This window comes from Nerophis lumbriciformis, linkage group LG03 (assembly GCF_033978685.3).
Source record: "Nerophis lumbriciformis linkage group LG03, RoL_Nlum_v2.1, whole genome shotgun sequence".
In the NCBI taxonomy this organism is placed as follows: Eukaryota; Metazoa; Chordata; class Actinopteri; order Syngnathiformes; family Syngnathidae; genus Nerophis; species Nerophis lumbriciformis.
In genome coordinates, this window is record NC_084550.2 from 32,037,795 (window position 1) to 32,181,973 (window position 144,179).

The window sequence follows — 144,179 nt, forward strand, 5'->3', positions numbered from 1 at the left end:
TGGCAGCGGAATTAGAGAAAAAAAAAGTGTACAATTTGAAAACACCTTAAAGTTAGCGTGTTAGCATGCTAATGTTAGCACGCTAACATTTTACAAGTGTCACATTCGAAGTTATATGACTCTAAGGTGTATGGCTGCGGAATTAGAGAAAAAAAGACAAATATTAGCTGGAAAAGATGTCATGCTAATATTAGCATATTTGCATGCTAATTTTAAGAAGCTAGCACATGACTGGGTAAGAAGAAATAGCAAAATGCAGTATTTGTTGGTGTACACATAGAAAGTAGCAAAAAAGCTAGCATAAAACGCTAGCATGCTAATATAAGAGACGCTAGCAAAAAAATGTTGTCGCAAGAGAAACGTGCGGAACTTTCATAATAAAAGTTGAAGTATGAGTAATAATAATATGGGCCTGCTGCATTGCCAGCGCCCATTCACTGCTGCTTAGCTTTTGCAATGCAGCAGGCCCTTAAAAATGTGTATAGTGTAAACTTCAAAGTATATTCATGTTTGCTTTGAGACGTACTGTCCCTGCAGAATATAAACTGTAATAAAAATGGTTGTTAAAATGTGAGAATGTACTCACTTTTGCGAGATACTTTATACAAAGTTTTCTGGTGAGTACAATACAGCAAGGGTATTTAACTAGTGCAGGGGTCGGCAACCTTTACCAGTCAAAGAGCCATTTTGACCAGCTTCACAAATTATAGAAAACAATGGGAGCCGCAAATTTTTTTTTGAAATTTTAAATGAATTAACACTGCATACAATTTTTTTGTTTTGTTTTGTGCTGTGTATAAACCAGGTGTCTCAGACACGCTGCCCACACCTTTATGTGGAATTTGAAAGCTGGTGCAGCACGCGGGTTTTAAATGAATGGCGCTTGTCAGCGTCATGCGTGCCATGATGGTACAGCATATAGCACCCACTACAGCCAGCGTGCCTGATCAGCCACACGTTGTATGGGGCTTCCGCTTACTCACGTAGGTGACAGCAAGGCATACTTGGTCAACAACCACACAGGTCACACTGACGGTGGCGGTATAAAAAAAAAAAAGTTTAACACTCTTACTAATAATGCGCCACACTGTGAACCCACACCAAACAAGAATGACAAACAAATTTCGGGAGAACATCTGCACCTTAACACAACATAAACACAACAGGACAAATACCCAGAATCCCATGCAGCCCTAACTCTTCCGGGATACATTATACACCCCCCCCCACCAAACCCCGCCCACCTCAACCGACGCACAGAGAGGGGGGAGGGGAGGGGGTTGATGTGTGAGGAAGCAGGGTTGGGGTGGGGGCGGGGTTTGGTGGTAGCAGGGGTGTATAATGTAGCCCGGAAGAGTCAGGGCTGCATGGGATTCTGGGTGTTTGTTCTGTTGTGTTTATGTTGTGTTAAGGTGCAGATGTTCTCCCGAAATGTGTTTGTCATTCTTGTTTGGTTTTGGTTCAAAGTGTGGCGCATTATTAGTAAGAGTGTTAAAGTTGTTTTATATGACCACCGTCAGTGTAACCTGTGTGGCTGTTGACCAAGTATGCCTTGCTGTCACGTACGTGTGCAAGCAGAAAATGTATATTGTATAACAATTGTTGGGCTGGCACGCTATTAATACAGATTGTAGAGGGCGCCAAATGTTGTACCATCATGGCACGCCCTTATTATAGCCTAAAGGGTGAAAATCGGTGAATGTTTATCCCGGGAGTTTTCTGCGAGAGGCACTGAAATCCGGAAGTCTCACGGGAAAATTGGGGGGTTCAGCAAGTAAGCTGCTGAGCCGCATCAGAGTGATCAAAGAGCCGCATGCGGCTCCGGAGCCGCGGGTTGCCGACCCCTGAACTAGTGGCACATGGGCCAAACCCTGGGGTTCAGTTTAAAAAATCTTGAAAGAGACCAACAGTTTTGTAACAGATTCTTGAAAACCATGAAGTACTGTCATATACCATCCATCCATCCATCTTATTTCGCTTATCTGAAGTGGAGTCGCGGGGGCAGCAGCCTAAGCAGAGAAGCCCAGACTTCCCTCTCCCCAGCCACTTAGTCTAGCTCCTCCCGGGGGCTCCAGAGGTGTTCCCAGACCAGCCGGGAGACATACTTTTCCCAACGTGTCCTGGGTCTTCCCCGGGGCCTCCTGCCGGTCGGACGTGCCCTAAACACCTCCCTAGCGAGGCGTTCAGGTGGCATCCTGACCAGATGCCCGAACCACCTCATCTGGCTCCTCTCCATGTGGAGGAGCAGCGGCTTTACTTTGAGTTCCTCCCGGATGACAGAGCTTCTCACCCTATCTCTAAGGGAGAGCCCCGCCACCCGGTGGAGGAAACTCATTTGGGCCGCTTGTACCCGTGATCTTGTCCTTTCGGTCATAACCCAAAGCTCATGACCATAGGTGAGGATGGGAACGTAGATCGACCGGTAAATTGAGAGCTTTCCCTTCCGGCTCAGCTCCTTCTTCACCACAACGAATCGATACAGCGTCCGCATTACTGAAGACGCCGCACCGATCCGCCTGTCGATCTCACCATCCACTCTTCCCTCACTCGTGAACAAGACTACGAGTTACTTGAACTTCTCCACTTGGGGCAAGATCTCTTCCCCAACCCGGAGATGGCACTCCACCCTTTTCCGGGCGAGAACCATGGACTCGGACTTAGAAGTGCTGATTCCCATCCCAGTCGCTTCACACTCGGCTGCGAACCGATCCAGTGAGAGCTGAAGATCCTGGCCAGATGAAGCCATCAGGACCACATCATCTGCAAAAAGCAGAGATCTAATCCTGATGCCACCCAACCGGATCCCTTCAACGCCTAGAAATTCTGTCCATAAAAGTTATGAACAGAATCAGTGACTACGGGCAACGAATTACTCCTGTCCGAAGGCTGTTTTTCTCTGAATTCCGTACCTTTAAATAAGTGAATAGACAAACATCAAAATAAGACTAATAGTGAAGGTAGAAGTCTGGCCCCTGGTCCTTAAGTTTCTGTAAATGTAGTTGACTACCCATGCAATACTATAACAAAACGCCAATCAAACATTCCCACCTTTCTCTCTCTTCACCTCCCAGGTGGGCGACTCCGAGGGCTTGGAAGTGCCCATGTCGTTCTTAGCGTACACCCGGAACTTGTACTGCCTTCCAGGCATGATGTTGACCGCAGTGAACTTGTTGTTGAAGAGATGGTCAGCGACGGTTTGCCATGTCCGCTTGACAGAGTCACGCTTGCTGATGGTGTAGTGGAGCCTGTCATCTTTCTTCTCGTCCGGAGAGGCCGTCCACGCGATTGTGATGGTGCCAGACACGTTCTCTTCCAACTCCACCGGGCCTGGAGGCTTGGGGTCATCTGCAGTACAAATACACCGGGGAATAATCATGTTTATACATACAAAATCAACGTAAATGCTCTAATTACATCCTATTCAATTAACAAAGTTAGAAGCAAATACAAAAGCCAAAAGCAGTGAAGTTGTCACGTTGTGTAAATGGTAAATAAAATCCTTTTCAACTTATGTTCAATTGAATAGACTGCAAAGACAAGATATTTCATGTTCACACTGAGAAACTTCATTTTGTTTTTGCAAATAATCATGAACTTAGAATTTAATGGCGGCAACACATTGCAAAAAAGTTGTCACAGGGGCATTTTTACCAGTGTGTTAGATGGCCTTTCCTTTTAACAACACTCAGTAAAGGTTTGGGAACTGAGGAAACACATTTTTGAAGTGGAATTCTTTGTTCCGGAGAACACGACGTCCGCAGTTTCCAAAAATAATTTGAAATGTAGATTTGTCAGTCCACAGAACACTTTTCCACTTTGCATCAGTCCATCTTAGATGAGCTCGGGCCTAGCGAAGCCGTTTGCTTTTCTGGGTGTTGTTGATAAATGGCTTTGGCTTTGCATAGTAGAGTTTTAACTTGCACTTACAGATGTAGCGACCAACTGTAGTTACTGACAGTGGTTTTCTGAAGTGGATCCCATGTGGTGATATCCTTTACACACTGATGTCGCTTTTCGATGCAGTACCGCCTGAGGGACCAAAGGTCAGAGGCTTAGCCGCTTACGTGCAGTGATTTCTCCAGATTCTCTGAACCTTTTGATGATATTGCGGAGCGTAGATGGTGAAATCCCTAAATTCCTTGCAATAGCTGGTTGAGAAATTTTGTTCTTAAACAATTTGCTCAGGCATTTGTTGACAAAGTGGTGACCCTCGCCCCGTCCTTGTTTGTGAATGACTGAGCATTTCATGGAAGCTGCTTTTATACCCAATCATGGCACCCACCTGTTCCCAATTAGCCTGTTCACCTGTGGGATGTTCCAAATAAGTCTTTGATGAGCATTTTTCAACCAGTTCGAACGTTAAGTATCTTGTCTTTGTAGTCTATTTAATTGAATAGAAGTTGAAAAGGATTTGCAAATCATTGTATTCTGTTTTTATTTACCATTTACACAACGTGACAACTTCACTGCTTTTGGGGTTTGTAGTTCTCTGAATAGTGCCTGGTCAAAAACAGTGGCTTTAACCGTTGTGGCTCTTGGTAACCTCCTGGTGTAAATTGTATTTACTCCACAAGACGGCGCTTACTGCATTTGAAATATCATGAGTGGCCAGCATCCTACAGTTCTATCTAGTGCCTCTGCATGTGCTTTAAGATGCTTGTGCTTTTGAGGTCATGTTGTCAAAACTCATGCATGTTACACTTGTTTACAATGAGCACATCAGCGGTATGAATGCTGACTCAGCAGCTTGTGCCTCATTGGTTCCATGCTGCAACATACTTGTTAAACCAAGGCCAGGTGGTCCAATTCTCATGCAATTCATTTTTAAAATCAAACAATTAATTTGTTAAATGATTACCACGTCCTCTTTGCGGTTTAGGTAGCCATGGCTGTAAATGTTGGTAGTCCTCTTACCAATCAGCGTACCTGTCACTCTTATCTCAACACTGGAGGTCACCTGTCCAACCATATTCTTCAAAATAAGGGTGTAGATTCCGGTGTCCTGACGCTCGGACGAAGCGATCATTAATTGTGATGATGTGTCTGAATTGCTCACTGTCACATGCTTGGGAACAGGAAGACCGTCCTTCAGCCATGTAATGGTCGGTTTTGGAGAGCCCTGAGAACACCGAGACATGTTTTACTTAAAATGATAGTTTGTGACTTCATTTATTCATTGGGGACGCATACTGGACCTTAAAGTTGTAGTTGAGCCTTACGGAGTTCCCAGTTCTTGTAACAACAAAGTTCTTAATTTTCTTGTCAGTAAAATGAGGTCTCACTGTATGAGAAAAAATAAATCCGGGTTACAAAACAAATCTTGTTCAATTTCACGCACTCACCTGGGGGTGGCATTGCAATTATGTGGTTGTCCAACTCTTGAGGTTCACTGTCTCCACCTTCGTTGGTGGCGACAACTCTCACCCAGTACATGGCCATGGACTTGAGGCCCATGATGGTGAAAGAGTTCACGATTATTGCACTGGAGTTACAGCGACCCCATTCTGGGTTGTCCGCTGTCCTCAGCTCCACAAAATACCCTTTGGCCTCATCCTGGACCCCTTCTTTTTCCTTAGGTTTGGTCCAGCTTAAAGATAAGGTGGTGTATGTCGAATCGGTCACCTTCAAGTCCGTGACTTTTCCCGGGGGCTCTAAATGGCATCATCAAATAGTTACCCGGAGAATGGTGCAGTCATATTTCTCATTCTAATTAAATTTCGAAATACTTCTCACTCTTTGGATCTCGTGCAACAACAAACTCGGAAGGTGCACTTGGCTCGCCAGCACCAGAAATGTTGATAGCTGAAACGCGGAACTCGTACTCGATGCCCTCAACAACGTCTTTAACAGCATACTTTTTCTCTGTTAGTGTTAGACATGTATCAAAACTAGCAAATTATGAATGTCTATGTTAATAATTCTAGGATGTTACCTTTAATGGGTTCCTCTGGTGGGTTGACAGGGCCCCAAAGATTGCTGCCGTTCTTTCGTTTCTCCACATTGTATCCCAAAATGTTGGTTCGACCGGTATTTGAAGGCGCAGACCATGCAAGGTTGATGCAGTCTTTGAAAGCACTTATAACTTTCAGGCCAGTGGGTGGTCCAGGGTATGCTACAAACATGTTATCTTTTTAAAATAACATACCTTGTTTAAGCCAATATTTAACTTGAAATAATGTACCTTTGGTCCCTGCCTGAATATCATCAGTTTCCATCATTTCACTAATGCCTTGATCATTTTCAGCCCTGATGTGATAGCAGTACTTTCGCCCGTGATCCACATCTGTGTCCCTGTATTTTGCTTCGGGTCCCATTTTTCCCAATTTCTTCCAACTGTTCCGACCAATTTGCTGGCGTTCCAGGATGTAGTTGGTAATCGGGGAGCCTCCATTGTCTTTGGGAGGCCTCCATTTGAAATCGATGCAGGATGCCGAGCTTTCAATTATGTCTACAGGGCCCAGGGGTGGTGTTGGCCTGTCTGTAAGCAAATAAAAGAACATGAAATGTTGTAGATATCAAGTGTTGTCCATAGAATATTGTTCATACAAACCTAATACAATGAGCTGGGTAATTGCCTCTGCTGTTCCAAATTCATTCTTAATCTTCATCTTTATTTCTCCCCTGGTCTTGCGGTTGCACTTCAGAAGCAGCAGGCGACTGTGCGAGCCAGACTTTTCAATTCTGAGGTGGGGGTCCTCCAGCAGCTCTTCATCTTCGTTGTACCACTGGATCTTCAAGGGTTTGCGGCCCACAAAGGTCAGCTTGAAGGCTGCGTCTTTACCAGTTTTTACGACAACCGGTTTCATGAAGTGGGCCAGATCATCCTGGTTGAGTCTTGGAGGATCTGGTGAAGAGACACTGTTTTCATCATTCGGCCTGTCAATTGATTTCAACCATCCGTCAGTACCTTCTACAACCAGCATTGCTTCTGTTTTACGGCCATCAGCTTCATATCGATATTTCCCAGCGTCCTCTTCCTTGCAGTTTTTTAACACTAGCTTGCGATAAGTCCCATCGTTAACAAAGCACATCTCTTCAGTGGCTGTCACCTGACAAACATACAGCAAACTCACATTGAAGCCATCAACAGTTTCTTCTGTTCCCATCAAAGCTTGTGTGCTCCTCACCTCTCTTCCATCTTTGTACCAGACCCCTTCACAGTCTTCGCTGCTCAGTCTGCAGACCAGCTCTGCCTCAGTATCAATAATTGCACTGATGTCTGAGAGACCACTGGTGAAGTAAACCCCCGGGTCTGAACGGGGTTTGTTAGATCGTCAGAAAGAAGTAGTAACATATGAAGCAAATGTAATTTTTCTTTCTTACCGATAACAGTATCAGGAACAAGCGGGCCTGCTCGCACTCTCTTCTTCTTCTTTTGAAACATCTCCTCTTCTTCTGCATCAGAGACTTGAATTGCAGTCTCAGGGTCCTCTACTTGTACCTTCTTCTTGGCTGCTACTTGTGTAGGCTCACCGTTTTCCTGTTCCTCTTCCTCTTCAAAATCCTCTTCTTCTTCCTCCTCCTCCTCCTCGTCTTCTTCCTCTTCTTCCTCCTCCTTCTCCTCATCTTTTTCCTCTTCTTCCTCCTCCTTCTCCTCGTCTTTTTCCTCTTCTTCCTCCTCCTTCAGTTCGACTTTCTCTTCTTCAACTTGTTCATTTTTCATCACACCTGATTCTGTGGTGGCCGTTGTGTCATCTTTTTCTTTTGTCTCAGCTTTTTCCACCTTCTTTACCTTTGCTTTGTCCTTTAGGTTTTTCTTGGCTTTGGGCTTTGCTTTGGCTTTAGCTTCTGTTTCAGCTTTCGAGCTCGCCTTTTGTTGTGCCGTAGCTTTAATCTCTGTTTCAGCTTTAGAGTTAGCTTTTTGTTGGGCCGTAGCTTTAATCTCTGTTTCAGCTTTAGAGTTAGCCTGTGCTACGGCTTTACTTTCAGCTTTAGCCTCAGCTCTTTCAGTTGCAGCTGCCGCGGCTGTTTCCGCCTCCGCCTTCGCCTTCGCAATCAACTCGCCTCTCTCCTTTTGTAACTTGGCCTGTTGCTCCTCTGCGATCTTCAACACCTCTTCTCCACCACCACCTGCTCGCGTTGTTTTGCGTGCTTTCTTCTTTCCGCGAGAGTTTGGATCATTGTCAGCTGATACACAAAAGAGACGTTAGCTCTGCTTCCTCCAGCATTTTGAATATATTTCTTTCATTTACCTTCCACTATGAGCCAGGCGCTGCAGGATTTAAGTCCAATATCAGCTGCATAAATTCCTTTATCAAATACCAGGCAGTCCTTCACCACCAGAGTATGAATCAGCATATCCTCTGACACAGTGATATCATATTTGTCTCCTTGCTCCAGTGAAATATTCTTTCCCTTCCAGTTCATTTTTTTTATGGGTTGCGAAACGACACACTGAAACACGGCATCTTCCCTTTCTTCTGCTTTGACATCCTGAATCTTCACCAGAAAGTCTACACTGGGAACTAAATCAAGATGGCAGCTTGTTTGAGCATCACAGGTAATTATTCAAACTGGAATACTAGATTTAATTGAGACAGCATCTCACCTTTCAAGTCAGTCGAGAAGATCTTAACTCCGTCAACCTCCACTTGGTACAATCCGGCATCTTCTTGGCTAACGCCATTGATGCTAAACACAAACCTCTTCCCCACTTGCCTCAAGGCGTGCTTGTCCTCTGTTTCAACGTCAAAAGGAACCATAACACCGTCCTGTACGAAAACATGTGTTTTTGCCACACTTTCTCATTTTTTCTTTAGAAAACGTAGCATAAAGCATCTGACCTTAAACAAGAAGATTCTGCTTGCAGCGTCCCTGAGTGACATTTCAAGTTCAAACTCTGCTTCACCGTTGGCTTTCATCTCAATGGGCTTCAGGTTACACAATCTCTCAACAACCTGTTTGTTGAATCACAAACAGGACACAAACATGCTCTTGTATGAAAACTTTTCTTATTGGCGCTCTGCTCACCAGTCAAAGATGCATAAAAACTCACCTTTTCTTGCTCATGTTCCCTTTCCAGCTTCTTCTCGTTCAGTTTCTTCAGCATCCAGCGGAAATCTGTTACCCCGTACTCCCGGCAGATTTTTTCGTAGTTTTTTTTATCAGCACTCATCAAAAGTTCCCAAAATCTGTCATCGACAACTCGTTTGACTTCTGCTTTTGGTTCATTGTCAACCCTACAGGAAGAAGTTCATACATCATCCTGAATGCCATCAACGTTACATTTGCCCATTGATATTCTGCCCTCCTACTTGTTTTTTAAGGCTTTTCTCAAATCTTCAGGTGTTTCCCGTATAGCTACAATTGCAAAGGGAGTGTAACATTGGTTAGTACTATGTACTTCTGTCTTTGCAAGTCACACGGTATGTGGAGTGTACCTGTTCTTGATTGCTGCAGGGCTCGGCTCTTTTTGTACCCAACTACAGAGTAAGACATTAAGAGGAGAATGTAGTGATTGACTTTGATTAGTCTATTTTAGGGCTGCAACTAACAACTAATTTGATAATTGATTAATATGTCGATTATTCGACTAATCGATTAATAATCGGATACAAGAGACAAACTACATTTTTATCCTTTCCAGTATTTTATTGGAAAAAAAACAGCATACTGGCACCATACTTATTTTGATTATTGTTTCTCAGCTGTTTGTAAATGTTGTAGTTTATAAATAAAGATTTATAAAAAATTTTTAAAGTAGCCTCTGCGCACAGATCCAACGAATCGATGACTAAATTAATCGCCAACTATTTTTATAATCGATTTTAATCGATGTAATCGATTAGTTGTTGCAGCCCTAGTCTATTTACCGACTCACCCTCAATGACATTTAGAGCAGCAGTGACGATGGCTTTTCCATACTCGTTGGTAGCGAAACACTTGTAGGTGTCAGCATGATCCCCTGATATATCTGGAATCTATAATGATACATAGTCAATATGAGACTACAGTTATCCACAATATCAACTTGGCAACAAAAAAAATTGAGTCAGAGTACCGTATTTTCCAGGCTATAAGGCGCATTTAAAATCTTTTTTTTTCCTCAAAACTCGACACTGCGCCTTTATAACCCGGTGCGCCTAATGTACGAAATAAATCTGGATTTGCTTACCGACCTCGAAGCAATTTTATTTGGTACATGGTGTAATGATAAGTGTCTGCAATATGATCCCGGAAAAGGGTGAAGTGCCATCTCCGGGTTGCGGAGGAGACCCTGCTCCAAGTGGAGGAGTTCAAGTACCTCGGAGTCTTGTTCACGAGTGAGAGAAGAGTGGATGGTGAGATCGACAGGCGGATCGGTGCAGCGTCTTCAGTAATGCGGACGCTGTATCGATCTGTTGTGGTGATGAAGGAGCTGAGCTCTCAATTTAACGGTCGATCCATCCTCACCTATGGTCATGAGCTTTGGGTTATGACCGAAAGGACAAGATCACGGGTACAAGCGGCCCAAATGAGTTTCCTCCGCCGGGTGGCGGGTCTCTCCCTTAGAGATATGGTGAGGAGCTCTGTCATCCGGGAGAAGCTCAAAGTAAAGCCGCTGCTCCTCCACATGGAGAGGAGCCAGATGAGGTGGTTCGGGCATCTGGTCAGGATGCCACCCGGGTTTAGGGCATGTCCGACCGGTAGGAGGCTACGAGGAAGACCCAGGATACGTTGGGAAGACTATGTCTCCCGGCTGGCCTGGGAACGCCTCGGGATCTCCCGGGAAGAGCTGGACGAAGTGGCTGGGGAGAGGAAAGTCTGGGCTTCCCTGCTTAGGCTACTGCCCCCGCGACCCGACCTCGGAAAAGCGGAAAAAGATGGATGGATGGATGCAATATGATGGCAGTCACACATAAGAAATACATGTAGACTGCAATATGACACCAGTAAACAACACCAAAACTTTAAATGTTCCATGCACCGTGTCGGCCCACCGTGTCGGCCCATTACGGCTACCGGAGTCAGAGATATAAGTATTACTATGGTGTGTGTATCAGGACCGCAAAATGGCACCCATTAGCAGACATGTTATCTGCCGTTTTGTTTCACAATATTATGCAAAAACAAGTTTTCTTACCTTCTGGTACCTGATGTGTATTTGGTATCTGCATTAGTCCGCCACTGTTCTTTTTCTCTACCTTCTTATGTGGCATTTATCCTCCGCTGTTGCCATTTCTAATATAAAGTAGTGTAAAGTTCTTACTTATATCTGTCAGTAAACTCACCATGAAAGCACTAAAACATACCGGTGTAGTGACTTTACATTATTCACCCAAGGAACTTTAGTTATTAGATAGTTCCGGTCGGAGGGTTTTTCACGGGACACATTTCGGGTGTTGTTGTTGCACTAGTGAGCCACGGATAGGGATGATGTTCGAAACCGGTTCTCCCGGTTTGATAAGAAAAGAACCGATTCCATGGACTCAAATCCCTTTTTGAGAACCGCTTCCCGTTATCGAGGCCACTATAGTAAAGAAAAAGAGTTGGTTCTTTATTCGAATCCCTGGGAACGAATCCCGTCCCACAGGTAATGCCCTGTGGCACGTCCCAGGAAATGACATAGCTCAGTCGTTAGGCGGCAGATACAGAAAGCAGCAACGACAAAATGGACCGGAAAAAAACGCCTCAAGGCATGGCTTCATTTTACAAAAAAATACGAGGAAGAAACGGCTATCTGCAATTATTGCCAGGCTTTGCTCTCATGTAAGGGGGGAAGTACAACAAGCATGTTGAAACATGTTCAGGCTGCACATAACCTGAAGGTTAGAGAAAGGTGTCGTGGAGAAGCAGCGACGAAGCCGCACAAGAAATAAATAAAAAAAAATATATATATATGTTTTTATTTTTTTTATTTTATTAAATCAACATAAAAAACCCAAGATACACTTACAATTAGTGCACCAACCCAAAAAACCTCCCTCCCCCATTTACACTCATTCACACAAAAGGGTTGTTTCTTTCTGTTATTAATATTGTGGTAGGTTCCTACATTATATATCAATATATATCAATACAGTCTGCAGGGATACAGTCCATAAGCACACATGATTGTATTTTTTTTATGACAAAAAAAAAAAAATACCATACTATGGGTAACAACAGTCAATATTTATTTATTTTATTTTATTTTTTTAGGGGGGTAACAACTGTCAATGTTTTTTCTTTTTCTTTTTTCTTATAAAATAAAAGTGAGCTTTTATTAAACCAAATATTGTGTTTTTTTCCATATTCAACAACCTATCTGGATTCGATAAAAGAATCGATAAGGAATCGGTTCGATAAGAGGATTCGATAATGGGCTCGAACTCGATCATTTCTTATCAAACATCATCCCTAGCCACGGATGAGGAGATGCTGCTCCGTTATTCCATCTCCATCCATCCAGCCATCTTCTTCCGCTTATCCAAGTTCGGGTCGCGGGGGCAGCAGCCTAAGCAGGGAAGCCCAGACTTCCCTCTCCCCAGCCACTTCGTCCAGCTCTTCCTGTGGGACCCCGAGGCGTTCCCAGGCCAGCCGGGAGACATAGTCTTCCCAACGTGTCCTGGGTCTTCCCCGCGGCCTCCTACCGGTCGGACGTGCCCTAAACACCTCCCTAGGGAGGCGTTCGGGTGGCATCCTGACCAGATGCCCGAACCACCTCATCTGGCTCCTCTCGATGTGGAAGAGCAGCGGCTTTACTTTGAGCTCCTCCCGGATGGCAGAGCTTCTCACCCTATCTCTAAGGGAGAGACCCGCCACCCGGCGGAGGAAACTCATTTTGGCCGCTTGTACCCGTGATCTTGTCCTTTCGGTCATAACCCAAAGCTCATGACCATAGGTGAGGATGGGAACGTAGATCGACCGGTAAATTGAGAGCTTTGCCTTCCGGCTCAGCTCCTTCTTCACCACAACGGATCGATACAGCGTCCGCATTACTGAAGACGCCGCACCGATCCGCCTGTCGATCTCACCATCCACTCTTCCCTCACTCGTGAACAAGACTCCGAGGTACTTGAACTCCTCCACTTGGGGCAAGATCTCCTCCCCAACCCGGAGATGGCACTCCACCCTTTTCCGGGCGAGAACCATGGACTCGGACTTGGAGGTGCTGATTCTCATCCCAGTCGCTTCACACTCAGCTGCGAACCGATCCAGTGAGAGCTGAAGATCCTGGCCAGATGAAGCCATCAGGACCACATCATCTGCAAAAAGCAGAGACCTAATCCTGCAGCCACCAAACCAGATCCCCTCAACGCTTTGACTGCGCCTAGAAATTCTGTCCATAAAAGTTATGAACAGAATGGGTGACAAAGGGCAGCCTTGGCGGAGTCCAACCCTCACTGGAAACGTGTCCGACTTACTGCCGGCAATGCGGACCAAGCTCTGACACTGATCATACAGGGAGCGGACCGCCAAAATCAGACAGTCCGATACCCCATACTCTCTGAGCACTCCCCACAGGACTTCCCGAGGGACACGGTCAAATGCCTTCTCCAAGTCCACAAAACACATGTAGACTGGTTGGGCAAACTCCCATGCACCCTCAAGGACCCTGCCGAGAGTATAAAGCTGGTCCACAGTTCCACGACCAGGACGAAAACCACACTGTTCCGTTATTGATTGAAGTAAAGTCTGAATGTCATTAAAACAGTTAGCGCCATCTTTTGACACTTCTTCCACTCTCATCCTTGCATGCTACACCGCTACAACAAGGAGAAGACACTGTCGAAGTGGAGTCACGTAATTAAGACGGCGCATCCTGAAGAGACTGTCAGAAAGCGACTTGAAGATGATGTGTAAAACATCATCTATGCAACATTTTGAGCAGAGAGCCACCATCACATGTTATGTAGACCACAAGGAAGTCTTTTACATATGACCCCTTTAATGCGCCTTAAAAACAGGTGTGGATTTTGGATGAAAAAAGACCTGAATAGACCCTCTCATCGGCAGTGCGCCTCATAATCCGGTGCGCCCTATGGTCCAGAAAATACGGTAGTTGTTATGATCTTACCTGTAGTTGGTACTCCCCAGAACTGGCGTCACGGACCATTCTATAATTGTCCTCATCCAGTTCCCCACTTTTCCTCACCCAGGTTACTGTCGGTTCGGGTATTCCAGTAACGACCGCTTTGAAAATGCCCAGCTTTCCTGCAAAGGTGCGTCGTCAATGACCGCATGGCAAACATGTTTCTGTTGCACTGCGTCACCGTCTTGAGGTGTAACATGGCCGTACCTTCTTGAATGGTCAGAGCGATGGGTTTCCTGGTGAAATCTGGTGTGCTCATGCCTGCAGGAACTTCCTCCACAAACTGAGTAATCATCACTCCGGGGACCCTCGACCTTTTCTTGATGTTGACTTCCATTGCATGGATCAAATGTCAGGAACAAATGGTTCAATATGAGTATTTGTTGAAGTGGAACTCCAGAAGTTGTACAATTCAGAACGGTTACAACACACCTTTGACATTCAAGATAGTTGGAAAGTGACTGGAAACATTGCGAGTACAAGTCGTGTTCTTCCACGACATCATAACTGATCATTGTATTGGAATGTCAACACGTTTTATTATCATTACCTCATGAGGTAATGTAATACTATTTCTACTTCTGTAATATGTTGGCTTAAATACTTACATCCAAATATCCCGTGCCGTGCAATCTATACAATTATGTGTATTAGTGTTGTCCTGATACAATATTTTGGCATCGGTACCAAAATGTATTTTGATACTTTTCTAAATAAAGGGGAGCACAAAAAAATGTCATTATTGTCTTTATTGTAACAACAAATGTTAGTGTAGATGAAACATATGTTTATTATTGTCATTTAGTCCTTAAATAAAATGTTGAACATACTAGACAACTTGTCTTTTAGTAGTAAGTAAACAAACAAAGACTCCTAATCAGTCTATGCAGTAACATATTGTGTCATTTATACACCTATTATTTTGTACACATTATGAGGGACAAACTGTAAAAAAAAATATTATTAATTCACTTGTTCATTTACTGTTAATATCTGCTTATTTTCTGTTTTAACATGTTCTATCTACACTTCTGTTAAAATGTAATAATCACTTATTCTTCTCTTCTTTGATACTTGACATTAGTTTTGGATGATACCACACATTTAGGTATCGATTTGATACCAAGTAGTTACAGGATCATACATTGGTCATATTCAAAGTCCTCATGTGTCCAGGGACGTACTTCCTGAATTCATAAACATAATATGAATTAACATGATGATAAAAAATATCAATGTAATCATAGTAGTATCGACTAGATACGCTCTTGTACTTGGTATCATTACAGTGGATGTCAGGTGTAGATCCACCCATGGTGTTTGTTTACATTGTGACAGTGGTGAGCTATTGTATCCTCCTACGGTGTGTAGTGAAGCATGTTTAGTTATTCCTCCTCCTCCAGTGATAATGCTACTAGTAAGAAACATACTTTATCTGTCGCCATGGAGGCCAGGATTAGTGATTTAAAAGTAGCTAAAACGCTGCAGATGGATGTTAGCAGCTAGCTAGCTAGCCATGTGTTAAAGCAGCACTTCCTGAGGGTGTTTCAGTGTTATAACTTCACCTTTATCTTTACTTTTTACACCAAAATGCGTCCATTCTCCCTTTTCTGTCTACACACTGTGTCTGCTTATAAGTACTCTGTGTGTGTGCGCTGCCCAACATGCTCCTCTGCTCCTAAAACCAGCAATGTCACCACGTGACGACGCGCCGTCATGTCTGTTAAAAAATAAGGGTGGGGGTAAACTGGTACTTTTTAGAGGCTGTATAGTACTGAATATGATTCATTAGTATACCGGTACCATACTAGTATACCGGTACCATACTAGTACCGGTATACAGTACAACCCTAGTGTGTACTATTAGTGGGCGTGTGATCTAGTAAGACTGCATGCACAATTCAAAAGTGGTGCAGACCGCCTTCTTAAGTGAGTATTTGCATGTACTATACGGGACATCACCCTGGAGACACTCCATCGTTCACTCTCATGCTCCTACTTGCGGCTTTTGCTGTTTTCAACAAAGCAGTAGAGCTTTACAATTTTTATGGGCATTTTAAGAAGCGGTCCAAAGTGCATCGTCAACCAAACCCGCTTTTTTTCTTACTTTTTTAGTCACTAAAGGTGCGCTCATGGCAGAGAGGCTCTACTTACAGTACTCAAGATGCAGAAATTAGCTTTTTTCATACAGGAGATATGTTAACAATATGAATTATACATAAAAGAACGAAGGACATTAAAAACGCCGGAAGACACCAGAACATCATTTACAAAACACATCAATTACTGCTTGAATCCCTTAAGGGCGTTGGACGACTGACTAGCGCTTATACAGCTGCAGCCGGCTCTCGTAGCCCCCACTCCCTTCCCTCTGTTGCAAGTTTTGTTGATTCTATGTAACTTGCTTATGTGTGCTATGGCTATGAGTTTTTTTTCTCCTTGGCCTCAGTCTGGACCCCCTCCTTGGAGTCCAGCCTTTGACTGGATATTTTTTTACTCTATCTATTTCTATATTTGAAAGTGGAATTCTTTCCCATTCTTGTTTTATGTAGAGCTTCAGTCGTTCAACAGTCCGGGGTCTCCGCTGTCGTATTTTACGCTTCATAATGCGCCACACATTTTCGATGGGAGACAGGTCTGGACTGCAGGCGTGCCAGGAAAGTACCCGCACTCTTTTTTTACGAAGCCACGCTGTTGTAACACGTGCTGAATGTGGCTTGGCATTGTCTTACTGAAATAAGCAGGGGCGTCCATGAAAAAGACGGCGCTTAGATGGCAACATATGTTGTTCCAAAAGCTGTATGTACCTTTCAGCATTAATGGTGCCTTCACAGATGTGTAAGTTACCCATGTCTTGGGCACTAATGCACCCCCATACCATCACACATGCTGCCTTTTACACTTTGCGTCGATAACAGTCTGGATGGTTCGCTTCCCCTTTGGTCCGGATGACACGATGTCGAATATTTCCAAAAACAATTTGAAATGTGGACTCGTCAGACCACAGAACACTTTTCCACTTTACATGAGTCCATCTTAGATGATCTCGGGCCCAGAGAACCGGCGGCGTTTCTGGGTGTTGTTGATAAATGGCTTTCGCTTTGCATAGTAGAGCTTTAACTTGCACTTACAAATGTAGCGACCAAATGTATTTAGTGACAGTGGTTTTCTGAAGTGTTCCTGAGCCCATGTGGTGATATCCTTTAGAGATTGATGTCGGTTTTTGATACAGTGCCGTCTGAAGGATCGAAGGTCACGGTCATTCAATGTTGGTTTCCGTACATGCCGCTTACGTGGAGTGATTTCTCCAGATTCTCTGAACCTTTTGATGATATTATGGACCGTAGATATTCCGTTTATATTTGCATCTAACACAATTTCCCAACTCATATGGAAACAGGGTTTGTATATTCGTTTTGATTAAAGTTAAAGTACCAATGATTGTCACACACACACTAGGTGTGGTGAAATGTGTCCTCTGCATATGACCCATCCCCCTTGTTCACCTCTTGGGAGGTGAGGGGAGCAGTGAGCAGCAGCGGTGGCCACGCCCGAGAACCATTTTTGGTGATTTAACCCCCAATTCCAACCCTTGATGCTGAGTGCCAAGCAGGGAGGAAATGGCTCCCATTTTTATTGTCTTTGATATGACTCGGCCGGGGTTTGAACTCACAACCTACTGATCTCAGGGCGGACACTCTAACCACTAGGCCACTGAGTAGGTGGTGATCAGCATATATTTTGCATTTTTACGAGGACAGATTGCACGCCTTATTCCGCTCACTTAACGGACGGAATCCACTTTGCACATGTTCAGATATGTTAATAATATGAATAATAAATGAAAGAACAAAGGACATTAAAAAGAAGAAGACACTAAATCATAATTTACAAAAAACACCAATTACCGCTTGAATCCCTTAGGGGCGATGGATGACTGACTAGCACTTATACAGCTGCAGCCAGCCCTCGTAGCCCCCACTCCCTTCCCTCTGTTGCAAGTTTTGTTGATTCTATGTAACTTGTTTATGTGTGCTATGGCTATGTTCAACATTCAACTTTGCCCGTGCTGTCAAGTTTGCACATGTTTTAGCACGCGCCACCAAGCTTTAGTAAATCAGGCCCTTAAATGAATAAATGATCACGTCAGTAAAAAGAAGAAACAAATGCTTACCCTGGCCTGGAGCAGTGGGCTCCACATTTTTAACTCTGCGTATCTTGAACATCTTGACTCAGATGCCCAGCTGGAACAGCTGCCGTGTAAACAAAGACGTACAGTTAAATGTACAGTAGTCAACATCAGTGCATGCATATTAAGACTTAATATTCAGTTTCATATTCACTAAAGTGGAGCGTGCAACATTCATTGGATGCTGACTCCTGCCACTCTCTGGCAGCGTGTTAGAATGACAACATTGTATTCAAATGGTGTGAGTAGCGCCATCAGGAAGTGTAAAAAAAAGTCTTGTGGTCATCACATAGTCGACGTGCCCTCTGCACATTCTTGCAAGTATCACTTTTTGCAGCCAGTTGCTCACATAACTCATAAAACCATCAAGCTCGTGGCTTTGACTCATTTGTCCACGCTGTATTTGGCCAAATATTTTGCTTTATTAATAGGGACAAATGGTAGGAAATTGATGGCTGGAATAAATAAGAAAAAAAAGTGTACATTTTAATTTTAATCCATTTTAGGGATACTATTTTTGATGCACTGTTTTAATTAAATGAATGTGATTGTGATAGTTAGATATATCACTTATGTTATACACACTATGATACTTTTTGTTGTTGTTAATATAATTCAATGAGCTTCCTTTGTATCACAAATATTATTGTAAGTTTTGGATACATTACTTAAGTTACACAATATTATGATTGTTTTTATGAATTGTTTTGTTAATATAATTTAATGAACAAGCCTTGTATCAAGAATGTAATTTAGATTTTTTGATGCATTACTTATGTTATACATTATTATTTTTTAATGTATATTTGTTATTATAATTTAATTAGTTACCTTTGTATCACAATACTATTATATTTGTTGTATATATTACTTACGTTACACAATATTATGATTTAAAAAAAACAACAACATTTTAATAGATTTTTTCGATACATTACTTACATTTTTCATTATTATTATTTTAATGTATTTTTGATAATATAATTCAATCAGCTTTCCTCGTATCATGAATATAATTAAATTTTTTGGATACATTACTTAAGTTACACCATATAATGATTGTATTTATTTATTTTTTGTATTATAATTTAATGAGCTTCCTTTCTATCACGAATATTATTTTAATTTTTGGATACATTACTCACGTTACACAATATTATGATTGTTTTTATTCATTTTTGTGTTAATATAATTTAATGAACTTGCCTTGTATCATGAATGTAACTTTGATTTTTGATAAAATATTTATATTATATTCTATTATTAATTGTTAATGTATTGTTGTTAATATAATTCAATGAGTTTCCTCTTATCATGAATATAATTAAAATTTTTGGATACATTACTTAAGTTACACAATAATATGATTATATTCATAATTTTTTTTTAAATATAATTCAATGAGCTTCCTTTGTATCACAAATATTATTTACATTTTTGGATACATTACTTACGTTACACAATATTATGATTGTTTTTATTCATTTTTGTGTTAATATAATTTAATGAACTTGACTTGTATCATGAATATAATTACACTTTTTGGATACATTACTTAATTTACACAATAATGAGCTTCCTTTGTATCACAAACATTATTTTAATTTTTGGATACATTACTTACCTTACACAATATTATGATATTTTTTAATACATTTTTTTTGTTAATACAATTGAATGAGCTTGCCTTGTATCATGAATATAATTGACATTTTTGGATATTACAATTACGTTAAACAATATTATGATTGTATTTATTATTTTTTTGTTGTTAATATCATTTCATTAACTTGCATTGTATCATGAATACAATGTAGATTTTTAGATACATTATTTATGTGATACAAATTTAGATTTAAAAATTTGTTTTTGTTCAGATAATTTATTGACCTTACCTTGTACAATAATTATAATTGAGATTTTTACATACATTACTTATGTTACACATATTACGATTTTTTTAAACATTTGTTGTGAATATACTTTAATGAACTTGCGTTGTATCATGACTGTAATGTGATTTTTGGATACATTATTACATTATATATTATTATGACTTTTTATTTACTTTTGTGTTGACATAATTTAATGAACTTGATGGTGAAGTTTTGTACATTTTGGTGCACAGGTGTGGTGATTAACCTGACCAGGCTCTTGCAGTTTATGAATAATGGGTTTATGGACTTATTTTGTTTAAGAAATGTTAAAGTATCACTTAGAAGAACTGCTGCGTGGACAGATTCTGACTAAAGTACATTTAGTGAAACACAATGGTCAACATTAGTGATCATAGAGCGAAACATTCAGTGTAAATGCATGTCGTCAGGACACTAGTTGTGTATTAATCGTTACACATTGTTGTGTCATTAGCTTAGAGTACACACTCTGAAGTGGATTGATTGATTGAAACTTTTATTAGTAGATTGCACAGTACAGTACATATTCTGTACAATTGACCACTAAATGGTAACACCCCAATAAGTTGTTCAACTTGTTTAAGTCGGGGTCCACGTTAATCAATTCATGGTAGATGTTTGTCTAACCCTGACATGGCACTTTTTAAAAGTGCAGTTCAAGTTAGGAAACCATAGAAAACCACATCAAACGTAAGAATCTTGTGAATATACTTACTTATTTCTAAGAAGACTTGTGGTGGTCCAGCCAGGTCACAGCCCGACACTGCAAATGGGAGTCAAGCTTTTTTTGAGAAGCAATAAAGACTTTCAGAGACACTCGAGTGGAACCTAAGCCTGTACTTTTTCCCCCTGGGGGGATACGTTTACTCGCATGATCTTTGACCCTAAACAAGCCAGGAGTTCTTGAAAAGGGAGGCTATGAAGCATCCTAGACCCTACCCCAAAACTACATGCCAGCTTTAGTTACTTCTAAATGTACTTTGAGATCAGAAGTTTGTTTGGAATGAGTAGTTGTATTGATGGATTGGACAGTCTTTGTTACGATCCGCTGCACGGATCATAGTTTGTTTATGTTTCTCGTCACACGTGTTTTCAGCACCTTGAGTTTAGTTTGTTTCTGTTGCCATGACGGCAGATTGTGCGCACCTGCCTCTGGTTAGTGTTCGGGACGCGCACCTGTTGCCCGGGCGCTAATCAGAGGGCTATTTAGTCTTTGCTCTGGCCTCACTCTGTCTGGCTTCGTAGTTTGTTCCCATACAACTGTTAACGACTATTTTGATTCTGCTAGCTTTTCACGCTATGCTATTTTTTCCTGCTAGCTCCCACGCTAGTCCTTTTGTTTTGCCTTTTGTGCTACATGCATGTTTTTTGTTTATCCATCATATGATTTATATTTAAAATAAATCATTTTCCTACCTGCAAGCTGTGTCCGAAGCCGTCTGCATCCTTGGGAGAACCACACCCGCATCACTATGCGACCAAGACGTTTCAGTACGAAGCCAGCAGAAAACAATTCTCCCGCGCTGGCTAACGAGGAGTTGGACGAAGGTACGCTCATGGTGTTGCGAGCGATGGAAGCCGAGACGCTTCGCTATTCGACGGAGGAGAGGTCGAATCTCATGTGGGGACCTGGAGGCTCTCTTATCCCCATCGATTCCCTCTGGTCGGAAGACATCGCCGCTACACCGCAGTACCGTGCGCGCCGTCAAAGACGGAAGCCGGCCATGAGGTCTTTCCCTCGCCGCCAAGACGCGCCGCTCCTGCAAACTCCTCCCCCGGACCGAAGCAAGCTACATGCAGCTCAAACTTCCCCTCCTCAGATGTTTGGCAACCCAATCGACCACTTCGCCAAACAGTTTTCCGATTGGGCTGTCAGTCACATGGACAATTGCAACAATGACGTCATTTCATTGGCGCCCCCCGAAGAGGTAACTCCGCCCACTTCCGATGACGTCATTGAGCAAGATTTTTTTTTTCCCATCTTCTAATTCTTTCTGTCAGCCAATACCAAATGACTTTCATTCTAAGATAAGACATTATCAGGACATTTTTATTAAGTGTAAGTCTAGTCAGTCACATTCTGATTTTCAGACTCCACCTCCAGTTATTTTGGTTCCGCCCCCAGTGACTATTGCTCCGCCCACTACACATATTTTTTCCCCCTGTGCTCCCACCCAATCTCAAGTGGGGGATGATAATAGTCAATTTGGACAATTTGAAGAAGAGTATACCCCCCTCCATACCTCCCCCCTACCACCCTTGAAGGTAGTTCCAAACCGCAAAGAGCGCGTCTGGTATCCGCGTCTTGAGGGGGGGGCTAGTACTGGGAACTGTGCTAGTGCGGTGGCACAACTTCGGCGTGCTAAGCCGCAACCTCCTGCACGGCCACCGCCACCAGTTTTTCGGCGTGCTAAGCCGCAACCTCCTGCACGGCCACCGCCACCAGTTTTTCGGCGTGCTAAGCCGCAACTCCCTGCACGGCCACCGCCACCAGTTTTTTGCCGTGCTAAGCGGCAACCTCCTGCACGACCACCGCCACCAGTTTTTCGGCGTGCTAAGCCGCAACCCCCTGCACGGCCACCGCCACCAGACTTTCGGCGTGCTAAACCGCAACCTCCTGCAAGGCCACCGCCACCAGACTTTCGGCGTGCTAAAACGCAACCTCCTGCACGGCCACCGCCACCAGTCCTTCGTCCTGCTAAGCCACAACCACCAGCTAGGCCACCTCCAGCTGCACCTCGGCTAGTACCTGTTCCTGCACCTCGGCTGACACACCAAGCTTCGTCTCCAGTACCTCCACCACGCCAAGCTCCACCATGCCAAGTTCCTCAGCTGGTTCCCACACCAGCGCCGGCTCCAAGGCTGGTTCCCACACCAGCGCCGGCTCCAAGGCTGGTTCCCACACCAGCGCCGGCTCCAAGGCTGGTTCTCACACCAGCGCCGGCCCCAAGGCTGGTTCTCACACCAGCACCGACTCCAAGACCAACCCCTGTCCCGGCTCCAAGGCTGGTTCCCACACCAGCGCCGGCTCCAAGGCTGGTTCCCACACCAGCGCCGGCTCCAAGGCTGGTTCCCACACCAGCGCCGGCTCCAAGGCTGGTACCCACACCAGCGCCGGCTCCACGGCTGGTACCCACACCAGCGCCGGCTCCACGGCTGGTACCCACACCAGCGCCGGCTCCACGGCTGGTACCCACACCAGCGCCGGCTCCACGGCTGGTACCAGAACCTGCACCTGCTCCACGGCTGGTACCAGAACCTGCACCTGCCTCCACGGCGACGTCGGCTCCTCCTGCCTCCACGGCGACGTCGGCTCCTCCTGCCTCCACGGCGACGTCGGCTCCTCCTGCTTCCACGGCGACGTCTGCTCTCTCTTCGTCTTCGTCTCAGCGACCTCGAGTGGTCTGGCTGCGCAAGCGGCGCTCTCGGAGGTTTGTTTATGGACGCCAGTGGCGCAAACAGCAGCGACACCCGAGACGTAGTCGTAGAACTCTCCGGGTGCTGAACTTCTGGCGCCACTCACGCCCACCTTCTCGGCAGCCACGAATGTGGCCTTTCCGTGGTCGCCCGCCTCGCCTGCGGCAGCGGCGTTCCACTCGCCGCCGCCACCTGACTCTTCCCCGGTGGATTCGGGGACACGTGGCCTGGCGACCCACCACCAAATCCTCCCTCCACCCTCCCTTGACTCTCGAACTGTTTCTTGTTTTTTGGGTTCTAGTTTTATTTCGTGTCTGGAATCTGTCCTTTAAGGGGGGGGTACTGTTACGATCTGCTGCACGGATCATAGTTTGTTTATGTTTCTCGTCACACGTGTTTTCAGCACCTTGAGTTTAGTTTGTTTCTGTTGCCATGACGGCAGATTGTGCGCACCTGCCTCTGGTTAGTGTTCGGGACGCGCACCTGTTGCCCGGGCGCTAATCAGAGGGCTATTTAGTCTTTGCTCTGGCCTCACTCTGTCTGGCTTCGTAGTTTGTTCCCATACAACTGTTAACGACTATTTTGATTCTGCTAGCTTTTCACGCTATGCTATTTTTTCCTGCTAGCTCCCACGCTAGTCCTTTTGTTTTGCCTTTTGTGCTACATGCATGTTTTTTGTTTATCCATCATATGATTTATATTTAAAATAAATCATTTTCCTACCTGCAAGCTGTGTCCGAAGCCGTCTGCATCCTTGGGAGAACCACACCCGCATCACTATGCGACCAAGACGTTTCAGTCTTGTGTTCAATGTTCAAACATTACCTCAATATTTGCCTCATGTTTACTGTAAACAAACACTAGCAATAATAAATCATTTGTCTTTAATCGCTGGAAACGTCTTGTGAGAATTTACCTCAGCTTCAAATCCAGGAATTCAAAGAATGCATTTCGGAAGTTCAAATCAAGGCTGTGTTGGACATATCAAAGAACATGTGATCTACAAACCCCAAAAGCAGTGAAGTTGTCACGTTGTGTAAATGGTAGATAAAAAGAGAATACAACAAATCCTTTTCAACTTATATTCAATTGAATAGACTGCAAAGACAAGATATTTCATGTTCACACTGAGAAACTTTGTTGTTTTTTGCAAATAACATGAACTTTGAATTTAATGGCAGCAACACATTGCAAAAAAAGGCATTTTTAGCACTGTGTTACATGGCTTTTCCTTTTAACAACACTCAGTAAAGGTTTGGGAACTGAGGAGACACATTTTTGAAGTGGAATTCTTTCCCATTCTTGCTTGATGTACAGCTTAAGTTGTTCAACAGTCTCCCTTCTCATATTTTAGCCTTCACACAGGCCAGTCTAGTACCCGCACTCTTTTTTTATGAAGCCACGCTGTTGTCACACCTGGCTTGGCATTGTCTTGCTGAAATAAGCAGGGGCGTCCATGGTAACGTTGCTTGGATGGCAACATATGTTGCTCCAAAACCTGTATGTACCTTTCAGCATTAATGGTGTCTTCACAGATGTGTAAGTTACCCATGTCTTGGGCACTAATACACCCCCATACCATCACACATGCTGCCTTTTACACTTTCACCCTAGAACAGTCCGGATGGTTCTTTTCCTCTTTGGTCCGGAGGACACGACGTCCACAGTTTCCAAAAACAATTAGAAACGTGGACTCGTCAGACCACAGAACACTTTTCCACTTTGCATCAGTCCATCTTAGATGAGCTCGGTCCCAGCGAAGCCGACGGCGTTTCTGGGTGTTGTTGATAAACGGTTTTCGCCTTGCATAGGAGAGTTTTAACTTGCACTTACAGATGTAGCGACCAAATGTAGTTACTGACAGTGGTTTTCTGAAGTGTTCCTGAGCCCATGTGGTGATATCCTTTACACACTGATGGCTTACGTGCAGTGATTTCTCCAGATTCTCTGAACCTTTTGATGATATTACGGAGCGTAGATGTTGAAATCCCTAAATTCCTTGCAATAGCTGGTTGAGAAATGTTGTTCTTAAACAATTTGCTCAGGCATTTGTTGACAAAGTGGTGACCCTCGCCCCGTCCTTGTTTGTGAATGACTGAGCATTTCATGGAAGCTGCTTTTATACCCAATCATGGCACCCACCTGTTCCCAATTAGCCTGTTCACCTGTGGGATGTTCCAAATAAGTCTTTGACGAGCATTCCTCAACTTGTGCAAGTTTTATTGAAACATGTTGCAGGCATCAAATTCCAAATGAGCTAATATTTGCAAACAATAAGTTGAAAAGGCTTTGCAAATGATTATATTCTGTTTTTATTTACCATTTACACAACCTGACAACTTCACTGCTTTTGGCTTTTGTACATTGTTCTTATAATAATCCTAAAGTATTCCATACATTGACTTAGAGTTATTCACTTGCCACTGGAGAAGTGGCATCCCGCCGAGTGCAAGACTTGACCCTCTCTTCTTCAGTGTCACTATACTTGGACCAATGTCTCACCCCCAACTCAAAAAATACGTCCTGGGAGGTAATCCAAGAAGACTTGGGCATAAATTAAAAAGGTAAACCTTCCCCAAAGTGTCATAAAGCTTCATACTGTATGGCTATTTCCAAGCGTGACCCTGTGCCAAAATAAACAGAACCAGGCAAGCCAACCTTCACGGGTTCCTAACACAAACATCACTGTCCGTAGAACCGTTCAATGCTTCCGGGCCTTGGGCACCGCTGCTTTTGTGTGTTTCCCGCAAACCTCCAGTGAATGAGGAGACAGACTTTATGACAAGTTTGCTTGTGGTCTTTCTTTGCAGCTCCAGGATTGGGGAAAACCTGTCCAGTCAGAGTAACGACGCCGGGAGATCTCAATTTAGGGGTCAAGCATCCAAGCCTGTTGCTGTCTTGGGTGGTCTTCAGGAGTGGATCAAGACTCTGGTGAGTTACCTCAGCTCAAGTGTTTCACAGATTCATTTAGTCTTCAAGCTCATCTGATGCCCCGAAGTTACAGTGTGGGATTTGTTGAGTGCAATGAGCATTGTGTGAGAAACTCCAAGTCAATCCAATTTATTGGGTCAAACTTTGGGGGTTACAGACTTGCTCTCCAATTATTTGTTTACAAGGCTGCATTTTAGGGACTCTAAAGGGGCCCTACTGTGCAAAACCAACTTCTCTGCTGTTGTGTATTTGGGATCTGCAGGTTCGCTCCCAGCCTCTTGACAACCAAATTGCTGCCGTTGTGTCCTTGGGCAGGACACTTCACCCTTGCCCCCAGTGCCGCTCACACTGGTGAATGAATGATGAATGATGGGTGGTGGTCGGAGTGGCCGTACTGGCAGCCACGCTTCCGTCAGTCTTCCCCAGGGCAGCTGTGGCAATGAGAGTAGCTTACCACCACCAGCAGGTGTGAATGAATGATGGCTTCTCACTTCTCTGTGAAGCACTTTGAGTGTCTAGAAAAAAACGCCATATGAATCTAATCCATTATTATTATTATAATGACAACAGATGTATACCATAACTTGTAGGTTGACATTTAAGATAAACATGGAGTCTCTCCTCTAGGATAGAGCTATCACTTTTACATTACGAAGCCTGGTTTTATTGCTTCTTCTCGTGAGAGAGCTAATTCCAGTCCACATGCGATTGTCCAACTAAGGCTACTTAATGTATGATGTGCTCAACCATTGTTTACTTAAACCCGGTGGTTCGCTTTCTCCAAGTTGAATATAAACATTCACCATATGTTGAACATAATATGAGGTAATTCATTCAATTCATAATATTGCCTTCCTTCATACTTTCTCCAAACAATCCATTTGGATTTGCTTTGTTTTGTGACATTTCCTGACCTGTGACGTCAGCGGTAGACCTTTACCCAAACATCCCTGCGTGAGTCAGCTATTTTACATTTATGTAAAACTGGCTGTGCTACAACAACATTTCCACGATGAAACCCAAAGAAGAAAATGCTCTGTTGTTGGTTTTATTTAAAAGTCACTACAAAAACATTCAGCCTCATCTGAAGAAAAAAGTGCCTTACTTATAACTTTTTATGATTTGTGGCAATGTGCCTTAGTCTGTGAAGACGTTGCTTCGAGTGTGTGCAATGAAGAGTCCTACTTCGACCACAGACCTTGGCTATGCCTACTATTTATGCCACTGAAGGAGACAATGAAACGGTAAAAACTAACGCGAAATGTGTGAATGATACGGTAGCAATGCGATTTGTTGTGTAGCTAGCTTAGCCTTTCATTGCAAAACAACAGTGTCGTTGTCCTCCGGCAAAATAAAGAACGGTTCTCCTAAAAACTACTTTTAGTTGGCTCACTACTGTCTTTGGCAATGGACCAGTTAGTAATACAAGCCGCTATTACGTTAGCGATGTAGCTCGTAGCGTAGCTTACTGAATTGAGCCTCTATTGTTTACAAGTGTTCAAAGCAGGAGTACTGAAAGTGTTAACATGTTATGGAACAGTGTGCATGTCCAGGATTTTCTAGCGTTGGAGAGGTAAAGTCTATTCTTTGCCAGTGTATAGTACCAGATTTGCACCCGGGCTTTCTTCCTTTCTGTCCTTCTCACAAACCACGGTGAGCCGCAGGTGCCGCCGTATCATCTTGGATGTTGTGTTGTGGTGAAAGTCACTCAAAACAAACAGCTGGAGGTGGTCACTGATGTCCATAAAATAGCCACAAAAAAAATAAATAACAATGACAAAACAAGGTTGCCAGGGCAGGGACTGAATGTGTGGTGAGGAGGGGTTCATTTGCATCTCACAACTCCATCCATCCATCAATTTTCTTCCGCTTATCCAAAGCCTAAGCAGGGAAGCCCAGACTTCCCTCTCCTCAGCCACTTCGTCTAGCTCCTCCCGGGGGATCCCGAGGCGTTCCCAAGCCAGCCGAGAGACATAGTCTTCCCAACGTGTCCTGGGTCTTCCCCGTGGCCTCCTACTGGTCGGACGTGCCCTAAACACCTCCCTAGGGAGGCCTTCGGGTGGCATCCTGACCTGATGCCCGAACCACCTCATCTGGCTCCTCTCCATGTGGAGGAGCAGCGGCTTTACTTTGAGTTCCTCCCGGATGACAGAGCTTCTCACCCTATCTCTAAGGGAGAGACCCGCCACCCGGCGGAGGAAACTCATTTCGGTCGCTTGTACCCGTGATCTTGTCCTTTCGGTCATAACCCAAAGTTCATGACCATAGGTGAGGATGGGAACCTAGATCGACCGGTAAATTGAGAGCTTTGCCTTCTGGCTCAGCTCCTTCTTCACCACAACGGATCGATACAGCGTCCGCATTACTGAAGACGCCGCACCGATCCGCCTGTCGATCTCACCATCCACTCTTCCCTCACTCGTGAACAAGACTCCCAGGTACTTGAACTCCTCCACTTGGGGCAAGATCTCCTCTCCAACCTCACAACTCCGCCTCTCAAAACTAATTATTCCCTGAGGCAGCCAGAACGTGACTTGGAGATAGATAGCAAAATCTATGCAAACATTTGACCAAAAAAAACCACCATTACATGTTTTGTAGACAACACAGAAGTGTTTTAAATGTAGAAACAAGTCATAATTTGACCCCTTCAAGGCAAAGTGTAATAAACAGTAATAAACAAAGATGTTTACAAATGTACAACTTCTGAATTCTTGCCGGACTACTCATTTTTTTCCAAAGCTAACTTTTTTTAACTGTTTATTTCCAGTAGTTTGGGTAAAAGTATTATGGTTAGTTGTTTTGAATATAATAGTGAGACATCCAAGTATTTTGCAGTAATATTACTACCACCGTATTTTCCGGACCATAGGGTGCACCGGATTATAAGGTGCACTGTCGATGATTGTGTCTATTCAAGTCTATTTTCTAAATGTAAAAGACTTCCTTGTGGTCTACATAACATGTAATGGTGGTTATTTGCTCAAAATGTTGCATAGATGATGTTTTACACATCATCTTCAAGTCACTTTCTGACAGTCTCTTCAGGATGCGCCGTTTTGTGGGCAGTCTTATTTACGTGCCTCCACTTCGACAGCGTCTTCTCCCCGTCATCTTTGTTGTAGCGGTGTAGCGTGCAAGGACGGGGGTGGAAGAAGTGTCAAAAGATGGAGCTAACTGTTTTAATGACATTCAGACTTTACTTCAATCAATAATGGTGCAGCTTCTCCTCATCCGTGGCTCACTAGTGCAACAACAACAACGCCCGAAATGTGTCCCGTGAAAAACCCGTCCAAACAGAACTCTCTAATAACTAAAGTTCCTTGGGTGAATAATGTAAACTCACTACACCGGTATGTTTTAGCGCTTTCATGGCGAGTTTACTGACAGATATAAATAAGAACTTTACACTACTTTATATTAGAAATGGCAACAGTGGAGGATGAATGTCACATAACAAGAAGATAGAGAAAAGGAAGAAGCTTATCGACTTATGCAGATCCCAAATACAGATCAGCAGGTAAGAAAAATTGCATAATATTGCGAAACAAAATGCCAGATAATATGTCTTACCTTATACACACACCATAATAATACTCCTATGTTGAAGCACAGTACAATCCATCAAGCGGTGTGGCTTCATAGCTTACCAAAGTCCTACTAAAAACATTTTGATAGATTTTTCAGCGCCGTGTGTAATGTTCTATATTTTCAATGGAACATATAAAATGTTGGTGTTGTTTACTTGAGTCATATTGCAGTCTACACGTATCTCTTATGTGTGACTGCCATCTCCTGGTCACACTTATCATTTCACAATAAAATAGCTTTGAGGTTGGTAAGCACAACCAGAATTATTCCGTACATTAGGCGCATCGGGTTATAAGGCGCACTGTCGAGTTTTGAGAAAAAAAAAAAATTTTAGGTGCGCCTTATAGTCCGAAAATACGGTACTCTATCCAGCCTGGATATACCACAGTTCCTCAAATAGTGGCCATCCATCTAAGAGACACCTTGCCCCAATTAGGAGTGTGTGTGTTATCCGCCGCAGACAAATAAAAGGCTCCCTCAAATAGACGGCATTGAAGGGTTAACTTGTTAAACGCCATTGATGCAGCAGCGCATGTAAACAATCTCTCAAATGACGTGAAGTGAGTGCTCTTACACCGCGTGTTGTAAAACATTAAAGATGATCTGACGTTTGACGGTGTTGTCTTTCAGTAGACTGACAGGTGGTGACTCCACAACCTTGTGTGTGTCCATGCTATATCCGGTCTGACGCATTCCAAGACTTTTGCAGTTTATGTGCACGTCTTCTTGATAAATCACTTATTTTACTTCTTAAAGGAGCCATATGTGATAATGTCATGTCAAGTCATCATTAAATATGTCAAAAGGCATCAATAAATCATGTTCTTTTCCAATACCTCTGTAACTGATAACAGTAGTTTACCCGGGATATGCTCATTTCAAAATACAAATTTCAAAATAGATTTACAGCCCCGAAATATTGTTATTGTTTTCATTTCGATGCCCCGCCCTCCACCGTTTGACCAACTAGAAAGTCCATGAGTGTGTCACATCCAGGTTCTCATCTTGGTTTAGCTACTGCCACCGGTAAAGCTACTAAACATGTCAGACCTTAGTCCATCTAAAAGTGACCATTCTCAACTTATTCATGACAAAGCCAGGAACAAAACCAGGATTTGTATTGGGGATGCCTTTGAAAGATGGAGATCATTAAAGATTTATATACCGCCCCATTATGCCCGTTAGCCTGTATGTCCATGTGTCATCCAACTGACAGGACAACATATATTTAGTAGAAATAAAAGCTATGTGTATATGTGTAGTGTCAGTGCCTATTTCCTTCTCAATGTGCTGATACGCTGAGGAAATGGCTTCCAACATTAGTCATCATGGCAATGTGAAAGGTATGGAGACAGCCAAATCACATGATGAAATAATGCCTCATTGGTGTTTGCATATTGTGGACTACATGTACCAAGGGACGCAAACAGACTGGACAAGTTGGTAGAGAAGGCCAGTAACGTGGTGGGAGTGGAGCTAGACTCTCTGGCGGTGGTGTCAGAGAGGAGAAGTCTAGCAAAGCTCCTAGCCATTATGGACAACACCTCCCACCCACTACACTCACATTATGGACAACACCTCCCAACCACTACACTCACATTATGGACAACACCTCCCAACCACTACACTCACATTATGGACAACACCTCCCACCCACTACACTCAGACCTTGTGGGGAGAATGAGCATGTTCAGTGGAAGGCTCAGACTCCCAAAATGCAAGACGGAACGACACAGGAGGTCCTTCATACCGACAGCCATCAGACTGTATAATGCATATGTTCCTTCTTGACTGCACTTAAATGTAGATTATATGTAGAATATGTTTATATTATTTATATATAATATATTATATTATTTATTATTATTCTTGTCTATTGTGAGCGAACTGTGGTGCTGAATTTCCCTCAGGGATCAATAAAGTACTTTGTATTCTATTCTATTCTAAGTTATATGGCAATGTGAAAGGTTTGAAACAGTAGCCTATGGACATACCTTGGTAAAATGTCTCCTCTTTAGTTTTGGGCGTACATAAGGCTGCTAAACATATTTTCACCAGTATAACCATTGCTAGCGTTGGTTGTAGTTGGTTTTAGTCTTTGTTTTCTGATAGTACTGACAGTAACCATACGATTCACTGCTAAACTCCTCACTGTTGGTCTGACACCCACTCTCTGTGACTGGGTGCTGAACTTTCTCACAAACCGGTCCCAGTCAGTCAGAATTGGCAACCAGACATCAGGCACAAAGGTTCTGAGCATAGGGACCCCCCAAGGCTGCATGCTGAGCCCCCTATTGTACACCCTCTTCACACACGACTGTGTGGCCTCCCAGAACAACACCAGTATCATCAAGTTTGCAGATGATAATACGGTCGTCGGACTGATCACCGGGGGAGCTGAGGCAGCGTACAGAAGGGAGGTAGCAGAACTGGTGGCCTGGTGTCAGGATAATAATCTCTCCTTGAACACAGACAAGACCAAGGAGATGATTATTGACCCACGGAGAAGGAGTGCACAGTACACACCTCTGTACATAGGGGGGACAAAGGTGGACAGGGTGAAAACCTTTAAATTCCTCGGGATACACATCAGCGAGGACCTCACCTGGGATCACAACACCCAACAAACAATAAAGAAAGCCCAGCAGCGACTGTAATTCCTAAGAAGGCTGAGAAAATTTGGCATGCCACCCAAAATTCTCAGCAACTTCTACAGAAGTACGGTTGAGAGTGTCCTTACCAGCTCAATCACGGTCTGGTATGGAAACTGCACTGCTAAGGACAGGAAGGCACTCCAGCGAGTGATTAAAACTGCTCAGTACATATCAGGAGCAGGCTTCTCCTCACTACAGGACATGTACTCTACCAGGAGAGCACACAACATCATAAAGGACAGTACACAGTCTCTTCAGCCTCCTACCATCAGGCAGACAAAACAGGAGTCTGAAATCCAGGACTACGAGACTGACAAACAGTTTCTACCCGCAGGCCATCAGGCTTGTGAATGCTAACTTGTGAATGCTAGCTCCCCCAGCTACACCCTTTTTACTTGTGTCTTTTTGAACAAAAGACAGCTACCATGACCACCCCCGAACTGTGAACCATCACTGTAGACACTTTTCACCTTTGATCACTAAAGACACTTTAACTGCTGCTGTGACCAAATGTCACCTCCATATTTATACTGTTGACTGTCAATCAGAATGTGCAATAATGTTATGTTACTTACTGTGCCTTGTAAATACATTTTTATTTTTATTTTTAGCTAAGTACCGTGTGACTTGTTGAAGGGTGGACTAGCAAAGTAAGATTTTCATTGTACGGCAAACTGTCTGTTTAACTGTGCATATGACAATAAACAATCTTCAATCTTCAATCTTGAGTTGTGGTGATATTGTACACAGGCATGACCCACTTCTTCCTGAAAATAGCCTCATACTGTGTAAAATGTGTTAGTTAGAGATTTGTTATTGACAAAACGTGTCTTATGGTCCCAGCACCTCAATCCTTAATAGGATGCAGTGGAAGTTAAAGGTTCCTTGCAGTAGTCCAGTCCATCCAGCTGAATTCGGCTGCGTATCTGGCAACCTCAGTCAGGGAGAGGGGGAGGAGACTACAGAATGTTGACCGTGATTGCAGTACCATTTCTGGCCACATTGTTACATATGGCACCTTTAACAGAGGCTTTACTGTGAGGAAATACACAGTACTGTTACTACGCTGTACTGCCATTGGCCTGAATAAAATACACACTTTAATTTAAGTTTATTTACATGGAACCCCTAAACAATTCCATTTTGTTAAGTAGTGTCCGTCTTCACATGTTCGACTTGCTTTTAAAGTGAAATAATTAACTGATATTATGTTCTACATATGGCGAATGTTTATATTCACCTTGGAGAAAGCAAACCACCAAGTTTAATTAAATAATGGTATTTCAGTTTGAGCACATAATAAGATAAGGCCCCTTAGTTTGACATTCGCAGGTGGATTGGATCACTTCTCATAGGAAAATAGGCCCTGATTGGGACTTTGGAATGCAAAAGTGTTAGCCCTATCCTTGAGAAGAGACTACCTGTTCAGCTCAACACCAACATTTAAGTTATGACTTAAAGCAGTTGTTTTCCAGACACCTACACACAAACATCTCCTTTTATGGTCAGGATGTGCTGTCCTGACTTAGCACACACACACACACACACACACACACACACACACACACACACACACACACACACACACACACACACATACTGGTTATCATTTGGAATGGGGACCAAGTTTTTGATCATGACTTGTGGGGACCACCCTTTCTACAGGTTGTGGAGGAATACAAAAAATGGTGTAAAATGTCCAATGGCCAGTTAGCTCATACACGTCTTTAAATCTCTGGATTGATGAAGTCATGTGCTGATCATTCTTACTGGGCACCCTGGGAAAAAAGAGTTAAATGCCTACTGAAAGCCAATACTACCGACCACGCAGTCTGATAGTTTATATATCAATGATGACATCTTAACATTGCAACCAATACATGCCAATACGGCTGGGTTAGCTTACTAAAGTGCAATTTTAAATTTTGCCCGAAATATCCTGCTGAAAACGTCTCGGTATGATGACGTCAGCGCGTGACGTCGCGGATTGTAGAGGACATTTTGGGACAGCATGATGGCCAGCTATTAAGTCGTCAGCCGGTGTTTAAAGTTAAAAAGTTAAAGTTAAAGTACCAATGATTGTCACACACACACTAGGTTTTGGCGAAATTATTCTCTGCATTTGACCCATCACCCTTGATCACCCCCTGGGAGGTGAGGGGAGCAGTGGGCAGCAGCGGTGGCTGCGCCCGGGAATCATTTTGGTGATTTAACCCCCAATTCCAACCCTTGATGCTGAGTGCCAAGCAGGGAGGTAATGGGTCCCATTTTTATAGTCTTTGGTATGACTCGGCCGGGATTTGAACTCACGACCTACCGATCTTAGGACGGACACTCTAACCACTAGGCCACATTCCCGGAAGATGACAGTCAAGCTTTACCATTGGCCTGTGGAGAACTGGGACAACTGAGACTCTTACCAGGAGGACTTAGAGTTGGATGCGCAGACACGGTACCGTGAGTACGCATGCAGCTGCGGCTTCCAAACATTTGATCGCTTGCCCGTACGTGCGTGCCGCTATGTGCATGTCACGTACGTAACTTTGGGGACTTTGGGGAAATATATGTGCTGTATGAACTTTGGGGAGGTGAACGGTACTTTGGGATGTGGGATTGAGTTAGTTGTGCAGGTGTTTGAGTTGTATTGGCGGGTTATATGGACGGGAGGGGGGGGGGTGTTTGTTATGCGGGATTAATTTGTGGCATATTAAATATAAGCCTGGTTGTGTTGTGGCTAATAGAGTATATATATGTCTTGTGTTTATTTACTGTTTTAGTCATTCCCAGCTGAATATCAGGTCCCACCCGCCTCTCACAGCAACTCTCACTTTCCTCATCCATAAATCTTTCATCCTCGCTCAAATTAATGGGGAAATCGTCGCTTTCTCGGTCCGAATCGCTCTCGCTGCTGGTGGCCATGATTGTAAACAATGTGCAGATGTGAGGAGCTCCACAACCTGTGACGTCACGCTACTCGTCTGCTACTTCCGGTACAGGCAAGGCTTTTTTATCAGCGACCAAAAGTTGCCAACTTTATCGTCGATGTTCTCTACTAAATCCTTTCAGCAAAAATATGGCAATATCGCGAAATGATCAAGTATGACACATAGAATGGACCTGCTATCCCCGTTTAAATAAGAACATCGCATTTCAGTAGGCCTTTAATATGGTTCATGGGGACTACATTTAAATAATTTTGCATATTTCACACAAATTTGTACGTGACTACTGAGGACCATTTAAAAAAAAAAAAAAAAAAGAACGTTCAAATTAGATGTTAAACATGTTTACTTTTCAGTAAACATGTTTTATGGGCCAAAGCTTCAAAATCACTTAGGCATCTTCAGAATGGATCTGACTATCATTTGAAAAGGTTTCCCTATTTTTCTTGTCCCCATACCGTCAGAGGTACCCTAAAAGGTGACTGTGTAAACAGAGCAATGTCCCCATTAAGTAAGCATTGCCAGAACACACACACACACACACACACACACACACACACACACACGCACACACACACAGGAAGGAGGAATATAAAACTGATGGTTTGGCTTCTCCAAGTTAGGAGTGCCTCATTTTTTTTGACTGGACCTCCTCCAGGTACTGCACTCCTTAATAATGACACTCGCTTGTAATAACGCAACTTTTAGTTCAGTAAAGCGTCTCCGACGTCTCTTTTGAGCCCGCCGCACTGCCGTGTCGCCTTCCTGCCCGGGAAAGACAAGATAGACATTGATATTGATAAGCCGCGTGACAAGACCAGAAATACACTTTACTTTAAAGCATATTTAAGATGAATTTACTACTGTGGGATGTGCTGTCCTGACTTAGCACACACACACACACACACACACACACACACACACACACACACAGACAGGAAGGAGGAATATAAAACTGATGGTTTGGCTTCTCCAAGTTAGGAGTGCCTACTTTTTTTTGACTTGACCTCCTCCAGGTACTGCAGTCCTGTATAATGACACTCGCTTGTAATAACGCAACTTTTAGTTCAGTAAAGCGTCTCTGACGTCTCTTTTGATCCAGCCGCACTGCCGTGTTGCCTTCCTGTCCGGGAGAGGGTGACAAGATCAGAAATACACTTCACTTTAAAGCACATTTAAGATGAATTTACTACTGTGGGATGTGCTGTCCTGACTTAGCACACACACACACACACACACACACACACACACACACACAGACAGGAAGGAGGAATATAAAACTGATGGTTTGGCTTCTCCAAGTTAGGAGTGCCTCGTTTTTTTTTTACTTGACCTCCTCCAGGTACTACAGTCCTGTATAATGACACTCGCTTGTAATAACGCAACTTTTAGTTCAGTAGAGCGTCTCCGACGTCTCTTTTGATCCAGCCCCACTGCCGTGTCGCCTTCCTGCCCGGGAAAGACAAGATAGACATTAATATTGATAAGCCGCGTGACAAGACCAGAAATACACTTCACTTTAAAGCATATTTAAGATTAATTTACTACTGTGGGATGTGCTTTCCTGACTTAGCACACACACACACACACACACACACACACACACACACACACACACACACACACACACACACACACACACACACACACACACACACACGCACACGCACACAGACAGGAAGGAGGTATATAAAACTGATGGTTTGGCTTCTTCAAGTCAGGAGTGCCTAATTTTTTTTACTTACATACATTACCTTTTGCATTATATAAATGTATATTATTATGTATTGTCTACCTTGTACTTTTTTTTTTTAATGTCATTGCCTGAAATAAATGAATAAATGATAAAAAACCGAAAAACAAAACAAAAAACTTGACCTCCTCCAGGTACTGCAGTCCTGTATAATGACACTCGCTTGTAATAAAGCAACTTTTACGTCTCTTTTGATCCAGCCGCACTGCCGTGTGGTCCTTCTGCCCGGGAGAGGGTGACAAGACCACTTTAAAGCACATTTCGGACTAATTTACTTATTAATAAATACACAAATAGATTGCAGCTGCAGTTTTAATGTATGCACTATATATTCGTGCTTACGTGGATACTACAAGTGTTCAAACATGTATATTGGAGACATCACATGACTATAAGACATGGTAAATAGTTTATCATAATTAAACACCATACATCCAACATGTCCTCCATCGTCACCAGACGGGCTCACTCTGAAACAAAGAGGAAGGGATTTGTTGAAAATGTCAACCATGGTAAGAGCGTCGTGCATTCACAACGGAGACGCACCCTTCACTGTCAGCTTGGTGGCGCACTCGGCTCTCCCGATGGGATTCTCCGCGACCACCTTGTACTCTCCGGTGTCTTTGGGCCCGACCCTCAGTATGAGCAGAGAGCAGACCCCGCAGGTGTTGGAGATGTAGTAGTTAGTGTTGGTGTTCAGACTGATGTTGTCGCGCAGCCAGGTGACGTGAGGCGTGGGGTCGCCCTTCAGAGCGCAGCTCATGTAGCACTCGTAGCCTTGCGGGGCGGAGTGCATTTTCAGCGGGACCAGGAACTTTGGGGGACATTCCAGGTTGCAGGCCTTGGATTCCGCGATGTTCACAGTGAACCTCTCTGGGGAAGAGTGTAGATACACTTTGCATTATCTCATATTTCTGCAGTATTGGCAATGTGTTGTTATTAGGGTTGTACGGTATCCGGTACTTGTATAGTACCGCGGTACTAATGAGTCATATTCGGTACTATACCGCCTCTAAAAAGTACCGGTCTCCCCAGGATACAATAGTTCACCGGCGTCACAATGTAAATAAACATCATTGGTGGATCTACACCTGACATCCACTGTAATGATACCAAGTACAGGAGCATATCTAGTCGATACTACTATGATTTCATAAATATTTTTTAGCATCACAAAATATTCTTTCCTTTTTTTTTTTATATGTATATTATGTTTATATAGTCAGTAAATCTGTCCCAGGACCTATGAGGACTTTGAATATGACCAATGTATGATCCTGTAACTACTTGGTATCAGATCGATATCTAAATGTGTGGTATCATCCAAAACTAATGTCAAGTATCAAAGAAGAGAAGAATAAGTGATTATTACATTTTAACAGAAGTGTAGATAGAACATGTTAAAACAGAAAACAGCGTGACACCTACCCTTTACATCAGTATTTCTTAACCATGTTATTATTGGTTTATTAGGTATTATATTTTCTTGTATGATCCTGTAACTACTTGGTATCAGATCCATACCTAAATGTGTGGTATCATCCAAAACTAATGTCAAGTATCAAAGAAGAGAAGAATTAGTGATTATTACATTTTAACAGAAGTGTAGATAGAACATGTTAAAACAGAAAACAGTGCGACACCTACCCTTTACATCAGTATTTCTTCATCAGTATTGGTTTATTAGGTATTATATTTTATTGTATGATCCTGTAACTACTTGGTATCGCATCGGTACCTAAATGTGTGGTATCATCCAAAACTAATGTCAAGTATCAAAGAAGAGAAGAATAAGTGATTATTACATTTTAACAGAAGTGTAGATAGAACATGTTAAAACAGAAAATAAACAGATATTAACAGTAAATGAACAAGTAGATGAATAATTTAAACATTTTTACAGTTTGTCCCTCATAATGTGCACAAAATAATAGGTGTATAAATGACACAATATGTTACTGCATACGTCAGCAGACTAATTAGGAGTCTTTGTTTGTTTACTTACTACTAAAAGACAAGTTGTCTAGTTTGTTCACTATTTTATTTAAGGACTAAATGACAATAATAAACATATATTTCATGTTCACAACATTTTTTTTGTTACAATAAAGACAATATTGACACTTTTTGTGGTCCCCTTAATTTAGAAAAGTACTGAAATACATTTTGGTAGAAAAATATTGGTATCGGGACAACATTAATTGTTATGAACACAGTGAGCTGATTTAAGGGGCTCCTATTATACCAGGCGTAACCAATCTCTGTCCTGCAGGTCAGATGCGGGACGTCCCATATAATAATAATAATAATAATAATAATAATAATAATAATAATAATAATAATAATACAATAATTTTTAGTGGGTGGAAAATAAAAAAAACGGGAAGTATATATATATATATATATATATATATATATATATATATATATATATATATACACACACACACAGTGTTCCCTCGCTACAACACTGTTCACTTTACATGGCCTCGCTGTTACACGGATCTTTATTGTTTTTGTTTTTTTTACAGCGTATGAATGTGCATTGTGTTCTGTGTCCTGATTGGCTAAGGGACTGTAGACCATTGTCAATCAATCTTCTTCATGCCATGTGTCCTGTACAGTGCAGAATGTATACTGTGGTGGGGGAAATAATCCTGAACTATTTTTTAAAATGGATGAGACACACTTATTTTGGAAACAAATGCCCTCTTGCACCTTTTTAATGCAGGACCAAGCCAAAGGCGCAGGATTTAGGGCCCAAAAAGATGGTGTGACTCTGGTTGTGTGTGGAAATTATGATAAAACCCGGTTTATTTATAGGTAAAAGATCCTAGAGCCCTAAAAAACTGGTTTTGATCTTTGGTTTCATTCCTTAATACAGTAGTGTACTGTAATCAGTTTTTTAAATCTACGAAGGTTTGAACTTTGAGAGTGTTTAAATGAGAGAAATGTGACAAAATGTTAATGCCTGTCTGAGAAACGTTCATAGTGTTTTTAGGGGTTTTACAGACTTTAAACATATAAGAAAGGAAAAAACATACACTGTACAGTACTGCAAACAAAAATAAAATATAATACATTTAAAAAACAACCTGTAAATGAAAAAAACATGTACAGTAAATGGAAAAAAACCATCCTGTAAATAAAAAAAACATATGATGGTAACGACAAACATATATAATGAACGAACACACATATACAAATTGAGGAAAATAAATCTACTTCTACTACACAAATTTTACTTAAAGTGGGTATTTTTTGGAATATAACCCCAGCGTTAAACGAGGGAACACTATATATATATATATATATATATGTCTATATGTATGTGTATATATATATATACATATATATGGTAACACTTTAGTATGGGGAACATATTCACCATTAATTAGTTGCTTACTAAAGTAACAAAGACTTAATTTAGAATTATTTGGACACTAGTGGAACATATGAGGGTTAGGGTTAGGGTTAGGGTTAGGGTTGGGCTTAGGGTTAGGGTTACTAATAAATAATAATTCTAAGGTTATTAAGGGAAGACTCTTAGTTAATGGCTTACTGGTTGTATAATAGAATGAGGCATTAATAAGTACTTAATAATGACTAATTAAGAGCCGATATGTTACTAGTTTGCATGTTAATAAGCAACTAAATAATGGTGAATATGTATTCCCATACCAAAGTGTTACCATTTATATATATATATATATATACATATATGTGTATGTATATATATATATATATATATATATATATATATATATATATATATATATATATATATATATATATATATATATATATATATATCTTCAGATGTGCAGGGAAACCTGTGAAACAGGCTTGTAGGGATGACATAGCCTCTGTGTACTTTTTAGAGGCAGTATAGTACCCAATATGATTCACTAGTATCACGGTACTACATACCGATATGCCGTACTACCCTAGTACAGATGCACAAAAGGCCATGTTCCCGTACTAAAAGTGGTCTTAAACCCTCTACATTCCAGCATTAACACATTTCCAATGCACTATTGTGGGACCTTAATAGTACAATACGGGACCTTTTAAGGACACTTTATTTACCTTTTTTGGTGGGGATCAGCCACTTTGGTGATTCGGAGGGTTTGGAGCAGCCCATGTCATTCTTAGCATAGACTCGGAACTGGTACTCTCTTCCCGGCATTATGTTGCAGGCTGTGAATTTGTTGTTGAAGATGTGATCTGCCACGGTGTGCCAAGTCCGTTTGCTGGAGTCCCGCTTAGTCACCATGTAGTGCAGCCTATCATCTCGTTTCTCGTCTTGAGACGCCGTCCATGAAACGGTCACTGTGCCCAACACGTTTTCTTCAATCTCCACTGGACCTGGTGGTTTTGGCTCGTCTAAAGTTTGAAATACGACATATTTATTTCACATTCTACTCTGTAGAGTATGTAGCAGTGCAGCATTTAGTAATCGGGATATTAACTCCACTATTAATACTTACCCGTGACTCTAATTTCAATACTAAAGGATTCCTGGCCGACGATGTTCTTGACAATCACGGTGTAGATTCCAGAGTCGGAGCGCTCGGCAGAAGGAATCAGAAGCTGCGACATGCCTTCCGCGTTACTTATTGTCACCCTTTTAGTGACCGGCACACCGTCCTTTAACCAAGTGACCTCAGGCCATGGAGAGGCCTGTGGAGCACATGCAGAAGTGAATTACCAAGAATCATTTCTACTCAAGAACTGATGAGTCGGACAAATCACCTCAAAGTTCATTGTAAATCGGGCTGAGTTTCCTGCTCTGACCACCATGAAGCTCTTGATCTTGGCATCTGTGAAGCGTGGTCTCACTAGGAAAAGAATGTGTAGAGTAAACACTTGGGTGTGCTACATTGAGATTTGTGTAGAAGTGCCTTCTTAGAGGTGGACAAATCATTTCCACGCCATAGTCACAATCGCAATAACTTTATCCGACCCGGACATGCGGTGACACAGTATTTTCGTTTACAAAAACAGAGACAGCCCGTCTGGTATTCAGAGTTCAATCGCACCACAATCCACCAAACATTCGTTCGCACCAAACAACCCGACCAAGAGATGTGTTTCAGTTATTCGCACGCCAAGGTTACACAAATTGCATTTGCCCAAGCAAGCCCTACGAGCAGATCACATGCACCAGAGTTTGTCTTAACCAATGCAGAGCTTACACCAGCGTAAACACACCTTTTTTTGGAGTTACCATACACATTTAAGATCATTGTGATCAAATGATATTGAATATCCAGTGGTGTGCCTGCTAGACCTTCTCTGCTGGCCTAATAGATTAATAAAAGGTCATTTTAATCTACTTTCCCTTAAAGTATTCATCATATTTTCTTCATGTCTTATTAGGCTCCAGTGTTGCCTGTTTTTACGTTAGGGCTTTTATCCAATCAGAATTCAGCTAGTTTGTTGCCAGCGCTGTATGAATTCTCCCGGATAGACAGTTGCGATAGCCAATCCGATCACGCGTTGTTGACAGTAGCCCACCCAGGTAGCCTTACGCTAACCGTGACTGTGATTGGATTTTCACTTGTCACTCCCAAGTGAGAATCCAATCACAAGTTGTAATTTGCAAAAAGCAGGGAGGGGCACCGGAGCCATACCCGGCCTACAGAGAAATCATTGGTTCTCACTTGTTTAACTCTCCAAGAAAAAGTTCAATTATATTATTAAAGTCGGACTAAGTAGGTCATCACTGAAGGCCTAGGTGGGAAACACACAGCCCACCACTGTCAATATCTGATGAATAACATCCATGTCTATTCGGGAGTTAATATATAAAATATTATACCCATTCTCACCAGGAGGAGGCATAGCAAGAACGTAGTTGTCCAGTTCTTTTGGCTCTCCCTCCCCTCCGTCGTTTACAGCGATGACTCTCACCCAGTACATGGCCATGGACTTCATGCCTTTCACCGTGTAGTAATTGGTGGTCAACACGGTAGAACTGCAGCGATTCCAGTCTGTGTTCTCCGCGGGACGGATCTCCACAAAGTATCCCTTGGCGTCGTCCTGGACCCCCTCAATGTCCTTGGGCTTGGTCCAAGACAGTGATAAAGTTGTGTAGTCAGAATCTGTCACTTTCAAATCGAGAACCTTTCCAGGAGGCTCTAAAAAAAATTGTCATCTCGAATTAATGAGGCGGTTTTTAGTTTTGTGTTGAGTAAAATGAATGTCCACCTACTTTTGGGGTCTCTGGCGAACACAAAGTCCGAAGGTGTACTGAATTCACCTGCTCCGGAGTTGTTGATCGCCGACAAACGGAACTCGTATTCCATTCCTTCAACCACATCTTTCACAGCAAATGCTTTACCTGTCAGAGTGGGAATCATATTTTTAATTATTACCAAGACAACTCGGTAATATCGATGGAAGGATGTGTAATGTAACCTTTGATCATCTCCTCTGGCGGGTTGACCTGACCCCACAGATTGCTGCCCTGCTTGCGTTTCTCAAGGTTGTATCCGAGGATACTAGTTCCTCCGGTGTTGGCAGGAGGCGACCAGGACAAGTTGATACAGTCCTTGAAGGCGCTGACAACCTTTGGTGGTGATGGCGGTCCAGGGTATGCTGTGGTCGCAAACGAACGAAAACTTAGGACGACGAGGCCCATCGGACCATGCTTTGGCATAATTCCTTGTTGGATATAGTTTTTTAATACAATTAAAATCAAGACTAAGATTACTAATTCAGCATGGATTTTTGGAATAGGTGTGCCAGGGGACTGAATAGGTACATACACACATTTGTGTGTATATAAAACAGCCCAGCCAGTAATGCAATGACTGTGATGCAAACACACCTTCACATGTTCTCAAGGTTAACCTCAAACGCACCTTCCACTTTCCACAGAAGAAATAAACCGAATGACAAAAATCTCTAAATCTCATTATGGGGTATTGTGTAGAATTTTAAGGACAAAATGAGTATATTCCATTTTGGAATCAGGCTGTAACACAACAAAATGTGAAAACTCTCTATTGTAGGTCACATTGAATTCTTTCATTTATCGTTTACATGCTGCAACTTCAGTACAAAATACATCTAAAGTACTTAAATCTTTCTGTATGTGGCCCTCAGTGGACACACCTGGCCCTTAAACTATCTTTTGTCAGAACTAAGAATGTTGACTCCATGGATCCATTAAGATGATCGGGGTACCTTTTGTTCCAGCTTGAATATCCTCTGTTTCCATCAGCTCACTGGTGCCCATTTCGGTCTCCACTCTGATGCGGTAGCAGTACCTGCGGCCGTGGTCTATGTCGAGGTCCCTGTATTTGGCTTCCGGACCGATGGGCCCGACCTTCTTCCAGGTGTTGCGGCCCACTTGTTGCCGTTCCATGATGTAGTTCCCAATCTTGCAGCCGCCGCTATCTTTTGGGGGTCTCCACTTGATCTCGATGGCGGAGGAGGAGGCTTCAACGATCTCCAGAGGTCCCATCGGAGGAGTGGGTTTATCTGCTCGTTAACAGTTCATTAGAAGCTCCGTCCACATACATATCCATCATGCGTTTGGGCAATACATACCCAGAACCGTTAGTTCACTGAAGGCCTCAACGGTGCCAAACTCATTTTTTAGCTTTAGCTTGACTTCGCCGCTGTCTTTGCGCTGCAGCTTGATGAGCAGCAGGCGGGTGCAACCATCCGAGGTCTCGATCTTGATGTTGGCTTCATCTGAAAGCTCTTCCCCCTCCAGGTACCATTGAACTTTGATAGGCTCCCGGCCCAGGAAGGGTAATTTGAAGATGGCTTTGTGCCCCTTCTTCACTCTTACCGACTCGATAAAGGTTTTTAGCTCCTCTGGGTCAAATCTTGGTGCATCTAAAATAGAAGATTGACACAAAGGTATATTTTAGTGTGTTGAAACATGCCGACCTGCCTCCAAAATTGGATATGAGAGCCAACATGGATGGATAGAACAGACCAGCCATTGTAATGTCTGCTCGCGTAAAAACAAAAACCCGAATCTACGATTTGACTCCCTTGAATGGCGTTGACGCTGCAACAACAGGAGCAGGCTATTCTGAAAACATCCCCGAGGACTCTCAAAGATGGACCTTTTGACCTCCATCCCTCCTCAACGACACCTGGAAGTCGACCCCGGGCGTATAGACACAACACCACTACACCCAAAGACACCGCTTTATTCCCCTTCGGGGTGATGGACGGCTGAGTAGCGCTTTATAGCAGCAGGCCGGCCTCCAGGGCCCCAAATCCCCCAACCCCTCTGTTGCGAGTTGTTGTGATTATATGTAACTTGTTTATGTGTGCTATGGCAAATTAGTTTTTTTCCCTTGGACTCAGTCTGGACCCCCTGCCGAGGGTCCAGCCTTTGACTGATATTGTTTACTTGTCCCCCCTTTCCCAATATCACCTTTTTCCCACCTTTTTTAAGGAGCGCCGTAAGTGGCTGATCCGTTGGCGGTCTCGTCTTGTCTCCCTGTAACGTATGTCTGCTCTTAGTGGGACTGTGTCCAAAATGTCATTTCAGTTCTTATGTGTCTGGTACGTGTTAAAGAATGGACAATAATAAAGCATCCTGGTATCTCTTATACCGGCCTGAACTTTACTTGGTATCGGATCGGAAAGAAAATCAGCTCCTGTCTTACCTTCCACGACAATCAAGGCCTCAGTTTTGCGTCCATCTGCTTCAAACTTGTACTTCCCGGCGTCATCATCCGTGACTTTGTGGATCGTCAGCTTATGGAAACTTCCGTCTTTGGTGAAAGTCACACTCTCTGAACACGCCATCTGTAGGAACACATTAAACCCTGGCGAGGAAACAACGCAGACGTCCTCGTCGTGTGAGGCCTACCTCTTCGCCGTCTTTGTACCAGACGCCCTCACAGTCCTCGCTGCTGAGTTTGCACGTCAGCTCGGCCTCTTCCCCGATGATGGCCTTGCAGTCGGAGAGCCCGATGAGGAAGTGGACACCTGGGTCTGGGAATCAAGCAACTGGCGAGTCAACTGCTGACCTCAGCACACAAATATATTACACTATATATATTAAATATATTACACTATATATATTAAATATATTACACTATATATATTAAATATATTACACTATATATATTAAATATATTACTATATATATATATATATATATATTAAATATATTACACTATATATATTAAATATATTACACTATATATATTATATATATTACACTATATATATTAAATATATTACACTATATATATTAAATATATTACTCTATATATATATTAAATATATTACACTATATATATATTAAATATATTACACTATATATAATATATTACACTATATATATTGAATATATTACACTATATGTATTAAATATATTACACTATATATATTAAATATATTACACTATATATATTGAATATATTACACTATATATATTAAATATATTACACTATATATATATTAAATTATATATATTAAATATATTACACTATATATATTGAATATATTACACTATATATATTAAATATATTACACTATATATATATATATATTAAATATATTACACTATATATATATTAAATATATTATACTATATATATATATATAAGATATATTACACTATATATATTAAATATATTACACTATATATATTAAATATATTACTATATATATACAATATATTACACTATATATATTAAATATATTACTCTATATATATATATTAAATATATTACACTATACATATTATATATATTACACTATATATATTAAATATATTACACTATATATATTAAATATATTACTCTATATATAAATTAAATATATTACACTATATATATATTAAATATATTACACTATATATAATATATTACACTATATATATTGAATATATTACACTATATGTATTAAATATATTACACTATATATATTAAATATATTACACTATATATATTGAATATATTACACTATATATATTAAATATATTACACTATATATATATATTAAATATATTACATTATATATATTAAATATATTACACTATATATATATATATATATATATATTAAATATATTACACTATATATATATTAAATATATTATACTATATATATATATATATATTAGATATATTACACTATATATATTAAATATATTACACTATATATATTAAATATATTACTATATATATATATATATATATATATATATATATATATTAAATATATTACACTATATATATTAAATATATTACTCTATATATATATTAAATATATTACACTATATATATATAGTCATTCACATCGAAGTCCCACTGGGGTGAGTTTTTCCTTGCCCTTATGTGGGCTCTGTACCAAGGATGTCGTTGTGGCTTGTGCAGCCCTTTGAGACACTTGTGATTTAGGGCTATATAAATAAACATTGATTGATAGTAGTAGTAGTTGTAGTAGTAGTAGTAGTAGTAGTAGTGGCTTCCTTGTTTGGAATCTGGTCAAATCAATTTGTTTTCACTTGTGCAAGCAAATGATGTGGAGGTCCCATTGGAGGCCACATTGAATCCACATTGGGTCCAACTTTGGGGGCCATAATTGGGTGAACATCGGGATTGCATTGGAGACACGTTGGGGCCAATATTGTGGTCCACAATGAGGCCGCATTGGGGCCATGTTGGGAGAACATTGGGTCCACTTTGGGACAACGCTCGGGCAACGTTGGGGCCACATTGAGGCCAGTTTAGGGGCACAACGGGGACACATCGGGGTCATGTTGGAGCTACATTGGGGTGAGTTCAGGGGCACATTGGGGACACATCGGGCAAACACAATGTTGGGAAAACATTGGGTCCACATTGGGACAATGTTAGGGCCACATTAGATCCAAATTGGAACAATATTGGGTCTACACTGGGGACACATTGGATCCACATTGGGATAATGTTGGGTCTACACTGGGGCCACATTGCATTCATATTGGGATAATGTTGGGTCTACACTGGGGCCACATTGGATCCACATTGGGACAATGTTGGGTCTACACTGGGGCCACATTGGATCCACATTGGGACAATGTTGGGTCTACACTGGGGCCACATTGCATCCATATTGGGATAATGTTAGGTCTACACTGGGGACACATTGGATCCACATTGGGACAATGTTGGGTCTACACTGGGGCCACATTGCATCCATATTGGGATAATGTTAGGTCTTCACTGGGGCCACATTGGATCCACATTGGGACAATGTTAGGGCCACATTAGATCCAAATTGGAACAATATTGGGTCTACACTGGGGACACATTGGATCCACATTGGGATAATGTTGGGTCTACACTGGGGCCACATTGCATTCATATTGGGATAATGTTGGGTCTACACTGGGGCCACATTGGATCCACATTGGGACAATGTTGGGTCTACACTGGGGCCACATTGGATCCACATTGGGACAATGTTGGGTCTACACTGGGGCCACATTGCATCCATATTGGGATAATGTTAGGTCTACACTGGGGACACATTGGATCCACATTGGGACAATGTTGGGTCTACACTGGGGCCACATTGCATCCATATTGGGATAATGTTGGGTCTACACTGGGGCCACATTAATAAATGATAAATGATAAATGGGTTGTACTTGTATAGCGCTTTTCTACCTTCAAGGTACTCAAAGTGCTTTGACACTACTTCCACATTTACCCATTCACACACACATTCACACACTGATGGAGGGAGCTGCCATGCAAGGCGCTAACCAGCACCCATCAGGAGCAAGGGTGAAGTGTCTTGCTCAGGACACAACGGACATGACGAGGTTGGTACTAGGTGGGGATTGAACCAGTGACCCTCGGGTTGCGCACGGCCACTCTTCCACTGCGCCATTGGGACAATGTTGAGTCTACACTGGGGCCACATTGCATCCATATTGGGATAATGTTAGGTCTACACTGGGGCCACATTGGAACAATGTTGGGTCTACACTGGGGCCATGTTAGGAGCACATCCGGGCCACATTGGGGCCTGTGTGTGTTTGCAGTCTGATTATTGCAATCTAAAGAGTCAGCTGAAAAAAAGATATATTTGCATGGAGGCGTGTCAGTGTAAACGTGTCAGTGTAAATGTGTCAGTGTGGATGTGTCAGTGTAAACGTGTCAGTGTGGATGTGTCAGTGTGAACGTGTCAGTGTGAACGTGTCAGTGTGGATGTGTCAATGTGAACATGTCAGTGTGGATATGTCGGTGTGAACGTGTCAGTGTGAATGTGTCAGTGTGGATGTGTCAGTGTGGATGTGTCAGTGTAAACGTGTCAGTGTGAATGTGTCAGTGTAAACGTGTCAGTGTAAAAGTGTCAGTGTGGATGTGTCAGTGTAAACGTGCCAGTGTAAACGTGTCAGTGTGGATGTGTCAGTGTGGATGTGTCAGTGTAAATGTGTCAGTGTAAACGTGTCAGTGTGGATGTGTCAGTGTAAACGTGTCAGTGTGGATGTGTCAGTGTAAACGTGTCAGTGTGGATGTGTCAGTGTGAACGTGTCAGTGTGGATGTGTCAGTGTAAACGTGTCAGTGTGGATGTGTCAGTGTGAACGTGTCAGTGTGGATGTGTCAGTGTAAACGTGTCAGTGTGGATGTGTCAGTGTGAACGTGTCAGTGTGGATGTGTCAGTGTAAACGTGTCAGTGTGAACGTGTCAGTGTGAATGTGGAGTCTGAAAAGAAGTTGAACGTCATCAAGACTCACCAATAAGGGTCTCCTGGATCAAAGGCCCCTGCCTGACTCTGACACGCCTCTCCACCGCTGGCTCCTCCTCCACGTCCTCGTCACTTTCCGACACGGCCTCACCCCCTGATGGTGCTGTGCCGACACCACACACTTTACTCTTCATCACTTTGAGCGCGCGTCGTCGTCATGGTGACCACCCTCAACCGCCCGGTCAAACACTACATCAGCGGTCACCATGACACTCGCAAGCCATGCGGTGCAAGAAAACTGTCACAAAGGATGCTTTTATTGTGAAACACCATGCAGGAACCTAGTCGTGGTTTACACAACAACACATTTAGACACAAACAAACATGATATGAGGCCTTTGTGCTTCATTCTTCTCCCCAACTCGGGCTGTTGGAGTTTTTCCTTGCCCAGATGTGGGCTCAGATAGGTTTGCTAAGCCCTTTGAGGCACTTGTGATTAATTAATTGATCGATTGATATTTTGAAGTGACCATGGCAAGTTTCTCCACTAGGCATACCAAAACAAATAACTGCCTCAGATGTTCCTTACCACCGTCATCACCATCATCATCACCATCATCATCATCATCATGGCCGTCAGACATTTCTTCCTCATCTTCTTTATCTTTGCTGGACACAATTTTCTCACTTGGAGCGTTTTTAGTCGGCCCAGACTTTCCACACCTTTCCTCCCTGACATCACGTCCTATTGGTGATAATGAAGAGCAGGTTTATGTTCTGGTGCGGGATTTATAATCAAGATGCACTCGGCCTTGAACTCTGCTCGCGGCACACCTTCTCACTCTGAGCAAAAGTTGCAGTCGTGTATTAAAAACAAGACGTGGAAGGACTGAAAAACGTTGTGAAGTTGTTACGTTGTGTAAATGGTAAATAAAAAGAGAATACAACAAATCCTTTTCAACTTATATTCAATTGAATAGACTGCAAAGACAAGATATTTCATGTTCACACTGAGAAACTTTGTTATTTTTTTGCAAATATTAGCTCATTTAGAATGTGATGCCTGCAACATGTTTCAAAAAAGCTGGCACAAGTGGCAAAAAAGAGTGAGCAAGTTGAGGAATGCTCATCAAAGACTTATTTGGAACATCCCACAGGTGAACAGAATAAATGGGAACAGGTGGGTGCCATGATTGGGTATAAAAGCAGCTTCCATGAAATGCTCAGTCATTCACAAACAAGGACGGGGCGAGGTACACCACTTTGTCAACAAATGCCTGAGCAAATTGTTTAAGAACAACATTTCTCAAGCAGCTATTGCAAGGAATTTAGGGATTTCACCATCTACGCTCCGTAATATCATCAAAAGGTTCAGAGAATCTGGAGAAATCACTGCACGTAAGCCATGATATTACACACCTTGGATCCCTCAGGCGCTACTGCCTCAAAAAGCCACATCAGTGTGTAAAAGGATATCACCACATGGGCTCAGGAACACTTCAGAAAACCACTGTCAGTAACTACAGTTGTTCGCTACATCTGTAAGTGCAAGTTAAAACTCTACTACGCAAAGGCAATGCCATTTATCAACAACACCCAGAAACGCTTCGCTGGGCCCGAGCTCATCTAAGATGGACTCATGCAAAGTGGAAAAGTGTTCTGACGAGTCCACATTTCTAATTGTTTTTGGAAACTGTGGACGTAGTGTCCTCCAGACCAAAAAAGAAAAGAACCATCCGGACTGTTCTAGGGTGAAAGTGTAAAAGGCAGCATGTGTGATGGTATGGGGGTGTATTAGTGGCCAAGACATGGGTAACTTACACATCTGTGAAGGCACCATTAATGCTGAAAGGCACATACAGCTTTTGGAGCAACATATGTTGCCATCCAAGCAACGTTATCATGGACGCCCCTGCTTATTTCAGCAAGACAATGTCAAGCCAGGTGTTAAAACAGCGTGGCTTCATAGTAAAAGAGTGTGGGTACTAGACTGGCCTGCCTGTAGTCCAGACATTGGAAATGTGTGAAGGCTAAAATATGAGAAGGGAGACTGTTGAATAACTTAAGCTGTACATCAAGCAAGAATGGGAAATAATTCCACTTCAAAAATGTGTCTCCTCAGTTCCCAAACCTTTACTGAGTGTTGTTAAAAGGAAAGGCCATGTAACACACTGGTAAAAATGCCTTTTTTGCAATGTGTTGCTGCCATTTAATTCTAAGTTCATGATTATTTGCAAGAAAAAGAAGAAAGTTTCTCAGTGTGAACATGAAATATCTTGTCTTTGCAGTCTATTCAATTGAATATAAGTGGAAAAGGATTTGTTGTATTCTCTTTTTATTTACCATTTACACAACCTGACAACTTCACTGCTTCTGGCTTTTTAAACTGGGCACACCTCTTCAGCGGACTGACAAGCACGCGTCTAAAATTTGAAAAATAGATTGTTGGAAAAAAATATCCGACGTCTCTGCGGGGTCACTAACTATCGCAGTTATCGAGCAAGCTGTCGATTAGTTTGTTCGACTCATCAAATAATCGCATAAAACACACTTTACAGTTTAGGGGAAATAGCAATAGCAATAACAAAACATAACATTCATTCTTTTTTTTAAATAAATGTACATCACCTCCACTGAAATGCATGCGTGCATTAATAATAATAATAATAATAATATATTTTAAAAACGCTCCACATACCCACAAGCACCACCGCTCTCATGTGTGCTCCATTGCAGGGCCGTGTGCAAACTCCATCTACATGCATCTGCTTATAGTCTTTAACGACTAATCAAAGCGACAGAATATCAATCAAAGCTGATTTTTAATGGAATCGATTTGATTAAATAATGTCTGCAACTTTTAAAAAGTATCTGTGTTGCATGTTTTGTGCGGCAGGAAAGTCTAATTTCAGTGTTGCTTGGAAGTGGGCGTGGCCATCACTTTCTTACCAACTCCAGCGTGTCCTCGGTTTGCTAGTGACTCTTTGGCAGGTCTTTGTCTTCCGCCAGGTCTTTCCTCACTTTGGTGATGTTGCACTCCCTGACTGGGGTCACTTCCTATTGGTGGCAACAGTTCATCCAGAAAATGATGCTCTCATATTAAGATGCACTTTGACTGTGGTTATAATGTACTTACTGTATGTATTGAATATGTTAATCAACTAAACTACAACCATGACACATTCTACATTCTATCTGGAATGTTGTGAAGATGTTATAACTGCAGTTTCAGTGTCATCGTTGTCATAGAAACCGTTTCTTACCGACAGATGTGTCTTCACGCTCCGCTTTTTTCACTTTGGGATTGTTTGTGTTTTCCTTTCTGACAGACTTTGTGCCACTTTTTTGCTGTCTGGTTTCCTCGCCGTGGTGATTTCCTATTGGTGATATTCAAGATTTATCCAGAATATTTGTTCTTTCAAGCACTTTGACTGACAAATCAAACGTCTCATCCAAGACTGAGCAAAGTTCAATTTCATTTAGTTTTTACTGAAAAAATTAATAAATAAAAAAATGAAAAAAATAAAATATATATAGGTATGTATGTATATATGTATATATATATATATATATATATATATATATATATATATATATATATATATATATATATATATATATATATATATATATATATATATATATATATATATATATATATGTATGTATGTATGTATGTATGTATGTATGTATGTATGTATATATATTTAGATGTATATGTGTATATATGTATGTATATGTGTATGTAAATAAGTATTTCTACATATTTAGTATCGGGATGAATAAAAATCACGTTATCACCAATTAATTGATATATATATATATATATATATATATATATATATATATATATATATATATATATATATATATATATTAGAGATGCGCGGATAGGCAATTATTTCATCCGCAACCGCATCAGAAAGTCGTCAACCATCCGGAATCCACCCGATCTAACATTTGATCAGAACCGCATCCGCCCGCCATCCGCCTGCACCCGCCCGTTGTTATATATCTAATATAGACGATGCAAGGCATTAGTGAGGTTATAAAGCTTTTGCCTGTTAAAGAAAGGAGACTGATCCAATGCAGCACAGACATTCGCGTGCCACGCTGTCACGACCCAGACGCACACCAGTGCGCAATCATATGGGAGCCGCGCTGAGCGCACCTCCAAGCACGTCTCACTGCCGGCGACGGCCGGGTATATGGGCCCGACGCTCCAGCGCCATCCATTTTCAGGGCTAGTTGATTCGGCAGGTGGGTTGTTACACACTCCTTAGCGGGTTCCAACTTCCATGGCCACCGTCCTAGCTGCTGTCTATATCAACCAGGGTGAGCCCCACCCCTTTCGTGAGCGTACTGCGCGCGGAGTGACCCCTGTTACGCGCCCCCGGCAACAGGGGTGGCGGGCAGGTAAGCTGCGCGGGCGGAGCGCGCGGAGTGACCCCTGTTACAAGCCCCCGGCCACGGGGGTGGCGGGCAGGTAAGCTGCTTACCTGCTGCGCGTGACGCCGGCCGCGGCGAAGGCGGACGAGGCGGGGTGTCAGTGCGGTGGGCGCGGTGGTGACCCTGGACGTGCGTCGGGCCCTTCTCGCGGATCACCTCAGCTACGGCTCCCGGTGGGGCCCTCTCGGGGGAAGGGGCCTCGGTCCCGGACCCCGGCGAGGAGTCGGGGGCCTTCTCCGCTCCGTAAAAGTGTCCATCTCTTTTTTTGTTTTCTTCTGTTGTGGCATATGCAGCAGGTGCCTGCTCGTTTTTCGTATGTGGGTAACAACATTTAACTATGTATATAAATTTCCGAATTGGTTTAACTGCCACCCGCCTGAATCTATTTAAAATCTAATTTTTTTTTATTTCAACCGCTCGACCCGACCCGACCCGACCCGACCCGCGGATAAAATCAAATTTTTTAAAATTTCATCCGCCCGATCCGCGGATAATCCGCGGACTCCGCGGTTGTGCCCGCAAACCGCGCATCTCTAATATATATATATATATCAATTAATTGGTGATAACGCGATTTTTATTCATCCCGATACTAAATATGTAGAAATACTTATTTACATACATATATACACATATACATCTAAATATATATATATATATATATATATATATATATATATATATATATATATATATATATATATATATATATATATATATATATGTGTATATGTATATATATATATATATATATATATATATATATATAGATATATGTGTATATATATATATATATATATATATATATATATATATATATATATATATATTTAGATGTATATGTGTATATATGTATGTAAATAAGTATTTCTACATATTTAGTATCGGGATGAATAAAAATCGCGTTATCACCAATTAATTTATATATATATATATATATATATATATATATATATATAGATGTGTATATTTAGATGTGTATATATATATATATATATATATATATATATATATATATATATATATATATATATATATATATATATATATATACATATATATATATATATATATATGTATATATATATATATGTATATATATATACATATATATATATATATATATATATATATATATATATATATATATATATATATATATATATATATATATATGGCAATTAATTGGTATATATATATAAACAGTATATATATATATATATATATATATATATTTTTTTTTTTTTTTTTTTTTTTAATATTTATATATATACAGTATAAATATATGTATATATATGCACATGAAGGAAAGCAAAATGACAACATTTACAGATTCTACATTGCATTTGTAGCTGACTGACCAGCCAAATTTTAGGATGTGTATCGAAGCCTGTTTTTGTTGTTATTGTTTTTATTTGGTTTTTTTTGTTTTACAGAAGTTGTGTGTATTTGTTATGGATGCCCCCCAAAAATCGATTAATATCCAAATTGCGATTTTTATTGATCCCGATACTAAAGCGATTCTTAATTTTCAAAAATCAATTAAAAAATAGACAAATATATATATCTATATGTAAAATGTTTTTTTTATTTATTTCAAACGGATTTTTGAAAAAAAAAAAAAAAAAAAAAAAAAAGTATATAATTATTTACTTATTTTATTTGAAAATTATGAATCAATTTAGAATCGGGATGAATAAGAATCCTGATTCGGATGTTAATGGATTTTTTTGGGCACCCATAATAATTACCATAATTAATTACATTTTAGTTTTTATTCTTATACAATAATTACCATAATTAATAATACAAATTATTATTATTATAATTATTATTAATTATTATTAATTACATATAATTAAATATATTTTTATTACAATAAATTACAATTACATTATTATTATTATTACATTATTATTAAAAATGTATTATTAAAAAATTACAATTTAATACATTTTTATTACATATAATTAAATACACTTTTATTTGTATTCTTATACAATAATTACCATAATTAATTATATTATTAATTACCATAATTGCCATAACAGTTACCCACGACTTTTGTAAACAAAAAAAAAAAAAAAAAAGGCTTCGCTACGTATCATAAAATTCAACTGGTCAGTCAACCACAAATGTTGTTATCTTGCTTTCCTTCAGCAAACAAAAGGCTAACCTAGCATCACGTCAACATGGCGTTAATGCTAGCACAGTTGCTATGCTAGCGTTTTTAATGTAGCGTTGTCCTGTCCCGCTACTTAGGGTTACATTGTAGCATGTCATATATAGTCCCGCTACTTAGTGTTACATTGTAGCATGTCATATATAGTCCCGCTACTTAGGGTTACATTGTAGCATGTCATATATAGTCCCGCTACTTAGTGTTACATTATAGCATGTCATACATAGTCCCGCTACTTAATGTTACATTGTAGCATGTCATATATAGTCCCGCTACTTAGTGTTACATTGTAGCATGTCATATATAGCGTCTATGAAGTACACAACAGTGCTTGTTCCAGCAAGACACTGAAGTACAAACTCAGCTCATTTGCATTAAAGCTACAGACACACACATCATGTTCCCAGTAGGGCTTATTAAAATATGTTTTAAAAATGTTTAAATTCCAGTACCAGAGCTAGATGTCGGCCAACACACTGCTGATGCACTATTGTGGGCGCTTTGACTCGTATTTAGAGTTGGTGAAAACTAGAAGAAGGACCTCTAACGACCACAGTGTGTTGTATCATAACATGGTCATCAGATGTTTAAATAAGCTCCAAAGTGCAACCTCAGATGTTCCTTACCAACAGCAGCTTCTTTCACTTTCACTTTGAGATGTTTGTCTTTATTTCCATAGTCTGTGCGCTCTGCGGGTTCCTCAGCATGACCTCGTCCTATTGGTGATATCACACATGCTTCATCCAACACATTATGCACGGCTTCATAGTCGCTCTCATATCTCTTATTAATACACTCTGACATCACAGGAAGTACTTACCTTATATGTCAGTGTTACTTTTTTTTTCACATTGCATTTCTTTGGAAAACAACCAATCAGTTTTAGATTCAGTTGATTGATATGTTCTTTGGGGTTAAATATATAACTAGTGTATATATTTAGGTCATGGATTGAAGAGGAAGGTAAACATCCATGAAAAAGCAAACCGTGTTAAACGATAAGGGTTGACAACAGAAAGAGAAAGCACTTCTTACGTATATTCCGTTTAAAAAACGTACTACTTACCTTCAACTGTCTCAGTTTCCTTCACCTCTACCTCGACACATTCCATAAATAAGGAACTTTCCCCAACTTCTTGGTTGTCTTCTTTCAGATCTTCCACAGCTGCCGCAACAGAAGCCTTCCTTGCACCCGCACTGGACTTCCTCCTCTTGGATTCGGCCTTTTTCTGTTCAGCCTTGGCGTCTCTGGCCGCCTGTGCCTCCAGCCGGGCAGCTTCCTCCGCTGCGTCCCGCTCCGCTTGGTTCTTCTTGGCCGTCTCCAGCTTCTCCTCCAGTTCCTTCTCATACCTCTCCTGCTGCTCTCTGGCTATTCTCAGCAGGTCTTCGTCATTTCCTTCCCCAGCCAGCGTGTTCTTACGAGCCACTTTCTTCCCTTTGCTACTGCCGTCTTTATCGGCTGCAGAAAGAACAGATCTCAGGTCTCAATCGTCTTAGCTGACCCCATGGCGTCTCACCTTCAACCACCAGCCAGGCGTTGCATGACTTGATCCCGGCCACGGCGGCGTAGATCCCGGCGTCCAGAGGCAAGCAGTCGCGCACGATCAACTTGTGGATGAGCTTGTCTTCGGAAACGCTGATATCAAACTTTTCACCGTTTGTCAACGGAGCGTTTTTACCAAACCACCTGATCTCTTGCAGAGGTGCGCTTAGAACACAAGTAAAGAGGGCATCCTGGCGCTCTTCTGCCTTGATCTCCTGGATTTTAACTACAAAGTCCACTTCAGGTGCTGAGGGATCGCACAGAAGATGTTATTACTCATCAATTATTACATTGCTTTACCACTTGAAACAGGCACCATTGTTGTGTGTGTTTAAAGGGGAACATTATCACCAGACCTATGTAAGCGTCAATATATACCTTGATGTTGCAGAAAAAAGACCATATATTTTTTTACCGATTTCCGAACTCTAAATGGGTGAATTTTGGCGAATTAAACGCCTTTCTATTATTCGCTCTCACATCGGGAAGCAATCCACCATTTTCTCAAACACAGAGTCAAATCAGCTCTGTTATTTTCCGTTTTTTCGACTGTTTTCCGTACCTTGGAGACATCATGCCTCGTCGGCGTGTTGTCGGAGGGTGTAACAACACGAACAGGGACGGATTCAAGTTGCACCAGTGGCCCAAAGATGCCAAAGTGGCAAGAAATTGGACGTTTGTTCCGCACACTTTACCGACGAAAGCTATGCTACGACAGAGATGGCAAGAATGTGTGGATATCCTGCGACACTCAAAGCAGATGCATTTCCAACCATAAAGTCAAAGAAATCTGCCGCCAGACCCCCATTGAATCTGCCGGAGTGTGTGAGCAATTCAGGGACAAAGGACCTCGCTAGCACGGCAAGCAATGGCGGCAGTTTGTTCCCGCAGACGAGCGAGCTAAACCCCCTGGATGTCTTGGCTCACACCGTCCCTTATGCCAACGAAGATGATCAAGAGAATAATATCGACCCTAGCTTCCCTGGCCTGCTGACATGAGGGTATGTCTACAGAATATATTAATTGATGAAAATTGGGCTGTCTGCACTCTCAAAGTGCATGTTGTTGCCAAATGTATTTCATATGCTGTAAACCTAGTTCATAGTTGTTAGTTTCCTTTAATGCCAAACAAACACATACCAATCGTTGGTTAGAAGGCGATCGCCGAATTCGTCCTCGCTTTCTCCCGTGTCGCTGGCTGTCGTGTCGTTTTCGTCGTTTTCGCTTGCATATGGTTCAAACCGATATGGCTCAATAGCTTCAGTTTCTTCTTCAATTTCGTTTTCGCTACCTGCCTCCACACTACAACCATCCGTTTCAATACATGCGTAATCTGTTGAATCGCTTAAGCAGCTGAAATCCGAGTTTGAATCTGAGCTAATGTCGCTATAGCTTGCTGTTCTTTCCGCCATGTTTGTTTGTGTTGGCTTCACTATGTGACGTCACAGGAAAATGGACGGGTGTATATAACGATGGTTAAAATCAGGCACTTTGAAGCTTTTTTTAGGGATATTGCATGATGGGTAAAATTTTTAAAAAAACTTCGAAAAATATAATAAGCCACTGGGAACTGATTTTTAATGGTTTTAACAATTCTGAAATTGTGATAATGTTCCCCTTTAACAAAACCTTTTTACATATAAAGTGCTTTTTTTGATTGATTGATTGAAACTTTTATTAGTAGATTGCACAGTACAGTACATATTCCGTACAATTGACCACTAAATGGCAACACCCCAATAAGTTTTTCAACTTGTTTAAGTCGGGGTCCACGTTAATCAACATTAAACTGCCTCAAGTTGTTGCTCAGATTAAATAAAATGACAAAACTGTTCTTCTACATATAAAAAGTGCAACATTAAACAGTTTCAAGTCAACTCGGCCTCAGATTAACTTTCCTTCCCCCCCCAGCCTGGCTAACTTGACAGTAAGAGGATATATGGGCTCATTGTTCTTCCACCATAGAAGTGGCTCAAAATCTAGTTTTTTATGCAATATGGACTTAAATCTGCTGCTATAAAAACATTTGTTATTGCTTTAGCCCTGCCTGACTCGCCGAGGAGAGGCTGCTTGAAAGCGGTGGTGACGCTTCAAATGGGTTAGCATGTGTTATGAGAGTAGCGTATGTGTGTGTGTGGCCCTTTAAAGTGAGGTGAGTGTGTGGGCGAGCGAGGTGAGGGAGTGGCTAGTGTTTTGTTGGATTGGCTGTGTGCAAGACCTCAATCAAGCCACCATTTGCAACTAATCGCCGGTCTGGTCATTTACCCTGGAGTCCGGAGCGGTGGAGACCCACTGCCGGGTAGAGTGAATGGTGTTGCCCCCGAGAATACATGGGCCCTGGAGGAGTGTCTCCCCTGCGCTCCTCGACTACAGTCTGGGAGTCGGAAGCAGGAAAGGTGCAACACATGTTTGACGTGTTGTCGGAAGAACAATGTCGGCAAACCTCCGTCCTCCATTGTTGTATCGCGCAGCCAAAGTGTTCCCAAACGGGAGATCTTAACGAGGCAGGAGGGTCTTCCAGCTCTGGCTTTTACATGTTGTCCTAGCCCGCTCGCTGCTAGCATGTGTACTCGTTCGGTACACCTCCGAACCGAACCGAAACCCTCGTACCGAAACGGTTCAATACATATACACGTACTGTTACACCCCTTGTCAATATGTATATGTATATATGTGTATATATATACATTTCCAGTATATGTGAATATATAAATGTGTGTACATACAGTCGCGATCAAAAGTTTACATACACTTGTAAAGAACATAAAGTTAAAGTTAAAGTAGCAATGATTGTCACACACACACTAGGTGTGGTGAAATTATTCTCTGCATTTGACCCATCACCCTTGATCACCCCCTGGGAGGTGAGGGGAGCAGTGGGCAGTAGAGATGGCCGAGCCCGGGAATCATTTTTGGTGATTTAACCCCCAATTCCAACCCTTGATGCTGAGTGCCAAGCAGGGAGGTAACGGCTCCCATTTTTATAGTCTTTGGTATGACTCGGCCGGGGTTTGAACTCACGACCTACCCATCTCAGGACGGACACTCTAACCACTAGGCCACTGAGTAGGTCATAGTGTCATGGCTGCCTTGAGTTTCCAATACTTTCTACAACTCTTGTTTTTTTTGTTACATGGTAACGGAGCTGTTTGGCCACAATACCCAGCAATATGTTTGGAGGAGAAAAGCTGAGGCCTTTAATCCCAGGAACACCATGTCTACAGTCAAGCATGATGGTGGTAGTATTATGCTCTGGGCCTGTTTTGCTGCCAATGGCACTGCTGCTTTAAATGGGACAATGAAAAAGGGGGATTAGCTCCAAATTGTTCAGGACAAGCTAAAATCATCAGCCCGGAGGTTGGGTCTTGGGCGCAGTTGGGTGTTCCAACAGGACAATGACCCCGAACACACCTCAAAAGTGGTAAAGGAATGGCTAAATCAGGCTAGAATGAAGGTTTTAGAATGGCCTTCCCAAAGTCCTGACTTAAAAGTTTGGACAATGCTGAAGAAACAAGTCCATGTCAGAAAAGCAACACATTTAGCTGAACTACAGCAATTTAGTGGTCAAGTGGTCAAGCAGAAGCTTGTGGATGGCTACCAAAAGCGCCTTATTGCAGGTAAACTTGCCAAGGGACATGTAAGCAAATATTAACATTGCTGTATGTATACTTTTGACCCTCACATTTTCAGTAGAGCCATAATAAATTCATAAAAGAAGCAAACTTCATGAATGTTTTTGTGAGCAACAAGTATGTGCTCCAATCACTACATCACAAAAAAATAAGAAATGATTGTAAACTCCAGACAGCCATGACATGATGTTCTTTACAAGTGTATGTACACTTTTGATGGCGTCCATAAAGACGCTGACAGCTGAAGACGTCACTGTCTCACCGCCGTCTTCTTCTCCCGCTGCACCGTCACATTTGCCCCTCAAACAGTTTGGCTGAGTAGCCCTGACAGAGTACATGCCACCATGAACAAAATACCTTTAAAGTCTGTCGCGAACAAGCCGATGCCCTCCACGTCAGCGTCTTGACTCGACATTGAGAACATTTTCTTCTTGGCCACTTGCTTCAGCGAGTGTGTCAGTTCATCACAATCGTCTTTTGCAAAGGAGACCATGGATCCGTCCTGCAAGTTGTGCAACAACCATCCCGCTGAGAACTGTCACCACATAAGATCTTATTTTTAAAGATGTGGGATTCTCACCTTGTAGAGGAACACTTTACTCTCCCTGAGTTCCAGCTCCAAGTCCAAGGATAAGTCGTCTGAGTCAAGGTGCTTCAGATCATTGCTGGGTGTGAAGAACTGCAGGCCAGAGGAGAAGAGACCACCTTAAAGGCCTACTGAAATGCGATGTTCTTATTTAAACGGGGATAGCAGGTCCATTCTATGTGTCATACTTGATCATTTCGCGATATTGACATATTTTTGCTGAAAGGATTTAGTAGAGAACATCGACGATAAAGTTGGCAACTTTTGGTCGCTGATAAAAAAGCCTTGCCTGTAGCGGAAGTAGCAGACGAGTAGCGTGACGTCACAGGTTGTGGAGCTCCTCACATCTGCACATTGTTTACAATCATGGCCACCAGCAGCGAGAGCCATTCGGACCGAGAAAGCGACGATTTCCCCATTAATTTGAGCGAGGATGAAAGATTTGTGGATGAGGAAAGTGAGAGTGAAGGACTAGAGGGCAGTGGGAGCGATTCAGATAGGGAAGATGCTGTGAGAGGCGGGTGGGACCTGATATTCAGCTGGGAATGACTAAAACAGTAAATAAACACAAGTCATATATATACTCTATTAGCCACAACACAACCAGGCTTATATTTAATATGCCACAAATTAATCCCGCATAACAAACACCTCCCCCCTTGTTACGTTCCACGAAGTAGTGGTTTGTTTGTTTTGTGTTTCTTCTTCTTTTGTTTGTACAGGTCACACTCAATCACTGCCTCTGCTGCCAATCAACCAGTTCCTGTTCCCAGCTGCTCCTCATTTCACCTGTTGATCAGCCAGCCAATCCCAGTCCGCCATTCATCCTCCCAGCCTGTTTAAAACCACCTGCTCATCAGGGGATTCTTTTTCTGACATGCTGTGTGGAGCTTTGAGAGACGCTACTTTGTCTTTGACACTATTTTGTTTTGTAATCATTTTTGTTAAGCTCTTTGCTAAACTTGTGCCACCTGTTTTTGAGTCTTCCTTTTTGTTTTACCTTTCAACTTTTGTAAGTATCTGCAGTCTAGTCTTGGGAAAGGTTAGACAGAGGCCTCTATACACTACACATGTAGGATTTGTTTGTGTACAGAGACACCAGGCTTAGTGGTTGCTGTCACCCTTGTATGTTTTGGACCCCCTCTTTGGCTAGAGTAGGTAGGTAGGTTTTTGGTTTATGCTAATTAAATAGCTTTAGTTAGTAAGCTTACCTTTCTTTTTCAGAGGTGTCTTTTGGTATGTTTTGTTCATTTTTGTGACAGCACCTGTACTCCCAAGCTAGGCTAGTGTTGTGTCTTGTTGTAACCCCCCTCTCTTGGTTACTAGTTTTTGTTTTCAATTCTTGGCTTCTGTGTCTTTAATTTACAACTCATTTGGTTTATACACTTTTATGTTGCGTTCTCTTACGATCCCTAGACTCTGAGCCAACTGGGAACGTAACACCCCTCACGTCCATATAACCCGCCAATACAACTCAAACACCTGCACAACACACTCAATCCCACAGCCCATAGTACTGTTCACCTCCCTAAAGTTCATACAGCACATATATTTCCCCAAAATCCCCAAAGTTATGTACGTGACATGCACATAGCGGCACGCACGTACGGGCAAGCGATCAAATGTTTGGAAGTCGCAGCTGCATGCGTACTCACGGTACCGCGTCTGCGAAACCAACTCAAAGTCCTCCTGGTAAGAGTCTCTGTTGTCCGAGTTCTCCACAGGCCAATGGTAAAGTTTGACTGTCATCTTCCGGGAATGTAAACAATGAAACACCGGCTGTGTTTGTGTTGCTGCAGTCGGCCGCAATACACCGCTTCCCACCTACAGCTTTCTTCTTTGCTGTCTCCATTGTTCATTGAACAAATTGCAAAAGATTCACCAACACAGATGTCCAGAATACTGTGGAATTTTGCGATGGAAACAGACGACTTAATAGCTGACCACCATGCTGTCCCAAAATGTCCTCTACAATCTGTGATGTCACGCCCTGACGTCATCATACCGAGACGTTTTCAGCAGGATATTTCGCGCAAAATTTAAAATTGCACTTTAGTAAGCTAACCCGGCCGTATTGGCATGTGTTGCAATGTTAAGATTTCATCATTGATATATAAACTATCAGACTGCGTGGTCGCTAGTAGTGGCTTTCAGTAGGCCTTTAATAACACCATATCTTCATGAAGGTCCACTCACCTCGACAATATCTTCATGAAAGTCCACTCACCTCGACAATATCTTCATGAAGGTCCACTCACCTCGACAATATCTTCATGAAAGTCCACTCATCTCGACAATATCTTCATGAAAGTCCACTCACCTCGACAATATCTTTATGAAGGTCCACTCACCTCGACAATATCTTTATGAAGGTCCACTCACCTCGACAATATCTTCATGAAAGTCCACTCACCTCGACAATATCTTCATGAAGGTCCACTCACCTCGACAATATCTTCATGAAAGTCCACTCACCTCGACAATATCTTCATGAAGGTCCACTCATCTCGACAATATCTTCATGAAAGTCCACTCATCTCGACAATATCTTCATGAAAGTCCACTCACCTCGACAATATCTTCATGAAGGTCCACTCACCTCGACAATATCTTCATGAAGGTCCACTCACCTCGACAATATCTTCATGAAAGTCCACTCACCTCGACAATATCTTCATGAAGGTCCACTCACCTCGACAATATCTTCATGAAGGTCCACTCACCTCGACAATATCTTCACGAAGGTCCACTCATCTCGACAATATCTTCATGAAGGTCCACTCACCTCGACAATATCTTCACGAAAGTCCACTCACCTCGACAATATCTTCATGAAGGTCCACTCACCTCGACAATATCTTCATGAAGGTCCACTCACCTCGACAATATCTTCATGAAGGTCCACTCACCTCTAAAATATCTTCATGAAGGTCCACTCACCTCGACATTATCCTCCTTCTTCATGGCTTTCAGTTTCTTCAGCATGCCGCGGAAGTTGGTGATGCCATATTCCACACATATGCGCTCGTAGTCCTTCTTGTCTGCCTTGAGGAGGATCTCCCAGACTTTCTCCTCTGGGGTCATTGTCTTGTTCTCCTGTGCCTCCTCAGTAGGACTTCACAACAAGGAAAGCAGGAATATATTTTTTAGGCTGACTTTCCACATGTTGCCACGTTGGATGGTAGGGGGTGTAACGGTTCATGAGCAGAGACAATGACTAAGTTTGTGGTCAAAAGCTTGCACCCATTTGCCACAGTGCTCCTGGTTTTCGGTAGGTGAATGTTCAATTGTAGTCAGAGAAAAGTTGCATGTTTTCCTTCAACCACATTTCATTAAATAGGTGGAGCAAAATAAATAGAATCTCATTTAAAAATCCATTCCTGTCAGGAATTGTATTTCAAAAGTGAAACTATTAACTCATGACATGCAGAGTGAGATATGTCAAGATTTTATTTTTTGCTATCATTTTGACGGTTGTGGCTTACGCTTTTTAAAACCCCACATTTTATGAGATTTCCATAGGTTTTAATACGCTGTAAGCCATAATCATCAAACACATAATAGATAAAAATATCTCTCTTTGCATGTAATGAGTTAATATCACATGTTACTAAATCTGGTGTGAATACAACAGGTGCTAACTAACACCACCTAGCATGTTAGCAACATTATTTGTTACATTGAAATGAATGTCTTCTCATTTAAAGATGAGCATGAGCAGAGACAGTGACTAAGTTTGTGGTCAAAAGCTTGCACACATTTGCCACAGTGCTCCTGATTTTCGGTAGGGGAATGTTCAATTGTAGTCAAAGAAAAGTTGCATGTTTTCCTTCAACCACATTTCATTAAACAGGTGGAACAAAAAAATAGAATCTTGTTTAAAAATCCATTCCTGTCAGGAATTTAACATCACAAGTGAAACTACTTTTTATGGACATAATTTCTAGGCGCAGTCAAGGCGTTGAGGGGATCTGGTTTGGTGGCTGCAGGATTAGGTCTCTGCTTTTTGCAGATGATGTGGTCCTGATGGCTTCATCTGGCCAGGATCTTCAGCTCTCACTGGATCGGTTCGCAGCTGAGTGTGAAGCGACTGGGATGAGAATCAGCACCTCCAAGTCCGAGTCCATGGTTCTCGCCCGGAAAAGGGTGGAGTGCCATCTCCGGGTTGGGGAGGAGATCTTGCCCCAAGTGGAGGAGTTCAAGTACCTCGGAGTCTTGTTCACGAGTGAGGGAAGAGTGGATGGTGAGATCGACAGGCGGATCGGTGCGGCGTCTTCAGTAATGCGGACGCTGTATCGATCCGTTGTGGTGAAGAAGGAGCTGAGCCGGAAGGCAAAGCTCTCAATTTACCGGTCGATCTACGTTCCCATCCTCACCTATGGTCATGAGCTTTGGGTTATGACCGAAAGGACAAGATCACGGGTACAAGCGGCCGAAATGAGTTTCCTCCGCCGGGTGGTGGGTCTCTCCCTTAGAGATAGGGTGAGAAGCTCTGTCATCCGGGAGGAGATCAAAGTAAAGCCGCTGCTCCCCCACATGGAGAGGAGCCAGATGAGGTGGTTCGGGCATCTGGTCAGGATGCCACCCGAACGCCTCCCTAGGGAGGTTTTTAGGGCACGTACGACCGGTAGGAGGCCGCGGGGAAGACCCAGGACACGCTGGGAAGACTATGTCCCCCGGCTGGCCTGGGAACGCCTCGGGGTCCCACAGGAAGAGCTGGACGAAGTGGCTGGGGAGAGGGAAGTCTGGGCTTCCCTGCTTAGGCTGCTGCCCCCGCGACCCAACCTCGGATAAGCGGAAGAAGATGGATGGATGGATGGAAGTGAAACTAGCATGTGATATTAACTCATTACATGCAAAGTGAGATATGTCGAGACTTTCTTTTTTGCTATCATTTTGACGGTTATGGCTTACACTTTTTAAATCCCCACATTCTATGAGATTTTAAGTTTTTGATAGGTTTTAATAAGCTATAAGCCACAATCATCAAACACATAATAGATAAAAAAATATCTCACTTTGCATGTAATGAGTTAATATCACATGTTACTAAATCTGGTGTAAATACAACAGGTGCTAACTAACACCACCTAGCATGTTAGCAACATTATTTGTTACATTGTCTTCTCATTTAAAAATAAGGATGACGAGAGACAGTGACTAAGTTTGTGGTCAAAAGTTTGCATTGTGCTCCTGATTTTCGGTAGGTGAATGTTCACTTGTAGTCAGAGAAAAGTTGCGTGTTTTCCTTCAACCACATTTCATTAAACAGGTGGAACAAAAAATAAATAATTTTGTAAAAAAATCCATTCCTGCCAGGAATTTAACTTCCAAAGTGAAAGTATTAACTTATTACATGCAAAGTGAGATATGTCAACACTCTATTTGTTGCTATCATTTTGAGGGTTATGGCTTACACTTTTTAAAACCCATAAAAAACATTGAATATAAAAATATGGCACATAGCGTCACACCCCCACAGGCAATGCAATGGCAAAGTTTACTCACCGTTTTCTAAGTTTCTTCTTTAAAAAGTCTGGGACTTCTGCGTGAGGACAAAGTTATGAGTTAGTCAGAGTTGTCTTTCAAAGGAATTTTTAGAAGTTAATTCTCATCTTGCTCGACTCTTCTGTCCTACGCCATTTCTCTCTCCGGGTACTTTCATGCGTCATGCTTTAGTTTTTCTTTAGTCAAGTGTCACGAAGGTATGAAGATATCATCAAAAGTCTCACGTTGGAGAACTTTCAAGGCTGTGGATCACTGGTCCTAAAACCTGGTCTTATTTAGAAGTCTGCAAGACGACCATAATTATCTTTGCACTTCTTAAAGAGGAAGAACCTTCCGGTCATTTTTTTTTACTGCCGGTGAAGAAATGACGTCTCACCGTCCCCGTATGTCTTCTGCAGTTCCTTGGTCTTGGAGAATCCAACTGTGAGCAGAGGATTGTGATGAAGACTTTCAGATAGCGTCATGCACTGCAGTCAAAGAGTGATGGAAGGACTTAAGCACCTTCGATGACGTTGAGCAGGACGGTGCAGATCGCGCGGCCGTAGTCGTTTGTTGCAAAGCACTTGTAGGTGTCGGCATCCTCAGGGGCCACCTTGGGAAACTGAAGACAAGCAACATTGCACACCTTTTAGTCACAACATTGCTCCAATTCATCCATTCAGTCTCTTATTGTCTACTTGTCTTACAAACCCCGTTTCCATATGAGTTGGGAAATTGTGTTAGATGTAAATATAAACGGAATACAATGATTTGCAAATCATTTTCAACCCATATTCAGTTGAATATGCTACAAAGACAACATATTTGATGTTCAAACTCATAAACTTTATTTCTTTTTTGCAAATAATAATTAACTTAGAATTTCATGGCTGCAACACGTGACAAAGTAGTTGGGAAAGGGCATGTTCACCACTGTGTTACATGGCCTTTCCTTTTAACAACACTCAATAAACGATTGGGAACTGAGGAAACTAATTGTTGAAGCTTTGAAAGTGGAATTCTTCCCCATTCTTGTTTTATGTAAAGCTTCAGTCGTTCAACAGTCCGGGGTCTCCGCTGTCGTATTTTACGCTTCATAATGCGCCACACATTTTCGATGGGAGACAGGTCTGGACTGCAGGCGGGCCAGGAAAGTACCCACACTCTTTTTTTACGAAGCCACGCTGTTGTAACACGTGCTGAATGTGGCTTGGCATTGTCTTGCTGAAATAAGCAGGGGCATCCATGAAAAGATGGCAGCATATGTTGTTCCAAAAGCTGTATGTACCTTTCAGCATTAATGGTGCCTTCACAGATGTGTAAGTTACCCATGTCTTGGGCACTAATACACCCCCATACCATCACACATGCTGGCTTTTGAACTTTGCGTCGATAACAGTCTGGATGGTTCGCTTCCCCTTTGGTCCGGATGACACGATGTCGAATATTTCCAAAAACAATTTGAAATGTGGACTCGTCAGACCACAGAACACTTTTCCACTTTGCATGAGTCCATCTTAGATGATCTCAGGCCCAGAGAAGCCGGAGGCGTTTTTGGGTGTTGTTGAAAAATGGCTTTCGCTTTGCATAGTAGAGCTTTAACTTGCACTTACAGATGTAGCGACCAACTGTATTTAGTGACAGTGGTTTTCTGAAGTGTTCCTGAGCCCATGTGGTGATATCCTTTAGAGATTGAAGTCGGTTTTTGATACAGTGTCGTCTGAGGGATAGAAGGTCACGGTCATTCAATGTTGGTTTCCGGCCATGCCGCTTACGTGGAGTGATTTCTCCAGATTCTCTGAACCTTTTGATGATATTATGGAGCGTAGATGTTAAAATCCCTAAATTTCTTGCAATTGCACTTTGAGAAACGTTGTTCTTAAACTGTTTGACTATTTGCTCACGCAGTTGTGGACAAAGGGGTGTACCTCGCCCCATCTTTTCTTGTGAAAGACTGAGCATTTTTTGTTTTTATACTCAATCATGGCACCCACCTGTTCCCAATTAGCCTGCACACCTGTGAGATGTTCCAAATAAGTGTTTGATGAGCATTCCTCAACTTTATCAGTATTTATTGCCACCTTTCACAACTTCTTTGTCACGTGTTGCTGGCATCAAATTCTAAAGTTAATGATTATTTGCAAAAGAAAAAATGTTTATGAGTTTGAACATCAAATATGTTGTCTTTGTAGCATATTCAACTGAATATGGGTTGAAAAGGATTTGCAAATCATTGTATTCCGTTTATATTTACATCTAACACAATTTCCCAACTCATATGGAAACAGGGTTTGTATTTGTCTAACTCAGCGCCTAGTCAACAGTCAGAAATCATACAGCTGTGGCTGTAGGCAACCTGCTGTTATAGGTTTTTGTTGTTCTCTCCACGGAATGGCAGGGGGCTTATTTTCAAAGTAAAATGTGGGCTACACTTTGTGTACCGATGTTTTCTAAATAAAGGGGACCACAAAAAATGTCATTATTGTCTTTATTGTAACAACAAATGTTAGTGTACTTGAAACATATGTTTATTATTGTCATTTAGTCCTTAAATAAAATGTTGAACATACTAGACAACTTGTCTTTTGTAAGTAAACAAACAAAGACTCCTAATTAGTCTATGCAGTAACATATTGTGTCATTTATACACCTATTATTTTGTACACATTATGAGGGACAAACTGTAAAAAATTGGTTATTCATCCACTTGTTCATTTACTGTTAATATCTGCTTATTTTCTGTTTTAACATGTTCTATCTACACTTCTGTTCAAATGTAATAATCACTTATTCTTCTCTTCTTTGATACTTGACATTAGTTTTGGATGATACCACACATTTAGGTATGGATCCGATACCAAGTAGTTACAGGATCATACATTGGTCATATTCAAAGTCCTCATGTGTCCAGGGACATATTTACTGACTTTATAAACATAATTTGATTTTTTTTTAAACGAAAAAAAGATTTTTTGATGCTAAAAAATATCGATGTAAACATTGTAGTATCGACTAGTACTTGGTATCATTACAGTGGATGTCAGGTGGCTTTGTTTTTATTCAGGGTTGCTAGCTTTTGTTAGCGGTGAGCTACTGTATCCTCCTACGGTGTGTAGTGAATCAATTTTATTTGGTACACGGTGTAATGATAAGTGTGACCAGTAGATGGCAGTCACACATTAGAGATACGTGTGGACTGCAGGTTGATGCCTGTTCAATAAATGACTTTGATATTTCATTGAGAATATAGAACATTACACATAGGCGCTTAAAAAACCTTGCAAAGTAGGACTTTGGTAAGCTATAAAGCCGCACCGCTTGATGGATTGTCAGAGCATTACAGCTACCATAGTCAGACGTACTGTGCTTCAACATACGGTATTATTATGGTATTACTACAATAGGACCTATTAGGAGACATATTATCTGGCGTTTTGTTTTGCAATATTATGCAAAACAACTTTTCTTACCTATTACTACCTGCTGATGTATATTTGGGATCTGCATAAGACTTGAAAATGTGCGTGCGGCCGCCATTGCAGTCAATAAGCTCCTCCTTTTTCTCTACCCTCTTGTTTTGGTGCATTCATCCTCCGCTGTAGGCATTTCTAATATAAAGTAGTGTACACTTCTTATGTATATCCGTCAGTAGACTCGCTATGGAAGTGCTAAAAACTACTGGTACAACAACGATGACGGGGAGAAGATGCTGTCAAAGTGGAGGCACGTAAATAAGATCGCCCACAAGAAATGGTCAAAAAGTGGTTTGAAGATGGTCTGTAAAACATCGTCTATGTTATGTAGACCACAAGGAAGTCCTGAGGCTGTAAACAATAACACAAACAAAATATGTTTTTGATCATATCAATCTATACACTGAAACTACATCTGGTATCGTTACTGTCGATTTTTGTATCAATATGCCTACCTTAGATTACTTTAGCTCACACATTGCCAGTTTAGATGGCGGTTTTGGCGACCTCCGCATTTGCTGTCCATTATCGCGTCCGCCTACCGTGTGTAGTGTCAATCAATCCACCAAGAGTGTAACATGTTTAGCTATTCCTCGTCCTCCGATGATAACGGTACTTGCATTCATAGAATGCTACATTTGCTGTCAAATTTGCAGACACAGCGAGAACGTGTCGTCACCATGCGTTATTAAAGTAGTATCAAAAGCTCTGTCGTCTTTTTTGTCGTATGTCATTGATGTCGCGCAAAGCCCGCCCCCTGTAGAGCATTTAGAGTAGTCACATGATCTGCCACCATTCATACATTTAGAACGTTGGTGTACCTCCAGGGTGTGCTCATGTGACGATTCGTTGTAATTTTGCTTGCAGGTTGCCGGGTTGAAAACCATTTCCCCGTTTGCCCTGGTCCAAGTTACAGTGGGCATTGGATTGCCCACCACAATGGCTCGAAAGATGGCACATTTTCCTGAAACATGGACATTTACCAATCATTAGTGATGTTTATGCAGGGTAAAGGATGACTAATTTATTGTACTGGGTCTGATAGGGGAAGTGCACATTTTTTGAGAATGTTGTCGATCATTCACAGAGACAAAAACACATCTTTTTGTTTTTTTTATGCATTTTGAATCGTAAATAAATGTTAGCAAGAGTCAGCTAATAATTGAATTGCTCTATTCTGCCTAAAAGTGCTGTAAAACACAGCTATTAAGGTTGTATGTACATGCTAAGTATATATGTAATGTAGTAACATTCATAATAACATGTAATATATACATGATGTAGTCAAAACATTCATAATAACATGTAATATATACATGATGTAAGTATATATGTAGTATCTAGTAACATTCATAAGAACATGTAATATATACATGATGTAAGTATATATGTAGTATCTAGTAACATTCATAATAACATGTAATATATACATGATGTAAGTATATATGTCATGTAGTAACATTCATAATAACATGTAATATATACATGATGTGAGTATTTATGTCATGTAGTAACATTCATAAGAACATGTAATATATACATGATGTAAGTATATATGTAGTATCTAGTAACATTCATAATAACATAATATATACATGATGTAAGTATATATGTCATGTAGTAAAATTCATAATAACATGGAATATATACATGATGTAAGTATATATGTCATGTAGTAACATTCATAATAACATGGAACATATACATGATGTAAGTATATATGTCATGTAGTAACATTCATAATAACATGTAATATATACATGATGTAAGTATATATGTAATGTAGTAACATTCATAATAACATGTAATATATACATGATGTAAGTATATATGTAGTATCTAGTAACATTCATAATAACATGTAATATATACATGATGTAAGTATATATGTCATGTAGTAACATTCATAATAACATGTAATATATACATGATGTAAGTATATATGTCATGTAGTAACATTCATAATAACATGTAATATATACATGATGTAAGTATATATGTCATGTAGTAACAATCATAATAACATGTAATATATACATGATGTAAGTATATATGTCATGTAGTAACATTCATATTAACATGTAATATATACATGATGTAAGTATATGTGTCATGTAGTAACATTCATATTAACATGTAATATATACATGATGTAAGTATATGTGTCATGTAGTAACATTCATAATAACATGTAACATACATGATGCAAGTATATATGTTGTATCTAGTAACATTCATAATAACATGTAATATATACATGACGTAAGTATATATGTCATGTAGTAACATTCATAATAACATGTAATATATACATGACGTAAGTATATATGTCATGTAGTAACATTCATAATAACATGTAATATATACATGATGTAAGTATATATGTCATGTAGTAACATTCATAATAACATGTAATATATACATGTGTAAGTATATATGGCATGTAGTAACATTCATAATAACATGCAGTATATACATGATGTAAGTATATATGTAATGGAGTAACATTCATAATAACATGTAATATATACATGATGTAAGTATATATGTAATGTAGTAACATTTATAATAACATGTAATATATACATGATGTAAGTATATATGTAGTATCTAGTAACATTCATAATAACATGTAATATATACATGATGTAAGTATATATGTCATGTAGTAACATTCATAATAACATGTAATATATACATGACGTAAGTATATATGTCATGTAGTAACATTCATTATAACATGTAATATATACATGATGTAAGTATATATGTCATGTAGTAACATTCATAATAACATGTAACATATACATGATGCAAGTATATATATAGTATCTAGTAACATTCATAATAACATGTAATATATACATGACGTAAGTATATATGTCATGTAGTAACATTCATAATAACATGTAATATATACATGACGTAAGTATATATGTCATGTAGTAACATTCATAATAACATGTAATATATACATGATGTAAGTATATTTGTCATGTAGTAACATTCATAATAACATGTAATATATACATGATGTAAGTATATATGTCATGTAGTAACATTCATAATAACATGTAATATATACATGATGTAAGTATATATGTCATGTAGTAACATTCATAATAACATGTAATATATACATGATGTAAGTATATATGTCATGTAGTAACATTCATAATAACATGCAGTATATACATGATGTAAGTATATATGTAATGGAGTAACAATCATAATAACATTTAATATATACATGATGTAAGTATATATGTAATGTAGTAACATTTATAATAACATGTAATATATACATGATGTAAGTATATATGTAGTATCTAGTAACATTCATAATAACATGTAATATATACATGATGTAAATATATATGTCATGTAGTAACATTCATAATAACATGTAATATATACATGACGTAAGTATATATGTCATGTAGTAACATTCATTATAACATGTAATATATACATGATGTAAGTATATATGTCATGTAGTAACATTCATAATAACATGTAACATATACATGATGCAAGTATATATATAGTATCTAGTAACATTCATAATAACATGTAATATATACATGACGTAAGTATATATGTCATGTAGTAACATTCATAATAACATGTAATATATACATGAAGTAAGTATATATGTCATGTAGTAACATTCATAATAACATGTAATATATACATGATGTAAGTATATATGTCATGTAGTAACATTCATAATAACATGTAATATATACATGATGTAAGTATATATGTAATGTAGTAACATTTATAATAACATGTAATATATACATGATGTAAGTATATATGTAGTATCTAGTAACATTCATAATAACATGTAATATATACATGATGTAAATATATATGTCATGTAGTAACATTCATAATAACATGTAATATATACATGACGTAAGTATATATGTCATGTAGTAACATTCATTATAACATGTAATATATACATGATGTACGTATATATGTCATGTAGTAACATTCATAATAACATGTAACATATACATGATGCAAGTATATATATAGTATCTAGTAACATTCATAATAACATGTAATATATACATGACGTAAGTATATATGTCATGTAGTAACATTCATAATAACATGTAATATATACATGACGTAAGTATATATGTCATGTAGTAACATTCATAATAACATGTAATATATACATGATGTAAGTATATATGTCATGTAGTAACATTCATAATAACATGTAATATATACATGATGTAAGTATATATGTCATGTAGTAACATTCATAATAACATGTAATATATACATGATGTAAGTATATATGTCATGTAGTAACATTCATAATAACATGTAATATATACATGATGTAAGTATATATGTCATGTAGTAACATTCATAATAACATGCAGTATATACATGATGTAAGTATATATGTAATGGAGTAACAATCATAATAACATTTAATATATACATGATGTAAGTATATATGTAATGTAGTAACATTTATAATAACATGTAATATATACATGATGTAAGTATATATGTAGTATCTAGTAACATTCATAATAACATGTAATATATACATGATGTAAATATATATGTCATGTAGTAACATTCATAATAACATGTAATATATACATGACGTAAGTATATATGTCATGTAGTAACATTCATTATAACATGTAATATATACATGATGTAAGTATATATGTCATGTAGTAACATTCATAATAACATGTAACATATACATGATGCAAGTATATATATAGTATCTAGTAACATTCATAATAACATGTAATATATACATGACGTAAGTATATATGTCATGTAGTAACATTCATAATAACATGTAATATATACATGAAGTAAGTATATATGTCATGTAGTAACATTCATAATAACATGTAATATATACATGATGTAAGTATATATGTCATGTAGTAACATTCATAATAACATGTAATATATACATAATGTAAGTATATATGTAATGTAGTAACATTTATAATAACATGTAATATATACATGATGTAAGTATATATGTAGTATCTAGTAACATTCATAATAACATGTAATATATACATGATGTAAATATATATGTCATGTAGTAACATTCATAATAACATGTAATATATACATGACGTAAGTATATATGTCATGTAGTAACATTCATTATAACATGTAATATATACATGATGTACGTATATATGTCATGTAGTAACATTCATAATAACATGTAACATATACATGATGCAAGTATATATATAGTATCTAGTAACATTCATAATAACATGTAATATATACATGACGTAAGTATATATGTCATGTAGTAACATTCATAATAACATGTAATATATACATGACGTAAGTATATATGTCATGTAGTAACATTCATAATAACATGTAATATATACATGATGTAAGTATATATGTCATGTAGTAACATTCATAATAACATGTAATATATACATGATGTAAGTATATATGTCATGTAGTAACATTCATAATAACATGTAATATATACATGATGTAAGTATATATGTCATGTAGTAACATTCATAATAACATGTAATATATACATGATGTAAGTATATATGTCATGTAGTAACATTCATAATAACATGCAGTATATACATGATGTAAGTATATATGTAATGGAGTAACAATCATAATAACATTTAATATATACATGATGTAAGTATATATGTAATGTAGTAACATTTATAATAACATGTAATATATACATGATGTAAGTATATATGTAGTATCTAGTAACATTCATAATAACATGTAATATATACATGATGTAAATATATATGTCATGTAGTAACATTCATAATAACATGTAATATATACATGACGTAAGTATATATGTCATGTAGTAACATTCATTATAACATGTAATATATACATGATGTAAGTATATATGTCATGTAGTAACATTCATAATAACATGTAACATATACATGATGCAAGTATATATATAGTATCTAGTAACATTCATAATAACATGTAATATATACATGACGTAAGTATATATGTCATGTAGTAACATTCATAATAACATGTAATATATACATGAAGTAAGTATATATGTCATGTAGTAACATTCATAATAACATGTAATATATACATGATGTAAGTATATATGTCATGTAGTAACATTCATAATAACATGTAATATATACATGATGTAAGTATATATGTAATGTAGTAACATTTATAATAACATGTAATATATACATGATGTAAGTATATATGTAGTATCTAGTAACATTCATAATAACATGTAATATATACATGATGTAAATATATATGTCATGTAGTAACATTCATAATAACATGTAATATATACATGACGTAAGTATATATGTCATGTAGTAACATTCATTATAACATGTAATATATACATGATGTACGTATATATGTCATGTAGTAACATTCATAATAACATGTAACATATACATGATGCAAGTATATATATAGTATCTAGTAACATTCATAATAACATGTAATATATACATGACGTAAGTATATATGTCATGTAGTAACATTCATAATAACATGTAATATATACATGACGTAAGTATATATGTCATGTAGTAACATTCATAATAACATGTAATATATACATGACGTAAGTATATATGTCATGTAGTAACATTCATAATAACATGTAATATATACATGACGTAAGTATATATGTCATGTAGTAACATTCATAATAACATGTAATATATACATGATGTAAGTATATATGTCATGTAGGATGCAAGATGGCGCCAGTATATGCTTTGGCCTGCCGTCTCTCGCTGTCAGCTCTGTTCGTTTTTGTGTTGTTTGCGTCTATTTTCGTCTCTGTCAGCTCACTGCTTGTGTATGACCGCCAAACACTGTTGGATCTTTGCCCCTCTCCCACTGATATGATCAACTTCGACGTTGGTTTTTCGACGTCCCAGTCAGCTTTTTCACCTGGCCGGATTCCTGCCTTCCTTTCCCGCCTCCTGGCTCCTCTCCCCCGGCGAAAGCGTCTCCGGCGCCGCGGTAAACGTGGCGGCCAGCTGGTGAAAGTTAGGGCACTCCTGGTCCGGCTTCCCGTGGCTTCCCGAAGGAGGAATGGTGCGGTATCCGGTCTCCTCCTGCACCCACGCTCGCTCGATCCCATCGGCTCCTGGCTGGTTCCTATCGTTGGTTTGGAGGAAGAAGCTTGCCGTCGTCGCTCCTGCTGTCCCCGCCCCCGGAGGCGCGGGGTGGATCACCGCCACCTGCGGGCTGTGTGTCGAGCCCCACCCGGATTAATTGCGGCCTTGGACGTGCTGGCCCACGCCAGGTTCGGTCTTGTGAACGCAAGATCTTTGACAAACAAAACTTTTATCCTGAAGGATTTCTTCACTTCCCGCGGACTGGACTTCCTCGGTGTGACGGAGACATGGCTGAGAGCCGGTGAGTCCGCCCCTCTTAATGAACTTCTGCCTCCGGAGTGTTCCTACTTTAATTCCCCACGGCCGTCCGGTCGAAAAGGAGGAGGATTAGCAGTCGTTTTTAAAAATGACTTTAAATGCCGTCAGATCCGCCTACAATCCTCCTTTTCAAGCTTCGAACTGTGCATGTTTGAAGTGGGTCTTTCTGATGTCGTCCTGTGTGCCGTCATCTATCGACCACCCAAGTACCACAAAGACTTTATAACTGACTTTTCTGAATTTCTGGCTGAAATCCTGCCCAAATATGATCGTGTCCTTATTGTGGGTGATTTTAATATTCACACCTGCTGTCCAGACGAGCCGCTTTCCAGGAGCTTCCTGAATATAATCGACTCATTTAACTTTGTACAGTCTGTGTGTGGTTCTACACATGAACGCGGGCATACACTCGATTTAGTGCTCTCGTATGGTTTGTGTGTTTTTAATTTGGACATTTGCGACGCTGTGTTCTCTGATCAAATGCCGATCCTGTTTGATATTGCCACGCAGTGTCCAGTTAAATTGTGCGCACCGCCCCAACGCTCTCGCATGTTTAATTCTTCGTCACCTGCTCGGTTCTCCTCTATTTTTTCGACTCTTTGTGATGATAATTCTGCAGCATCTGTGTGTCTGAATACTGAAGAGTTGGTTTCTGGGTTCAACTCTATCTGTTTACAAACACTGGACACGATCGCGCCTTTCAAATGCCGCCGCGCTAAAACCACGCCTCAGCTCTGGTTGAATGACGTCACTCGGGCTGCCAGGCGCGTATGTAGAAGAGCAGAGAGAAAATGGAAAAAAGACAGGCTGCATGTGTCCTTTGCCATTTTTAAAGAAAGCCTGTTTTCCTTTCAGATGACTGTAAAAGCAGAAATGAATATATATCTATCTCAGATTATATCTTCTAACTGTAACAACCCCAGAGTTCTGTTTAAAACTATTAACACTGTCATTGATGCTCCCAAATCTGCTGGTTTTGATGCTTCTTTTGAATTCTGTGAAAATTGTCTCCATTTTTTCACTGACAAAATTGTGTCAACTAGAGCCAGTCTATCTCAGCCTTCATATGACCCTTCTGTTCCCCTGCATTTCTCTTCTGTTTTCCATCAGTTTGAGCCGGTGTCCTTTTCTTTTTTAAGTGACACAGTTAGTCATATGAAGCCCTCTGGTTCTCCTGCAGATGCCCTCCCACCTTGCCTGTTTAAGGAGGTACTTACTACTATTGGATCAAGTGTCCTTAACATTATCAATAGTAGCCTCTCTTCTGGAATAGTTCCAGTAGAGTTTAAACATGCAGTGGTACGACCTCTACTTAAAAAACCCAGCCTCGACCCCTCTTTCCTCTCTAACTTCAGACCTATCTCCAATCTTCCATACATTTCCAAAATATTAGAGAAGGTTGTCTACAGTCAGTTGTTGCCCTTCTTAGAGGATAATGGTATCACTGAGTGGTTCCAGTCCGGTTTTAAAGCCCTCCACAGCACAGAGTCAGCGCTTCTAAAAGTTTTTAACGATATCCTCCTGTCCACTGATTCTGGTAAATATGTTGTCCTGGTGCTTTTAGATCTGTCTGCTGCGTTCGACACCGTCGACCACGCCACCTTAATCACTCGTCTTGAGAACTGTGTGGGCATTAAGGGCGCCACCCTCAACTGGTTCCGGTCGTACCTAACCGACAGGAGGTTTTGTGTAAAAGTAGACAGTTTTATGTCGTCCACAGCTCCTTTACCACATGGGGTCCCCCAGGGCTCAATCCTTGCCCCAATTTTATTTGCGCTTTACCTTCTCCCCCTTGGTTCTATTTTTAGGAAGTACAGTATTGCATTTCATTTTTATGCTGAGGATTGCCAGATTTATTTTCCCATGGCACAAAATAACACGGTTCAACGTCTTATTGACTGCCTGCCCGACATCAAAGTCTGGCTTTCAGCTAACTTCCTGAGCCTAAATGAAGACAAAACAGAAGTTATGTTGTTCGGTCCAAGTCGCTCTCCCTCCCCCAACGTTGACCTCGGCACTCTGACCCCGTATCTCAGCGACTGTGTCACAAACCTGGGGGTAAAGTTTGACTCAGATTTTAAATTCGAAAAACAAATCAGCAGCGTCGTTCAAAAAAGCTTTTATCAATTACGCCAAATAGCGAAAGTGAAACCGCTTCTATCAAGACATGTTCTTGAGAAATTAATCCACGCCTTTATCTCGACTCGTCTTGATTATTGTAATGCCCTGTATGTAGGCATTAGCCAGGCCTCCCTCGCCCGCCTGCAGCTCGTGCAGAACTCTGCTGCTCGTCTGCTAACACAGACCCGCAGACGTGAGCACATCACCCCTATTTTAGCGTCCCTTCACTGGCTCCCTGTGCGTTACCGTATCAATTTTAAACTCCTTTTATTTGTTTTTAAATGTCTAAACAACCTCGCGCCAACATATCTCTCCGACCTCCTTCAGCCTTACTGCCCCACCCGATCCTTAAGATCAGCCGATCAGCTGCTGTTGACGGTCCCTGACACAAGGCTGAAGCTTAGAGGTGACAGAGCTTTCGCCGTTGCAGCTCCCAAGCTCTGGAACGACCTACCTCTGAGTGTTAGACAAGCCTCCTCTCTTCCTGTTTTTAAATCTCTCTTAAAAACATACTTTTACTCCATGGCTTTTAACACTGAGTGATATCCATCCTGCAATGGCGCCCCATAATACACCTGCTGTGATCCTGTTTTTATGTTTTTATGTTTTTATTAATTCTATTTTAATTATTTATTTTTTATCGTGTTCTGTTTGTGTTGTGTTGTGTTTGCTCGGTACTCGTTTTATCTTTTAACCTGTTCATTGTACAGCACTTAGGCTACCCATGTGGTAAATTTTAAATGTGCTTTATAAATAAAGTTGATTTGATTTGATTTGATGTAGTAACATTCATAATAATATGTTATATATACATGATGTAAGTATATATGTCATGTAGTAATATTCATAATAACTTGTTATATATACATGATGTAAGTATATGTCATGTAGTAACATTCATAATAACATGCAATATATACATGATGTAAGTATATGTGTCATGTAGTAACATTCATATTAACATGTAACATATACATGATGCAAGTATATATGTAGTATCTAGTAACATTCATAATAACATGTAATATATACATGACGTAAGTATATATGTCATGTAGTAACATTCATAATAACATGTAATATATACATGACGTAAGTATATATGTCATGTAGTAACATTCATAATAACATGTAATATATACATGATGTAAGTATATATGTCATGTAGTAACATTCATATTAACATGTAATATATACATGACGTAAGTATATATGTCATGTAGTAACATTCATAATAACATGTAATATATACATGATGTAAGTATATATATGTCATGTAGTAACATTCATAATAACATGTTATGCATACATGACGTAAGTATATATGTCATGTAGTAACATTCATAATAACATGTAATATATACATGATGTAAGTATATTTGTCATGTAGTAACATTCATAATAACATGTTATATATACATGACGTAAGTATATATGTCATGTAGTAATATTCATAATAACATGCAATATATACATGACGTAAGTATATATGTCATGTAGTAACATTCATAATAACATGTAATATATACATGATGTAAGTATATATGTCATGTAGTAACATTCATAATAACATGTTATATATACATGATGTAAGTATATATGTCATGTAGTAACATTCATAATAACATGTAATATATACATGATGTAAGTATATATGTCATGTAGTAACATTCATAATAACATGTAATATATACATGATGTAAGTATATATGTCATGTAGTAACATTCATAATAACATGGAGTATATACATGACGTAAGTATATATGTAATGTAGTAACATTCATAATAACATGTAATATATACATGATGTAAGTATATATGTAATGCAGTAACATTTATAATAACATGTAATATATACATGATGTAAGTATATATGTAATGGAGTAACATTCATAATAACATGTAATATATACATGATGTAAGTATATATGTAATGTAGTAACATCTATAATAACATGTAACATATACATGATGTAAGTATATATGTAGTATCTAGTAACATTCATAATAACATGTAATATATACATGATGTAAGTATATATGTCATGTAGTAACATTCATAATAACATGTAATATATACATGACGTAAGTATATATGTCATGTAGTAACATTCATTATAACATGTAATATATACATGATGTAAGTATATATGTCATATAGTAACATTCATAATAACATGTAACATATACATGATGCAAGTATATATATAGTATCTAGTAACATTCATAATAACATGTAATATATACATGACGTAAGTATATATGGCATGTAGTAACATTCATAATAACATGTAATATATACATGACGTAAGTATATATGTCATGTAGTAACATTCATAATAACATGTAATATATACATGATGTAAGTATATATGTCATGTAGTAACATTCATAATAACATGTAATATACACATGATGTAAGTATATATGTCATGTAGTAACATTCATAATAACATGTAATATATACATGATGTAAGTATATATGTCATGTAATAACATTCATAATAACATGTTATATATACATGATGTAAGTATATATGTCATATAGTAACATTCATAATAACATGTTATATATACATGATGTAAGTATATGTCATGTAGTAACATTCATAATAACATGCAATATATACATGATGTAAGTATATGTGTCATGTAGTAACATTCATAATAACATGTAATATATACATGACGTAAGTATATATGTCATGTAGTAACATTCATAATAACATGTAATATATACATGATGTAAGTATATATGTCATGTAGTAACATTCATATTAACATGTAATATATACATGACGTAAGTATATATGTCATGTAGTAACATTCATAATAACTTGTAATATATACATGATGTAAGTATATATGTCATGTAGTAACATTCATAATAACATGTTATATATACATGACGTAAGTATATATGTCATGTAGTAACATTCATAATAACATGTAATATATACATGATGTAAGTATATTTGTCATGTAGTAACATTCATAATAACATGTTATATATACATGACGTAAGTATATATGTCATGTAGTAATATTCATAATAACATGTAATATATACATGACGTAAGTATATATGTCATGTAGTAACATTCATAATAACATGTAATATATACATGATGTAAGTATATATGTCATGTAGTAACATTCATAATAACATGTTATATATACATGATGTAAGTATGTATGTCATGTAGTAACATTCATAATAACATGTAATATATACATGATGTAAGTATATATGTCATGTAGTAACATTCATAATAACATGCAGTATATACATGATGTAAGCATATATGTAATGTAGTAACATTCATAATAACATGTAATATATACATGATGTAAGTATATATGTAATGTAGTAACATTTATAATAACATGTAATATATACATGATGTAAGTATATATGTAGTATCTAGTAACATTCATAATAACATGTAATATATACATGATGTAAGTATATATGTCATGTAGTAATATTCATAATAACATGTAATATATACATGACGTAAGTATATATGTCATGTAGTAACATTCATTATAACATGTAATATATACATGATGTAAGTATATATGTCATGTAGTAACATTCACAATAACATGTAACATATACATGATGTAAGTATATATGTCATGTGGTAACATTCATAATAAAATGTAATATATACATGATGTAAGTATATATGTCATGTAGTAACATTCATAATAACATGTTATATATACATGATGTAAGTATATGTCATGTAGTAACATTCATAATAACATGCAATATATACATGATGTAAGTTTATGTGTCATGTAGTAACATTCATAATAACATGTAACATATACATGATGCAAGTATATATGTAGTATCTAGTAACATTCATAATAACATGTAATATATACATGACGTAAGTATATATGTCATGTAGTAACATTCATAATAACATGTAATATATACATGACTTAAGTATATATGTCATGTAGTAACATTCATAATAACATGTAATATATACATGATGTAAGTATATATGTCATGTAGTAACATTCATAATGACATGTTATATATACATGACGTAAGTATATATGTCATGTAGTAACATTCATAATAACATGTAATATATACATGATGTAAGTATATATGTCATGTAGTAACATTCATAATAACATGCTGTATATACATGACATAAGTATATATGTCATGTAGTAATATTCATAATAACATGTAATATATACATGACGTAAGTATATATGTCATGTAGTAACATTCATTATAAAATGTAATATATACATGATGTAAGTATATATGTCATGTAGTAACATTCATAATAACATGTTATATATACATGACGTAAGTATATATGTCATGTAGTAACATTCATAATAACATGTAATATATACATGACGTAAGTATATATGTCATGTAGTAACATTCATAATAACATGTAATATATACATGATGTAAGTATATATGTCATGTAGTAACATTCATAATAACATGTAATATATACATGATGTAAGTATATATGTCATGTAGTAACATTCATAATAACATGTAATATATACATGATGTAAGTATATATGTAATGTAGTAACATTCATAATAACATGTGATATATACATTATGTAAATATATATGTCATGAAGTAACATTCATGATAACATGTAATATATACATGATGTAAGTATATATGTCATGTAGTAACATTCATAATAACATGTAATATATACATGATGTAAGTATATATGTCATGTAGTAACATTCATAATAACATGTAATATATACATGATGTAAGTATATATGTCATGTAGTAACATTCATAATAACATGTAGTATATACATGATGTAAGTATATATGTCATGTAGTAACATTCATAATAACATGTAATACATACATGATGTAAGTATATATGTCATGTAGTAACATTCATAATAACATGTAATATTTACATATTTTGATCATTTTAAGTATTAATTTCACAGACGCTTTTCAATGTTCACTTTCCCATCAACAACAAGAAGACTACTAATCATGGCAGACTTGATCAGAGACAACAAAGACTACTTTGGTCCAGAAACGTCTATTTTTGAGCCTGAATATAAGGAGGATGATCTACAAGTTTTAGAAGCTGTGTGCTAAACACTAAGCATCATGTAGCAGTGTTGCTAAGTGCTAAACAAGATATACAAACATAATAAAACAACCACTTACTGTATAATGTCTGCTCTCACTGGGATAAAGTATGATGGGATGTTTATATCTTCCCCTTTACATCAACAATTCATCATCATCCTCAGAAAGGGTTAAAAAAAGTATTTTTTCGTGTCTTTCTGACCATCTCCGGGTCTAAGTTGGATGTCAAAGTTGACCAACTTGTAGGTTTTTGAGAGACATGATTTATCATCTAGAATTAACTCTCACCAACTCAGAGGCCATGCAGACGCTCAATATGTCCGAATCTCAATATTTGTGTACACTGCGAGCTGTATTTAGACCAGCGGACCAAAGGATCCTCGCCAGAACTTAGTCTTTTGTACCCATCTGCCTCCGTCCCCGCGTGATCGAGCTGTGCGCCTCGACTTCCCTTTTGGACTCTGGACTGCCACCCTCGATCCTCGACCCCTCGAATGGACACGGACTCTGACGCCTCTCTCTCGCCCTGGATCATCTGCCTGCCCCACGGACTGCCTTCCTGCCTTGTTCCTCCTCTTCAGTCAACACTTCTGGTAAACACTCAGCACTTAATTCCTACACATAGTCTTACACCATACACCCTCAGGGTTTTGTCACACTATATATATATATATATATATATATATATATATATATATATATATATATATATATATATATATATATATATATATATATATATATATATATATATATATAATTTAGTATTGTGTATTATCAAGCGGTAGAAAATGGATGGATGGATATAAATATACTGTGTATATATATATATATATATATATATATATATATATATTTATATATATAATTAAACATAGAGTTATACTTACCCCCTGTGTCTGTGCTGTCAACTCCCTCCCGTAACCACAACAAGAAATGCAAATTGAATATTGCTTGTTTTTCAGAATAAAATACTTACTTCTAGCTTAAAAGTCCTGCTATTCTCTCGATATGCAAAGCTTAATTTAAGAGATTTTACCAAGTAAAAGTGTATGTATGTATATTTTTGATGGATTGTCGGAGCATTACGACTACCATAGTCAGACGTACTGTGCTTTGACATACAGTATTATTATGGTGTGTGTATAATAGAGATGCGCGGATAGGCAATTTATTTCATCCGCAACCGCGGCAGAAAGTCGTCAACCATCCGCCATCCACCCGATGTAACGTTTGATCAGAACTACATCCGCCCGCCATCCGCCCGTTGTTATATATCTAATATTAATACAAAAAAAAAAAAAGGGTGAAAACTACGCGAATTGCACCTTGTGCAGACAAGATTTTTTGATCGGACACGGAGGAATTAGTGATGTAAAAGACCACGTTGGGACAAAAAAACACAAGTCTAATGCCGTTGCTAGCGATACAAGTGGAAAACTTTCAACGTTTTTCGTCGCCCAAACAGATTCTTTGGATGTGATAAATGCCGAAGTTTTATTTACGGAGGCAATAATTGAGCATGGACTTCCAATCGCACTGGCTGATCACATGGGACAGTTAATAATGTAATGCAACCTTTAAAAATCATTACGCGGTGATCGCGATCCAAAAAATAAACTTTTCTTGCATGATAATGTCCAGAAAAATTCGCTTTATATTACTATAGAGTCCTTTTAACGAATGAGTTTGATGGTTTATCACAAACCTTAAATGAAAGAAGTCCTTTGTTCTCCTGCAGCATGGCCTTGCTTTGTGTTTGGTGCGCCATCCTGTCGGCTGTATTTCACAGCACGACATACTGTTAAAAGTGTTTATACTATTTATACTTTCAATTAACAAATTGAAGTCTTGTGAAAGGTTGACAGGATAACTGGCATTAACTGTCAAAATAATTTCAAACTATTGAAGTTAGCTTACAGAATAAACATGTCAATCAACCCATATGATTTTTGCTGTAATATTTTTGTTTTGAAAAGTCACTGTGACTGATAGAAAAGTGATGGTTTTAGCAACATTTTAACCTGTCTGAATGCTAATAATCATTTTGCGAGCAAGCAGGTAAGCTGCGCGGGCGGAGCGCGCGGAGTGACCCATGTTACGAGCCCCCGGCCACGGGGGTGGCGGGCAGGTAAACTGCTTACCTGCTGCGCGTGACGCCGGCCGCGGCGAAAGCGGACGAGGCGGGGTGTCGGTGCGGTGGGCGCGGTAGTGACCCTGGACTTGGGGCCCTCTCGGGGGAAGGAGCCTCGGTCCCGGACCCCGGCGAGGCGTCCCTCTGCTCCGTAAAAGTGTCCATCTCTTTTTTTTTTTTTCTTCTGTTGTGGCATATGCTGCAGGTGCCTGCTCGTTTTTCGTATGTGGGTAACAACATTTAACTATGTATATATATTTCCCAATTGGTTTAACTGCCACCCGCAAAAAAAAAAAAAAAAAAAAAAAAAAAAAATCTAATTAATCCGCCCGACCCGACCCGCGAGCGGATAAAATCTTATTTTTTTAAATTTCATCCGCCCGATCCGCGGATAATCCGCGGACTCCGCGGTTGTGTCCGCAAACCGCGCATCTCTAGTGTATAATGACCCCAAAATGGCACCTATTAGGAGACATATTGTCTGGCGTTTTGTTTGGCAATATTATGCAAAAAAACCTTTTTGATTGATTGTCGGATCATTACGACTACCATAGTCAGACGTACTGTGCTTCTACATATGGTATTATTATGGTGTGTGTATAAAGACCGCAAAATGGCACCTATTAGGAGACATATTGTCTGGCATTTTGTTTGGCAATATTATGCAAAATCAACTTTTTGATGGATTGTCGGAGCATTACGGCTACCATAGTCAGACGTACATATGGTATTATTATGGTGTGTGTATAAGGACCCCAAAATGGCACCTATTAGGAGACATATTGTCTGGCGTTTTGTTTGGCAATATTATGCAAAAAATTTTTGATTGATTGTTGGATCATTACGACTACCATAGTCAGACGTACTGTGCTTCTACATACGGTATTATTATGGTGTGACTATAAAGACTGCAAAATGGCACCTATTAGCAGACATATTATCTGACGTTTTGTTTGGCAATATTATGCAAAAAAATTTTTTTGATTGATTGTCGGATCAGTACGACTACCATAGTCAGACGTACTGTGCTTCTACATATGGTATTATTATGGTGTGTGTACAAAGACCGCAAAATGGCACCTATTAGGAGACATATTGTCTGGCGTTTTGTTTGGCAATATTATGCAAAATCAACCTTTTTGATGGATTGTCAGAGCATTACGACTACCATAGTCAGACGTACTGTGCTTCAACATATGGTATTATAATGGTGTGTGTATAAGGACCCCAAAATGGCACCTATTAGGAGACATTATCTGGCATAACTTATTTTCACTAGTTTTTCCAATTGTTTTCCTAAAATCTAGTCTTGTTATCTTTTATTTTTGTGTAGCGTAGAGCTGCACAAGTGAGCTCCAACTCTGTGATCACGGCTAAAGAAATAAAATAGTTTGTCTGCATAAACACAACAAATATCAGTCATACTTTATCAATGCTCGGCTTGTACTCGACATGTGTGTCGTTTCTCATAAGGATTGTGAACCAGAGGCAAAAAAGGTGCGGTTCCCCTTTAAGAGCGTAGACCAACCTTCTTGAATAGTGATGGCGATGGGCTTGCGGGAAAAGTCGGGTGTTGTTGATCCCTCTGGAAGTTCCTCCAGAAACTGTGTGATCATGACACCTGGCACTTTGGACTTCTTCCTGATGCCTAGTGAGGAACATTTGCACACGTCATGAAGAAACGGGGCAGGAGTCGAGATGAAAGAAGGCTTTAACAAACAAACGCATGAATAAATGAATACATGAATACAAGAACGGTGCCGTTGTGAACGTTTTAAGATGTTAGAGGAGACAACTTGTGGTCGCTGCTCAGACGTTTCTTTAACGTTTATCTCCCAAAAAGAAAGCGGGAGAAACCTTGCGGTTGCTCTTCAAGGTTGTTTTCCCACAGAAGAAAGTGTTCAACACGGAGCTCTCCCATTGGCTGAGAAGATCAATTCACTTTGCAAGGCAAGAGAAATATGCACTGCAACATTTCTCTTCTGTTACGACTACTTTGAGATGTGTGGTCGCATTTTATTTTAACGTGTGTTAAAATAAAACTGCAGCTGGTAATGGAAACACATCTCAGTGTCTGCACACTAGCAGGCCTTCTGGCCACAAACTGAGATGTTTATGGCATCTTTCTTTCTTTCTTTCTTTCTTTAGTTTATTTGGAACATGAACACACTTCACACAGTTTCATATCATTTCACTTTACATCATGTCCGAAAAGGAGTAGGTAGAAGCAAAGCTTATTTAATCTCACCCCTTTCCCACTTCAGAGCGTTTACAAATATATAGAATCATTTACTGACCTTTTTATATAATAAAATAACATCTGTGTTTCTGAGCACTGTCATGTGTTTAGACGTCAGGAAAGTGTGTAGAAATTATTTATCTTTATCTACAAAACCCAAAAGCAGTGAAGTTGGCACATTGTGTAATTAGTACTTAAAAAGAAAATACAACAAATCCTTTTCAACTTATATTCAATTGAATAGACTGCAAAGACAATATATTTTATGTTCACACTGATACAGTGTGAACATGAAATGTTCCAAAAAGATGAGCTCGGGCCCAGCATTTCTGGGTGTTGTTGATAAATGGCTTTGGCTTTGCATAGTAGAGTTTTAACTTGCACTTACAGATGTAGCGAGCAACTGTAGTTACTGACAGTGGTTTTCTGAAGTGTTCCTGAGCCCATGTGGTGATATCCTTTACACACTGATGTAGTTTTCAGCCTTGCCGCTTATGTGCAGCGATCTCTCCAGATTGTCTGAACCTTTTGATGATATTACGGAGCGTAGATGGTGAAATCCCTAAATTCCTTGCAATAGCTGCTTGAGAAATGTCGTCCTTAAACAATTTGCTCAGGCATTTGTTGACAAAGTGGTGACCCTCGCCCCGTCCTTGTTTGTGAATGACTGAGCATTTCATGGAAGCTGCTTTTATACCCAATCATGGCACCCACCTGTTCCCAATTATCCTTTTCACCTGTGGGATGTTCCAAATAAGTCTTTGATGAGCATTCCTCAACTTTCGCACTCTTTTTTGCCACTTGTGCCAGATTTTTTGAAACATGTTGCAGGCATCAAATTCCAAATGAGCTAATATTTGCAAAACATGAAGTTTTCCAGTTAAAATTTTAAATATCTTGTCTTTGCAGTCTATTCAATTGAATATAAGTTGAAAATTATTTGTTGTATTCTCTTGTATTTACCATTTACACGTGACAACTTCACTGCTTTTGGCTTTTGTACTTCTAACAACAAAAATCAATGTTTTGGTTCTTTGTTCTTTATCATTATTAGCTCAAAAGGGTTCATTATGTCTTCTTATTCATAGACTTTTTCAAATTTTCTTGTAATCAGACCATATTTTCGGTATATTAGTCGGTATAAGGTCTGATAACAAGAACATTTGAAAAAGCGTATCATTATTAGTTTGAACTGACAGTAGGGAAGGGATTCATACGGCCACATTCCTGAAAATGATGGAAAGCGCCACTCTGCATAGCAACTGACGCTGTGGTCAAAGTTGGAATTGCCACAAAACACATTTGAAGAGATTCAACACTCCAAAGTGGATAGTGCAACCCCCCCCCCCATTTGTCACTTTTCATGTGTCAGGTGAACCGCAACAAACGGGGGCCATAGGAAATCCCTTCCTACTGTACGTATAATTGCTTTGTGTTGCAAAAGCGTTCAGGCGGAACACACGAACATGCCAACAATAAAATGTATGCCAGGCGATTATGGAAAGAGCAAGTCAAGCTGCAGGCATTGAATTAGTCAGTGACTCACAACATGTGTTCTACAGGAAGTCACACACATTCTCAATGCAGTTTAAAGTGGAAAAACAAGTTGTCTCTATATTGAAGCTGTTATTATATAAATCTGATTTATGACACCTAAAGACTTGCAGACAAATAGATATGATCAAAATGGTATCAATCTCACGGAGATTCCCGAGTTACTCAAAAAACTGTCAACATGTTTTAGTACGACTTTGGTAAGCTACGAAGCCGCACCGCTTGATGGATTGTTGTAGCATTACAGCTACCATAGTAAGACGTACTGTGCTTCAACATACGGTATTATTATGGTGTGTGTATAAGGACCCCAAAATGGCACCTATTAGGAGACATATTATCTGGCATTTTGTTTGGCAATTTTATGCAAAAAGTACATTCTGATGGATTGTTGGAGCATTACGACTACCATAGTCAGACGTACTGTGCTTCAACATACGGTATTATTATGGTGTGTGTATAAGGACCCCAAAATGGCACCTACTGTATTAGGAGACATATTATTTGGCGTTTTGTTTGACAATAATATGCAAAAACGACTTTTTGATGGATTGTCGGATCATTACGGCTACCATAGTCAGACGTACTGTGCTTCAACATATGGTATTATTATGGTGTGTGTGAATAAGGACCCCAAAATGACACCTATTAGGAGACATATTATCTGGCGTTTTGTTTGGCAATTTCATGCAAAAACTACTTTTTGATGGATTGTCGGAGCATTACGACTACCATAGTCAGATGTACTGTGCTTCAACATACGGTATTATTATGGTGTGTGCATAAGGACCCCAAAATTACACTTATTGTATTAGGAGACATATTATCTGGCATTTTGTTTGGCAATATTATGCAAAAACTACTTTTTGATGGATTGTCGCAGCATTACGACTACCATAGTCAGACGTACTGTGCTTCGACATACGGTATTATTATGGTGTGTGTATAAGGATCCCAAAATGGCACCTACTGTATTAGGAGACATATTATTTGGCGTTTTGTTTGACAATAATATGCAAAAACAACTTTCTGATGGATTGTCGGATCATTACGGCTACCAAAGTCAGACGTACTGTGCTTCAACATATGGTATTATTATGGTGTGTGTATAAGGAGCCCAAAATGACACCTATTAGAAGACATATTATCTGGCATTTTGTTTGGCAATTTCATGCAAAAACTACTTTTTGATGGATTGTCGGAGCATTACGACTACCATAGTCAGATGTACTGTGCTTCAACATACGGTATTATTATGGTGTGTGTATAAGGATCCCAAAATGGCACCTACTGTATTAGGAGACATATTATTTGGCGTTTTGTTTGACAATAATATGCAAAAACAACTTTCTGATGGATTGTCGGATCATTACGGCTACCATAGTCAGACGTACTGTGCTTCGACATACGGTATTATTATGGTGTGTGTATAAGGACCCCAAAATGACACCTATTAGGAGACATATTATCTGGCGTTTTGTTTGGCAATTTTATGCAAAAACTACTTTTTGATGGATTGTCGGAGCATTACGGCTATCATAGTCAGACGTACTGTGCTTCAACATATGGTATTATTATGGTGTGTGTATTAAGACCGCAAAATTGCACCTTTAAGGAGATATATTATCTGGCACTTTGTTTGGCAGTATTATGCAAAAACACGTTTTTGATGGATTGTCGCACTACCATAGTCAAACGTACTGTGCTTCAACATACGGAATTATTATGGTGTGTGCATAAGGACCCCAAAATGACCCCTACTGTATTAGGAGACATATTATCTGGCATTTTGTTTGGTAATATTATGCAAAAACAACTTTTTGATGGATTGTTGGAGCATTCCGACTACCATAGTCAGACGTACTGTGCTTCAACATACGGTATTATTATGGTGTGTGTATAAGGACCCCAAAAAGGCACCTTTTAGGAGACATTATCTGGTGTTTTGTTTGGCAATATTATGCAAAACCAACTTTTCTTGCCTTCTGGTGCCTGCTGATGTGTATTTGGGATCTGCATAAGTCCTGAAAATGTGTGTGCGTCCGCTATTGTAGTCAATAAGCTCCAATCAAGCAGACTTTGTGAGAGACAACAACCATTACTTTGGGAACAATTATGATCCAGAACCTTATATTTTTTGAGCCCGAACACAAAGAGGATGAGCAATAAGTTTTAGAAGCCGAGCGATGGATGCAGCTTTATTGTGACACTATAGCATTAGCATCATTGCTAAGTGCTAAACATACAAACTAACCATAATAAACCATAATACACTTACTTATTTCCTCTCGACCGACGGAACGCTTAGCTAATCATGTTTAGATGAAGATTTAATCGCAATCCTCACAAAGGGTTAAAAGAAGTTGCTACAGGAAGTTTCTCTTGGGGTCTTTTTTGATGATTTTCCATGGCCACATTTGTCTACTAGCAGGTGAGAGATGCATGATTTATAATCTAAAATTTACTTTTAGCAAGTTTTAGATTAAGCAGAAACAGCTAATAGTGTGTCAACAATAACAGCGTAAGCTAGCATGAGCTCACTGCTATCGATGCTTGGCTAAAATAGTCCGTCTGTGTTAGCGCTTATAATAACAATATCACTCATATTTGGTACATTTTGTTTCTGGATGTTTTTAGAGAGTATAATGAGAGGACCCCCCTACATGTTGACTCAATTTTTAGATATTTATTTACCATTTGGAATGCATACAAAATAAAATCATATGTGTTCTTGTCTTACATAAGGATTGTGAATGATAAACAGCACATTTCTTTACAATTTTTGTGTATTTCCAGTATGACTGCCCTGATAATATGGCCAGAGTGCAGAAGTGTTACTACACTGATGTCAATCTCCGGAAATAGCCGAAGATATTCGGAGTGGAAAAATCTAAATGGTCGACTGAATTTGTGGACCCGCTTTGGATGCCAGCGTCTTGGTAGTTGAAAGGCCATGCAGGCGACCAACACATGCACTCACACACAGTGAATTGTTTGTGCGGTGTCATTCTTCCTTCCACGCACATACCTTTGTCGTCCTGGGGACCTCCCTCCGTATCGCCCGCTTAACAGCAGGAGAAGCAACAGGTCAGTTTAGTATTAACCCTGAGAAAAGCACCTGGGTATGTTGGAACTTGGCAGGATTGTGGACCAGGTTCATACACACACACACACACACGCTACAATAGACCTCATGAGCCAGGAATGGGAGGCACAGGAAGGAAAGACGCACAGGTGGAACACGGTTAGTCACAAGATAATGAACAGGAAGTAGAGTTTTTGCCATGGATGGTCCAAGAAGTTCACAGCTTGGGAGAAAACGATGCTCAAGAAACGATTCCAAGGACGGTCATTTGAGCGCCCGTTCATCTGGCGTGGCTCTCACTGGATCGGTTCGCAGCTGAGTGTGAAGCGACTGGGATGAGAATCAGCACCTCCAAGTCCGAGTCCATGGTTCTCGCCCGGAAAAGGGTGGAGTGTCATCTCCGGGTTGGGGAGGAGATCTTGCCCCAAGTGGAGGAGTTCAAGTACCTGGGAGTCTTGTTCACGAGTGAGGGAAGAGTGGATGGTGAGATCGACAGGCGGATCGGTGCGGCGTCTTCAGTAATGCGGACGCTGTATCGATCCGTTGTGGTGAAGAAGGAGCTGAGCCGGAAGGCAAAGCTCTCAATTTACCGGTCGATCTACGTTCCCATCCTCACCTATGGTCATGAGCTTTGGGTTATGACCGAAAGGACAAGATCACGGGTACAAGCGGCCCAAATGAGTTTCCTCCGCCGGGTGGCGGGTCTCTCCCTTAGAGATAGAGTGAGAAGCTCCATCATCCAGGAGCAACTCAAAGTAAAGCCGCTGCTCCTCCACATCAAAGGGAGCCAGATGAGGTGGTTCGGGCATCTGGTCAGGATGCCACCCGAACGCCTCCCTAGGGAGGTGTTTGGGGAACGTCCGACCGGTAGGAGGCCACGGGGAAGACCCAGGACACGTTGGGAAGACTATGTCTCCCGGCTGGCCTGGGAACGCCTCGGGATCCCTCGTGAAGAGCTGGACGAAGTGGCTGGGGAGAGGGAAGTCTGGGCTTCCCTGCTTAGTCTGCTGCCCCCGCGAAGATGGATGGATGGATGGATCATCTGGCTTGGGATCGTGGTGACCGTTGAAGTGAATGAATTAACTCATATTATGTTCTACATATGGTGAATGCTTGTGTTCAACTTGGAGAAAGCCAACCACCAGGTTTAAGTAAATATTGGTTGAGCCCATCATACATTAAGGAGCCTTAGTTTGACATTTGTATGTGGACTGGGTTAACTCTCTCATGAGAAGAGGCAATAAAACCAGGCTTCGGAATGCAAAAGTGATAGCTCTATCCTGGAGGAGAGACTCCATGCTTATCTTAAACGTCAACCTACAAGTTATGGTACACATCTGTTGTCTTCCCAGTCACTTACACACGGACACCTACAGGTCGTACTCTCCTGAATTAACACACACCCAGACAGAGAAAGAAGGAATATAAAACTGTGGTTCGGCTCCTCCAAGTTAGGAGTGCCTAATTTTTTGACTTGACCTCCTCCAGGTACTGCAGACCTGTATAATGACACTCGCTTGTAATAAAGCAACTTTTGGTTCAGTTAAGCGTCTCCAACATCTCTTCTGTCCGGACGGGGCTGACAAGGCACGGAATACACATCACCGTCCTTCAAAACAACACGGGATGAAGATACAAATGTTTGCGTCTTCTGGCACCAACTGGAAGAAGTCCAACACAACTTGTTGGGCCTTAGTCCTCGTCAAGTCTGTGAAATCGTGGAAAAAAGATTCCTTGTAGTATCAAAAAAAAAAAACAGCTTTTTCTTCAAAAAAGATACCGCAAGTCAGCTTCTTGGTGGTTTTTCTGCTCTCCGCCTTTTAATATTCAACAATGGTTTTATTTGGTCCTCAGATTGTCTGAATGGCTGCTTGGAAAAGACACAGCTGACTAGGGATGGGCACCGAGTTCGCTCCTCAATCTCGGCGGTTCTACCTGGCACCGATTCACGTATAGTCCAACGGTGCCGTATTGCGGTACCTGGGTGCGGGTGACCTCAAGTCCAGTCGCAGACTCGGAGTCTCCAACTAGGGATGTAGCGATAAATGGTGAGAATGACAAAACAGACGGCTAACATGAACGTTTTGGATTAAAAAGATCGAAACAACCGTGATCGATAACTGCACGTTAATGATGGCACTAGCTTGAATGCTAAAATGAAAACAACATTTGGAACCGACATAGTAAATACCTCGATCTAAACGTATATAAACACAATATTGCCTGAGATAACATTTGAACATAGAGCCTACGAGCTGTGTTGAATAATCCGAGAGAAACCAGACAAATGTGGTTCAATGGTGCATTCAAGGACCGCTGAACAGAGTCGGACGACCAAAGAGTAGAATGCCCTCCAGAAATAATAAAAACAAATACATTTTATTTGCAACACACTTTTCATTTAAATAAAAACTAAAGTGCTAAAAAACTAACCATAAAAGTTTAACTAATAAAACGAATAAAATAATTACTACCAGTGAACTAGATGAGGGAATTCCTGAAGGAATTGCGTGTGAATGCTCCGATGCTGAAGTTGAACTGAAATCCTGGAATTTTTTTTTTAATTGTTGAAGTAAGCTGAAACAGGCTGAATATTTTGAAGTCGGAACAGTTTGAATTAGATTGAAAATGTGGGAAATGTGGAACTTTGAAGAATGTCCCCTTGATTTCAATGGGAATTTTCCAAAAATTTGGGAAAAGTGGGAATAAAAAAAAAAAAAAGGTAAACATCTTGAATGTTCTGAATGAGTTGAAATGGTTGGTGTTGGAATTTTTCAAATCGGTATAGAAATATTGAAGTAGTAACATGTTGAATTGAGAAATGGCATTACGGAATTCCTGGAATTTCAGGGAAAACCGGGAATTTTTCCAGTTCAAAAAACAACTTTGTTTTGTGTCCTGATTAAGAGGAATGTTTTGACGGTGGAACGGTTGAACTGGGTTGAAAAATGTGGAAGGAGTAGTCCCCAGAAAAAAGGGTGGAAATAGGGCTTTGGAAAAGCAGGAATTCTGGAAAACCCTGGAATTTTTTTCAACTTGGAAAAGAGGAAGTTTGAATTACCAGAATGGTAAAATGTGTTGAATGGTTTGAATCGGTTGAAAGATGTGGAAATGGTGGAAGTTTGAAAAATGGTCAATTCATTTTGAATGGGGAAAAATGTCCCGGGAAACCTGGAATTCTGGGAAATCTGGGAATTTTTCAAGGGAAAGTCTGCGATTCCGAATAGGCTGAACAGTTTGAAGTTAGAACGGTTTGAATCGGATGAAAAATGTGCAAGGTAGAGCACGCCAAATCCTGGAGAAGAAGAATAAGATGTAGAAGTTGAATAATAAATAGATTAATTTTGGTGTAGAAACTTTATGTGTGAATGTTTGGAGCATTCACACAATTATTATTATTTATAATATATATATTGTTATTTAAACAATTCAAGGGTTCCAGTGTGTACACTCTTAGAAATAAGGGTTCCAAAAGGGTTCTTCTACAAGGGCTGAGGTTCTAACTGGAACCATTTGCTTCTGAAAAACCCTTTCCCGAAGAAAGGGTTTTTCAAGGGTTCTTGGTAACGCTAATGGTTCCAGTAAGAACCATTTTGATCCAGAGAACCTTTTAAAACCCTTTTTCTGAATAATTGGTTTTAAAAGGGTTCTCACTAACACTAAGGGTTCCAGTAAGAACTATTTTGATCCAGAGAACCGTTTTTGGAAGAAAGGGTTCTTTAGGGATTGTTGAAAGCATGGGTAAGATCCTGTGTCACCAGGGACATACTTCCTGATAACATTTGCCAATAATGGTGCAAAATACATTTCCTTGTGACTACTGATACAAATACTTTTCATATACAATTTGTTTGTTTATTTTAAAGCAAGCTATTCTTCCCCAGATCCTGTTGATCAAACTGTAACATAATTGCCCCTCTTGGGATTTGAACACCTGCCACCCAGTCTAAAGTCACTGGCAATAGCGACTGAGCTAACCAGCTGGCTGCCTTCAGTCATCAGGTCCACCATACTAGTCTATTACCTTACACCTTCTGATCAGACATACAAATAATGGCAGTCCTATAACTGAAATGTTCTGTTACCAATTTATTTCCACAACCATTAATTATAAGAAAGCAAGATCTTCATCAGCAAATCTTGTTGACTCAGGCAAAGATTAGCTGTGACTGGGAGGACCATTTTTTAAATCTGCCTTGACAACTGCTGTCTGGCTGGTGATTCCGTTTGAGAATTAGCTCAGTGATTTAGGAGCTGGTTCTTGGTGCCAAAGAACCTGAGTTCAAGCCCTGACAAAGGTGGTGATGACAGCTCATGAAAATGCCAGATGGTCTTTGTGAAGCAAACATATACATTTTAGAGTCATGGTAGATTAAACAGCAGTTATTAACTTATGGAGCAAATTGAATCAATTAAAAAATCAAATTACCAATATCTCCATTCTGTCTAGATGCAATATGTGTATTTTCAGATTTTTGTCTTGATAACTGATATATTTACAGTGATTTCAAATCTGCATGCACAACAGTGAATGGCTTAATCAATTTGTGAAGCCACTGTTGAATTGTCACTTGCCAATTAGCTCAGCATGATAGACCACAGTCTTTGGTTCTATTTTTGTGGATTTTAGCCTCAACTGGTGCAAAAGGAACATTATAATGTCAACTGTCTTGCCTTCCTGTTCTCCTGTTTGTTGCTCAGAATTGCCTTAATTTGCCAAAAATCGCCCGGACCCGACCCATCGCTGCGCAGCAGTTATAATTGTGTTTATTTAGTTTAGTTACACTACTCCCTTCTTCAGGAGGAAATGACACACAGCAAAGAATAAGCAAGGGGGTCCCTGCAGCAAGGATATAACCCCTCTTTCTGGGGCATCTAAGTGATCTATACAACTCACTGGACAAAGGCTTTTGAAAGTTTGTTACAAGTCAGGTGATCTAGGGATACAGTTTGAAGTTGTGAGTTCAAGGCCTGGTTGATGCAGAGTGACCATGTTAATGCATACTGAGGTGATATGTGGATTAGTGACAGACAATTTAAAAAATATTAAACACTTATTTTACAGACAATTTTACTCATGTATTTGTCTCCTCCTCATACGTTTCCATGATCGGCCTCATCCCATGGCTGCTGACTGGCTTAGTCGAGTTGTGAAGCTGCACATAAATTCATTGATAGACAACGGTCTTTGATGTCAGAGGCCAAGCCTTAACTGATGCAAAAATCGCACTGTAATGCTGACTTTTAGGCTACTACATCAGGGTTTGTTGATGCTGGGAATTGAACCCTGATCTCCCAGGGGAAAGGGCAAGGTTTGGTGTGTTGGGCCAGGGAGCTGGCATGATGGTGGCTGTCATGTGTGAGTTAAGAGCTGGTTGCCCCATGGATTGCACCACATGGTCTGGTCTTCCCTGCCTACAAACCAGGTGTGACATACCAATAGTGATTACTGTGAACAGAACAGAACAGAACAAAGAAGAACAGGAGAGAGAACAGAAGAAACTTCCGAGAATCAAGGTGAGCTAAATATAATATCTTATTTCAGCATGCTTGACCCTAGCTGAGGACTTTTATGGTAAAAGGTGGACTAAGCATTTGTTTCTTGTTATGTTTTGTTCGTTTGCTTATTTGTTTGTTTTCTTGTAGAAAACAAACAAACAAATTGTATTGTGGTCAAACAATACAATACCTGACAAAGCTCTGCTGAGAGCTGCCATAACAAAATAGGTTACAATATATTTGTACAATTAATCTTGAAACATCCTAAAAAGGTTATCGTAGTTGTTATTTTAATGAAATATTATAGTATAAATTGTCAATATTAGAAGGAGCTTTAACGTTGTCGGTAGCGGCGTTGCGGTCGCCATCCAGCTCGTCTTTGGAGGGATGGGTGGGCTGGTGAGCACCATGGATCTAATACATCCATGTTGAGCACACACTAATGTGCGGGTAGGAGGAGCAGGGAGACTGGGCTTGAGCTTGGTCTCCAACATAGTGGTAGCAGAAAGATAACACAAGACGAAGGTTACAGAGAGGATGATTCTTCCATATTATATAACTTTTTAAAAAACATGTACACCTCATCTTAATGGTTACCTCTTACTATATTGCTTGTCATTTTTCTTGAATGCATATAGGCTCAGGAGAGTGAAGAATGTAGAGAGGATGAAAGGAGCATTGAAGCTCATACCAATGAAATGTCTACAGAGATGCTTAAGGTACACCCAGATCTGAACTCTTTAAAGGAGAGAATGAGACGAACCTATGCATACCGAAAGACTTTCATGGCAACTGCCAAGGCAGAGGAAATCATCAAAAAGTTTGCCGCACTGAAGCTTCCTAAAATAGTTGGTATCTTCAAGCATTGAATTGACCATATTTAATTGTATGTGTGTTATTTCATTTATGATCATCAAGTATTTTGAGATGACACTTTTTATCCCTCCTTACAGCTTCTGGGGAGATGAAGGAGCAATTCCTTGTAGAAGCTGATCGCAGAATGGTCACAGAGCTGGATCGAATGGCAACGAAGATGGTTCAAAGAGCATCTATGTGTGACTTAAAAGACTGCTGCCAGAGGGCAATCAATGTCTGCCTGGATGATTCAGTAAGACGAGGTATCTAGGCCTATATGTGTATCTATAGGAGCCACAATCTGTATTTCTGAAAAACAAAAAATATTACAGAATAATTTTATTTCCTCAGGACTCATTAGGGATGCAGCAATTCTACTGCTGCCTTCCATTTTCAGAGAGGATTCATCCTTTCTATACACTCTACTGGCGGTGAATACTGCATTTAAGGTCAAGATTTAGGAATTGGCATTATCCATATTATGGCAACATTGAGTCATTTTGCTGTTTTCACAGCAGGTTTTATTTACTGACATGTATCTGTTTTTATTGCATAGGAGCCAAGCGTGCCTACTCTAGCAATCATGCTCCACAACACATACGAGGGGAACCCTTTGCAGGCACAAAGGATAACCCTATACATGGATGGTATACAGGTTTTGACTGAGGACAGCAGCATGGACATATCATATGCTATGAGTGCATTAATGTCACTCTATTTTGTTTTTGCTGTCCAGTACCCAAAGGAACTGAGAAAAACTCTTATTTTCATTGAAATATTTGTGTTGGGGATCAAGGACCACAGTGTTGTACCCATTTCAGTGAAGAGACTATACAACTGTGTCGGAAGTGGGGAGTAGTGAGTAGATGTGTTGCAGCATGGGATTTCATGCTTTATGTTCTTGTTAATGGTCAAATTCCTGCTGCTGCCCTTTGTTTGTACATATTGATAAAAAAAATATCCCATATTTAATACATATTTTGGACCAATACATTTTGTTTGATTTTGGCATAATGACGTCCCTAGACTTCCATTATTGTTACAATACGTAACATTTTGAGTACTTGTTACATAACACTGAAAAGTATTTCAACATTATTTAAATCAATGTGAAAACTTTGTGGGATTCCCTCACTTTCTCATGATTCTGTTCCACTGTCACAATTAGTACATACAGTATGTACACTGATTCTTTTCATTGGACCATGCATTATTTTATTGTTTGTAGATAGCTTACAATAAGGCGCAGTAAATGCAGTAAGTGCACCTTGGATTGATTGAACTAAAACTATTTTGTGTCTCTTTCTGCCATGTCACCATTGCTGGAGATTTATTTACACAAATTCACCTACTGAGGACAGCATGATATGTCTGGCCTGTCATGTTGCTGATTCCACTGGACCTATGCTGACTTTTGACCTGTTCTCCCCTGGGACCGACACAGCCTCTCCTGTTTTGTTGGACTATCTTTAAATAAATGTTTTTCACATTAAAATGTTTTGAATGTTTGTTCAATGTCAACATGATAAATGACCACAATATAATATTAACTAAACTGATCTGTAGAATACAACATGGTTCTTTATAGAACCCTCAGAAGACAAGACGTTATCGGTGAAAACCTTTGAAAAGGGATGTTTTTAGAACCCCCTGTGTCAGGTCTAGATGAAACCTTTGAAACATGAAAGAGTTCTTAGTGGAACTCCCTGCGTGGGTTCTTTGTAGAACCTCTCATGGGGGGTTCTGGGTGGAACCTTACACACACAGTTCTAGGTATAACCCTTCATGTTGGGTTCTAGGTAGAACCCTCCAAAAGGGTTCCAAGTGGAACCTTTATAAAAAGGTTCTACCTGGAGCCAAAAAGGGTTCTCCTATGAGGACGAGCCGAAGAACCTTATATGGTTCTACTTAGCACTTTTATTTCTAAGAGTGTATCAGTACTTTTTGAGCAATACTGCCATCATAATACTCTGCTGATGTTGCTCACAGTAAACCTGATACATTATGTTTGTATGGCCACCACTCTAGCAGCACTGAGAGCGGATGTTGCAATTTCCAACGGCAACAAAAGTAAAAAAATAGATAGAAGTTATCACAGTCAGCTCATTTGTAAATGTTCATCCAATAAATGAGATAGTTCTATTAAAAAGAAGGACTATTTATCAACACACACTAAAGTGCCAAACATTGAGGACCAGTATCGATTACCAATACCAGGAATTAGAAAAAGGTAAAGGTACTCTCCCCACTTGGCGAAGGCACTTACCCGTCTGCCCGATGGCTGTCTGATCGCTCGCCTTGGACTTTTTCCACATGTTGATGTATCCAGAAGGTTCTGTCAGCAGAAGACAAGAAGTCTTGTCAGTCACACCACAACCAATACATGCATTTGTGCTGCAGTTCCTCCGTGCAGCCAGCAGAGGGCGCCGGCCTCTGACTGAGTCGCATTACGCCAGGCGGGACTTGGACTCTCCCTGGAATCCCCGAGTCAGGGATGTGCACACTTGTTGGGACTTAAATAAACCATCTTCAGGCTTCATGTTGCAACATTTTCAACACCTCTGAATACAAATATCATATTTACGTCCAATTAGAGCGATATGCCAATTATGCAACTCAAGCATTCACTCTGAAATATGAATATGAAATAATATAAGAATTGCATGTCACTTGACAACATATGTGTATTTTTTAACTGTTTATTAATATTTGGATTATGTTTTAATGCCATTAGTATAAAACCAAAAACATGTTTTAATGGGAAACCACAACAATTGCAATATTTAGCAAATATGTGACAATGCATAATTAATAAAATAATTGATTTTGATGCAGCATTACTTTAGGAGCTGAGAGTTTTGGCCCATAGTAAATATTACAGTAAAATTCTGTGCTGCCAGTTTTTGCCGTTAAAAAAAACACTTGTATTGTTTTTCCATTGACAGTAATAATTTGTACAAAACAGGATATTTTACAATACAAGTCTGGTGACTGATTTGTCAGTTTTGACAGTCAAATCTATATATATATATATATATATATATATATATATATATATATATATATATATATATATATATATATTTTTTTTTACAGTGTAAGTAAAAATCTATATGAAAAAAATCTAGTAATTGTTTAAAAAATTATTCGCTGTTACAAGGGGCTGTTCTATACATTTCTCATTTTTTAAAGCTATTTTAAGTGTCTTAATAAATATTAAGACACAGTGGCGGACCACTCTGGGTCAGTCTGGACCACTCTGGGTCAGTCTGGGTTCTCAGTGAAGGTCTCACATCTGTGGAAGTCTTTGCCACTGGAGTTAAAGTCACGGTTAAACTTCTCTCCACAAAACTGAAGAAATGGCTTAAGGAAAATGAGAAGTGTGAGTACTAGAACTGGGTGTAGTACGCACAAATAGGGTCAATTATTTTTTGGTTCTAAAAGTCTTCTGTACTTTGACATGTTTCATTGTACTGTCCCTGTCAAATAAATACATCAATAAAATAAATAAACAACGGAATGAGTTTGGCCCCCCTGATAGACATCTTGTAAAGGAAGAGAAAATGGAAGTGAAATAATTTTTATTCAACGACAAATGAATTTCTCAGGTGTCATGTGACACTTTTGAGGTATTGTGAAGCGCCAATGGCGCCATGACCCTTTAGTGTCCGTGTGAGCGGTAGACCCAGGGGACCCTCCCGTAAAGTGTTGGGCATTGGGTAATGACGCTCAAGAAATACACCTACTCTTTACATCCAAACTTTACATGAAATACACCTACTTTTTACATCCAATCTTTACATGAAATACACCTACTCTTTACATCCAAACTTTACATGAAATACACCTACTCTTTACATCCAAACTTTACATGAAATACACCTACTCTTTACATCCAATCTTTACATGAAATACACCTACTCTTTACATCCAAACTTTACATGAAATACACCTACTCTTTACATCCAAACTTTACATGAAATACACCTACTCTTTACATCCAAACTTTACATGAAATACACCTACTCTTTACATCCAAACTTTACATGAAATACACCTACTTTTTACATCCAATCTTTACATGAAATACACCTACTCTTTACATCCAAACTTTACATGAAATACACCTACTCTTTACATCCAAACTTTACATGAAATACACCTACTCTTTACATCCAAACTTTACATGAAATACACCTACTCTTTACATCCAAACTTTACATGAAATGCACCTACTCTTTACATCCAAACTTTACATGAAATACACCTACTCTTTACATCCAAACTTTACATGACCTACACCTACTCTTTGCAACAAACTTTACATGAAATACACCTACTCGTTACATCCAAACTTTACATGAAATACACCTACTCTTTACATCCAATATTTACATAAAATACACCTACTCTTTACATCCAAACTTTACATGAAATACACCTACTCTTTACATCCAATCTTTACATAAAATACACCTACTCTTTACATCCAAACTTTACATGAAATACACCTACTCGTTACATCCAAACTTTACATGAAATACACCTACTCTTTACATCCAATCTTTACATAAAATACACCTACTCTTTACATCCAAACTTTACATGAAATACACCTACTATTTACATCCAAACTTTACATGAAATACACCTACTCTTTACATCCAATCTTTAAATGAAATACACCTACTCTTTACATCCAAACTTTACATGAAATACACCTACTCTTTACATCCAAACTTTACATGATCTACACCTACTCTTTGCAACAAACTTTACATGAAATACACCTACTCGTTACATCCAAACTTTACATGAAATACACCTACTCTTTACATCCAATCTTTACATAAAATACACCTACTCTTTACATCCAAACTTTACATGAAATACACCTACTCTTTACATCCAAACTTTACATGAAATACACCTACTCTTTACATCCAATCTTTACATAAAATACACCTACTCTTTACATCCAAACTTTACATGAAATACACCTACTCGTTACATCCAAACTTTACATGAAATACACCTACTCTTTACATCCAATCTTTACATAAAATACACCTACTCTTTACATCCAAACTTTACATGAAATACACCTACTATTTACATCCAAACTTTACATGAAATACACCTACTCTTTACATCCAATCTTTAAATGAAATACACCTACTCTTTACATCCAAACTTTACATGAAATACACCTACTCTTTACATCCAAACTTTACATGATCTACACCTACTCTTTGCAACAAACTTTACATGAAATACACCTACTCGTTACATCCAAACTTTACATGAAATACACCTACTCTTTACATCCAATCTTTACATAAAATACACCTACTCTTTACATCCAAACTTTACATGAAATACACCTACTCTTTACATCCAATCTTTACATAAAATACACCTACTCTTTACATCCAAACTTTACATGAAATACACCTACTATTTACATCCAAACTTTACATGAAATACACCTACTCTTTACATCCAATCTTTAAATGAAATACACCTACTCTTTACATCCAAACTTTACATGAAATACACCTACTCTTTACACCCAAACTTTACATGATCTACACCTACTCTTTGCAACAAACTTTACATGAAATACACCTACTCGTTACATCCAAACTTTACATGAAATACACCTACTCTTTACATCCAATCTTTACATAAAATACACCTACTCTTTACATCCAAACTTTACATGAAATACACCTACTCTTTGCAACAAACTCTACATGAAATACACCTACTCGTTACATCCAAACTTTACATGAAATACACCTACTCTTTACATCCAATCTTTACATGAAATACACCTAATCTTTACATTCAAACTTTACATGAAATACACCTACTCTTTACATCCAAACTTTACACGAAATACACCTACTCTTTACATCCAAACTTTACATGAAATACACCTACTCTTTGCATCCAAACTTTACATGAAATACACCTACTGTTTACATGAAATACACCTACTCTTTGCATCCAAACTTTACATGAAATACACCTACTCTTTACATCCAAACTTTACATGAAATACACCTACTCTTTACATCCAAACTTTACATGAAATACACCTACTCTTTACATGAAATACACTTACTCTTTACATCCAAACTTTACATGAAATACACCTACTCTTTACATCCAAACTTTACATGAAATACACCTACTCTTTACATCCAAACTTTACATGAAATACACCTACTCTTTGCAACAATCTTTAAATGAAATACACCTACTCTTTACATCCAAACTTTACATGAAATACACCTACTCTTTACATCCAAACTTTACATTAAAAACACCTACTCTTTACATCCAAACTTTACATGATCTACACCTACTCTTTGCAACACACTTTACATGAAATACACCTACTCGTTACATCCAAACTTTACATGAAATACACCTACTCTTTACATCCAATCTTTACATAAAATACACCTACTCTTTACATCCAAACTTTACATGAAATACACCTACTCTTTACATCCAATCTTTACATAAAATACACCTACTCTTTACATCCAAACTTTACATGAAATACACCTACTCTTTACATCCAATCTTTACATAATATACACCTACTCTTTACATCCAAACTTTACATAAAATACACCTACTATTTACATCCAAACTTTACATGAAATACACCTACTCTTTACATCCAATCTTTAAATGAAATACACCTACTCTTTACATCCAAACTTTACATGAAATACACCTACTCTTTACATCCAAACTTTACATGATCTACACCTACTCTTTGCAACAAACTTTACATGAAATACACCTACTTGTTACATCCAAACTTTACATGAAATACACCTACTCTTTACATCCAATCTTTACATAAAATACACCTACTCTTTACATCCAAACTTTACATGAAATACACCTACTCTTTGCAACAAACTTTACATGAAATACACCTACTCGTTACATCCAAACTTTACATGAAATACACCTACTCTTTACATCCAAACTTTACATGAAATACACCTACTTTTTACATCCAATCTTTACATGAAATACACCTACTCTTTACATTCAAACTTTACATGAAATACACCTACTCTTTACATCCAAACTTTACACGAAATACACCTACTCTTTACATCCAAACTTTACATAAAATACACCTACTCTTTACATCCAAACTTTACATGAAATACACCTACTGTTTACATGAAATACACCTACTCTTTGCATCCAAACTTTACATAAAATACACCTACTCTTTACATCCAAACTTTACATGAAATACACCTACTCTTTACATCCAAACTTTACATGAAATACACCTACTCTTTACATGAAATACACTTACTCTTTACATCCAAACTTTACATGAAATACACTTACTCTTTACATCCAAACTTTACATGAAATACACCTACTCTTTACATCCAAACTTTACATGGAATACACCTACTCTTTGCAACAATCTTTAAATGAAATACACCTACTCTTTACATCCAAACTTTACATGAAATACACCTACTCTTTACATCCAAACTTTACATTAAATACACCTACTCTTTACATCCAAACTTTACATGATCTACACCTACTCTTTGCAACAAACTTTACATGAAATACACCTACTTGTTACATCCAAACTTTACATGAAATACACCTACTGTTTACATGAAATACACCTACTCTTTGCATCCAAACTTTACATAAAATACACCTACTCTTTACATCCAAACTTTACATGAAATACACCTACTCTTTACATCCAAACTTTACATGAAATACACCTACTCTTTACATGAAATACACTTACTCTTTACATCCAAACTTTACATGAAATACACTTACTCTTTACATCCAAACTTTACATGAAATACACCTACTCTTTACATCCAAACTTTACATGGAATACACCTACTCTTTGCAACAATCTTTAAATGAAATACACCTACTCTTTACATCCAAACTTTACATGAAATACACCTACTCTTTACATCCAAACTTTACATTAAATACACCTACTCTTTACATCCAAACTTTACATGATCTACACCTACTCTTTGCAACAAACTTTACATGAAATACACCTACTTGTTACATCCAAACTTTACATGAAATACACCTACTCTTTACATCCAATCTTTACATAAAATACACCTACTCTTTACATCAAAACTTTACATGAAATACACCTACTCTTTACATCCAATCTTTACATAAAATACACCTACTCTTTACATCCAAACTTTACATGAAATACACCTACTATTTACATCCAAACTTTACATGAAATACACCTACTCTTTACATCCAATCTTTAAATGAAATACACCTACTCTTTACATCCAAACTTTACATGAAATACACCTACTCTTTAAATCCAAACTTTACATGATCTACACCTACTCTTTGCAACAAACTTTACATGAAATACACCTACTCGTTACATCCAAACTTTACATGAAATACACCTACTCTTTACATCCAATCTTTACATAAAATACACCTACTCTTTACATCCAAACTTTACATGAAATACACCTACTCTTTGCAACAAACTTTACATGAAATACACCTACTCGTTACATCCAAACTTTACATGAAATACACCTACTCTTTACATCCAAACTTTACATGAAATACACCTACTTTTTACATCCAATCTTTACATGAAATACACCTAATCTTTACATTCAAACTTTACATGAAATACACCTAATCTTTACATCCAAACTTTACACGAAATACACCTACTCTTTACATCCAAACTTTACATGAAATACACCTACTCTTTACATCCAAACTTTACATGAAATACACCTACTGTTTACATGAAATACACCTACTCTTTGCATCCAAACTTTACATAAAATACACCTACTCTTTACATCCAAACTTTACATGAAATACACCTACTCTTTACATCCAAACTTTACATGAAATACACCTACTCTTTACATCCAAACTTTACATGAAATACACCTACTCTTTACATCCAAACTTTACATGAAATACACCTACTCTTTGCAACAATCTTTAAATGAAATACACCTACTCTTTACATCCAAACTTTACATGAAATACACCTACTCTTTACATCCAATCTTTAAATGAAATACACCTACTCTTTACATCCAAACTTTTGCCAGAAGCTCTTTTCATATTTGATTTATTTGTCCAGGACTAAATAATATTGTTTAACAACTTCCTTATTGGGCGTTGGGCAATAACGCTCAAGACCACTTTAAGCCTGCTGGGAAAATAAATTAATCTTCTCACATTTTTGCAGTTTAAATTTGACGAGAGTTTGACCAACGCTCTGCTTTTTTCTTTTTTTTTAAACAGCCCTGATTCTCATTTTTGTTTCTGCTTTGCACTTGAAATAAGCTTGGATTTGTTTGGATTGTCTGTTTTCTGTGCTTAATTTGCCACACGAATATTCTAGGTTTGGTGAATGCAATTGGCTGTAAGTGGTAGCTTGGCCTTGGGCGTTGGGCAATGACGCTCAAGAAATACACCTACTCTTACATCCAAACTTTACATGAAATACACCTACTCTTTACATCCAAACTTTACATGAAATACACCTACTCTTTACATCCAAACTTTTGCCAGAAGCTCTTTTTATGTTTGATTTATTTGTCCAGGAATAAATAATATTGTTTAACAACGTCTTTATTGGGCGTTGGGCAATGACGCTTAAGACCACTTTAAGCCAGCTGGGAAAATAAATTATTCTTCTCACATTTTTGGGGTTCAAACTTGACGAGAGTTTGACCAACGCTCTGCTTTAAAAAAAAAAAAGCCAGCCCTAATTCTCCTGTTTTTTTTCTTCTGCTTTGCACTTGAATAAAGCTTGGATTTGTTCAGATTGTCCGTTTTCTGCGCTTAATTTGCCACACGGACATTCTGTCAGGTGTGGTGAATGCAATCAGCTGTAAGTGGTAGCTTGGAAGTGTGCCTCTTTACATGAAATACACCTACTCTTTACATCCAAACTTTTGCCAGAAGCTCTTTTCATATTTGATTTATTTGTCCAGGAATAAATAAAATCGTTTAACAACGTCCTTATTGAATAAAGCTTGGATTTGTCTAGATTGTCCGTTTTCTGAGCTTAATTTGCCACACGGACATTCTGTCAGGTGTGGTGAATGCATCCCTGCAATGCATCCTGGGAAAACACAAGGCAGGTTACTGTAAAGTGATTTATTTTTACTTGTCCGAATGTGCAGACATATTTTAAATAAGCGTTTGGCTTCCTCGCTGGAAGTCCAAACAATCGGCTGTAAGTGGTAGCTTGGCAGCGTGCCTCTTTACATGAAATACACCTACTCTTTACATCCAAACTTTTGCCAGAAGCTCTTTTCATATTTGATTTATTTGTCTAGGAATAAATAATATGGTTTAACAACGTCCTTATTGAGAGGCAGAGGACCTTGGCGATGTAAATATTATAGTCCTTTTGAATCCATAGCAATTACGGGAAAGAATAACTTAGTTTTGTTCAGGAGTCGGAAGAAGCAAACTTCAATTATAAATGGTTTAATTATGTACCCATCAATCATTGTTTACATATTTTTAATATTTGTTTTATTTTAAACACTTTTTTTCCTCCTTGTTTTTTTCCATCATCTTGCATCCCTACATAAGATCATGTTTAAAAAAACAAAACAATTGCGGTTAGAAAAACAGGAAGTGAACAAACTTTTAAAGACATGAAGAAGGTAAATGATTCTTCTTTTCCTTCCTAACTCTATTTTTTTAATGTTATCTTATGCGTTGATAAAAGAAAATGGAAAAAACAAAGACAAAAAAATAAACAAAATAATTAAAATATATTTTAAAAATTTGTAAATAAATAGTTAAAAATAACTAAACTAATATCCAATACAATACACAAAAGAAAGAAAACACATGGTGAACTAAATAGATGGACAAAAAAAATATTAATAGGTGAATAAATAGTTAAAGATTGATAAATTAACGTTAAAAATAATAAATAGAAAGATCAAATCTAAATAAGAAAATACAGAGGTGGAAAATTGTACAAACTGAAAGATGTTTGGCCACGAGCGCCCCCAAAAGCAGTGGTCCCCAACCACCAGGCCGATACCGGTCCGTGGATCGATTGGTACCGGCCCGCACAAGAAATAATAAAATAAAATAAAAAATAATATAATATAATTTTATTTTTTTATTTTTTTATTTATTTTTTTAAATTAAATCAACATAAAAAAAACACAAGATACACTTACAATTAGTGCATAAACCCAAAAAACCTCCCTTCCCCATTTACACTCGTTCACACAAAAGCGTTGTTTCTTTCTGTTATTAATATTCTGGTAGGTTCCTACATTATATATCAATATATATCAATACAGTCTGCAGGGATACAGTCCGTAAGCACACATGATTGTATTTTTTTATGACAAAAAACCCCCCCAAAAAAACTGAGCTGACAGTTTTTACTGTAAAATAACTGTGGTACCATTTTTCCATTTACAGTAACAACAACCACCGTAGATTTTACAGTAAAAAGAAAAAAAAAAGACAGCGCAGTTGGCAACATTTTATAGTAAAAAAACGGTTGTAGAGTTTTTTTTTCAATTTTCAGTTTTCAATTTGCTGTAAATTTTACTGTAAAATCTGTTGTCCTTTTTACAGTGTACACTTTGATGGATAACTTGCTTTGAAACCATAAGTCAAGCAGATATTGAAGTATTTATTTTTATTTCAACAAATAAAAATGTGTCAAAATATTTAGAATAAAATAGAATAGAAAGTACCTTATTGATCCCTGGGGGAAATTCAGCACCACAGTTCGCTCACAATAGACAATAAACACTTAGGTATTTTTTTACATGTGAATAATATAAATACAGTCTATTATACAGCATTATTCACATGTGAAGAATATAAATACAGTCTATTATACAGCATTATTCACATGTGAATAATATAAATACAGTCTATTATACAGCATTATTCACATGTGAATAACATAAATGCAGTCTATTATACAGCATTATTCACATGTGAATAACATATACAGTATATTATACAGCATTATTCACATGTGAATAACATAAATACAGTCTATTATACAGCATTATTCACATGTGAATAACATACATACAGTCTATTTTACAGCATTATTCACATGTGAATAACATAAATACAGTCTACTATACAGCATTATTCACATTTTAATAACATTAATACAGTCTATTATACAGCATTATTCACATGTGAATAATATAAATAAAGTCTATTATACAGCATTATTCACATGTGAATAATATACATACAGTCTATTATACAGCATTATTCACATGTGAATAATATAAATACAGTCTATTATACAGCATTATTCACATGTGAATAACATAAACACATTCTATTATACAGCATTATTCACATGTGAAAAATATAAATACAGTCTGTTATACAGCATTATTCATATGTGAATAATATAAATACAGTCTATTAAACAGCATTACTCACATGTGAATAACATAAATACAGTTTAATATACAGCATTATTCACATGTGAATGATACAAATAAAGTATATTATACAGCATTATTCACATGTGAATAATATAAATACAGTCTATTATACAGCATTATTCACATTTGAATAATATAAATACAGTCTATTATACAGCATTACTCACATGTGAATAACATAAATACAGTCTAATATACAGCATTATTCACATGTGAATAATACAAATAAAGTCTATTATACAGCATTATTCACATGTGAATAATATAAATACAGTCTACTATACAGCATCATTCACCTGTGAATAATACAAATACAGTCTATTATACAGCATTATTCACATGTGAATAATATAAATACAGTCTATTAAACAGCATTACTCACATGTGAATAATATAAATACAGTCTGTTATACAGCATTATTCATATGTGAATAATATAAATACAGTCTATTAAACAGCATTACTCACATGTGAATAACATAAATACAGTTTAATATACAGCATTATTCACATGTGAATAATATAAATACAGTCTACTATACAGCATCATTCACCTGTGAATAATACAAATAAAGTATATTATACAGCATTATTCACATGTGAATAATATAAATACAGTCTATTATACAGCATTATTCACATGTGAATAATATAAATACAGTCTATTATACAGCATTATTCACATGTGAATAACATAAATACATTCTATTATACAGCATTATTCACATGTGAATAATATAAATACAGTCTGTTATACAGCATTATTCATATGTGAATAATATAAATACAGTCTATTAAACAGCATTACTCACATGTGAATAACACACATACAGTATAATAAACAGCATTATTCACATGTGAATGATACAAATAAAGTCTATTATATAGCATTATTCACATGTGAATAATATAAATACAGTCTATTATACAGCATTATTCACATGTGAATAATATAAATACAGTCTATTATACAGCATTACTCACATATGAATAACATAAATACAGTCTAATATACAGCATTATTCACATGTGAATGATACAAATAAAGTCTATTATACAGCATTATTCACATGTGAATAATATAAATACAGTCTACTATACAGCATTATTCACATGTGAATAATATAAATACAGTCTATCGTACAGCATTATTCACATGTGAATAATATAAATACAGTCTATTATACAGCATTATTCATATGTGAATAATATGAATACACTCTTTATACAGCATTATTCACATGTGAATAATATAAATACAGTCTATTATACAGCATTATTAACATGTGAATAACATAAATACAGTCTATTATACAGCATTATTCATATGTGAATAATATAAAAACAGTCTATTTTACAGCATTATGCACATGTGAATAACATAAATACAGTCTATTATACAGAATTATTCACATGTGAATAACATAAATACAGTCTATTATACAGCATTATTCACATGTGAATAATATAAATACAGTCTATTATACAGCATTATTTCACAGTTCCATGTCTTTCTTTGAGTGCTATTCCTTGCACCTGCGTTGTTTTAGCAATCAAGACTATTTAAGTCGTTTTTATCCTTCTTTGTGTGGACATTGTTGATTTTCATGTCATGTTCGGATGGACTTTGTGGACGCTCTCTGCTCCACAGTAAGTCTTTGCTGTTGTACAGCATTTTTTGTTTTGTTTACTTTGCAGCCAGTCCAGTTATAGTTTGGTTCTGCATAGCCATGCCTAAGCTTCAATGCCTTTTCTTAGGGGCACTCACCTTTTGTCTATTTTTGGTTTAAGCATTAGATACCTTTTTACCTGCACCCTGCCTCCTGCTGTACCCGACATCTAGTATTACATGGTTACTCTGCCGAGCTCTAGACAGTACAGCTACTCAACAACGGCACATTATTTACGGATTATAATTACTGGTGTGCAAAAAAATATTTTTAACCCAATTAGGTGAAATGACATCATGGTTGAAAAAGCCTGGTCTAGTTCCCCTGAGAAGCAGAAGCCACTTTTAGGTAAGTCCACGTGCAGCAGATGAGAATAGAAGTCCCCACATTGCCCAAAGGCCGCGCTGCATGCTGCACAGGAGCCCACAAATAAGTGGGAGAAATTTCCACGCCTTGGCGCTGGGGTTCCGTGACAAGTGGCGGCTGGTGCGTGTTGCTCTGACCGCCGACGCCTGACACAGACATCTGCGGCTTCTCAAATGTCTCACGCCGCGTTCCTCGCCTCGGCAGAAGCTGGCCTGTTGACAAGACCTCGGGCCGTGGAGTGATGCACTAATGGCCGTTTTTTATCTTGCCGCTGGATTTCCAGGTTTGGTCGATTGAGCTCATGGCAGGAAACTGCTTGCTTGGTTGATGCAACACACTTTATACTTCTACATGACAGCAACACACTTTATACTTCTGCATGACAGCAACCAATTGATACTTCTGCATGACGGCAACACACTTTATACTTCTGTATGACGGCAAAACACTTTATACTTCTGCATGATGGCAACACACTTTATACTTCTGCATGACAGCAACACACTCTTTACTTCTGCATGACAACACACTTTATACTTCTGCATGACAGCAACACACTTTATACTTCTGCATGACAACACACTTTATACTTCTGCATGACAGCAACACACTTTATACTTCTACATGACAGCAACACACTCTATACTTCTGTATGACGGCAACACACTTTATACTTCTGCATGACAGCAACACACTTTATACTTCTGCATGACAACACACTTTATACTTCTGCATGACAACACACTTTATACTTCTGCATGACAGCAACACACTTTATACTTCTGCATGACAACACACTTTATACTTCTGCATGACAGCAACACACTTTATACTTCTGCATGACAACACACTTTATACTTCTACATGACAGAAACACACTTTATACTTCTGCATGACAGCAACACACTTTATACTTCTGAATGACGGAAACACACTTTATACTTCTGCATGACAGCAACACACTTTATACTTCTGCATGACGGCAACACACTTTATACTTCTGCATGACCGCAACACACTTTATACTTCTGCATGGCCGCAACACATTTTATACTTCTGCATAACAGCAGCACACTATACTTCTGCATGACAGCAACACACTTGATACTTCTGCATGACGACAACACACTTTATACTTCTGCATGACAGCATCACACTTTATACTTCTGCATGACAGCAACACACTCTATACTTCTGTATGACGGCAACACACTTTATACTTCTGCATGACAGAAACACACTCTATACTTCTGCATGACAACACACTTTATACTTCTGCATGACAACACACTTTATACTTCTGCATGACAGCAACACACTTTATACTTCTGCATGACAACACACTTTATACTTCTGCATGACAGCAACACACTTTATACTTCTGCATGACGGCAATGCACTTTTTACTTCTGCATGATGGCAACACACTTTATACTTCTGCATGACAACACACTTTATACTTCTACATGACAGAAACACACTTTATACTTCTGCATGACAGCAACACACTTTATACTTCTGCATGACGGAAACACACTTTATACTTCTGCATGACAGCAACACACTTTATACTTCTGCATGACGGCAACACACTTTATACTTCTGCATGACGGCAACACACTTTATACTTCTGCATGACCGCAACACACTTTATACTTCTGCATGGCCGCAACACATTTTATACTTCTGCATAACAGCAGCACACTATACTTCTGCATGACAGCAACACATTTGATACTTCTGCATGACGACAACACACTTTATACTTCTGCATGACAGAAACACACTTTATACTTCTGCATGACGGCAACACACTTGATACTTCTGCATGACGGCAACGCACTTTATACTTCTAAATGACAGCAACACACTTTATACTTCTGCATGACGGCAACACACTTGATATTTCTCCATGACAGCAACACACTTTATACTTCTGCATGACGGAAACACACTTTATACTTCTGCATGACAGCAACACACTTTATACTTCTGCATGACAGCAACACACTTTATACTTCTGCATGACAGCAACACACTTTATACTTCTGCATGACAGCAACGCACTTTATACTTCTGCATGACGGCAACACACTTTATACTTCTGCATGACGGCAACACACTTTATACTTCTGCATGACAGCAACACACTTTATACTTCTGCATGACAGAAACACACTTTATACTTTTGCATGACAGCAACACACTTTACACTTCTGCATGACAGCAACACACTTTATACTTCTGCATGACGGCAACACACTTTATACTTCTGCATGACGGCAACACACTTTATACTTCTGCATGACCGCAACACACTTTATACTTCTGCATGGCCGCAACACACTTTATACATCTGCATAACAGCAGCACACTTTATACTTCTGCATGACAGCAACACACTTGATATTTCTGCATGACGGCAACACACTTTATACTTCTGCATGACAGCAACACACTTTATACTTCTGCATGACGGCAACACACTTTATACTTCTGCATGACGGCAACACACTTTATACTTCTGCATGACGGCAACAGACTTTATACTTCTGCATGACGGCAATGCACTTTTTACTTCTGCATGACGGCAACACACTTTATACTTCTGCATGACAGCAACACACTTTATACTTCTGCATGACAGCAACACACTTTATACTTCTGCATGACGGAAACACACTTTATACTTCTGCATGACCACATCACACTTTATACTTCTGCATGACAGCAACACACTTTATACTTCTGCATGGCCGCAACACACTTTTTACTTCTGCATGGCCGCAACACACTTTATACTTCTGCATAACAGAAGCACACTTTATACTTCTGTATGACCGCAACACACTTTATACTTATGCATGACAGCAACACACTTTATACTTCTGCATGACAGCAACACACTTTATACTTCTGCGCGACAGCAACACACTTTATACTTCTGCATGACAGCAACACACTTTATACTTCTGCATGACGGCAACACACTTTATACTTCTGCATGACAGCAACACACTTTATACTTCTGCATGACCGCAACACACTTTCTACTTCTGCATGGCCGCAACACACTTTATACATCTGCATAACAGCAGCACACTTTATACTTCTGCATGACAGCAACACACTTGATACTTCTGCATGACGGCAACACACTTTATACTTCTGCATGACGGCAACACACTTTATACTTCTGCATGACGGCAACACACTTGATACTTCTGCATGACGGCAACACACTTTATACTTTTGCATGACGGAAACGCACTTTTTACTTCTGCATGACGGCAACACACTTTATACTTCTGCATGACAGCAACACACTTTATACTTCTGCATGACAGCAACACACTTTATACTTCTGCATGACAGCAACACACTTTATACTTCTGCATGACGGCACCACACTTTATACTTCTGCATGACAGCAACACACTTTATACTTCTGCATGACAGCAACACACTTTATACTTCTGCATGGCCGCAACACACTTTATACTTCTGCATGACAGCAACGCACTTTTTACTTCTGCATGACAGCAACACACTTTATACTTCTACATGACAGCAACACACTTTATACTTCTGCATGACAGCAACGCACTTGATACTTCTGCATGACGGCAACACACTTTATACTTCTGCATGGCCGCAACACACTTTATACTTCTGCATAACAGCAGCACACTTTATACTTCTGTATGACCGCAACACACTTTATACTTATGCATGACAGCAACACACTTTATACTTCTGCATGACAGCAACACACTTTATACTTCTGCGCGACAGCAACACACTTTATACTTCTGCATGACGGCAACACACTTTACACTTCTGCATGACGGCAACACACTTTATACTTCTGCATGACCACATCACACTTTATACTTCTGCATGACAGCAACACACTTTATACTTCTGCATGACGGCAACACACTTTATACTTCTGCATGACAGCAACACACTGTATACTTTTGCGCGACAGCAACACACTTTATTCTTCTGCATGACGGTAACACACTTTATACTTCTGCATGACGGCAACACACTTTATACTTCTGCATGACGACAACACACTTTATACTTCTGCATGACCACATCACACTTTATACTTCTGCATGACAGCAACACACTTTATACTTCTGCATGACAGCAACATACACTAGCTCACCAGCGTCACAATGTAAACAAACGTCATGGGTGGATCTACACCTGACATCCACTGTAATGATACCAAGTACAAAAGCGTAGCTACTCGATACTACTATTATTACATCGATATTATTTATTGTCAACAAAATTTGTTTTCCTTTTAAAAAAATTCATATTATGTTTATAAAGTCAGTAAATACGTCCCTGGACACATGAGGACTTTGAATATGACCAATGTATGATCCTGTAACCAGTGTTGGGACTAACGCGTTACTTTGTAACACGTTTCTGTAACGCCGTTAGTTTCGGCGGTAACTAGTAGTCTAACACGTTATTTTTTATATTTAGTAACTCAGTTACCGTTACTACATGATGCGTTACTGTGTTATTTTACGTTATTTTTTTATGTAGTATCGGCTAAAAACAGAAGATCTGAGTATGTTTTATGGGAGCGCTGCGGTGTCGTGCTTTTGAATCTCTTGTGTCACAAGGAAGAGGCGCACTGTGTGTGTGTCTGGGTGTGAGGGGGGGGGGGGTGTCTGATCATGGCGGAGCTGCAGTCGAGTTTCTTAACATGGAGATATTCTCACTACTTTTCTTTTGTCGAGCACAAAGAAAGCACGGAAACATTTTCTAAGTTCCTGGACACAGTGGACAGTGAGTACATAAACATGGAAAGCGAGCTAAAGAAGACACTCCAAACTCTGCCTCTGCTCATCATTCAGCACTGAAGGTGCACACACTCTGTCAATTATCTTATATACTCTTTCATTCTATACTTCTAGAGTGTTTGATTATCACATCACTCTAAATGTATAGGCTATAAGGTTCACAAACATAAAGAGGGATGCTAGTGGGTCAGGCTAATATTTCCTTATCTCTAAACTAAAACTGGGGAAATGTGTAGAGTGTTCTGGGCTTCAGACATGATTTTATTTCACAATTCTTTGAGAGAAAAAAACGTCTGGTTAGGCTTTGTGTATGTAAAGTTGAAGTACTTCCTTGGTTTACAGCTATGTTGTTATTATGCTGTTTGTTACTTATGTATGTTATGTTGCAGCTATTTCAAATAGTTTTGTCAATTTGTTCTGGCCAGAAATAAATTGGCCCTTTGTAACATATCTTTGTCTTTGTGTGTTGTATGTAGAGCACATTGTTTGTGTGTTGTATGTAGAGCACATTGTTTGTGTGTTGTATGTAGACCACATTGTTTGTGTGTTGTATGTAGAGCACATTGTTTGTGTGTTGTATGTAGAGCACATTGTTTGTGTGTTGTATGTAGAGCACATTGTTTGTGTGTTGTATGTAGAGCACATTGTTTGTGTGTTGTATGTAGACCACATTGTTTGTGTGTTGTATGTAGAGCACATTGTGTGTTGTATGTAGAGCACATTGTTTGTGTGTTGTATGTAGACCACATTGTTTGTGTGTTGTATGTAGAGCACATTGTTTGTGTGTTGTATGTAGAGCACATTGCTTTCAGAGTTCAGTGATGCAAATGCATGTCAAGTTGATCAACACATTGTATTATTGTCCAGTGCAATAACAGTACTGACATGAAGGCTAAAAGGGCATTAATGGGAGCTGTAAAAAAAAGAAAAGAAAAAAAAAGTAACTAATTAGTTACTTTTCACAGTAACGCATTACTTTTTGGTGCAAGGAACTGAGTTAGTAACTGAGTTACTTTTGAAATAAAGTAACTAGTAACTGTAACTAGTTACTGGTTTTCAGTAACTAACCCAACACTAATTATGCTAGATCCACTATGGCCTGGACTCTCACTATTATATTAGATCCACTATGGACTGGACTCTCAGTATTATGTTAGATCCACTATGGACTGGACTCTCACACTATTATGTTAGATCCACTATGGACCGGATTCTCACACTATTATGTTAGATCCACTATGGACCGGACTCTCAAACTATTATGTTAGATCCACTATGGACTGGACTCTCACTATTATGTTAGATCCACTATGGACTGGACTCTCACTATTATGTTAGATCCACTATGGACCGGACTCTCACACTATTATGTTAGATCCACTATGGACCGGACTCTCACACTGTTATGTTAGATCCACTATGGACTGGACTCTCACACTATTATGTTAGATCCACTATGGACTGGACTCTCACTATTATGTTAGATCCACTAAGGACTGGACTCTCACACTATTATGTTAGATCCACTATGGACTGGACTCTCAAACTATTATGTTAGATCCACTATGGACCGGACTCTCACACTGTTATGTTAGATCCACTATGGACTGGACTCTCACACTGTTATGTTAGATCCACTATGGACTGGACTCTCACTATTATGTTAGATCCACTATGGACTGGACTCTCTCACTATTATGTTAGATCCACTATGGACTGGACTCTCACTATTATGTTAGATCCACTATGGACTGGACCCTCACACTATTATGTTAGATCCACTATGGACTGGACTCTCAAACTATTATGTTAGATCCACTATGGACTGGACTCTCACACTATTGTGTTAGATCCACTATGGACCGGACTCTCACACTGTTATGTTAGATCCACTATGGACTGGACTCTCACACTATTATGTTACATCCACTATGGACTGGACTCTCACACTATTATGTTAGATCTACTATGGACTGGACTCTCACACTATTATGTTAGATCACTATGGACTGGACTCTCACACTATTATGTTAGATCCACTATGGACTGGACTCTCTCACTATTATGTTAGATCCACTATGGACTGGACTCTCACTATTATGTTAGATCCATTATGGACTGGACCCTCAAACTATTATGTTAGATCCACTATGGACTGGACTCTCAAACTATTATGTTAGATCCACTATGGACTGGACTCTCACACTATTGTGTTAGATCCACTATGGACCGGACTCTCACACTGTTATGTTAGATCCACTATGGACTGGACTCTCACACTATTATGTTACATCCACTATGGACTGGACTCTCACACTATTATGTTAGATCTACTATGGACTGGACTCTCAAACTATTATGTTAGATCCACTATGGACTGGACTCTCACACTATTATGTTACATCCACTATGGACTGGACTCTCACACTATTATGTTAGATCTACTATGGACTGGACTCTCACACTATTATGTTAGATCACTATGGACTGGACTCTCACACTATTATGTTAGATCCACTATGGACTGGACTCTCTCACTATTATGTTAGATCCACTATGGACTGGACTCTCACTATTATGTTAGATCCATTATGGACTGGACCCTCAAACTATTATGTTAGATCCACTATGGACTGGACTCTCAAACTATTATGTTAGATCCACTATGGACTGGACTCTCACACTATTGTGTTAGATCCACTATGGACCGGACTCTCACACTGTTATGTTAGATCCACTATGGACTGGACTCTCACACTATTATGTTACATCCACTATGGACTGGACTCTCACACTATTATGTTAGATCACTATGGACTGGACTCTCACACTATTATGTTAGATCCACTATGGACTGGACTCTCACACTATTATGTTAGATCCACTATGGACTGGACTCTCACAAAATTATGTTAGATCCACTATGGACCGGACTCTCACACTATTATGTTAGATCCACTATGGACTGGACTCTCACTATTATGTTAGATCCACTGTGGATTAAACTCTCATTATTATGTTAGATCCACTATGGACTGTACTCTCACACTATTATGTTAGATCCACTATGGACTGGACTCTCAAACTATTATGTTAGATCCACTATGGACTGGACTCTCAAACTATTATGTTAGATCCACCATGGACTGGACTCTCACACTATTATGTTAGATCCACTATGGACTGGACTCTCACTATTATGTTAGACCCACTAAGGACTGGACTCTCACACTATTATGTTAGATCCACTATGGACTGGACTCTCACACTATTATGTTAGATCCACTATGGACTGGACTCTCACACTATTATGTTAGATCCACTATGGACTGGACTCTCACACTATTATGTTAGATCCCCTATGGACTGGACTCTCACTATTATGTTAGATCCACTATGGACTAGACTCTCACTATTATGTTAGATCCACTATGGACTGGACTCTCACACTATTATGTTAGATCCAATATGGACTGGACTCTCACACTATTATGTTAGATCCACTATGGACCGGACTCTCAAACTATTATGTTAGATCCACTATGGACTGGACTCTCACTATTATGTTAGATCCACTATGGACTGGATTCTCACTATTATGTTAGATCCACTATGGACCGGACTCTCACACTATTATGTTAGATCCACTATGGACCGGACTCTCACACTGTTATGTTAGATCCACTATGGACTGGACTCTCACTATTATGTTAGATCCACTATGGACTGGACTCTCACACTATTATGTTAGATCTAGTATGGACTGGACTCTCAAACTATTATGTTAGATCCACCATGGACTGGACTCTCACACTATTATGCTAAATCCACTATGGACTGGACTCTCACACTATTATGTTCGATCCACTATGGACTGGACTCCCACACTATTATGTTAGATCCACTATGGACTGGACTCTCACTATTATGTTAGATCCACTATGGACTGGATTCTCACTATTATGTTAGATCCACTATGGACCGGACTCTCACACTATTATGTTAGATCCACTATGGACCGGACTCTCACACTGTTATGTTAGATCCACTATGGACTGGACTCTCACACTATTATGTTAGATCCACTATGGACTGGACTCTCACTATCATGTTAGATCCACTATGGACTGGACTCTCACACTATTATGTTAGATCTAGTATGGACTGGACTCTCAAACTATTATGTTAGATCCACCATGGACTGGACTCTCACACTATTATGCTAAATCCACTATGGACTGGACTCTCACACTATTATGTTCGATCCACTATGGACTGGACTCTCACACTATTATGTTAGATCCACTATGGACTGGACTCTCACTATTATGTTAGATCCACTAAGGACTGGACTCTCACACTATTATGTTAGATCCACTATGGACTGGACTCTCACACTATTATGTTAGATCCACTATGGACTGGACTCTCACACTATTATGTTAGATCCACTATGGACTGGACTCTCACACTATTATGTTAGATCCACTATGGACTGGACTCTCACACTATTATGTTAGATCCACTATGGACTGGACTCTCACACTATTATGTTAGATCCACTATGGACTGGACTCTCACTATTATGTTAGATCCACTATGGACTAGACTCTCACTATTATGTTAGATCCACTATGGACTGGACTCTCACTATTATGTTAGATCCACTATGGACTAGACTCTCACTATAGTGTTAGATCCACTATGGACTGGACTTTCACTATTATGCTAGATCCACTATGGACTGGACTCTCACACTATTATGTTAGATTCACTATGGACTGGACTCTCACACTATTATGTTAGATCCACTATGGACCGGACTCTCACACTGTTATGTTAGATCCACTATGGACTGGACTCTCACACTATTATGTTAGATCCACTATGGACTGGACTCTCACTATTATGTTAGATCCACTATGGACTGGACTCTCACACTATTATGTTAGATCTAGTATGGACTGGACTCTCAAACTATTATGTTAGATCCACCATGGACTGGACTCTCACACTATTATGCTAAATCCACTATGGACTGGACTCTCACACTATTATGTTCGATCCACTATGGACTGGACTCTCACACTATTATGTTAGATCCACTATGGACTGGACTCTCACACTATTATGTTAGATCCACTATGGACTGGACTCTCACACTATTATGTTAGATCCACTATGGACTGGACTCTCACACTATTATGTTAGATCCACTATGGACTGGACTCTCACACTATTATGTTAGATCCACTATGGACTGGACTCTCACTATTATGTTAGATCCACTATGGACTAGACTGTCACTATTATGTTAGATCCACTATGGACTGGACTCTCACTATTATGTTAGATCCACTATGGACTAGACTCTCACTATAGTGTTAGATCCACTATGGGCTGGATTTTCACTATTATGTTAGAACCACTATGGACTGGACTCTCACACTATTATGCTAGATCCACTATGGACTGGACTCTCACACTATTATGTTAGATTCACTATGGACTGGACTCTCACACTATTATGTTAGATCCACTATGGACTGGACTCTCTCACTATTATGTTAGATCCACTATGGACTGGACTCTCACTATTATGTTAGATATACTATGGACTGGACTCTCACACTATTATGTTAGATCCACTATGGACTGGACTCTCACACTATTATGTTAGATCCACTAAGGACTGGACTCTCACACTATTATGGTAGATCCACTATGGACTGGACTCTCACACTATTATGTTAGGTCCACTATGGATAATATTTTGTTTAGTTATTATAATGAAACTATATTAAAGGCGGTTGCAGGTTTGAAAAGTTCCCACTGCTTGCACGGAGATGGTCTAAACACGCAACTTTTCTCTGACTACAATTGAATATTCACCTATCGAAAATCAGGAGCACTATAAAACTTTTTTTTATAACTATGACTCGATATAAAATCGGGATGAAGAAGAACCGTGACTGGGAAGTGAATCATCTAGTCTAGGGGTGTCTGACTCATTTTAGCTCAGTGGAATATTACAATCATGGCATTAAAACTTAAAAATAAAGACAACTTTGGATAGTTATTTTTTGTCTTACTTTGGCCAAAAATAGAACAAACACATTCTAAAAATATTGCAGGATAAATATTTAAATAAATAAGTTTAGATCCATGAAGGAAAGAAGAAAGTGAAATAATGTTTAAAACTGAATACATTTACATATGCATAAATATTTGTTAACTTTTGTATAGTTTTTTTTAAATGAAGTAACGTTTATGACAACCTTTTTCCAGAACAATATAGAATGTGAGACTTAACAGGATAATGCATACATTTGTTTTTCAAAAAGCTTACAAAGAAATGGGACCCCTAAAAATTTACTGTGGGACCCCAATTTGTATGACTTGACGGGGCCCCCGGGACCGTGACATTGACACCCCTGGTCTAAACCATGGTGAGGAAATGAGCCCATTTTCAACTATTTCTTTCAGGCAGACAAAAAAGTTCCTCCTTCTCCTCACAGGCACACTTATTTGGTGTCACTCAGCCCAAGTCCAACATGTGAAGACCACCGACCTGCTCTCAGCCTTCTGCTCGCTTCTCACTGCAGACGTCTGGTGGCTCAAGGGAGCAGATAGATCCTGGATGGTCAGGGGAGTAGATCCTGGAGATCCTGGATGGTCAGGGGAGTAGATCGATCCTGGATGGTCAGGGGAGTAGATCGATCCTGGATGGTCAGGGGAGTAGATACTGGAGATCCTGGATGGTCAGGGAGGAGATAGATCCTGGATGGTCAGGGGAGTAGATCAATCCTGGATGGTCAGGGGAGTAGATACTGGAGATCCTGGATGGTCAGGGAGTAGATCGATCCTGGATGGTCAGGGGAGTAGATCGATCCTGGATGCTCTGCTCTCTGCCAACACCACCAGCTCTGTGGGCTTTTTCCTCTTTGCTCCACAGACGTTAGGGGGGCTGGGTGGTGTAGGGTAGGTGGTGTGGGGGAGGGTCAAAGAGCAGGTTAAACACGTCCTGTAGAAAGGTCGTCCTACACGACTGGACAAGGTCGTGCAAAGGAAGGGGAAAACCTATTTGTCTTTGGTAAACAAACGTCTACGTATTCAATGAATGTTTTAATGAATGTGACTTGGACTTACACTCAGGCTCAGACTAAAACGTAGACTAAGACTAAGATTTAGGCTTAGATTTTGACTAAAACTTAGACTAGGACTTGGACTAAGACTTAGATTAAGACTTTGACTTAGACTTAGACTCAGACTAGACTTAGATTTAGACCCAGAATCAAACTAAGACTACGATTTAGACTAAGATTTAGACTTAGATTAATACTTAAATTTAGACTAGGACTGGGACTTAGACTCAGACTAGACTTAGACCCAGACTTAGACTAAGATATAGACTAAGACTTAGACTAATATTTGGACTAAGACTAAGACTTAGACTAGGACTTAGACCCAGACTTAGACTAAGACATAGACTAAGACTTAGACTAATATTTGGACTAAGACTAAGACTTAGACTAGAACTTGGACTAAGACTTTGACTTGGACTTGGACTTGGACTCTGACTCGGACTTAGACTTAGATTAAGAATAAGACTGTGGCGGTTGCCCTCCTGTGGGTTCCCCGGACCACCAAACATTGCCACCAGAGCCCGGATCAGGGTTACAACACTGTTTTATTATTTCTCACAAGGTGCGAGTGTTCTGCTTTCCAGCAAATGTTTTCCTCAGTTCGGGTCTCACTCTCTATCTCTCTTGCTCTCTCTCCAGCTCCAACCACGTGTCTCATACCGGCTGCTGCTAATAAAGGGCGAGATGATGTAGTGGAATTTCTGACCTTTTGAACCATATTTTGTGTCTGTCAAAGTCCGAAAAGAGAGTCTGTCGAAAAGCCTTAAGAATGTCTGCTCGTTTCTTTTTTTTCTATTCTGAACCATTGAAGGAGCATATGTGGGTTATTGTTGAACGAGTGGTCGGTCTGACCATTCTACAAAATGTTTTGATTGTTTGTTATGGCTAAAGGATTGAAGGAGGTTGCAGAATAAACATGTCCAAAACAACGTGACCTTGACACATGAGGAAAACAGATAAATGGCCAGTAGACCAAGTCTATGTGTGATTCACATGATTCTCGATTCATCCAACTCCTCCGGAGGACGTTGTCTGTTTGAATGGGCAATTCAATCCAACTGTGTACCATTTGAATTAAATAAAACTTTTGTACTAAATTCTCTTTTGTTGCTGTTTAAGATTCGGACCATCCACCACATGACAAGGCCCACCTGGGCCATCTACGCACCTGTCGCTGTCTTCGAGGCCGGTCCTGGCACACCCCGTTCTGCGGCAGGCCCGCAGGCCACGCCCCCCTCCACATAGACTAAGACTTAGACTAATACTTAGACTTAGATTAAGACTTAGACTTGGACTAAGACTTAAACTCAGACTAGACTTAGACTAGACTTAGACTAAGATGTAGACTTAGACTAAGACTTAGACTCAGACTTAGACTCAGACTAATACTTAGACTTAGACTTGAACTTACACTAAGACTTAGACTCAGACTAATACTTAGACTTAGACTTGGACTTAGACTTGGACTTAGACTAAGACTAAGACTTAGACTCAGACTAATACTTAGACTTAGACTAAGACTTAGACTCAGACTAATACTTAGACTTAGACTTGGACTTGGACTCGTACTTAGACTTAGACTTGGACTTGGACTCGTACTTAGACTTAGACTAAGAATACAACTGTGGAGGTTGCCCCCCTGTGGGTTCCCCAGACCACCAAACATTGCCACCAGAGAGACTAAGACTAATACTAAGAATTGGACAAAAACTTAGACTTAGACTAAACTAAGGCTTAGGCTAAAGCTAAGACTAAGACTTAGACTAAATGAAGGCTTAGGCTAAGACTAAGACTAACACTTAGACTCAGACTTAGACTAATACTTAGACTTAGACTAAACTAAGGCTTAGGCTAAAACTAAGACTAAGACTTAGACTTAGAATAAACTAAGGCTTAGGCTAAGGCTAAATACATATATACACATATATATACATATGTATTAGAGATGCGCGGTTTGCGGGCACAACCGCGTAGTCCGCGGATTATCCGCGGATCGGGCGGATGAAATTTTAAAAAATTAGATTTTATCCGCGGGTCGGGTCGGGCGGTTGAAATAAAAAAAAATTAGATTTTAAATAGATTCAGGCGGGTGGCAGTTAAACCAATTCGGAAATATATATACATAGTTAAATGTTGTTACCCACATACGAAAAACGAGCAGGCACCTGCTGCATATGCCACAACAGAAGAAAAAAAAAAAAAGAGATGGACACTTTTACGGAGCGGAGAAGGGACGCCTCGCCGGGGTCCGGGACCGAGGCCCCTTCCCCCGAGAGGGCCCCACCGGGAGCCGTAGCTGAGGCGATCCGCAAGAAGGGCCCGACGCACGTCCAAGGTCACCACCAGGCCCACCGCACCGACACCCCGCCTCGTCCGCCTTCGCCGCGGCCGGCGTCACGCGCAGCAGGTAAGCAGCTTACCTGCCCGCCACCCCCGTGGCCGGGGGCTCGTAACAGGGGTCACTCCGCGCGCTCCGCCCGCGCAGCTTACCTGCCCGCCACCCCTGTTGCCGGGGGCGCGTAACAGGGGTCACTCCGCGCGCAGTGCGCTCACAAAAGGGGTGGCCATGGAAGTCGGAACCCGCTAAGGAGTGTGTAACAACCCACCTGCCGAATCAACTAGCCCTGAAAATGGATGGCGCTGGAGCGTCGGGCCCATACCCGGCCGTCGCCGGCAGCGAGACGCGCTTGGAGGTGCGCTCAGCGCGGCTCCCATATGATTGCGCACTGGTGTGCGTCTGGGTCGTGACAGCGTGGCACGCGAATGTCTGGACTGCATTGGATCAGTCTCCTTTCTTTAACAGGCAAAAGCTTTATAACCTCACTAACGCCTTGCATCGTCTATATTAGATATATAACAACGGGCGGGTGCGGGCGGGTGCGGTTCTGATCAAATGTTAGATCGGGTGGATGGCGGATGGTTGACGACTTTCTGATGCGGTTGCGGATTAAATAATTGCCTATCCGCGCATCTCTAATATGTATATATGTATTTATATGTATATATATAAATGTATTATATATAAGTATATATAATATATCATTTTTATATATATATATATATATATATATATATATATATATATATATATATATATATATATATATATATATATTATAAATACATATATATACATATGTACATATATATGTACATATATGCATATATATTATACATGTATATATTATATACATATATATATATATATATATATATATATATATATATATATATATATATATATATATATATATATATGTATTATATATACATGTATATATATATATATATATATATATATATATATATATCATATATATAATAAATTCTGTATGCATATATGTACATATATACATGCATACATGTATGTATATGCATATATATTATATATATGTATATATAATACATTTATATATATATTACATATACGTATATATAATAAATGTATATATATATTACATATACGTATATATAATATATTATACATACGTATATATAATACATTTATATATATACAGTATATATAAATATACTGTATATATACTGTATATATATATATATATATATATATATATATATATATATATATATATATATATATATATATATATATATATATATATATAGAAGACCTCCATGAAAGATAAAAACAAAGGACCCAAATTTCCCTCGCCCGGACGCGGGTCACCGGGGCCCCCCTCTGGAGCCAGGCCCGGAGGTGGGGCACGATGGCGAGCGCCTGGTGGCCGGGGCCTGTCCCCATGGGGCCCGGCCGGGCACAGCCCGAAGAGGCAACGTGGGTCCCCCCTCCAATGGGCTCACCACCCACTCTCTTCCACTCTGGCGTTGCCGGCAGTGAGAGGCGACAGGCTGGGGTGGCAATTCTTGTTTCCCCCCGGCTCAGAGTCTGTACATTGGAGTTCAACCCGGTGGACGAGAGGGTAGCTTCCCTCCGCCTTCGGGTGGGGGAACGGGTCCTGACTGTGGTTTGCGCTTACGCGCCAAACCGCAGCTCAGAGTACCCACCCTTTTTGGATTCACTCGAGGGAGTACTTGAGAGTGCTCCCCCGGGTGATTCCCTCGTTCTACTGGGGGACTTCAATGCTCATGTTGGCAGCGACAGTGAAACCTGGAAAGGCGTGATTGGGAAGAATGGCTGCCCGGATCTGAACCCGAGCGGTGTTTTGTTATTGGACTTTTGTGCCCGTCACAGATTGTCCATAACGAACACCATGTTCAAACATAAGGGTGTCCATATGTGCACTTGGCACCAGGACACCCTAGGCCGCAGTTCCATGATCGACTTTGTAGTTGTGTCATCGGATTTGCGGCCTCATGTTTTGGACACTCGGGTGAAGAGAGGGGCGGAGCTTTCTACCGATCACCAGCTGGTGGTGAGTTGGCTGCGATGGTGGGGGAGGATGCCGGACAGACCTGGCAGGCCCAAACGCATTGTGAGGGTTTGCTGGGAACGTCTGGCAGAGTCTCCTGTCAGAGAGAGTTTCAATTCCCACCTCCGGAAGAACTTTGAACATGTCACGAGGGAGGTGCTGGACATTGAGTCCGAATGGACCATGTTCCGCGCCTCTATTGTCGAGGCGGCTGATTGGAGCTGTGGCCGCAAGGTAGTTGGTGCTTGTCGTGGCGGTAATCCTAGAACCCGTTGGTGGACACCGGCGGTGAGGGATGCCGTCAAGCTGAAGAAGGAGTCATATCGGGTTCTTTTGGCTCATAGGACTCCTGAGGCAGCGGACAGGTACCGACAGGCCAAGAGATGTGCGGCTTCAGCGGTCGCAGAGGCAAAAACTCGGACATGGGAGGAGTTCGGGGAAGCCATGGAAAACGACTTCCGGACGGCTTCGAAGCAATTCTGGACCACCATCCGCCGCCTCAGGAAGGGGAAGCAGTGCACTATCAACACCGTGTATGGCGGGGATGGTGTTCTGCTGACCTCGACTGCGGATGTTGTGGATCGGTGGAGGGAATACTTCGAAGACCTCCTCAATCCCACCAACACGTCTTCCTATGAGGAAGCAGTGCCTGGGGAGTCTGTGGTGGGCTCTCCTATTTCTGGGGATGAGGTTGCTGAGGTAGTTAAAAAGCTCCTCGGTGGCAAGGCCCCAGGGGTAGATGAGAACCGCCCGGAGTTCCTTAAGGCTCTGGATGCTGTGGGGCTGTCTTGGTTGACAAGACTCTGCAGCATCGCGTGGACATCGGGGGCGGTACCTCTGGATTGTCAGACCGGGGTGGTGGTTCCTCTCTTTAAGAAGGGGAACCGGAGGGTGTGTTCTAACTATCGTGGGATCACACTCCTCAGCCTTCCCGGTAAGGTCTATTCAGGTGTACTGGAGAGGAGGCTACGCCGGATAGTCGAACCTCAGATTCAGGAGGAACAGTGTGGTTTTCGTCCTGGTCGTGGAACTGTGGACCAGCTCTATACTCTCGGCAGGGTCCTTGAGGGTGCATGGGAGTTTGCCCAACCAGTCTACATGTGTTTTGTGGACTTGGAGAAGGCATTCGACCGTGTCCCTCGGGAAGTCCTGTGGGGAGTGCTCAGAGAGTATGGGGTAACGGACTGTCTGATTGTGGCGGTCCGCTCCCTGTATGCTCGGTGCCAGAGCTTGGTCCGCATTGCCGGCAGTAAGTCGGACACTTTTCCAGTGAGGGTTGGACTCCGCCAAGGCTGCCCTTTGTCACCGACTCTGTTCATAACTTTTATGGACAGAATTTCTAGGCGCAGTCAAGGCGTTGAGGGGATCTGGTTTGGTGGCTGCAGGATTAGGTCTCTGCTTTTTGCAGATGATGTGGTCCTGATGGCTTCATCTGGCCAGGATCTTCAGCTCTCACTGGGTCGGTTCGCAGCCGAGTGTGAAGCGACTGGGATGAGAATCAGCACCTCCAAGTCCGAGTCCATGGTTCTCGCCCGGAAAAGGGTGGAGTGCCATCTCCGGGTTGGGGAGGAGATCTTGCCCCAAGTGGAGGAGTTCAAGTACCTCGGAGTCTTGTTCACGAGTGAGGGAAGAGTGGATCGTGAGATCGACAGGCGGATCGGTGCGGCGTCTTCAGTAATGCGGACGCTGTATCGATCCGTTGTGGTGAAGAAGGAGCTGAGCCGGAAGGCAAAGCTCTCAATTTACCGGTCGATCTACGTTCCCATCCTCACCTATGGTCATGAGCTTTGGGTTATGACCGAAAGGACAAGATCACGGGTACAAGCGGCCGAAATGAGTTTCCTCCGCCGGGTGGCGGGTCTCTCCCTTGGGTGGCGGGTCTCTCCCTTAGAGATAGGGTGAGAAGCTCTGCCATCCGGGGGGAGCTCAAAGTAAAGCCGCTGCTCCTCCACATCGAGAGGAGCCAGATGAGGTGGTTCGGGCATCTGGTCAGGATGCCACCCGAACGCCTCCCTAGGGAGGTGTTTAGGGCACGTCCGACCGGTAGGAGGCCGCGGGGAAGACCCAGGACACGTTGGGAAGACTATGTCTCCCGGCTGGCCTGGGAACGCCTCGGGGTTCCACAGGAAGAGCTGGACGAAGTGGCTGGGGAGAGGGAAGTCTGGGCTTCCCTGCTTAGGTTGCTGCCCCCGCGACCCGACCTCGGATAAGCGGAAGAAGATGGATGGATGGATGTATATATATATATATATATATATATATATATGTATTATATATACACGTATATATAATATATATAAATATATATATATTTTATATACATATATATAATATATATGCATATACGTACATATATATATATACGTACGTATATGCATATATATTATATATATGTATATATAATACATATATATATATATATATATATATATATATATATATATATATATATATATATATATATATTACATACACGTATATATAATATATTATACATACATATATATAATACATTTATATATATTACATATACGTATATATAATACATTTTAATATATATATATATATATATATATATATATATATATATATATATATATATATATATATATATGTATGTATAATACATTTATATACAGTATATATATACATATATATATATATATATATATATATATATACACATTATATATATATATATATATATATATATATATATATTTTTTTTTTTATTTATTTATTTTTTTTCATACATTACATTAGGGAACATCATGTGTGTACATTAGCTCATTTCAACATGTCTGAAAAGGAGTAAAAAGAAGCAAAGCTTATATTTAATCCTTGTCTTCTACTGATAGTTCATTAAAAGCATTTACAGTACCTTCACTCTCTGTGTGAAAGGGGCCGAGGTGTTTGAAAAAAAACAAAATGTAGTAACTTATTAACGCTAGTTAAAGAAGAATGGGTCATTATTAATGTTATCTTTACTTTATCACTTTGGCAACATTGTCTCACACATTAAAAGTACACAACATGAATGCGGCCTCTCCCCGGGTTTTAGTGCATGTCAGCACAACTTTCCTGCCCTCGCCATAAAAATGATGAACTCTGCGTTCAAGCGCGAGAAAACAAGCGTAAATCTTTCGCAGTAGCGACTATCGAAGTAACACTGACAGTCTTCACTGAATGCTGCTCTTGTCTTACATTTGCAGAAGGAATAAATGCATTCAGTCTGGTTCCTAAACGCTAAAAGGCAGCGTTGGTGTCGCTCAGCTTTTATTGCCTAAGCATTTTTACCAGCTGCTTATGTGGCTCTCACACGGGAAGATGAGCCTTCACACAGGTGTCAAACTCAAGACCTGGGGGCCGAATATGGCCCGCCACATTATTTCATGTGGCCTGCAAAAGCCTGGAAATAAAATGTGTTAATAAAGCGCTTAATCTTTTCTTACTAAATATATTTGTCATTTCCCATTTGACATTAAAAATCATGTTCCGCATGCAATTGCATATATTTTAATTCAATATTATCAAAATATAAATATTATATTATCATGTATTCCAAAAATATTTGTTGTTAAAATAAAGATGAATACTGTACTTAAATATCTGCTTGACTTATGATTTCAAAACTAATTATAGACTGTAAAATTGACTTTACGATTAATATGACCACAAAATCTCCTTTTTTACTGTTTTTTTTTCTATATTTTGTAAGACACTAAAACATTAAAACAAGATTTTACCATAAAAACAAATAAATAAAAAAAAACAGAAAACTGGCAGCTCTGTTGCTTAAAGTTTGCCACTAAAAACAGTGGTGTGGTTTCTCCATTCCATTCTATTATTCCATTGTTTTATATGCTTTTAAAAAAAACACTGCTTTTACTGTAAAATTCTGGTGACTGAGTTGCCAGTTTTTCAAGTAAAATGTAACTATTTGTTTTGCATATACAAACCCCATTTTCATATGAGTTAGGAAATTGTGTTAGATGTAAATATAAACGAAATACAATGATTTGCAAATCCTTTTCAACCCATATTCAATTGAATATGCTACAAAGACAACATATTTGATGTTCAAACTGATAAACATTTTTTTTTTTGCAAACAATCATTTACTTTAGAATTTGATGCCAGCAACACGTGACAAAGAAGTTGGGAAAGGTGGCAATAAATACTGATAAAGTTGAGGAATGCTCATCAAACATTTATTTGGAACATCCCACAGGTGTGCAGGCAAATTGGGAACAGGTGGGTGCCATGATTGGGTATAAATGTAGATTCCATGAAATGCTCAGTCATTCACAAACAAAGATGGGGCGAGGGTCACCACTTTGTCAACAAATGCGTGAGCAAATTGTTGAACAGTTTAAGAAAAACCTTTCTCAACCAGCTATTGCAAGGAATTTAGGGATTTCACCATCTACGCTCCGTAATATCATCAAAGGGTTCAGAGAATCTGGAGAAATCACTGCACGTAAGCAGCTAAGCCCGTGACTTTCGATCCCTCAGGCTGTACTGCATCAACAAGCGACATCAGTGTGTAAAGGATATCACCACATGGGCTCAGGAACACTTCAGAAACCCACTGTCAGTAACTACAGTTGGTCGCTACATCTGTAAGTGCAAGTTAAAACTCTCCTATGCAAAGCGAAAACCGTTTATCAACAACACCCAGAAACGCCGTCTGCTTCGCTGGGCCTGAGCTCATCTAAGATGGACTGATACAAAGTGGAAAAGTGTTTTGTGGTCTGACGAGTCCACATTTCAAATTGTTTTTGGAAACTGTGGACGTCGTGTCCTCTGGACCAAAGAGGAAAAGAACCATCTGGATTGTTATAGGCGCAAAGTGTAAAAGGCAGCATGTGTGATGGTATGGGGGTGTATTAGTGGCCAAGACATGGGTAACTTACACATCTGTGAAGGCACCATTAATGCTGAAAGGTACATGCAGGTTTTGGAGCAACATATGTTGCCATCCAAGCAACGTTACCATGGACGCCCCTGCTTATTTCAGCAAGACAATGCCAAGCCACGTGTTACAACAGCGGGGCTTCATAGCAAAAGAGTGCGGGTACTAGACTGGCCTGCCTGTAGTCCAGACCTGTCTCCCATTGAAAATGTGTGGCGCATTATGAAGCCTAAAATAGCACAACGGAGACCCCCGGACTGTTGAACAACTTAAGCTGTACATCAAGCAAGAATGGGAAAGAATTCCACCTGAGAAGCTTCAAAAATGTGTCTCCTCAGTTCCCAAACCTTTACTGAGTGTTGTTAAAAGGAAAGGCCATGTGACACAGTGGTGAACATGCCCTTTCCCAACTACTTTGTCACGTGTTGCAGCCATGAAATTCTAAGTGAATTATTATTTGCAACAAAAAAAAATAAAGTTTATGAGTTTGAACATCAAATATGTTGTCTTTGTAGCATATTCAATTGAATATGGGTTGAAAAGGATTTGCAAATCATTGTATTCTGTTTATATTTACATCTAACACAATTTCCCAACTCATATGGAAACGGGATTTGTATATTGTTAATGTATTACATATACATGTATGTTCATACCTTACTTATTGTTAAAAACTGCCCTCTGAGGGCAACCATAGCTGCCATGTGGCCGTCAATGAAAACCAGTTTGACACCCCTGAGTTAGGAGGAGCAAATAAGATGTGTAGTGAAGCCTGGTTGTTGTTTTTTTTAACCAAGCTGTCCTCCAGGTGGTGGACATAAATAAGAATAGAGACAAGTTTGTCAAGAAGATAGTGAGTGGTACTTTAACACACAACTCTTAAACCGCTCTAAAAGGTTCATCATGTCTTCTCCCTCGGATACTTTGCACATCTTCTTGTAATCAGGAAATATTTTCGGTTAAAAAAAAGACAGCAGATGTCAGGTAAAAACTCAGTCGAATATACCGAAAATATTGCCTGATTACAAGAATATTTGAAAAGTATAACAACTCAAGTCTCAAATCAACGTTTACTATTGATTTTTTATTTTTATTTTGGTATTTTTTTAATGGAGTTTTTGTTGACATCCAGCATCAGACATTCCTATCCATGACATCATATTTGCATACATCATACATCTTTTGTCTGCCCTAAATGTCAACATAATATTGTTTTGTTTATATCCCAAAAATAATACCTCTCCGCCCAAAAAAGAAAGACAAAAACTGCAAAAAATTTAAAATGTTTTTTAAATAATAATAATAATAATAATAATAATAATAACATTAACAAATAAAATTAAGAAGAACAAAAATCAAATAAAAAAATAAATCAAAATAATAATAATAATAATAATAATAATGAAACATAATACTTTTGAAATTAATCAAAATCAATTAAAATGCTGCTTGTCCCCCTATGAAAATCACCATCTTAAAGCCCCACTTAAGAACTTTCAGTTTTGCTTGATTTTTTTCAACACCAGTGGACCGAAGCGGTAGTGTTTTGCCGGAAGAAGACCACATTTCCCATGATGCCGAGCGCATATAGCGTCACACTGACTGTGATATTGTCACAAATATTCTGTCTCTTGTCAGAATAATTGTATCTAAGTTATCACAAAACTTTGTGTTGCCATGAGTTCCCGGCGAGAGGACAAAAGCTGTCTTTGATCTTACCAGTCAACAGGCTTGTAAAACTCCATTGTGTAGGATAGGAAGCGACATGAAGGTGTCGGTTTCTTTGATGAATTGTAATCCACAGGAAGATTTTGTCTTGACCCGAGATCTAAAAAGCCCCCCCAGGCACCTTTTCTTTGAACTGCTTTGTGACCAAAGGCAGCGGCTGTTTACGACCCCCCTTCCTTTAGAAACAGCTGTTGCCATGTAATCAGGGAAAGTCCAAATAAAAGAGGAGGCGTACAATCTTTCGTCAGAGCGTGGTGGGACACTATTCAAAGGTACAGGTCTACGCGTTTCTCCTCATTGAGCCAAATTTCATTTTGTCTCTGTTTAATTCCTTGCTTCTTTGTCTGTTTAATAGATGTCATCAGTGTTTGAACCTGACATCTCTAATGGCTGATGTTAAATAGCAGACACTATCAAGAAATGATCTTGGATTGTTTTGCAAACATGATGCTACCACCAAGCAAACAAAAACCGGCGGGAGAGTTTTTGAGAAGGAAGTAGTGTGGAACTATCACGCTGGTGGCTATTTATTGCTAACGTTAGCTTTTCAGCTTGGAAAGTCATTTCCTAGTTCAGCAGGAACAGAGCCAAGGCAGCATCGCTCTGAAATCCCTCGTCTTTGAGCCCATGCCAGGCAGTGAAAGCCGGGGCAATGTTGATCCTTGACTGTCCTTTTATCCGGGTAGGCTCCCTTTTTCTGTTTTTGTCTCCTCAGACTAAACTTTTTGTTTCTTTGGTTGTTTAGCAGCTTCAGCCATGATAGCAGTAGATGCACGTAGACCTTCTTCTTCTTCTTCTTTTAGTTTTCTGACGCCACGTATCGACTTCCGTCTTTTTAACGAACAGGGAAAGGAGGAATGACATGTGTCGTAAAGCAAGTCAGCACATTTGTAGTTTTTCAAAGTACTAAGTCCCAGTAGAAGCGACACAGACCCCTCAGACCATGAGAGAGGTGTCATTCAACTACTGTAGTTTTAAGTTCATGTGCCGTCCCTAAAGTTATGAACGTATTTGAAGAAGGTTGAAAAGTTCTGCCTTAACACGCTTTTAAAAACAGAAAAAAAAAAACTTTTACAGGATAAATATTGTATAAAAACATTACAAAGTAATGTACTACTAACAAGTACAGTAGTTTCATAAAGTAATGTAATCATCAACATAATTTACCTTGGAAGGCAGACTTTTACGTCATCACCTTCATGCTGCTCCAGACACAATCTTATTATCACAACTATTTTAATGAACATTAGTATTAACATACTTATTATTTATATTTTTATATGTTTCTCTTTTGTCGTACTAATTCAAACAATAATATAATAACAGCAATACTACTAATAATAGTGATAATAATAATAATAATTATTGTTATTATTATATTTATTATTTTTATTATTTGTAGTAGTAGTATTATTATCATAATTATTTTAAGGAACATTGATGTTAACCTTATTATTGTTGATATTTTTATATGTTTCTCCTTTGTAGTACTAATTCAAAAAATAATATAATAACAGCAATACTAATAATAATGATGATGATAATAATGATGATTATTGTTATTATTATATTTATTATTTGTATTATTAGTAGTAGTATTATTATCATATTATTTTAATAAACATTGATGTCAACATTATTATTATTTATATTTTTATGTTTCTCTTTTGTCATACTAATTTAAACAATCATATAATAACAAAAACAATCATATTAATAATAATGATAATAATTATCAGTATCATTATTGTTATTATATTTATTATTTTTAGTAGTAGTAGCAGTATTATCATCATTATAACAATAATAATAATATATGATAAACAATGAATAATAATAATAATAAAAATAATAATAACCATAATAATGATAATAATTATCAGTATCATTATTGTTATTATCCATCCATCCATCCATTTTCTACCGCTTGTCCCTTTTTGGGGTTGCTTATTTTTAGTAGTGGTAGTAGTATTATCATCATTATAACAATAATAATAATATATATTAAACAATGAATAATAATAATATAAACTATAATAATAACATAAAATTACACATATTGTTATTAACAATAATACAATTATTGTTATTATATTTATTATTTGTATTATTATTAGTAGTAATATTATCATAATTATTTTAATGAAAGTTGATGTTAACATTATTATTATTGATATTTTTATATGTTTCTCATTTGTCGCACTAATTCAAACAATAATATAATAACAACAACAAAAATAATTTTAATAATAATGATAATAATTATCAGTATTATTATTGTTATTATCCATCCATCCATCCATTTTCTACCACTTGTCCCTTTTTGGGGTCGCTTATTTTTAGTAGTAGTAGTAGTATTATCACCATTATAACAAGAATAATAATACTAATAATTTATATTAAACAATGAATAATAATAATAATTATTATTATAAAAATAACATAATTACACATATTATTATTAACAATAATAATAATTATTGTTGTTATTATGTTTATTATTTGTATTATTATTAGTAGTATCATTATCATAATTATTCTAATGATCGTTGATGTTAACATTATTATTATTGATATTTTTATATGTTTCTCCTTTGTCACACTAATTCAAACAATAATATAATAACAACAAAAATAATATTGATAATAATGATAATAAATATCAGTATTATTATTGTTATATTTTTTATTTTATTTTTAGTAGTAGTAGCAGTTTTATCATCATTATAATAACAATAATAATACATATTAAACAATTAATAATAATAATAACTATAATAATACCATATAATTACACATATTAACAATAATAATAATAATTATTATATTATAATTGTTAGTAATATATTTGTTTGTATTATATTTGATTAATGATAATAATAATAATTAAACAATGAATAATAATGATAATAATAACTATAATAATACAATATAATTACATATATATCATTAAGACTAATATTAATTATTATTATTATACTATAGTATATTGATTATTATTATTTTTTCCATTTTCTACCGCTTATTCCCTTTGGGGTCGCGGGGGGCGCTGGAGCCTATCTCAGCTACAATCGGGCGGAAGGCGGGGTACACCCTGGACAAGTTTATTTGATTAAATTATTCAATACACTTGTAATAAGTGTAAGTAAGTAAGTGTAATATAATATTCAGTCCCATCTGGACTTATTGTGGTGTTTTTGCCAGTTTGACTGGCGGACAAAACCAGCATCAAATGCTGCCAAGTCCTTGTCATCGCTGCTGATTGACATCTTCACGGCAGCCATGTTGGAATGGTCACCTGGTGAACATTTACAGCCCAGATAGGTCATGGTTGCCCTCATGCACGACACCTTCAGGTACCACAGACGCACTTGGGACTCTGAGTCCTATTTCTCCAGGTCAGCATGATCAAAGTGAGACATTTTATCCACCGTGGATCAAGTTGAGGCTTTTTTAGTGGCAGTGGGTCTGAAATGTCCACGTCCACGGTTTGTGTCGTGTTACTAAGCAGACTCACCCTGCTAAATACTTGAAAGCCCTGCAGACATTGTGTCCATTGAGTCTTGGGTCTGATCTACTAAGACCCAAATAACAAGCGCTACTCAGCGTGGACAAATACCTGTGTTGTTAGTAGGCGTGTGATCTACACATGTGCCTTATAACAGCTGCCACCATGGAAACACTCATTTACTGCACATTCATGTCATCATCTTCCGACCTGTGGCGTTTTCAAACATGACCATTTTCACCATCTTCTACAAAAGCCCAAAAGCAGTGAAGTTGTCACGTTGTGTAAATGGTAAATAAAAAGAATATAACAAATCCTTTTCAACTTATATTCATTTGACAAGATATTTAACTTTCGAACTGAGAAACTTTGGTATTTTTTGCAAATATTAGCTCATTTGGAATTTGATGCCTGCAACATGTTTTCAAAAAAGCTGGCACAAGTGGCAAAAAAAATGAGAAAGTTGAGGAATGCTCGTCAAAGACTTATTTGGAACATCCCACAGGTGAACAGGCTAATTGGGAACAGGTGGGTGCCATGATTGGGTATAAAAGCAGCTTCCATGAAATGCTCAGTCATTCACAAACAAGGACGGGGCGAGGGTAGCCACTTTGTCAACAAATGCAAAATGTTTAAGAACAACATTTCTCAACAAAGAATTTAGGGATTTCACCATCTACGCTCCGTAATATCACCAAAAGGTTCAGAGAATCTGGAGAAATCACTGCACGTAAGCCATGATATTACGCACCTTGGATCCCTCAGGCGGTACCGCATCAAAAAAGCGACATCAATGTGTAAAGGATATCACCCTATGGGCTCAGGAACACTTCAGAAAACCACTGTCAGTAACTACAGTTGGTAGCGACATCTGTAAGTGCAAGTTAAAACTGTACAATGCAAAGCCAAAGCCATTTATCAACAACACCCAGAAACGCCGCCGGCTTCGCTGGGCCCGAGCTCATCTAAGATGGACTGATGCAAAGTGGAAAAGTGTTCTGTGGTCTGACGAGTCCACATTTTTGGAAACTGTGGACGTCGAGGAAAAGAAGCATGGGGACTGTTCTAGGGTGAAAGTGTAAAAGGCAGCATGTGTGATGGTATGGGGGTGTATTAGTGGCCAAGACATGGGTAATATGTGAAGGCACCATTAGTAATTACGTTGTAATTAGTTACTCGAATACGTTGTATTAAGTTACAATTGTAGCTACTTTTTCTCCTCTTTTAGCAACTTTTTATCTTTTAGCTACCATTTTACTTATTTTAGCTACTATTTATTGTTTAGCTACTAGTTCTCTTATTTTAGCTACTAGTTCTTTTTTGGCTACTATTTCTCTTCTTTTAGCTACTTTTAGCTACTATACCTCTTCGTTTAGTTACTGCCAGATACTATTTTTCTTCTTTTAGCTACGATTTCTCTTCTTTTAGCTACTTGTATCTACTATTTATCGTGTAGCTACATTTTCTAGTCTTTTAGCCTCTATTTCACTTCTTGCAGCTACGTTTTCTGGTCTTTTAGCTGCTACTTCTCTTAATTTAGCTACTATTTCTCTTATTTTAGCTACTGAAAGCTAACATTTCTCTTTTAGCTACCATCTCTCCAATTTAGCTACTTTTAGCTACTTTTCCCT

General features: G+C 39.1%; 2 protein-coding genes across 2 annotated transcripts in view; both read right to left on the reverse strand.

The window, feature by feature from the left end:
* igfn1.3 (immunoglobulin like and fibronectin type III domain containing 1, tandem duplicate 3) overlaps nucleotides 1-14,330 on the reverse strand; it is a 15,734-nt gene extending 1,404 nt beyond the window's left edge. The window contains exons 1-19 of the mRNA XM_061928895.1: nucleotides 14,201-14,330; nucleotides 13,979-14,115; nucleotides 9,821-9,920; nucleotides 9,255-9,300; nucleotides 8,996-9,179; nucleotides 8,784-8,897; nucleotides 8,549-8,711; nucleotides 8,193-8,465; nucleotides 7,988-8,127; nucleotides 7,324-7,372; nucleotides 7,128-7,252; nucleotides 6,908-7,049; nucleotides 6,551-6,844; nucleotides 5,933-6,112; nucleotides 5,734-5,862; nucleotides 5,343-5,651; nucleotides 5,196-5,281; nucleotides 4,927-5,119; nucleotides 3,049-3,345 (exon numbers count right to left, since the gene is read on the reverse strand). Of these exons, the coding sequence (XP_061784879.1) occupies nucleotides 3,049-3,345; nucleotides 4,927-5,119; nucleotides 5,196-5,281; nucleotides 5,343-5,651; nucleotides 5,734-5,862; nucleotides 5,933-6,112; nucleotides 6,551-6,844; nucleotides 6,908-7,049; nucleotides 7,128-7,252; nucleotides 7,324-7,372; nucleotides 7,988-8,127; nucleotides 8,193-8,465; nucleotides 8,549-8,711; nucleotides 8,784-8,897; nucleotides 8,996-9,179; nucleotides 9,255-9,300; nucleotides 9,821-9,920; nucleotides 13,979-14,115; nucleotides 14,201-14,330 (3,091 nt within the window). The remainder of the gene's footprint in view (nucleotides 1-3,048; nucleotides 3,346-4,926; nucleotides 5,120-5,195; nucleotides 5,282-5,342; nucleotides 5,652-5,733; nucleotides 5,863-5,932; nucleotides 6,113-6,550; nucleotides 6,845-6,907; nucleotides 7,050-7,127; nucleotides 7,253-7,323; nucleotides 7,373-7,987; nucleotides 8,128-8,192; nucleotides 8,466-8,548; nucleotides 8,712-8,783; nucleotides 8,898-8,995; nucleotides 9,180-9,254; nucleotides 9,301-9,820; nucleotides 9,921-13,978; nucleotides 14,116-14,200) is intronic.
* Nucleotides 14,331-37,727: 23,397 nt separating this feature from the next.
* LOC133577018 (immunoglobulin-like and fibronectin type III domain-containing protein 1) lies at nucleotides 37,728-103,926 on the reverse strand. Its single transcript, XM_072912902.1, has 29 exons — nucleotides 103,862-103,926; nucleotides 103,745-103,813; nucleotides 90,104-90,170; nucleotides 89,775-89,955; nucleotides 72,229-72,371; nucleotides 68,457-68,556; nucleotides 68,332-68,376; nucleotides 67,956-67,989; nucleotides 65,388-65,562; nucleotides 63,410-63,418; nucleotides 62,442-62,540; nucleotides 62,219-62,363; nucleotides 58,204-58,476; nucleotides 57,753-58,145; nucleotides 57,313-57,402; nucleotides 50,629-50,800; nucleotides 50,105-50,136; nucleotides 46,235-46,359; nucleotides 46,029-46,170; nucleotides 44,947-45,240; nucleotides 44,581-44,877; nucleotides 43,810-43,989; nucleotides 43,604-43,732; nucleotides 43,221-43,529; nucleotides 42,142-42,227; nucleotides 41,877-42,069; nucleotides 41,476-41,772; nucleotides 37,933-38,259; nucleotides 37,728-37,856 (listed from the first exon to the last, which is right to left on the reverse strand). Exons 1-29 carry the CDS (start codon nucleotides 103,924-103,926, stop codon nucleotides 37,852-37,854), a joined length of 4,476 nt encoding a protein of 1,491 aa, XP_072769003.1. The 3' UTR covers nucleotides 37,728-37,851.
* Between the last annotated feature and the right edge of the window lie 40,253 nt (nucleotides 103,927-144,179).

What these genes read in the sequence shown, in the direction of transcription:
- LOC133577018 (XM_072912902.1), bottom strand. Translation starts at nt 103,926, where the DNA reads ATGCGACTCAGTCAGAGGCCGGCGCCCTCTGCTGGCTGCACGGAGGAA. An exon ending in GAACTGCAGCACAAATGCAT is followed by an intron (nt 103,814 to 103,861) that starts GTATTGGTTGTG and finishes TTCTGCTGACAG; the next exon opens with AACCTTCTGGATACATCAAC. An exon ending in TATTGAAATTAGAGTCACGG is followed by an intron (nt 41,773 to 41,876) that starts GTAAGTATTAAT and finishes TTCAAACTTTAG; the next exon opens with ACGAGCCAAAACCACCAGGT.